The sequence below is a fragment of the Dipodomys spectabilis genome, unplaced genomic scaffold (assembly GCF_019054845.1).
Source record: "Dipodomys spectabilis isolate Male_0828 unplaced genomic scaffold, ASM1905484v1 ptg000039l, whole genome shotgun sequence".
Classification (NCBI taxonomy): Eukaryota; Metazoa; Chordata; class Mammalia; order Rodentia; family Heteromyidae; genus Dipodomys; species Dipodomys spectabilis.
This window is the reverse complement of record NW_024870716.1, coordinates 3330316-3474494: the sequence shown is the minus strand read 5'-3', so window position 1 is coordinate 3474494 and position 144179 is coordinate 3330316. Positions and strand designations below refer to the sequence as shown.

The window sequence follows — 144179 nt, the reverse complement described above, 5'->3', positions numbered from 1 at the left end:
TTGCAAATATTTTATTCCCACTTATTTTTTTGGTTTGTTTAGCATGTCTCCAAACAAATTTTTTATTTTTATTTTTTTCACATTGAAAAATAATTCTTTTTATTATTATTTTTTTATTGTGAAAATACTGTACAGAGGGGTTACAATTACATGGGCAAGATAATGAATACATTTCATATCAAGCATTGTAGCCTCCTCCTTTGTTTCCCCTTCCCATCCCTTCCCATCCTCCCCCCACCCCCCCCAACCCAATCCTCCCCACTCCCCTCCTCCCCCCCACCAAAGTTGTAAAGTTCGTTTCAACATAACGACTTGTTGCAATGGGTCCACCTGTATCCCTATTTAAACGATTTGTTTTTCCCCTTCCCCTCCACAAATTATACCGACATCAAATACAGTGAAATCAGGGGTTATACCATGGGGGAGGGACATACAAAGCAACAAAGAAATAATCTTATAAATGTGTTAGAAACAATCGCATGAAAGAAAAAAAATTTGAATACATATCTTAGGGTTCATTTCCCTAACATCACCTTATCTGACCTTTTCTGCTTGACTCAGACATATACTAAATATTGCAAATAAGGGAAACCATGGGACCTATGTTTCTTTGGGCCTGGCTTACTTCACTTAATATATTTTTTCCCAAGCCTTTCCATTTCCTAACAAATGGGGCAAAAAAAACAATTTTCATGTAATGGCATGTTCTTCAACTCACACCTTGCTTACTTTTCAATGTCTTCAGTGTCTCTGAGAGTCTTACAGGGAGAGAGGTGCTTTTGTCAGAAGAAGGCATTGTGGGAATGGGTAGCCATGATACACAGTGATAAGTAAATCACTGCTGTTGGAATTTAGTGTGAGGTGCTTGGATGCTGTCTAATTTCTCTAGTAGCTTCATGATGGTTAGCAGGTGTTCAATGGCGTTGGCTGGGAAGGGGTTCAAGCTGGGCCTATTACATTCTCTCTAGGCTGTGTTCTGATTCTCTGCCTGGCTTCTAAACAAATAGAGGCATTAATGCAGCTTTTATAATACATTGCTGCCTCTCACTGTGCTTATTTGTAAAGCAATTCGTGGAATAAAAATAGATAGACCCCTGACACATGGGAGGCCTCTGGAAATGGGCAAAGTGGATTATATTCAGTCCCCTGGAGGGAGCCAATTAAGAGAAGTCAATGAAAATTCGGTTACCCATTTAGATATTGTGCTTCCCTTTCCTTACAGGTGCATAGCAATCACCAATGTGACTCAAATAGCTCCACTGTCTCTTTTGTGGCAATTCTGTAACTCAGCTGCAGTGAAGAACTTCACAATGTAGACGTTGCAATCTGCTCTTGTGGAGATGGTGTTCATGGACGCAAAGGGGGAAAACTTTATTCTGGAAGTCAATTCATATGTAATATCCTATTAAGGGGGCAGTTTAAAATATGTAAAGAGCTATAAGTCCTGGACAGACACATTAGTAATTTCATCCATTTGGTTTTTTCCCCCCATCTATTTGTTTTGTCTTTCAAGTTTGTAAGGCTTTTCCCACATAATGGTCTTCTTTAGGCTTATAGTAATTACATGCAGTAGATGGGACTTTGGATCCTTGTGTCAAATACAATTTTAAAAATTTAAGAAAAGGAATTTAGCCTGGGTGCCTGTAATTCTGGCTACTTGAGAAGCTGAGATCTGAGGGTCACAGTTCAAAGGCAGCCCTGGCAAGAAATTCCATGAGACTCATCTCCAATAAACCACCAAAAAAAGCCATTAAATGGAGCTATGGATCAGTTCAAGCCCCAGAACAGGCACCCAAAAATAAAGATTGGAGTCATGGTTTACGTAGTAGAGCATCAGCTTGAGGAAGCTGAGCAAAAATTCGAGGTCCTGAATTCAAATTCCAGTACTAGGAAAAAAAAGGAGATGATGTCCTCAATGGCACTTAGGACTTCCCGTAGCAGCAAGAGCAGGTGGAGAAGCACATACACCTTGTCTAACAGTAAGAGCAGGCCAGGGTTTCTGACTGACAGCTGTCAGGATTCTGAGAATACAACTATGCCCAAGAGAGGAATTGGGAGAATTTGTCCTTGTATCCAGAAGGTCTTTACATTGGTACCCGCCCCACCCCACCCCCCCCCCCCCCCCCCCCCCACACACACACACACTCAAAGTTTACTGAGTACTTACTATATGGCTCTGGGTCCAGAGACATCTCATGTCTAGGCGAAGGAAATGAGCCAGCACAAGAAAACAGATGGGCAAGCAGTTAAGGTACTAGGCTAAGCCAAAGGTCAGGATTCCAAGCTCTGGGGAAATAAATGAGCAGGAGAGCTTGGCACAGAGCAGAGTTTTGTGACCTTAGACCTTCGGGAAAGCTGTGACTCAGGGGTCATCACAGGACTCTGAATCTGGGCCTCATATGTTACAAAGAGACTGGAAAACAGGAAATTAAGACATTGGGACATAAATTCCAGCTTCCTTGGTTCTCTTTCTCTCTCCAGATGCCTCCAGTTCTGCTACATCAGCAGCACTTTGTTAGATTCTTTTGTCTCCTTTATTCAAGTTCTTTTTTGTGTGGTACTGGATTTGAACTCAGGGCCAGGAGCTCCTTAGGCAGGCGCTGTACCATATTCCTAGCCCTTCTTGCTTTAGTTGCTTTTTTGGACAGGGCATCGCTTTGACCCAGGTGATCTCAGATTGTGATCTTCTCGCCTATGCTTCCCACATCTCTGGGATCACAGATGTGTGCCACCACATTTAGCTTATTGGTAGAGATGGGGAGTTTCATTAGCTTTTTGCTCATGGAACTGGAGGTGTGGCGCAAGTTATAGAGTGCCAGCCTGAGGTGGAAAAAATTAAGCCAGAGTGAGAGGTCCTGAATTCAAGTCCCATTACTGGCACACACATATAACAACAAAAGAAAGAAGAAGAGAAAAAGGAAGGAAGGAAAGAAGGAAGGAAGGAAGGAAGGAAGGAAAGAATTTAGCAAATTTAGCAAACTAGCTTTTTGCTTAGGCTTGTTTTGAACCTTTATCCTTTATCCTTCCAATCTCTGCCTCCCAAGTAGTTGGTTTACAGGTATGAGCCACCATGCCTGGAAGTACTTAACATATACATTTCTGTGCTTTTTTACTTCTCACTAGGACTAGAAAACACTACATTTATATCTTAAAGTTCCAAATTTCAGTTTTAAGTGAAATATAGGAAAGCAATTTATTATAGTAAAAATGCTGAGTATGGAGGTATAGGCCTGTAATCCCAGAATTCAGGAGGCTGAAGCAGGGAGGAGTGTAAATGTGGGCTAGCCTACACCTGTTTCAAAAACAAATGAAACAAGAATCAAGTTCAGTGGTTTAGAGTGCTTGCCTAGCATGTGAAAAGGCCTGGATTTAATAGCTTGTTCCACCAAAAATACCGCAAACAAAACAATAACAGCTATATGAACACACATAACCCAACAAATCACTACCAGAGTAATAGCTTTAAAACAATGCAAAGTGGGGCTGGGAAGGTGGCTCAGTGGTAGAGCGTTTGCCTTGCATGCATGAGGCCCTGGTTTTGATTCCTTCAGCACCACATAAGCAAAAAGAAAAAAACCGGAAGTGGCGCTGTGGCTCAAGTGGTAGAGTGCTAGCCTTGAGCTGAAGAGCTAAAGGACAGCGCCCAGGCCCAGAGTTCAGGCCCCACGACCGGACCCAAAAAAATAAAAAAATAAAACAATGCAATGTAACAAATACAGGATGCAGACTAAAACTTAGACCCCACATCTCATTCTGAAAGCATCAAGAACAACAACAACAACAAAAAATCCAATTCAGTACTGAGTAGCAGCAAAACAGAAAATGAAGTGCTATAATCTTATTTCACTACCAAAGGAGAATTTTTACACATTTTAAAGATCATGGTTTGATACACAGCCGCTTTAAACAACATTGAAACCATCCACCGTGTGTAATGTGTTTTATCTGCAAAGACATGTGATGCATTGACTCTGTACATCGCAATTCAAATTTCATTCTTTAGTTTTCTGAAATGCATCAAATTCCAATAGCCTCTGGCTGCTTATGAAATATTTATTTAAAAAATATTCCATAAAAAAAGATCCAAACGGCAGCTGAGGTCATAAATAATTTAGCAAATGGAAGCCTGGCTTTTATTCCCAAACGGAGCCCACACCACAGAAATGGTGTTTTCCTTGAACCCCAAAAGCAAACTGTGAGAGAATTCTGGCAAAGCAGAATTGGGAGGAACAAACCAAAACCACAAGGCAAATGGCTCTTTTTTGTTTTATGTCATTTGCATTTGGGACAAGAAATTTTGTTGTAAGCCATCATTTTTCTTTGTTTGTTGTTAGGGTTTCATTTGTGTGTGTGTGTGTGTGTGTGTGTGTGTGTGTGCACATGTGTGCCAAATCTGGGGCTTGAACTCAAGGCCTGGGCTCTGTCTCCTAGCTTTTTCTTTTGCTCAAGGCTAGTGCTCTATCACTTGAGCCACAGCCACACTTCCAGCTTTTTGGTGCTTCAGCTGGTTTTAAACTGCGATCCTCAGATCTCAGCTTCTTGAGGAGCTAGGATTACAAATGTGACTATCTATGTCTGGCACTCAATTATTATTTCTATAAAATGGCACACATCTCAGATGTTTTGTTCCTTGAATCTCTTTCAGGTTAACACAGTGGCTCAAGCGTTTTAGGGGGGCAATGGATTTCCTTTGACTGTTGCCCAATGAGTGATAGGATTGGTGGATGTGGTTTCACATTAAAGCTCGGGGATTGTTTTAGTATCTATCTTAAAAGTACTTGGATTTGGGGCTGGGAAGGTGGCTCAGCGCTTGCCTTGCATGCCTGAGGCCCTGGGTTCGATTCCTCAGCAACACATAAGCAAAAAGAAAAAAGCCGGAAGTGGCGCTGTGGCCCAGGCCCAGAGTTCAGGCCCCACGACCGGACCCAAAACAAAAAAAGTACTTGGACTTGAATTCCTTTTTTTAAAAATATAATTGTATTGTTATTATTAAGGAGTCTCACTGAGTGATTACAGTTCCATAAGTCAAGGAATGAGTTCAGTTCTTCTGGGGCAATGCCACCCCTTCCTTAATTCTCTCCCAGTCCCTGCCCACAAGTTGGTTGCACAGTTCATTTTGTACATAGTGTATATTGAATACCATGACTGCTTTTGTTCATTCTCTCTCCTTCCATTTCTGTGCTCCCATTTGCCCTCCCCCCCCAAAAAAGACAAAAAAACAGAAGCAAACGACGACAACAACAACAACCAAAAAGAAAGCAAAACCATGTTTTCATTTCCTGGAATTTGTTTTGGTGTCAAGTGTTTTAGCTGTCCAGAGGAGTGACACCTTTGTCTCCCATGAGTCTCCTCCCTGCGTAAGATACCATAAAGTGACTGAATTATCAATCACTGGATTATAGTGTGGCCTAACTGTTCTGTAGTTCAACAAAAATTTTTCTTTTTCTTTCTTTTGTTCCTTTCTCTCCCCCGCCCCCCCCCCCCCAATCTCTTCCTTCCTTCCTTGAATTCTTTTAACTACTGTCTTGGACCTTGAAATACAATTTCCTAATATAAAGCACAATTTCTTTGCACCTGTAATTTAGATGTGTTTGATTCTACTGCCCCTCCCCACCCCACCCCTACAACCATTTGGGGCGTACACGTACAGAAGTAATGAGCTTTAATGCATGATTCTTACCAGGTGCTCTAGGTCTGGATGCAGACTTTACAAATATGCATTGTCTCCTCTCGTGCTGTCTTTTTCTTGACCTCTCCAGGCAAAGGCCTTGAATGAAATACTGGGCTGCATTATAAAGGCCCAGAGAAATCAGATATTGACAGAGTTATCAATAGCTGGATTGTAAGTACACAACTACATTATGGCCTAACTGTTCTGTATTTCAACTGTTCTGTATTTTTTTTCCTTCTTTTCTTTTTTCCCTCTCTTCCCTTCTTTGTTTTCTTCCTTCCTTTCCTTCCCTCCTTCCCTCCCTCCCTCCCTCCCTCCCTTCCTTCTTTTTTCTTTCTTCTGCTGGTACTTACTTTTAAACTAAGGACAACTTGGCATTCTTGCTCACAAATGGTCCTCTACCACTTGAGCTGTCCTTTTTTTTTTTGCTGGTAAGTTAGAGCTAGAGTCTTGCAGATTTTTCTGCTCTGCTTTGAACATTGAACCAGAGGTCTCAGCATCCTGAGTAGCTAGGATTGCAGGCATGAGCCATAGCACCTGGCCCAATGTGTCATTAGTTTCTGCTTTTTTTACCCTGTCTATAAAAGCAGATCCTTCTGCTCAACATACTGGAATATTTATTATGCTTTATGAAATGAAGTATTTCTGACACAGGAATAAAAAATGGAGCTAATTTAAGCTCTCTAAATTGCTGTCATTTTTGCCCTTTAATATACGTTTATACTCACAGTAAAAATAAGTGGTTCTTTGAACTCTATGCACAACCTATTTTGGGTGGGGAGTTACAGGAACCCACCAACCAGCTCTTTGGATAGTATGAATTTGAAGTTGCCTTCTAAAGTAGGTGCCATCTTGGGGCACTGAATTCTTAACTTCCTTTCTTCCAGGTAGACTCTGTGTGTGTGTGTGTGTGTGTGTATGTGTGTGTGTGTGTGTGTGTGTGTGTGTGTGTGCATGTGCGCACACGCACGCACGTGCACATGCACACCTGTTGGTCCTGGGGCTTGAACTCAGGGGCTGAGAGGCTGTCCCTGAGCTTTTTTGCTCAAGGCTAGTGCTCTACCACTTGAGCCACACCTCCACTTCTGACAAAAAGCTGGAAGTAAAGCACCAAAAATGTAATTCATTGGAGACAAGAGTCTCATGAACTTTCCTGCCTGGGCTAGCTTCTGAACCATGATGCTCAGATCTCAGCCTCCTGAGTAGTGAGGATGACAAGGATGGGCAACTGGCACGTGGCCTTCTCCAGACAGACAGTTCTAAGAGCTGAGATGAAAGATACCTTGTCCGTGTTTATAAATTTGGAGATGCTCTTGGTGTAGAAGAGACAAACATTTGGTCTCAGGAATGTTCTAAGTATAGAAAGAGATTCTTTTTGATACTTATGAGTACAATGTGCACCCCCGCACATTGTCCCATAATTCAAGATATCTCTAGCTTAAATTTAGGTGACAGAATTCAAAACATTTCAATCTGCAATCTTAATTCTCCTTTAGCTTTCAATCTGCAGTCTTAATCCTCCTTTAGCATGTAAGTGGATGCAGTCTCAGATCCCTGGAATAAGGTCCTAGCCATGCCCTCTCCCAGATGGAGAGTTTTATTTGAAGCATGTTGAGTTTAAATCTCTGGAATATGTCCAAGTAGAATTTCTTCTATGAATTGGAAAGAAGAATCTGGGGCTCAGTTTTTTAAAAAAATCTTAATCTGGTTTACAGATTTCAGGAGATAGTGATTACTTACAGGTGATGTTATAGAAAGTAGAAAAAGTCATTAGAGGGAGAAGAGAAGGAAAACAATGGGAAGAAAAGGAAAGTTTGGAAAAAAGTCAAGGATAGAAAATGAGCCAAGCACCAGTGGCTCACACCTATAATCCTAGCTACTCAGGAGGCTGAGATCTGAGGATTGTGGTTTTGAAGCCAGCCTGGGAAGAAAGTCTGTGAGATTCTTATCTCCAATAAACTACTCAGAAAATGACAGAAGTTGTGCTGTTGCTCAAGTGGTAGAGCGCTAGCCTTGAGACAAAAAGGAGCCCAGGGATAATGCCCAGGCCCAGAGTTCAAGCCCCATGACTGGCAAAAGAAAGAAAGAAAGAAAGAGACAGAGAGAGAAAGAGAAAGAGAGAGAGACAGAGAGAAAGAGAAAAAGAGAAAGAGAGAAAGAAAGAAAGAGAAAGGAAGGAAGGAAGGAAGGAAGGAAGGAAGGAAGGAAGGAAGGAAGGAAGGAAAGCAAATTAGCATGGGGCAAAATATATATTTGGGGGGGTAAGCTAATTCCAAGAGGAATTAGTTCAGGCTTCCTATTAATACTTGGGGAAGGAATGGGGAGAAGAATCGGATCAGAAGAAATCAGGTTTATTCCAGGGCCTCCAAACTGAACAATAGAGGGTTTCCCCCTCACAATTCCATCAGCAGCTTTTACATGGAGGGAAGGAGAAGCAGGGCAGAGGGCTGTGCTGAGAAAAATCTTTGTCATCCAGAGTATGTCTCCTTTCTTTGTTGTTATTTCTTGCACTTCAGAGACCATCTTAGCTGGGTGCTGGTGGCTCATACCTGTAATTCTAGCTACTCAGGAGGCTGAGTGTTGAGGATTGCCATTGAAGGACAGCCTGGGAAGGAAAGTCTATGAGATTCTTATCTCCAATTAACCAGCAAAAGATGGCAACTGGAGGTATAACTAAAGTGGTAGAGTACCAGCCTTGAGCAAAAATAAGTTAAGAGAAGATTCCCAGATCCTCAGTACTGCCCTCCTCCTTCAAAATAATACACGTTTTCTAAGATTCAGGAGTATGAGAGCTATTCACAGTAATGACAGTGGGCTGTCTTAGGGAAATGAGGGATCATGACTTGGAAGAGTTTGGGGGAAGGATCTGCACATGTGCCGATCTGCCATCCCATAATTCTAAGTATATGTGTGAAATACAGCGCACACACATGCATGAAGAGTCTTAAGGTTGGGCTAATGAGATATATGCAGAGGCCTCTGTTTAGGTTTTTCTACTCCTAGGGAGAAGTCCTAACTACAACTGACTACTAATTACTCACAGGAGAAGAGGCCAAGTGCAGGTACTAGGGAGGAGATAGGACTCGTAGGTGTTTTCTAGGGCAGGAGGATGAGATGGGTTTGGTTTCAGCATCTTTTCCCTGTCACTAACCTGCCTCAATACCCCGTCAGCTCTCCACAGGTCAAAAAGATGAAGAATAGGAGAGATGAATGTCAGGCCTGGAATGGAAATGCTTCGTGTGCTAGCAGCCATGTGTCAGTTTAATCAAGGGGCAGGAAAACTAAAATGCAGGCTGCAGAACATTCTAAAATTACAGATCATTCTGCTGAAAAAAAAAAAAAGTACACAGAGGAGCATTCTGGCTTTCCTGGAAACTGAAAGACAACCTGAGTTGAATAGCAATTTACAGTAAATTGGACGGTGCCTATTGAGCTGTTTTGTAAGGAGAGCTAGGATTCGGGAAGGTTTGGGGACACTCAAGGTGAAATTAAGCAGATTAAAACCCCTCTCAGCCTTTTTAATGTAATAGGGAAAAGGGCAAATGGACCAATAGATTCACAATGGAGTTACCAGGGTGTCTTCCAACTATCGTCAAAAAGGAGAAAAGATTAATTCTGAGACTGACAATAGCTGTTGTTGTTTTTTCTGTAGACAAGTAGAGAGAAAGAGCAAGAAAGAGAGAAACAGAAAGACACACACACATGTGGGGAATTCTAACCTTGTATTGGGGTGAGACTTAATTGTCAGGCACTAAGTAATTATGAGATGCAAATTCTCACAAAAGACAAGTAAAAAAAGCAGAGACTTAGTTGATAAATAACTTTTAGCTGGGTATAATAATACATATAATCCCAGCACTCAGGAAGCTGGGGCAGGGGGAGGGCTAAAATTATCCTGCTCTTCTTCTTCTTCTTCTTCTTCTTCTTCCTCCTCCTCCTTCTCCTCTTCCTCCTCTTTTACCAACTTTTCTATAATTTGGATTACATTTTTGTAATTTCTATCATTTGGACTATGTCTACCTCTTTTGTCTATGTCTGTGTCTAGGTCTGTCTCTATCTATATCATTGTATTTCCCCTGAACAGTTTTAGTATTGAGAGAAGAGACTGGCTTGGCAATCAGGCTCAACATCCTGTCTCGTACAGGTTCTGCATCCCTTGTCATGACCTTGAGCAGGCCTGTGTGCCAGGCCCTAGTCATCTCATCACCAAGGCTTTGAGCAGTTTCATCTGGGCAGCCCATTGTCTCTTGCTAAGACAATTAGACCCCAGAGCTATGTGTAGGAACTGGTACCCAGCCTGAGTGGCTAAAGGATGCATGGAGGTTGTGTGGAGTCTTTGCTTGAGTCTGGGGACTAGTAGGGGCCACAGACTATCCAATGATCTCTAGAGATACCTTATTAGCCCTAGGCAGTACCCTCCTTGAGATGCCCCCTATCTAATGGGAACTCTGCTTATCTTTTTCTCCAGTTGATCTTTGCCATTTTACTTCTCCCTATGTCCATGGACTCATTCTTTGAGACCATAAAGTCAAAGGCCCCAATCCAAGTGTGGTTGGTTTGGGTATCCTTCATTGTAGCTCCTTCAACTTTCTTCAACAGATTAATCACTCTAAGTTTGAACTTCCTTTAGGTCTTCTACCACTGCTTAGTCCATCAAGCCTAGATTTGCCAGATTTAGTAGATAATACATGTTTAAATTATTTTCCTTGTGCCAGTCCTAGGGTTTGAAACTCAGGGTCTAGGTGCTGTCCCTGAGCTTTTTGCTGTAGGGCTAGTGCCCTACAACTTGAGCCACAGCAACACTTTCAGCTTTTTTTTTTTTGGTGAGGGGGGGGTATTGAATTGGAAATAAGAGGCTCACAAACTTTCCTGCCTGGGCTAGGTTTAAACTACAATCCTCAGATCTCAGCCTCTTGAGTAGTTAGGAGAACTATATTCTAGGTTATAATCAAAGCACATGAATTTTTTCATATGGTCTTTTTTTTGGGGGGGGTTCCAGTTGTGGGGCCTGAACTCTGAGCCTGGGCGCTATCCCTTAGCTCTTCAGCTCAAGGCTAGCGTTCTACCACTTGAGCCACAGCGCCACTTCCGGCTTTTTTCTTTTTTCTTATGTGGTGCTGAGGAATTGAACCCAGGGTCTCATGTATGCAAGGCAAGCGCTCTACCACTAAGCCACCTTCCCAGCCCTTTCATATAGTCTTGAAACAACTCTTTAGGGCAATTCTTTCCATTGCCCTCATGTAAAAACACTTGAGGACAAAGGATGCTAAATAACTCACTCAAGATCATACGGCAAATCAAGAACGTAGCCAAGACTCAATGCAGGTGCCTAAGTCAGAGCTGGTGTATTATGCTGCCATCCCAATTTAGTTGCTTCTTTTTGGTGATGAAGATTAATGTCATAGTAGCAACTTGGATGCATCCTGCTCATACACATTTAGTATTCCTAAATGTGGTTTGTGATTTTTTTTTTCTTCTCACCTGTTACAGTTGAATATGAAATGTTCCCATAGGGCCAAGTGTTGAAAGCTTAGTCTTCAGCTGGTAGTGCTATTTTGAGAGGTGCTGGAGGAAGTTGGACTGATCTCAAGGAAATAAGTAAATGGTGGCCAGGCTCAGGGTGGGGCCTTGCACTCTCCCTCTCTCTCCCTCTCCTCCTCCCTCCCTTTCCTGGCCATGACAAGATGATTGCCTTTGCTCCTTCTCACCCTCCACTGATTTTCTTCCTCAACACATCTTAGAAACAATAAGCAAGCCTACCATTACTGAAACCGTATGCTAACATAAATCTTTCCTTGTGTGTGTGTGTGTGTGTGTGTGTGTGTGTGTGTGTGTGTGTGTGCCAGTACTGAAGTTTGAACTGGTTAATTGAGGATATGAATCTTTCAGATTGAGCTATCTGCCCAAGCTGGCTTTGAACCACAATACTCATATCTCAGATCTCTGGCTCCTAAACATATTTTATTTTATTTTTAGTTACTTTAGTTTTTATAAGGGTGATCCCCTGTGAGGTTAAGAATGTTTCAGGTATCAATGACTAGGTTTGAAATAAGATAATCGCAGCATCTTTTCTAAAGCTTGTTTTTAAGTATTGTGTCCTGAGCTGCTCTTTCCTTCACTTGTCAGTAGATGGCAGCATATTACACATTCCTCACAGTTAGAGGGGGAAATAAGGTTTTTTTCAATAAATCCTGTTTTGGAAAAACAGCTTTAATTGGAAGGCAGAATGGTTCCCATAACTAATCCTCACTTTCTCATAAAAGTGTTCTTAAATTCTATGCATTATTTTGTATTTTCCATGTCTTTATTTGAAGTATTCCATTTGCCTGTTTATCACCCTTACTTCATAAAGGTACTAAATTAGCTTTATTTAGGTTTTCAGGAATACAGTTTAAGAGATGAAATGTTTAGTTGCTGAGTGCTAGTATCTAACACTTGTAATACTGGCTACTCAGGAGGCTGAGATCTGAGAATTGAGGTTCAAAGCCAGCCAGGTAAGGAAAGTCTATGAGACTCTTATCACTAATGAACCATCATAAAGCTGAAAGTGGAGGTGTGGCTCAAATCATAGAGCACCAGCCTTGGGTGAAAAAGCTTTAGGACAATGCCAAGCCCCTGAGCTCAAGCCTCAATACTGGCACAATTGTAACTCCTCTGTATGGTATTTTCACAATAAAAAAAAAAAAAATCTAAAAATATGCAGAGAAAAAAAAAAAAGAAGTCTAGGAAGTCCAGTGCCAGTGGCTCACACCTATAATCCTAGTTACTCAGGAGGCTGAGATCTGAGGATCCTGGTTCAAAGCCAGCCTGGGCAGGAAAGTCCGTGAGACTCTTATCTCCAATAAACCACTCAGAAAAACAAAAGTGGTGCAGTGGCTCAAGTGGTAGAGCGCTAGCCTTGAGCTGAAGAGCTGAGGGACAGCGCCCAGGCCCAGAGTTGAAGCCTCACCATGGACCAAAAACAAAAAAAAGAACTCTAGGAAATGGAATTGAGTCCTTTCTCTTTTGTTCTTCTACCACCTGAGGGCACACTTGTTCTGCCCTGCCTTTTTCTCTTCTGTTATGGGAGGCAACACAAGAAGCCCCCCCTCCAGGTATTAGTGACTGCAGCTGGTTCTTCCCCATCTCCAAAACTGTGAGGAAGTCAATTCCTGTTTTAGAAATCATCTACTCTATGTTATTCTGTTGTAGTAGCACAAAATGATCTCAGAAAGGCATTAACCCCTGGAGCTTAATTCTCAGGAAACAACAGAAATCTAACATACTGTAAGAGACAAAAGTGAGCAACAGCTGGTTAGTACTAGAGCTTGCATTGAGTACTATAACTTCACAGTGGAGGCTGCAATCCACTGTGGCAGAGCTGTTCACAGTGTAGAAGACATACCTAGACCCTTTCTTTCTTGCTTGCTTGCTTTTTGCCAATCCTGGGGCTTGAACTCTGGGCCTGGGCACTCTCTCTGAGCTTTTGTGGCACTCGACCACTTGAGCCACAGCTCCACCTCTAGCTCTTTGGTGGCTAGTTGGAAATAAGAAGCTCACAGACTTTTCTGCCCGGACTGGCTTTGAACTGTCATCCTCAGATCTCAGCCTCCTGAGTAACTATGATTATAGGTATATGCCCAGCTTTGGGAATTTTCTTAGGAGAAAGCTGGTTATTGAATGCTAACCAACACATCAATATCTGTATAGAGATATACAAGATTTCCCTATTCTTGTACTCAGGATTCATTTTGTGCCAGAATTAGAGAGTCAAATGAAGAATCAGTCTATTAAAATAGTTCTAAAAATTAGATATAAAATGTAGCTGGGTGCCAGTGGCTCGTGCCTGTGATCCTAGCTATTGGGGAAGATAAGATGTGAAGATCATAATTTGAAGCCAGCCGCAGCAGGAAAGTTTGTGATAACTCTTATCTCCAATGAACTACTCAAATCAGAAAAAGCCAGAAGTTGCACTGTGGCTCAAGTGGTAGAGCTCTAGCCTTGAGCACAGAAAGGCTCAGAGATGGAGTCCAGGCCCTGAGTTCAAGCGACAGGATCAGCAAAACACACACACACACACACACACACACACACACACACACACACACACACACACACACACTGCACTTTCCAAAAGGAGCAATAAAATAAGATCCCTTTCTTGTCCCTCCTGAGTTTGAAATAAATAAAAATGAAGAAGATGAATACCTCATCTTCATTACGCAGAAACCTGTTAAGTCACAGCATTGATCAGCAGCCTCAAGGACTCTCTAATTCCTTGTTCCTGAATGAAGTTCAGCTATTTGGTATTGGGGCAAGAATGGACCATCCCAGGCCATGAGTTTTCCCTTATACATTCCTGTTGTAATGGAAACTAAATCAGACATGCTGAGTGACAGAGGGACTGAAGGAAAAGACTCAGAGACAGAGGCTGCACCCAAACCCATACTTCCTGCTTTATTGTCCCGATTATACTAATTGATGATGGCATGAATGGAAGGGTGGCAGAATGTTCCTCTTCCTAATAATCAGATCAGGTAAAGCTTCTATTTTATGGGCCAGTGTAGAGATTTGAGTTATGTAAGGGAATAATTTTCCCTACAATATATTTTCTTATAATCCTCTTTTTTGTTACCTACTGAAGTCAACTTTTTATTGTGTGTATATGTATGTATGTGTGCACACATGTGCTAATACTAGGGATTGAACTCAGGGCCTAGGCACTGTCCCTTACTCAAAAGTAGTACTCTTATCATTTGAGCCATAGTTTTATTTCCAGCTTCTTGGTGGTTAATTGGAGATCAGAATCTCACAGGCTTTCCTGCCCACGCTGGCTTTGAACCATTATGCTTGCATCTCGGCCTCCTGAGTAGCTAGGATTACAGGTATGAACCATCACGGTGATGACAGTGCCAGATATTTTGCTGAGTGCAATGAAGAAGAAGTTCTCAAATAACTTTGGGGGACATTGTAGTATGTTTGATCTCAAAAGTCACCCATTATGCCTGCAGTTTTGATTTGTTTTTCTTGACTTATATCTAACAAGATTAAAATATCAGAGTATGTTCCTCAAGCAGCCTGCCGATCTCACTCATGAAAGGATCATGGGACCAGGCAATTGACCTAAATGAATAAGCTAGCTGCTTAAAAGAATCATCATTCCTTCTCTTGGGATTAATATGGCAACCCTGAAGAAACATACTGGCTCTCTTTCCTTGTCAGGCCACAGCAAAATAAATGTTTGGTCTGTATTTTCAATTTTATGTGGGAATGTTTAGAAGATTACACATCTATTTTTGAAAACCCGTAAGTATACTATAGTATCCTTTGTGCTATATAATATCAGGGACCCACTATGATTTTTTTTCAATCTCATGGTTCCTCTAGAAGATTCAAGCAGGTCAAATATCCAATAAAATATCTCTATGTTTGATTCATCTAAAAATATACCCTTCAAGCTGGACACTGGTGGCTCATGCCTGTCTTCCTAGCTATTCAGGAGGCTGAGATCTGAGGACTGCAGTTCAAAGCCAGCCCAGGCAGGAAAGTCTGTGAGATTCTTATCCCCAATGAATCACCAGAAAACTGGAAGTGGTGCTATGGCTCAAAGAGGTAGAGCAGTAGCCTTGAGCAAGATTGCTCAGAGACAGTGCCCAGGCCCTGAGTTCAAGCCCCATGACAAAACAAACAACAACAACAACAAAAAAAAACAATTTCAAAAACTGGCTGTTGAAGGGCTGGGAAGGTGGCTCAGAAGTAGAGTGCTTGCATGCATGAGGCCCTGGGTTCGATTCCTCAGCACCACATAAGCAGAAAAAGCCAGAAGTGGCGCTGTGGCTCAAGTGGTAGAGCGCTAGCCTTGAGCTGAAGAGCTGAGGGACAGCACCCAGGCCCAGAGTTCTGGCCCCATGACTGGCAAAAAAAAGGGGGGGCTGTTTAAGCAATGGCATTCTTTGAAAGGCTAATTTAGGGGCAAGGGTCTGTAGATTATAGAGAAATCCAATTTAGGTTGCTGGTGACTTGACTTGTGACATCTGCAGACTATTTTCGCATCTCCATGGAATGAGGTGTTCCTTCTCAGTGCTTTAGGGCCCCAACAGCTGGTACTAAGTGGTATCATTGTTGGCAGACCCAGTAGGAAGCCAGAGACAGGGCAGTCATTGCCCTGTTTCCAACTCTGTGCCCAGAAACACTGGCACATCATTGTAAGGAGGCTTGCTGTGCTGCCCTCAGATAGGCAGTGCCTGGTCACTCTGCTCTGTTGTGAACTTCCTGCCCTGTGCAGACTCCCCTCACCCACTCATGCTTAGGAACCTCAGTGCGTTTTGTCTTTCAGCCGTTCACCGGACTTCATTTCAGAAAATGTATCATATCCTGAATCCTATTGAAAAGCTATCATATTGATGATAATTTTGGCAACGATGATAACCATTGTTGTCTCAGTGGCCCTATTATAGGTTATTTGCTAAGGTTAATAGACTCTGGTTATCATACAATTTGCATCCTATTTGCATATTCACTTATAGTCAATAATCATCAACGCCTCTTTGTACCAATAATGCTTCTCTCCTCCAAAGACCTTCAACAACTCTTACTTATCTCACTTCATTTCATTTTATTAATTCATTTCACTTCATTTTATTTTATTTGGCAGTACTGGGGTTGGATTTGGGACTTGGTGCTGCTAGACAAGCAAGCAGTCTCACTACCACTTGGATCATGAGTCCAGTCCTTCTCACTTCAGCTTTTGGAGAGTTGTAATGTCCCATTTTCTTCTAGTCTGCGTTTGCCAGTAGTCACATATGAGTAAACAGGTACCCAGGAGAGTTTAGAAACACTCTTAGAGCTACTGCCCCTGTTCCTACAATCTGACAGCCTGCAATGCCCTAGCACTGTGTGTGTGAGCCCCACCCATTTGGTGGTTGAAAGCCAGGCCTTAAGTTCTTTGAATCATCTTCTATTAAGAGGGTGTGTGTGCTCCTGAGGTAGGCAGATAAAACTGGGGTCATGGTTGTCATAGCTACTGTAAGACCAGTGCATAGAGGATTGCTACAAGATACCTCCTAATTTCCAGCTTCATGACCACCAAAATGCATTGATAAATGTCCCAAGGGCCAAATGTGTGTCACATACTGATAATAAGAGTGCAAAATAGAATTGCCCTTAATGGCCCAAGTGCAGTACTGCTCCTGGCTGTCCTTAAGTAAACTTTTAGGAGAGACTTCTAATAAAGGCCTGGTGTTTATGCACCGCATAGCATTGTGATATCATTGTGGGAATGGGCATGCGCAGTTTTAAAACTATGATGGAACCACCACCTGCCACTCAACACTGTCCATCATGAAGGGCCTCCCCAACTCTCTCTTCAGCCCAAACCAAACTTACATTGTGGGGCCCGGAAGATCTCTTGATCAGGTAGTCTCCCATACTGCAGAGCCTAGTTCATCTTTGCTCTTATTTTGTGTTTACTTTAGAAATCCCGTGTTTTCTCTTTACATGTGTGTGTGTGCGTGTCATTGAATTCTTGGTTGGAGATCCTGTAATAACCCACGTGTGAGAAAATCCACGGAGGCGTGGTTAAAGGTCACAAAGGAGTTTATTAGTCAGTCTGCCACTGCCCTGTCATGAGCTACCTCAGAACTAGGAGCAGCTGCAACCTCCCAGGGGCGAGTTTTTTAAAGTTTTGTTTCCCTCCTTCCCACAGGTCTCACCTCTCTGCAGGCCTCTTAGCTCTCCACCAGCCTCTCTGCCTCCCTGCCGGCCTCTCTGCTGCCCTTTCCACCACTCCACAGGTCTCTCGGCCTTGCACAGGCCTTTCTGTGGTCCTCTCTGCTTGCCCAGGTCTCCTTAGGCCTCTCTGCAAGCCCCGCAGGCTTCATGTGCCTCTCCGTGGGCCTTATGCACCTCTCAGGGGCCTCCCTGTGGGCCTCTGGTGGGCTTCTCCATGGGCCCCTCTGCAGGCCCCACACATCTCTTGCTACTTCTCTCCACCACATGTCTCTTTCTGCCGCCTACCTCACAGAACTCCCGCCTTTCCCTATCGAGTGGCTGACCCTCCCAAGCTGCCCACTGCCTGATCCCCTTTGACACCCCGCCCTGCAAGCAGGGGGGTAGGGAGGAGGTGTGGCGGTGATGTCAGCACAGGGCAGAGCCCTCCATTTTGCTGATTCTCACATTCCCCACTGGTTTTTCTGTCCAATCAAATCATTGGTTTTATTTATTTATTTATTGGTCAGTCGTGGGGCCTGAACTCTGGGCCTGGGCGCTGTCCCTCAGCTCTTCAGCTCAAGGCTAGCACACTACCCCTTGAGCCATAGCACCACTTCTGACTTTTTTCTGCTTATGTGGTGCTGAGGAATCGAACCCAGGGCCTCATGCATGCACGACAAGCACTCTACCACTGAGCCACCTTCCCAGCCCAAATCATTGATTTTTACATCCTTCCTTTGAACCAAATTCTAAACTCCTCCCTCCCCCATTGAACAGGTTTAGAGTGCAGCAAATCCAACCAATAAAACCAGGCCATCTGTACAAAGGTATGGGCAGAAAAGCTCTTCCCATAGTAATGCATTATAAACAAGGAACCATAGGAACATATTAACACTTGGTAAGTCTTATCTTTAGAGGATCCTCTGAGTGTCTCTGAATAGTCCCTCTTGCTCAGAAGAGAGCAAAGGAGAGAAGGCTTACCCAGTCTCTGTCATTGATTTAGTTAAAGTTTCCTTTCAGGTCTCTTCATTTTTCTACCTGTCCTGAACTCTGAGGCCTAAAAGCACAATGTAATTTCCAATTTATTTTTAGGCCCGTAGCTAATAATTAAGTAACTCAGGCCATGAGGGCCAGGCTATTGTTGGATCCCACTGCTAAGGGTAAGCCAAGTTGAGGAATTAACAATTATCTGAGCAGATTTGGTGTTTTTAGGGAATGCCTCAGCCCAGGCTGAAAAAGTGTCCTTTAGTACTAACAGATAGTGATACCCATATTTTTCAGGCTTTATCTTCGTGAAGTCCACTTCCCAAAATTCACCAGGTGAGGTTCCTCACATATACACTCTGTCCACATGTTCTGGCTCTTCTGCATATACCTGTTGGCAACTTGCTATATACATTACATAGGCTTGGCAGGCTGAGGCCCCACTGGTTTTCAAGACATTTTTAGGTAGAAGCCCAGGGTAATTTAACAGGGTGACAAATAACCAGATATAAACAGACATAGGAGGCTTCTACCTGTCACCACTTTTTGCAAGTGCAGTCTCCACATTTGCACACTTGTTACCACAGTTTTTTTATGTCTCTTCCTTGGATCTTAATGACTAGTAGCTCTAGAGGCCCCACTGGTTTTAGGACAGCCTCCTGAGCTACCTGATCAAGCTCAGTTTGTCTCCCTGAACCTCTTACGTCTGGTTAGTACTCTGAAGCTCAGTCTGGAGCTTGGAGACATCTTCCATTTTTTTTACTTTCTTCCTCCTTTTCTCTCAAGCTCACTTTTATGATCCCAACACCCCTTTCAAAGGCCTCCTTAACCTGCAAGTGTTCTGCCAGGGGTACAGAAGAGTTCCTCTGATAATCCAGCTGCTGCAGTGGTCCAGCAGCCTGCTGCTCCTCACAGCACCTTTGCTTGCTAGTACCTCCTTTAAGGTCTCAATGGTGCTGTTGAGGGACATTTTCACCACCTCCACCTGATCCGTAGGGAGATGCTGCTTCTGCATTACACTTTGTATGGCAAGGACCTCAGCAGTCTGTTTGGCCTTTTTCTCTAGTAGCTTTTCCTTCTCATTTTTTACTTTGGTATATTTTTGTGACAGATCTTTAACTGTTTAGCTCTTTCCATTTTTTTTTTTTTTTTGTCAGTTGTGGGTCTTGAACTCTGGGCCTGGGCACTGTCCCTAAGCTCTCCAGCTCAAGGCTAGCGCTCTACCACTTGAGCCACAGTGCCACTTCCGGTTTTCTGGTGTTTTATTGGAGATAGGAGTCTCATGGTCTTTCCTGCCTGGGCTGGCTTTGAACCATGATCCTCAGATCTCAGCCCTCTGAGTAGCTAAGATTACAGGCGTGCTCTTCTGCTTTTTTGCCATGTGCTTTCTGTTTCCCAGGCATTCCCCACCAGAGCAGGTGTGCCCTTTAACTCTGTCTGAAGAGTGACAATCTCCTTCTTGAGCCGACTCACTTTTCTTGGGCTCTTTCCTGATCTGGCATTTCTGTGTCTGCACCATTAACTGCTCTTTCAGTTCTTTCTCTGTTATTTTGAATTTTTGCTCACACTCTTCAAAGCTGATAATCAGTGTGTACTTTAGTCTAATACATTCTTGTATTTGATTTCTTGATTTCTACATGCAGTGTCAAGATCTCCTCCTGGCCTTGCTTGTAGTCAGCAAAGACTGCAGCATTGACATCCTGTGCCTCCTTCAGCCTCTGACCTGTGACCCCCAGCTTGGCCTCATGCTTACCCAGGCTGATGTACTTGGCTTTTATTTTGTTCTGAGTGTTTTTCAGGTTCCTTTTGAGGATTTTATTTTCATCTTTGACTTTTACAAGTTCCTGATTTACGTCTTCAAATCTTTTCTTCCATGTCCAATAATTCTTCCTTAGTTTTCTCCAGCATGTTGTTCAATGTGCATTTAACCTCTTCATGGGTTTTGATGGGCACATACTGAAGATTCAGAGTCTTTTTCAAGCCAGTGTTTTCAGACAGGAGTGTGTGAATTTTTTCTTGGTCTTGGCCACATTTTTTGTTGTTCAGAGAGCTGATTTTTAAGTTCAACAAGGTTGGATTTTAGAGCCCTGAGCTCCTTTCCATGTTTCTCAGGAGATATGAACACAGTTTCCAGGTAGCTAACATGCTTACTTAACCTGTCATTTTCCATCTTTCTCCTCCTTGGACATTCCTTTTTCCAATGTGCAATAAGCACATTGATCTAGTCCTAGAGGTTCCCTACTGCCATTTGCAAATGAGTTATGCTGTTGCTGAAGGTTTCTTGATCTCTGTCCTGATGCTGCTACTAAAACTCTAACCACCTTTTTTAACTGTTTTTTTTTTCTTTTTTTTTTTTCTCCAGGGTGTCTCTGTTATAAAACACCTGCTGGGCAACAGCTACCAGCTCAGATAACAGCTTTCCCTCAAAACTTTCTAACCTTTTCTAATATCTGGGGCCAACTGGGTAACAAAGGCCATATTTAGGGCTCTTTGATTTGCCAGGACCTCAGGATCTATAGGCATAGAGGTCCTATGGGCCTCCAAGAACCATTCCAGGAAAGCAACAGGGGACTCACTGGGAAGCTGTACAGTCTCATTCACCTTAGATAAATTAATTGGCTGCCTAGCCACTCAGAGTCTGGCGATAATTGGTAAACACCTACTTCCCTCGATCACTATTGTAGTCCCAGCTTGAGTGAGTCAGGGGAAAGACTTGCTCCAAAAGGACTTGGGCATCAGTGGAGGAACCATCTGGTCCAGGGACTGCCTTCAAGGCACTGTGCCGGATGTTTCCTTTCTTCTGAGGTGAAAAGCACCTGTAGAAGTTGCTGGCAATCATCCCAGGAGGGCTGATGTGTGAAGAATACTGTCTCTAATAATAAGAGGAACCCCTGGGGTTTTTCAGAAAAGGGCAGATTTTGTTGTTTCCAGTTCTACAGGTCCCTAGTTATAAAGGGAACATATACTAGAAAGGAGGACTGCCCATAGTCTCCTCAGGGGATGGTGCCTTTCTCATGGGTAGTAAGAGGGCTGTGGTCTACTCTATGGGCAAGCCCTCAGGCTGGTACAAGGAACCACTCCTGGTTTGGGGGAGACTAAACACCAGAGGTGCTGATGGCACAGAATTAGGGGGAGGGTGCACCAATAGGTTTTCTCCTGGGGGATCCTGTGACACCAGGGGGAAGGTTTTTTTAGTTATAGTTTTACACACAAGATCTTTAGGACATTGTTTTGAACACTGCCCAAGCCAAGGAGGCTTGTCATCACATCAATCCACACCATAATTTAGGGAACTGGATCAGGATTTCTAAGTATTTTTGGGGGGGGGGTCCAGTCGTGGGACCTGAACTCTGGGCCTGGGTGCTGTTCCTCAGCTCTTCAGCTCAAGGCTAGCATGCTACCACTGAGCCACCTTCCCAGCCCTGGATCAGGATTTCTAAAAATGACTTGATGAACCTTGTATGCTGTGGAGAGGTCAAAGTTCCTTCAGATGGCCATCCACCATCAAAAGAAGGACACTCTAATTCACAGAGGTTCTTAAAATGATAAGGATTACAGGAAGATCGAAGCTGAGATGCCTTTTGTTTAAAAGAAAAAATCTTGTTAATCATACATTCCAGGGGTGAACACACAGAGGCTCCTCGCCCCATCCTGGAAGAAAGGAATAAGTGGAAGAGTATACAAGACACAGAAATAGTAACAAACCAACACAGTCAAGTAGCCACAGATACTTAACCCACATGTCTGACATGTCTTCTTGAGGAAGCCCCAGATGACTTTTCAAAGCAGTCCCAGATGACCTCTTGAGGAGGTTCCAGAAGATGGCTCAAGGAGGTCCCAGATGGCTTCTCAAGAAAGCCCCAAGAGGCATGGGAGACAACTTGTCACAGGCTCACACTCAGGAAGTAGTGCTATGTCCAGCCTTCCACTGAGTCTCACCAGACGCAGGCCTACCCAGAAGCAGGCCTACCCAGAAGCAGGCCTGGAGGGCTTCCAAATGACTCTTGAGGGTCTTCCAGGGGCCAAGGCCCGATGCCATCCAGATGGATCATCTTGCTGGGGCCTCCAAATGTAATACCCCACTAGTGAGAAAATCCACAGAGGCACGGTTTAAGGTAACGAAGGAGTTTTATTAGTCAGTCTGTAACTGCTCTGTCCTGGGCTACCTCAGAACTAGGAGTAAGGGGAAAGTTTTATTTTTATTTTATTTTACTTTTTCCCTCCTTCCCACAGGTCTTGTCTCTCTGCAGGCCTCTCCACAGGCCTCTCGACCCTGTGCAGGCCTTTCTGCGGGCCTGGGTCTCCTTGGGCCTCTCCTTGGGCCTCACGCGCCTCTCGCGGGCTTCTCTGCAGACTCTGCGGGCCTCACACGCCTCTCGCAGGCTTCTCCACGGACTCCCCAGGCCCCACGCCCACAGCGCCCCTCTGCTTCCCTCTCTGCCGCCGTCTCTTTTCTCCCCTCTGGAACTCCCTCTGCTAGACCCTCGACCCTGCTGTGCCCTCCACCCTGCTGGTTCTCACCATCCCAAGAACCTAACCAAGACAACTCCCTGCAAACCCTGCTTTCTGACTCTGGGGATCTCTGTGATACGCCACCAGCAGAATCAGCAGGCATAAATGTTTGCTTTCTGGTTCCGTGGCTAAGTTGCAATTGCAGCTTCTTTGTTGCCTTGTCTCTTGGAGGCCTGGGCAGCCAGGTAAGAGAAGCAGCTTGCAAGAAGTGCTCCAGTGGGCATGCCTGCCACACCCTGCTGTACAGACTTCCTAACCAAAGACTGGGAAGAAGCCATATTGAATCCTTCACATCGCTACCAAGTGACCATTGCGGATCACCATCAACACTGAGAAACACGAATCGCCTCAAACCCTCCCCAAAGGGTTTGGTTTTTCATCCCATCTAAGTTACTGTAGCTGTGCCCTTTCTTTTTCCCTCTTTCTCTTCTTCTTCTTCCTCCTCCTCCTCCCTCCATCCTCCTCTTCCTTCTACTCCTCCTCTGTCACTATTGGAGATTGCATTCAGTGCCTGGGCACTGTCCCTTAGCTGGCGCTCTGCCATTTGAGCCACACCTCCACTTCTGGCTTTCTGCTGGTTAACTGGAGGTAATTGTTTCTCAGATGTGTCTGCCTGGACCTCAATCATCACATCTCAATCTCTTGTATAGCTAGGATTACAGGTATGTACGACCAGTGCCAGGTTTGTCAGAAAGCTCATTTTTAATTAGGGTTTTTAAATACAAATTTTAACTGGAAAGAATTTCCTCTTCATATCAGATTGAACCTCTGAACCATAAAATTACAAGTTGTAACACAATGGTTGTTTTTGAGCTTCCGTGTTTTGCAGTGGTTTGATACCTTGCAATGGATAACTGAACCTTTTGGGAGTCCCTTTGGGAGAAACTTGGTGTGCTCTGAAATGATACATTCTTGCTTTTGAAAATTATTTATTTATTGTCAGCCATGAGACTTGAATTTAGGGCTTAGGCACCATCCATTAGCTTTTCTGCTCAAGCTAGACCTCTACCACTTTGAGCCTCAGTTCCATGTCCAGTTTTCTGGTGGTTAATTGGAGATAAAAGTCTCACAGACTTTCCTGTCTGGGTTGGCTTTGAACCACAATCCTTAATAGCTAGGATTATAATTGTGAGTCATCAGCACCCAGTGCTTTTGAAAGTTAGAATTGCTTCTTCTACTATATGAAACATACAGAGCTTAAATGATGCTCAGATCATCTTACAACTACTATGTTTTAGTGACTTCATGACCTAAATTGGCTTAGGTTGGCTATTCTGGGATCCTGATCACCAATAAGGACTCATGTGTGCTTCTGAGTAACCAACATCTAACATGAATAAATGTGTATGCTGACAAGAATTGGATGTATTCAAAATAACTACCAACAGGCACTGATGGCTCGTGTCTGTAATTCTAGCTACTCAGGAAGCTGAGATCTGAGGATCACAGTTCAAAGCCAGTCTCAGCAGACAAATCCAAGGGACTCTTATCTCTAATAAACCAGTAAAAAGCCAGAAGTGGAGGTGTGTTTCAAGTAGTAGAGCACCAGCTCTGAGCAAACAATCCAAGCAAGCATTCTGAATTTAAGCCCCAGCACTGTGAAGAACAGAAAGAAGAAGGTGAAGGAGAAGGAAAGGAGGACAAAAAGGAGGAGGAAGGGAGGAGAAGGAGGGAGGAGGAGGAAGGAGCAAAGGAGGAGGGGGAAGAAGAAAATAAATACATGTATAAGACTAGTAAAAGTGGCTACTTTATCAGGCACTATTCTGAACACTTTATACAAATTAGACTCTCTCTCCACCCCCCCCCCCCTCAGTGAAGACATTGAGTAACATTATGATCTTGTCCAAGATCACAATCAGTGGCATTGATTTAAATTCAGACCTTGAATTTCTATAAACCCACAGCTGTTTCGTTTAAGAGTCTCAAAACGGTCATAAAGACTTTAGCAACAAGTATGGTGCTGTCACAGGGAGAGGTAAGCAGATAGCTGCAGTGAAACAATTCAGGAACAGATCTGTAGCTTGATAGAGGGAATGAGGCTGGTTGGAATACATTGTGTACTCAGGTGGAGATGTCACAGTGAAACTTCCCTTGTACAGCTACTGCATGCTAATAAAAAAATTCAAGCACAGAAACAGATGCATGAAATAAAAGTGACATTCTGATTGAGTGGAAAAGGGTAGGAATTTAGTAGCCATATTTCAATTGTTTTCTGATATACATTGAAAGTACACAATCTAAATTAACCTTAAAATGAAAGAGGAGCTTAAATGTCATGAAGGGAAAAAAAGCAGGCAACATCAAAAGAAAAATTATAGACTGGGAACATGGGGTATTGCATGGAAGAAAAGGAGAATTCTACAAATGGCAAGACAAAAATAATAACAGGGGGCTGGGAAGGTGGCTCAGTGGTAGAGCGCTTGCCTTGCATGCCTGAGGCCCTGGGTTCAATTCCTCAGCACCACATAAGCAGAAAAAAAAAGTGGGAAGTGGCACTGTGGCTCAAGTGGTAGAGTGCTAGCCTTGAGCTGAAGAGCTGAGGGACACCGCCCAGGCCCAAGAGTTCAGGCCCCACGACCGACCAAAAATAATAATAATAGTAATAATAACAGGGACATGGGCACAATGTATAAAGAGAAAATGTGTAAAGCAGGAATTCTGAATGCCTAATAACATTCCCAACTTATCCAGGGAAACTTTAATTAAAATAGTGTCATTTTCCAGCCATTGGCTTGCAAAACTATTCCAAGTGAATGTCATTTAACACCAGAAAGAAATTCTAAGGATTTCATTGACTAAAATGACAGATGTGTTTAACAAATAAGCCAGACTAAAACAGTTCCTCATGCACTATGGTTGTGTGACTCACAAGAAGCTTTTTGAGAGAAAATTGATATTGTCTACTAAGATTTAACGTCCTATGTATGTGTATATATGTATGTATGTGTGAGAGAAAATCGATATTGTCTACTAAGATTTAAAGTCCTATGTATGTGTATATATGTATGTATGTGTGTGTACATGCACACTTGTGCGCATCACTGCTAGATTTGAACTTAGGGCCTACGCACTATCCCTGAACTTTTTGTTCAAGGTTAGTGCTCTACCACTTGAGTTACAGCCCTACTTTTTATTGTTTTTGGTGGCTAATTGGACATAAGAATCTCATGGACTTTCTTGTCCCAGCTGGCTTGGTAGTGGGATTCTCAGATCTCTGTCTCCTGAGTAGCTAGATTATGGGTATGAGCCACTGATGCCCAGCAAGAATCTGCAATCTTTTTTAAAGACTTTGAACACTTTTTCTTTTCCCAATACTAAGGACCTCATGCATTCTCTTGGTATCTTTGCTCAAGAATTGTGCTCTACTACTTGAGCCACACTTCCAGTCTAGCCTTTTGCTATAAATAAGAATTAAAAGGTCTTTTCTGCCTAAATTAGTTTCAAACTGAGATTCTCTGAATCTCTGCTTCTTGAGTAGTTAGGATTACTGATGTGAGTTATTGCTACCTGGCCTGCATAGTTTTTGATTCAGAAAATATACACTTGGAAGTCTGTCTCACTGGATGCTGGTGGCTCACGCCTGTCATTCTAGCAACTCAGAAGGCCGAGATCTGAGGATCATGGTTCAAAGCTCACATGGGCAGGAAAGTCTGTGAGACCCTTATCTCCAATTAACCACCAAAGAAGCTGGAAGTTGAGATGTGTCTCAAGTTATAGAGTGCTAGGCTTGACCTCATGCTCAGGGACAAATCCTGAGTTCAAGCCCTAGGACTGGCACACACCCAAAAAGTCCAGCTCCTCACAATAAACTATGAAAGTTTGGATATACGTGAAAAGGTGGTCATTAAGATATTCTTTGAACTGAGAAGAGGAAAGAAATAAAAGGCTGGAAATCCTAAAAGAGGGAAATGATTAATGAATTGGATACTGGGAAGTAGTAAGCAATTGTTCAAAAACTATTGTCAGATCACTATTCACTGGTCAAAAGATATATGCTCTGATACCTTGTTAAAAACTTAAGTTGCAGAATAATGTCCAAAGTATAGATTCTTTTTTCTCAAATTGAAGCAGGCAAAAAAGCAAGCAAGTCACACCTTTATTAGTCTTTTTCTTTCCTTTTCAGTCTCGGCAATTGAACTCAGGGCCTTAGGCATGCTAGGCAAGTACTCTACCCCCAGCAACATTATCAGCCATGTTTTTTTTGGAGACAAGATTTTACTATGTAGTTCAAGCTGGTCTTGAATTCAATAGAAAGAGCCCAGATAAACCTGAAGATGAAGATTCTTCTGTGTACCTCTGTGCTGGAACTATAACCAGGATCTACTATGTGCTTTGTGTTTGCTAGGGAAAGAGTGAAGGGAGTCAGGTGCTGGTGGCTCAAGCCTGTCATTGCTGATGAGCTCTAAGGATCCTGGTTTGAAGCCAGCATGGACAGGAAAGTCTGTGAGACTCTTATCTACAACGAACCACCAAGAAACCACAAGTGGAGCTGTGGCTCAAGTGGTAGAGCACCAGCCTTGAGGAAAAAAGCTAAAAGACAGTTCCCAGGTCCTGAGTTCACACCCCAATACTGGCACATAAAAAAGGAGAAAACAAAAAGGAGTAATGAAAGGATACATGCCAGACTGGTACAGAATACTTCCTGGAAATGAGTGTGGAGAATGCAAGATGGTAACAAATGCCATGGCTTGTTTCATTATTTTGGATTGTTGACTTGGTTCCAATGAGGACATACTACTTTCATCAATGAGAAAGTTTCTTTCAGCACTGCGACTTTTGGTATTTTTTTCTTCTGATTTTCCTTCATCCAGCCTTGGAAACTCAATGCATATTTTGTCATTATTTCTTGGTCCCAGTGAAAAATCAATATTTCCATATCTTCACACTCAGTCCATTACAAAGGTTTGTTTGATTTGTTTTCCCAAGATTGGTTATTATTAATTTAGCACCATCAGAGTTAATTGAGCCATGAATCTACTTGGTATTTACTCTGCAAGAAAAGTCATCCTTGTCAGGGTAGAGACTGGCGCATGCATTTAGTCAGCTCTGCGTGTGTCATTGAGTCCAGGCAGAATAAATGTTTGCTGAGTGGAGACGCCAAGCCTTTAACAGAAAGGCTAACCTTGCTGTGTGGTGTAGTTCATGGGCCTATTTATGATGTGTTCAAAAATACCATTGTTCTGATCAGCAACTTTGAAAAAATTGATGATGAAGGAAATTATAAACACTTTTCTGCTGAATCTTGGTGGAGGAAAAATTCTCTAAAATGGTTATGTTTAAATTAGTCTTGAATGGTTAATAGTCCTATCAGGTATTTATATTTATGGTAAAAAAAATGTCTCTGCTAAACTCACACCTGTAATTTTAGCTACTCAGGAAGCTGAGATCTAAGGATTGTGGTTTGAAGCCAGCCTGGGCAGGAAAGACAGTAAGACTTTTATCTCCAATTAATCAGAAAAAATCTAGAAGTGGAAGTGTGGCTAGATGGTAGAGAGGCAGCCTTGAGCAAAACAAGCAAAGGTAGATCAAGAGGCCTTCCATTCAAGCCCCATTATCAACACACACACACACACACACACACACACACTATTCTCCCTACTTCTGTATTTCTCTTATTCCTACCAAATGACATCTAAATTTCTGGGAGGAGGAACATATATTACCTTTCAAGGTCTGCTCTTGCCTAATAGAAGTATCATGAGAAAAAAAAGTTATAAAAGTAATGCCTACACAGAAATGGAGAGGCAAAGGGTGAACAAATGCAGCAGTGGTATTCACTAGGCACTATGTGGAAAATGAATATACAATCTGTGAGTGAGGATAAGAGGGAAAAACTGGGAGAGAGTGGAGAGAAGGGGTGATGTTTCCAAAAAGAATTGTACTCATTACCTGATGTATATGACCATTACCCCTCTGTACATCACATTATAATAAAAATTTAAAAATAACCTTCCCCCCCCCCCAAAAAAACTAATGCCTAACCAGGCAGGGAGCACTTGCATGGAATCCTAGTACCAGCAGGCTGACGTAGGAGGTTCCTGAGTTCAAGGCTAGTAAGACTATACCAAGAGAGACATTGTGGGGGGAGAAGGCATTAGGGAGAGGCAAAAAACCCCTAAATGTAGGGAACTAAATGTACAAGAAATAATGCCTAATCATTTAAAAATACAGAAATAATGCAGACATTCATCAAAAAGAAAGTGAAAATTACTTGGAATCTGATCATTAATACAATGAGTATTAATATATATTCTTTTAGGGATTTTTCTTTTTGGCTTGCACTGAGACTTGAATTTAGGACCTCAAACTCTCATTCAGCTCTCTTTGATTACAGTATGTACTCTAGCATTTCTTTCTTTTTTAAAAAAAAATTTGTTATCATAAACATGATGAGTTCCAGTTTCATAAATCAGGTTATGAGTACATTTCTTTTTAGACAGTGTCTCTCCTTCCTTTGCTCTCTCCCAGTTTTTCCCTTCCAACTCCACCCCCAAGTTGTGTAGTTCATTTTCCACATAGAGTCTAGTGAGTGCCACGGCTGCATTTGTTCACCCTTTGTCCCTTCATTTCTATACCTCCAATACACTAGCATTTCAACCATGCCTCCGTCCCTGATTATTTTGAAGACAGAATTTCAAAGACATTTTTTGCCCATGTTCACATTGCACTGATATTCTCCACATCTTTCCCTTCTGAATAGCTAGTATTAAAGGCATGAGCTACTAGTGTCTAGCTTCTTGAAGTCTGTTTTCCTATGTTGACACAATATTTTTGCAGCCCAGAGCCATATTAATCATGTTATTTTGTAATCTGACTTTTTTTATTAAAAATAAGTCATTTTTCATATTCATAGATTTGCTTGATTGTGTTGTGTGATTAAGGATTAAATCCAAGGCCTTGCATTTATTAGGAAAATATGTTACTCTTTGAGATATACCTGAGTCCTGTGTGAAATACTTAATGGTATTTCTTCTCTGAATGTATTATGAATTGTTTAAACCAATTTGCTGCTGATGGATATTAAATTAATTTTTAATATTTCACTGGTCACAAGCAGACATACATATGTGGGAATTTCTATCTTGAATTTCTCCCTTAACTGATTTTTTTTTTTAGGAAAGAAAATATCGCTAGGCCAAAAGGCATTATGAAAACTGTGCCAAATGATTTTCTAGAAGGCATCTTCCCATTTCAGTTCTCTCAATTATCTCGAGAAGTTCTGGCTACCCTACGGACCTAAGAATCAAATGCTGTCCTGGTTATTTCTCACATTATAAGATGAAGTTTGGTTTGGGAGGAAGCATTCATTGTAAGGTAAAGAAGCTTAAAATTTTTTCATATGTTGAATTGATTGTCTTTAAGATATTGGTATTTGTTTGGAAAGAGATCTTTCACATTGAAGAACATGAATTAATACACTTACATTTTTATTATACTTTTTTTTGTGCCAGTACTGGGCCTTGAACTCAGGTCCTGGATGCTGTCTATGAGTTTTTGCACTCAAGATTAAAATTCTACCACTTGAATGACAGCTCTACTTCCAGCTTTTTGGTAATTAAGGCTTTCTTGCCTAAGATAGCTTCAAATCGTAATCCTCAGATATCAGCCTCCGAGTAGCTAGGATTACATGTGTGAACCACTGGTGCCTGGCTCTAGTATACTTTTATCATTTTGTTTTCTAATATTTAAATTTTCTATCCACTTGTCAATTATGTCTGGGTAAGGTATAAAATAGAATTCTAAATTATTTCTCCCCAACATTGATTGGTTATCATCCTTTCTTTGTAAAAATATAATCTATCCATACAATGTTCAATTGAATTTAATAGTGAATACTTGCGCTATTCTAAGCTCCTTATGTATAAATGCAATCATTCTTTACTACCAAGGTGTGACCCACCATGGAGGAACAATTCAAAAAGAGAGGACATTCCCCATGGAAAAGAAGAATTCTGTACTTATTCTCCAATCATCCAGAGTTTGGACTAATGATAAAAAGAATTTCAAAGTGATCTACAAAGGAACCACACAGGTAGCAGGTCAGCAGGGGTTTATTTAGCATAGAAGACAAAGCAGGGAGGAAAGAGGAAGAGGGAGGAAGGCACAGAAGGTGGAAGTAAGGCTCAGATGAAGGTGATCTTCATTCCAGGGTCATATATGTCTTCTCACTGAGTTGGGGTTTTCAGTTCACAAATGCTCACCTGGATGTATGATCACCGAACAACTTTCTAATTCCTCCTCCTCTCCACCAGCCCCTCCTTTGAGTGCTGGTAGTAGAATTTGAACTCCAGGCCTAGTCACTCTTCTTTAGCTTTTGCTACTCAAGGTTGGTGCTTTACTACTTGAACTACAGCTTCATGTGTGGCTTTTTGCTGGTTAATTGGAGATAAGAGTCTCAGACTTTTCTGCCCACGTTGGCTTTGAACTGCAATCCTCAGGTCTCACCTCCTGAATAGCTGTGATTACAAGTGTGAGCTACTGGTACCCAGTTCAGTTTTCTTGTTTTGATACTATGATCCAAACATGGACAAAAAGGGTCACAATTGACCAAAGTGTCTTGAGACATGGATGTCTTTTCAGTCTTTATTTGACTAGTCACCCACTCATAGAGTGACAAAAACCAGGTCCTCTTGAGGCTAATTTTAGACCCCATTACTCTTCTAGGGGCAATGCATCTCACTGGGCCTCTAAGAGAGATGGAAGGAATGTGGATCTGTACATCCTAGAACAGTTGATTCATTTCCCTGGTGTTCTGAATGATTTTTCAACCTTCATTTCTGGTTCTGTCTCAGCAATGATGTCTCTGATCATGGTAGTGGTGGTGATGTGATGATGATGATGACAATGATGATGATGATGATGATGATGTTGATGATTTGAGGCTTGAGCCCAGGTTCTCTTATTCCCACTTGGCTTTTTTGCTCAAAGCAGAGCTCTACAACATGAGCCTCACCTTTACTTCCAGCTATTTTCTGGTTAATTGTAGATAAGAGTCTCATGAACCTCCTGCCCTGCCTGGCTTTGAACCATGATCCTCAGATCTCAACCTTTTGACATCTCAGCAAATGTGAGCCACCAATACCTGGCTATAGGAAGTATGTGTGTGGGGGGTGTGTGTGTGTTGGGGGGGTGTGGGTGTGCATGCACACACATTAGCCAATACTGAAGTTCAAACTCAGTATTTCATGCTTGCTTGGCTGGTGTTCTACCACTTGAGCCATACCTACACTCCAATTTTTTGCTGGCTATTTGGAGATGAGATGACTTGGACTTTCTTGCCCAAGTTAGCTTTAAACAAAGATCCTCCATGGCTTAACCCTCCAAATATCTAGTGTTACCAACATGAGTCATTTGCTCTTGGCTCTGCTTTGCTACTATCAATTCATAGGTCTTGAATTTAGTTTTATATGAGGGCATATAAAACTCTTTAATATTCCATTCTATTGTAAGGAGATTCCAGATTTTGCATAACCATTTCCTCTTGAATAAGCATTTAGATTGTTCCCAGCCCCCTCTACTTTTACAAACAATGATGAAATGAACATCACTGTACATTTTTAAGGGTGTGTGTGAGAATATACATGAAAAGTTTAATTATTGGTTCAAGGTGTATTTATTAGTTCAAGGCCCTCACCTATAATCCTAGCTGCTCAGGAGACTGAGATCTGAGGATGGAGATTTCAAAGCCAGCACAGGTAGACAAGTTTGAGAGACTTTATCTCCAATTAACCAGCAAAAAACCAGAAGAGGAGATGTGGCTCAAATGGTAGAGCATCCCCCTGGAATGAAAAAGCCTAGTGAGGGTATGAAGCTCTGAATTCAAATCCCAGTATTGGTACACACACACACACACACACACACACACACACACACACACCAGTGATGATAAACCAGAAAAGACTGTCAAATGCCAACACTTTCACAGACTAGAGAGTTGAAACACAAGTGGCATTAGGAGTCATGATAAAAGAATGTTTATTCATAGTGCTCACTGGACACAGTGGAGAAGATTCGCCTTTGTTTTTCAGGAAACCTGGTTGTTCTTGGCAGCACTTGAGAGGAAGTGCCTGGCCCAGGGCAGAATGAGACAGATTTTGGCAACTGAATGGAACGCTAGCTAGAGCATTCGGTGTGAAGGCTGATTTATGATCAACAATGGCAATCTGGCCATTGATGAAAACATCCTAACCCAAACAAGAGAATGATTCTTTAGAGTATTCAATGTGATTTTTTTTTTTGATTCTTGAATAAATTGCTTTGCTTTGTTCCATTCATGACACTAGCAAGGTCTTTTTTTGTTTTGTTTTATTTTGCTTTTAGCAAAGACTATATACTAATGTTAATATTTGAAGAGATTAAGGTTTGCATCATTTTATATATTGTCAAGTAAAACTATAGGACAGAGCCCTTATTTGATGTGCATGGAGTATATCTATGTATAGTATATGATTCATGGTCTAATCAATTTATATAATAATGATGATGATGTTGATCATTTTGAATGCTTCTGCAGTAATTAAAATTGTTTTGCAAAGTTTTCAAGCTTTACTTTTTTATTTGTGTGTGTGTGTGTGTGTGTGTGTGTGCTAGTACTATGGCTTGTACTCAGACCTGTCCCTTGATTTTTCATTCAAGATTGGTGCTCTGCTACTTGAGCCTCACTTCCACTTCTAGCTTGTTGATGGTTAATTGGGGATTAGAGCCTCTTAAATTTGTCTGCCTGGGTTGGCTTTGAATTGTTATCCTCAGATGCCAGCCTTTTAATAGCTAGTATTACAAGTGTGAGCCACCAGCACCTGGCTAATTTTTTTTTTTTTTTGGTCAGTTTTGGGGTTTGAACTCTGGGCTTCGGTACTGTCCCTGAGCTTTTCAGCTCAAGGTGAGTGCTCTACCACTTGAGCCACAGCACCAGTTCCAGTTTTCTCACAGACTTTCCTGCCAGGGCTGGCTTTGAACCATGATCCTTATATCTCAGCCTCCTGAGTAGCTAGGATTACAGGTGTGACCCACTGGTGCCTGGCTCTAATTTTTTTTTCCATCTTGTGCCCTGGTTAGTCACTACTCTTGAGAAGGAGGAAAGAGGGTGGAGGTAAGAAATTAAAACAGCACATGTATTTAGCATCCAGTTAACAAAAAAATGTAGGTTTTTGGGGGAGAGGAAAATACATGGTCAGGAAGGGCATAGGAAATTAATCCTTATTGGAATATTAGTTCTGTATAACACAAGCTATGAAAATCATACTAATACTTTATACCATTAAAATCAATAGATTTCTGTAGGGCACAAAGCATATAAATCTATACTGGGGAGGGGGTGATAGTTATTTTTAGCTTAGCTAAAAATACCATTAATACACTATTAGTGCATTATTTTTATTTTTGTTTTTTTCAGATATTTATTATTTTTATTGTAAAGATGATTTACAGAGGGGGATGTACATTTACTTACATAAGTAAGGAAGTGCATTATTTTTTAACCTGTAGAACTCAGAGACAGATTCCTTTTCTAGCCCCCCAGAACAAAACTAGACAAAAGGAGAAAAACCTCATAAAAGTTTGTGCTGTGTACAAACTTGACAGATGGGAGTACTGTTCTCATAGAGTAAAAAGTATAAATCTTTCAGGTTGTTTGTTTTGATGCCAGTTCTGGGGCTTGAACTCAGGGTCTGTTGTTCTCATTTGGCACTTTTGCTCAAGGCTGGTACTCTGTCTCTTAAGTCACACCTCCTAATCAGAGTCTCATGAACTTTTCTGCTTAAGCTGGCTTCAAGCCTCAATCCTCAGACCTCCGCTTCTTGAGTAGCTAGGATTACAGACGTGAGCCACCAGTACCTAGCTGAAATCTTTTACTTTTTGTTTTTTGTTTGTTTGTTTTTTTTGGGTCCGGTAATGGGGCCTGAACTCTGGGCCTGGGCGCTGTCCCTCAGCTCTTCAGCTCAAGGCTAGCGCTCTACCACTTGAGCCACAGCGCCACTTCTGGCTTTTTTCTTTTTGCTTATGTGGTGCTAAGGAATCGAACCCAGTGCCCATGCATGCAAGGCAAGCGCTCTACCACTGAGCCACCTTCCCAGCCTCAGAAATCTTTTACTTTTTAAGAAGTAGCTATTGGGAGATGATGGAAGGAGTAACACTGATCAAAATACATTGTATTTGTGAACTGATATATTGAATCAATCCTTCTTTGTGATAATTTAAAAGAAAAGAAAAAACCTAGAAGTAAGCTAAGGTCCTCTTATTTATAAACTGGGTTTTCAAAAGGACAAAAAATATGATTTCCATTTCTTTTTAAAAAGTACTATTTTGAAATTTGGAATTATTTCAATCTGTAGTGATTCACCATCAGTGTGGCATATTTATTTATGGTAGCTGTTGATATAACATCACCATTCTTTGTCTTTGAGCAGAAAAATACCCTTATCTTTGCAAAACATGGTTCTGTATTTATGAAGCTATGAAAGCCTGTAGAAAACTAGCCAAATTCAAAGCAAACCATTATGAACCAGGCTAAAATGTTTTGGAAGTAATGTTCAAATACATGTATGTGGCTCTCTGAATGCTTGTGGATATGTAAGGGAAATATATCACAATAATTAAATTAGATTAAAAAACAGCTGTTTTTTTATTGTGAAAATACTGTACAGAGGGGTTACAATTACATGGGCAAGATAATGAGTACATTTCTTATCAAGCATTGTAGCCTCCTCCTTTGTTTCCCCTTCCCATCCCTTCCCATACTCCCCCCCCTTCCCCCCCCCAATCCTCCCCGCCCCCCTCCACCAAAGTTGTAAAGTTTGTTTTCGACATAACAACTTGTACATCTCAGTTGTGGAGGTTGAACTCAATGCCTGGGTGCTTTCCGTGTGCTCTTTTGCTCAAGGCTAGCGCTCTACCATTTTGAGCCTCAATACCACTTCTGGTTTTCTGTGGTTCATTGGAGATAAGAGTCTCACAGACTTTCTCCCAGAGCTGGCTTCAAACCATGTTCCTCAGATCTCATCCCTCCTGAATAGCTAAGACTATAGGCAAGAACCATCAGCTCCAGGCATGACAGCTGTCTTTTGGGCAAGGTCTACAGCCATTCTGTGAAATCTGTCACGGGTCTTCTTTGATAAGGAAGCTTTTTCTCTTGAGAAAGCCCACAATAAAAAAAATCTTTCATTGTACAGAAATCAGTCTTGCCAGAAGATTAGATACCACTCTGCCTTTCTACCTCCAACCAAATTATGCTGAAAGTTTTTGAACTTTTTTGGGGGGAGTAAAGAGGATGGTGGTATTCTAGAATCCATCACTGTGTGTGTGTGTGTGTGTGTGTGTGTGTGTGTGTGTGTGTGTGTGTGTGTGTGTGTGTGTGTGTGTGTGGTGGTGGTGGTGGTGGTGGTACTGCAGCTTGAACTCAGGGCCTAGGAATTGTCCCTTAGCCTTTTCACTCAAAGCAGTTATCTACTACTTGAGCCACATCTCCACTTCTGGCTTTTTGCTGGTTAATTGAAGATAAAAGTCTCTTGGATTTACCTGCTCTAACTGGGAGCTGGCTTCATTCCTCAATCCTCAGATCTCAGCCTCCTGATAGCTAACCAGCACTCAGCTAACCAACAGAATTTGCTGTCCTGCTAAAGAGTGATTAGTTGATGTCACATGCCCATCATCAAGGATCACAAATGTATTTTGTGAATGCTAACATCCTGTATTTGCAATAGATTTCATTAATTAATAATGATGTGACTCTTGCAAGTGCCATTTGCTCACATCACAGGACAGATGATGTGGGAACTATGTGGAAGTATACTGAGAAGAAATAGTACTTTAGAGTACACTTTCAACAAACATTTTCCCAGTAATATGGAACATCGGGATATAGCATGATGAGAAACATTTTCTAAACATCACAGAAAAATAAATAGGAAACAAAGTTGTAGCAAACGGTCAAGAAATGACCAGCCAGGTTGAAATAAAAGATTGTTTTCCTACTGAAGAATCACAAAACCAAAACAAGTGTTAAATTGTGAAGATGAGGAGACTTTACTTCCTATACTAACAAACTCATTTTGTTTCTTTGGAAGCTCTGAAGATCATCATAGACAGAATTCTGACCAATCAACAAGAACCTCATTGTCATGGTGATGTAGCAGCAACCTTAAGAGAAAGAAGTCATGGCATCTGAGAGTTTTTATTGTCAAATAAGAAATCACTGAAGGAGCCAGAGATGCATGGGAGATTTGAGGGAAAGCAGGTTTCAAAAGTTTAAAAGAAGAAAAATTAATTTTCTGGCTACATAAAGAACATCTCATCTTGTGGAATTCTCTCCAGGAGTACTCAAATTTGAATACAAGCTTCTTCTCTATAGGAACATCAAGAGCACATAATTAGGATGGGATATCAAATTACAAAGGTAATTATTGAGTCTAGCAGAAAGGTCTGTAGAGGGTTGGGCCGCAGAGTTCCATGGGGAAAGAAGACAATAAATACCATGTTTACCTCTCAGACTCAAGGTGAAACTGCTTTGGAATACAGAATAAGCTAGCCATAGAATGAGATATGTATCCAGAAGGAAGACTTATTTTTGTTGAAGAATATACCACAGTAGAAATTTTTATTGGTTATAACACCTACTGGTCTTTAACAAAAGCTTAGGTTATTGCCTGGAGTTGATGGCTTATGCCAGTAGTCCTAACTACTCAGGAGGCTGAGGTCTGAGGATTGAGGTTGGAAACCAGCCTAGGCATGAACATCAGTGAGGCTCTTATCTCTAATTAACCATCAGAAATCTATAAGTGGAGCTGTGATTCAAGCAGTTAGAGCACCAGCCTTGAGCAAAAAAGCTAAGGGACAGCATCCAGAACCTGAGTTCAAGCCCTGGTATTGGTGAAAGAAAGAAAAGAGAGAGAATAGAAAGCGAGAAGGAAAAGAGAAAAGAAAGAAAGAAAAAGAAAGGAAGTGAAAGATAAAATAATAAAATGAGGCTATGGAATTATATCTGAGCTTATTCTTCCGAGATTCTAAGGCATTCTGTTTTCTGTAATGAATTACCATTTTTTTATTTTTTATTATTGGCAGGTTCATGTGCTTGTGCTCTATCATTTGACCTATGCCTCTGGCCCATTTTTGTGTTGGTTATTTTCAAGGTAAGGTCTCACTGGACGCCTGGACTGGCCTAGACTATGATCTTACCCATGTCCCAGAAAGACAGGCACACTCCACTGTGTGAAGCCGTTGTCTTCCTCCTGTAGCTAGGAAAACAGACATGTGCCACCTCGCCCAGCCACTGAATGAAATGGACTCTTGAGAACTGTCTTTATGCCAGGGCTGGCCTTGAAACGACTCTCCCCCTGATCTCTACCCCTCAAGTAGCTAGGATTACAGGCTTGAGCCACTGCACCCAACATAAAATGCTGTTTGAAAGAACTATGGCAGCAAGGTTTTATTCCATGCTAACTACTGAAATATCTTTCACATCTCACTAAATGTTTGCTAATAGTCTGTGTGTGACTGGTATCATGCTAGCCTACCCAAACCTAGCTGACTGCTTCCCCGGTTCTTAAGCTGTTTGTGTGGCTGTGTTTAACATCTAAAAATCTAGCGCATCATACATATAAGAAAGAATGGGGACTATAGATAATCTCAGAGGAAATCACCGCTAAGTGTTGATGTTTGGGGCTAGGTAGGTGATGATCTCATGACTATAGCACAAGCAGCACACATGGTCACGAGAAAACTGAGGAGTGAGATGTTATCAACATTTAACCTGGTTTTGCTGGCCAGGTGCTGATAGCTCACGCCTGTTATCCTAGCTACTCAGGAGGATGAGATCTGAGGATCTCAGTACAAAGCCAACCCTGGGCAGGAAAGTTCATGAGACTCTTATCTCCAATTAACCAGTAGGAAACCAGAAGTGGCGCTGTGACTCAAAGTGGTAGAGTGCTAGCTTTGAGCAAAAAAGCTCAAGGATAGCACCCAGGCCTTGAGTTCAAGCCCCATGACCATATATGTGTGTATATATCTATATCTATATATCTATATGCATGTATATATCTAATAAAAAGGTTTTGCTTCTAGATATCACTGAGGCAAGATCAAAGAAAATGAGGCAGGAATTTAGGGACAAATGCTGTATTAATAAACAGCTTGATTAAAAACACAGAAGCACTATTTCTGTCTTAAACCTCACACTCCCTCATAAGTTGCAATGTTTGTAAAAACAGAAAAGGGTGGGGGATAAAAGGAAAAAGAGCATTTCTGTCTCTGTCTCTCTCTCTCTGACCTTGCCTGCTGCCCAAAATAGTGTGCTCTAGGACCTGATTGAGGACATCTTAAAGAAGAACACTTACCCTGCAAAAACAAACACTTCAAATAATGTCTCTTCTTGGAATAATGTCTCATCTTGGCATTAAAAAGTGTTTTAAAATGCTTATCTCAAGGTTGGACACCTGTCTTGAAGGGAGCATGTGGCAAAATCCATCTTTTGTTTGAAGAGATGCCCAGACATCAACAACCTGAATATAGTGAGCTTTGCAACCTTGAAATCTCTGGCCCAGTTGATAAAACTGGAACCATAAGAATGGGAAACCGTACCAGATGCCAGATCAAAAGGGAACGCTTTTCCTAAGATCAATTTGACCCAAAGCCCAACCTACTTTTTCAACGTGAGCATCTGTGGTGATGAAGAGCTTGTTGTACCTGCTATCAGATCAGCCTGCACCCACATCTGGGCTGTGCACTGTCTAACTTTCTTCACTTTGCTTGGCCAATAAACTTTCTTGGTCTTTGCTTCACTGTGTATCACAGGAATGCTTTTCTCTGACCTTTGGTGAACTCTTTCTTGGTCACCAACCTGGCAACAGGTTTTGGCACCTCTGCCAAGTGTAGCATCATCAGCTGCCATAACTCCATGAAAATGGAGAAAAAGACATTCCGTAGATAGGGGAGAAAAAAAAGTATTTTCAAGTTATATATCTGGTAAGACTGTGTCCTAAAAATATACATATCAATAATTTAAAAAAATTAATAGGCAAAAGATTTTTAATAAATATTTCTCCAAAGAAGACATATGAATGACTAATAATCACATGAAAAGATGCCATTATTAGTCTTTAGGGAAAGGCCAAAGAAAATTACACTAAATACCACTTCAAATCCATTAGGATGTCTAAAATTAAAAAAAGGTAAGTCTTGTTTAGGATATAATAATATTATGAAAGTATTTCTAATATCAATGAATTACTAAAAATTTGTTGTCTCTCTTACTAAATAATACCTCTGTCAGACCATAGGTAGGCAGTAGAAAGTAGAAAGGAGAATATCAAAATAGACTGAGGAGACAGAGATGGAGGAAGAAGAAATTTCCCAAACTCTTGCTCTGGGCTTCTGTTTGATACCTGGCCTCACTACCTTAGAATTCCTTAAGCCAAAAGGCTTTTTTTCCTTTCTTTTTTTGCTTATTAAGTCCCCAGACTCTGATTTCCTATGGCAGAAAAGCTAGACAATCTGGGCACTGGTGGCTCAAGCCTGTAATTCTAGTGACTTAGGACACTGAAATCTGAGAACTGAGGTTTAAATCCAGGAAAAAAATTATTGAGGTTTTTTGTTTTTTTTTTAAAATTTCCAATTAACCAGCAAAAAGCCAGGCCTGGCTGTATGACCCAAATGGTAGAGCACTAAGCTTGAGCACATACACAAAAAAAGCCAAGCGAGAACACAGGTGCTGAGTTCAAGCCTCAGTACCAGCACACAGACACAGACACCGACACATGCACACAGGCACACACACCGACACATACACACACACACACACACACACACACACACACACACACACACACACAAAGAACTAGCCAAAAACATCACTGTGATGGTTCCCATTTAATTAGATTAATTAATTAGTATGAAGCTGAAGGCTGGCTGTTAGATACTCAGTAGAGAGGATTCTAAGGTTATATATAAAATTTTCCCTCTAAAATTTTATCAAAGTGACAGTGTTCACTGTCTGCTGTGTCTTGTATATTGAATTTTGTATCTGCTGTGTACAGGTCCTTCGGGTTCACTAGAAATCTGACTCTGAAAATATCCTCTATTAAGAAAGAGAATTTTAGCCGGGTGCCGGTGGCTCATGCCTGTAATCCTAGCTACTCAGGAGGCTGAGATCTGAGGATCACAGTTCAAAGCCAGCCTGGGCAGGAGAGACCATGAAACTCCTATCTCCAATAAACCACTAGGAAACTGGAAGTGGCGCTGTAGCTCAAGTAGTAGAATGCTCGCCTTGAGCTGAAGAGTGCAGGGACAGCGCCCAGGCCCAGAGTTCAAGCCCCACGACCGCCAAAAAAAAGAAAGAGAACTTTGTATATTTCCATTCCATGATGAAAAAAGGAACAGGACCATCAACACTACAAAGAATCTGAAATCTGTGTAGGCTGACATCACAACCAAAGTCCCCACCAGGACCTCTGTCCTTCAAAGGGTTCTCATGCTCTTTTTTTCTTTCTTTCCTTAGGAAATAAAATTTCGGCCACTTCAGCCCAAGAGAGGTTGTGGGCTAGCCTTGCTCTCTATGAGGGCATCATGTTAAGGGATCCTATGGGCTCGGCACTGGTGATTCAGACCTGTAATCTTAGCTACTCATGAAGCTGAGATCTGAAGATTGTGGGTCAAAGCTCGCCTAGACAGCAAAGTCCATGAAAATCTTATCTTCAGTGAACTACCAAAGAACCAGAAATGGAGCTGTGGCTCAAATGACTAGCTCAAATGAGAGCTAGCCCAGAGAGAGAAAAAAAAAAAGTCACAGAGATAGCATCTAGGCCCTGAGTTCAAGCAGTAGGATGGCATACACACATAAAAAAGAGGTCCAATGGTAAAACCAGAGTGGATGCAGAGAGATTTCCTTTCAGTGTTAAAGCAGGTGATCATAACTAAAATTGGCATTCTGTATTTCCTTTTTCGGTGACAATAAGTCTTTGCCTAAATGTTTACTTTATTAGTGTGAAGTCAGCTAGCCTATGAATTTCTTATGTGGCTGATCATTTTCCTTCTTCAGGGATTATTGTAACAAACAAACTTGAGCATGATTTATCCAGCTTTGCTGGAAACTTTGCTGGAAGATGAAGGCAATGTGTGATGGTCAGAATTTGGGAGGTGAGTAGATTTAATTAGAGCAGGATAAGGGTAAGAGATTGCATGCCATCTGGGGCTGCTTTCAGTCAGTTGAGCCAGACTGTTACTGACTTAAAGCCACTAGCGTTTCTGTGGCCTATATGAAATGAATATAGTGAGCTCAGTCAGTTCTCAGACTGCCAGACGTATCAGCAGTTGTTCCCAGTACTTGTCTGTGAATTTAGATTTCATGGACAATACAATAAAAAAAATAAAACACAAGCAGGGGATGTATCTTAGTGGTAGGAAGCCTGCTTAGCATTATCAAGGGCTTGCTTCAATTCTTAGCACCAATAAATGTAGGAGAGCACGAAGGCAGGAAGGCAGGCAGGCAGGAAGGAAAGAAACTGGAGGAAGGAAGGAAGAAAACAAAAAGGTCTTAAGAAAGTCTTAGGCCAGGTGCCGATGGTTCAAATGTATAATCCTAGATGCTTAGGAGGCTTGGATCTGAGAATCATGGTTTGAAGCCAGCCCAGACAGGAAACTCAGTGAGACTCTCCAATTAACCTGCAAAAATCCAAAAGTGGAAAAAAAGCCAAGAAAGGGTGAGAGGGTCCAAGTTTGAGCCCCAGAACTAGCACACAAAAAAAGAAAGAAAAAGAAAATAGTAGGATAGCCAGACATGGTGCTGCATTCTGTAATTTTATAATCCCAGCACTCAGGGATGGAGGGAGGAGACTTACAAGTTGGAGACCAGCATATACTATATAACAAGATACTCTCAAAAACAACAACAAGAAGAAGCAACTTAAAATAAAAGTCAATCTTTTAAATGGAATAATTTCAAATATCTGAGGGGAAAAAAACCTTCTGTGCCCTTAATTTTCTTATTTCCCAAACAATGCAATGACATTTGGATCTTGGATGAGCCCTAAACATACATGAATGTGTGTGAACCAAAATGCCAAGTCTGTTGAGTCTCCAAATCCACTCTGGCTATTTAGAAAGCACTTACTATATTTAAAATATACTAGAATAATCAGTTATTTAGAATACTTCACAATAATGTATAAATGTATACAGTATTTATGTAAATGTATATAGTGAATGTATATAGTATATATAATGTATTATATCAATTCACTATTTTGTTAAATAAAACATATATTTCTACCATTCATACTTGATCAAATAGCCACCTTGGGCCATAGCTCCACTTTCAGCTTTTTGGTGGTTAATTGGAAGATAAGAGTCTCACAGGCTTTCCTGCCTAGGCTGGCTTTGGACTTCAGTCCTCAGATCTCCACTTCCTGAGTAGCTAGGATTGCAAGTGTCATCCACCAGCATTTAATCATAAATAGGAATCTAAGCTGAGCACAAGGATAAGGTATAGAAGCAAAAGTATTTCTATGTTTGGACTGGTAATTTTTCATTTGCAGTTGCTAAAAAAAAAGAAAGAAAAAATATAAAATATGAAGAAGAAGAAGAATGTGTGGATTTTTCTTTGTATGGATATTTTTCTTTTTTTTCTAGGGCTTAAACTCAGGGCTTGGGTACCATCCCTTGGCATATTTGTTCAGAACTAATGCTGTACTACTTGAACCACAGATCTATTTCTATGGGTTTTTTTTTTCTGGTTAATTGGATATAAGAATAGCATGGATGTTCCTGCCCAGGCTGGCTTCAAACCTCAATTCTCAGATCTAAGCCTTCTGAGTAGCTCGGATTACAGGCATGAGCCACCAGTGCCTTGCTTCTTTTCCATGTGTGGATTTTTCTTTGGTGTCATGGCTATGTAACTAAGAAGCCAGAACTCAGATAAACAAAGTTCAGTTGTCATTACAGGCTCTCTGGAAACCAGGACTGTACCTCTTGCGTCAGGACCAGAAGTACACAAATGCATTGCTCAATTAAAGAAAGGTGGATGGAAGGTTAGTAAAGTTTCAATGTTCCTGCCTTAATTGCTCAGCAAGCTTGTTGAACAGGCCAAATGGTTGAGGCCAAAGACCGCTTCTCTTCAAGTATCACTGGGCATCTGCCAAAGGCCATTAAAGAAATAAAATAAAACAAAATAAAACTGCTCAAGCATCTCATACCTTGAAGAACAAGACTGAAGTGTTAGGTCCCACTGTTTTAGTTATTGCAAATTAATTACAAATATATATAATTTCTTCTTATGGATGGGGGCAGGCTTTGCTCAATCCCTAATATTTTTAATATTCTTTTATCTCAGAATTTGGAAATTAATATAGGTAATGTATTAATTTATGGGCAAAGATTAAATCTAACAATGATCGTAAGCACTGAAGGAACCAGCACATCCCATAACCCATGTGATTTTTCCTCCTGTGTTTCTTGGGGTCTGGTATTCTTAAGCTTTCACTCATATTAATTTTTATTGCTTAGTTTTTGTCCTGCTGGCCCTGTTCCCATAGCTCAGCAGCCCCAGATCTGATGTCATAATGCTCTGGCCTATGCCAAGAGTCTTTGCTGTGGGCTCACTTTCCTGATTAGAATCTACTCTGGTTTGACTCTGTGTGTGTGTGTGTGTGTGTGTGTGTGTGTGTGTGTGTGTGTACTAGTACTAGGGTTAAACTCAGGGTCTGGGCACTGGTCCTTAGCTTTTATTTCTACTCAGAAGTGGCCCTCTACCACTTGAGCTACAGCTCTACTTCTGGCCTTTTGGTAATTAATTAGAGATCAGAGTCTCACAGATTTTCCTGACCTGGCTGGCTTTGAATCATGATCCTCAGACCTCAGCCTCCTGAGTAGCTAGGATCATAGGTGTGAACCACCAGAGCCTGGCTAAGGATTTAGATTTTTAAGAGACACTCAGTTCTTCCAATTCAAGTGGTCCAGAAGCCACACTTTGAAAAGCACTGAGCTGTCCTGGAAGAGACTCCTATCTGCATGCCAGCGCGGCAGGCTAGATTCCCTCAGGGAGTGAAACCTTGTGAAGCATGGGGAAGACAAGCCTGAGCACAGTGTTTGGAATCCATCTTTGGTCTGGGGTTTGCTGACTGTCTCATTCTGTCTGGATTAAAGAAGCTATGCTCAGGGGAGACTGTGGAGCAGTTTTGCCCACACATTCTATCATTCTGGGCTCAGGACACATCTCCAAATACATGATGAGGTACTCATTTCCTGAGCAGCAAAAGTTTTCTCTAGTCATGTCAATAGATGAACTCTTGGCCCTCCTTAATTCCATCATATCTGGATTTGGCAGAATCCTTGACCTTCTAACCAGCACGGGCCACGCTCTCTCCCTTGAGCCTTATTACACTGCTCCAAGATGGAAGGGGGTGCTGCTGGCCTATCTGTCTCAATCTCTACGTTGACTGGCTTTCCTAGAAGGTGCTGATTGGATTAGAATCTTCCCTTCTAGAGCTCACAATCCAGTTGCTATCTTTTTCTTTCTTGTTTTCTTGTGTGTTTACTTGCTTTTGTTTGGAATCTTTTGTTTTCTTTTGGTTTTGACTCAACTGGGATTTGAACTCAGTGAGGCAGGCGCTCTACCACCTCTTGCTTTATTTTTTAGATAGGATTTCACATTTTTATCTAAGTCTGGTCTCAAGCCAGACTTAGATAAAAATCTTTCTACACCTATGCATCATCCTATACCTATATCAATCTTCCTATACCAATGCATCCGCTGTAGCTGGGGTAACAGATCTGACTACCACACCGGGCTTTTTTATTGAGCTGGAATCTTGCTAAATTTTTTTTAACTCAGACTGACTTAGAATCCTAATCTGACCTATCTTTACCTCCTGAGGATCTAGGATTACAGATATGCATTACTATGCTCACTCTAGATAGTATATTCTATGAGAAAATATAAAAACACAGCTGGATGTGTTGGTCAAGGCAAGCCTTCCTGAGGTGGTGAGAATTGGTAAGGGATTGACAGGATGGGAGGAGTTAGCTGAGGACATTTGTGGAGTAAGCAAGCCTGAATGACGGAGATGATGTGCCTGGCATTTTCAAGAAACAGCCAGAAGGCAGTAAAGCTCAAACCAGTTGGGCAAGGACAACCAAAGATAACATCAGAGGTCATGGTGCAGAAGCACAAGATTAACTCCAACTTTCTAGTGGGAACTTGTAGAAGCTTGGATTGGTATCAGACAAGACAAGGAATCCTGGGACTGGAAAGGCTTAGGGAAGAGGAGTAAAGGAAGAGGTTTTCAAAATGTCAGACATCCAAGCAGATTAGTGAAGGAGGCAGTTGGGCCTTTGAGCTTGAAATCTGAGAGCTATAGACAGGGGTGTCAATACCCTCATGCTCCCCTGCCCTCTATTCCTGTACTATCACTGGCTAAGCTCACCTGGTAGCTAAAGAGTAAGAAAGCTACCTTGAAGCATTTACAGGGGGCAGCCTCCAGCCAGATGTAGTGACACACACCTTTAATACCAGCTACTTGAGAGACGGAAGCAGGTTTAGGGCCTGCTTAAAATTCTAAATTTTAAGCTAGGCACCAATGGCTCATGCCTGTAATCCTAGCTATTCAGAAGGCTGAGTTCTGAGGATCATGGTTCAAAGCCAGCCTAGGCAGGAAAGTCTATGAGACACTTACCTTCAATAAACTACTGAAAAGAAAAGCCAAAGTGGAGCTGTGGCTCAAGTGGTAGAGTGCTAGCCTTGAGAAAGAAAGAAAAAAAATCTAAGTGCCTATGCATTAAGTTCAAGCCCCAGGATGACACAAAAAAATTAAAATTTAAAAGCTGTCAGTGGTAGAGACCTTGGTTTGCATGCATGAGGCCATGGGCTCCATTCCCACTGGGAAGGAAGAGGGAAGGAAGGAAGGAAGGAAGGAAGGAAGGAAGGAAGGAAGGAAGGAAGGAAGGAAGGAAAGCAGGACAAGGAAATGAACAAAGTAAGGAAAAAGAGAAAGGGAAAGGGAAGAGGAGGGAAGGGGGGGAAAAGACTGGAGAGAAGAGGAGAGGGGAGGGGAAGGAAGAAGAGGGGAAGGGAGGGGAGGGATGGAAAAGAAGACAGCTTTTCAGGAAACAGAGCAGAAGGAAAGACATGAAGAATGGATCCAGAGAAGCAACCAGCAAGATATTATCAAGGTTGACCAGTTGTACATTTAACAGATGAGTATACTATAGAGAAGGTCAAGGCACTTAATGAGAATGCAGAAGTAATTGTCTGGGGAAATTTAAGCTGAATTAAGAGTAAGAGAAGAACTGGGTACTAGTAGCTTATACCTAGCTACTTAAGAGGCTGAGATCTGAGGATCTCTGTTCAAAGCCAGTCACCAAAAACTGTGAGACTCTTAGCTCCAATTAAAGCATCAAAAACTGGGAAGTAGAGCAGTGGCTCATGTAGCAGACTGCTAGCCTTGAGCAATAAAACTCAGGAACAGCAGCTGAGACCTAAGTTCAAGCCTAATACCATCACAAAATTAAAAAAAAGAGTAGGAGATCTTTAGAGCATGAGAGAGAAAGGGACTGCAGGAAATGATCATCTGGTAAGAGGAAAGGGGAGCTGGCATTCAGAAACAAGGAGGTAGAAATGGTGGAGGGAAATAGCATGCATGGAATTAAGATCCGTGGTTGCAATCCTTGCGCAAGATGAGGACTAGATATGTAGGTAAGTGGCTAGGCTAGGGTGTAGACAGAGGCACTGAAGTTATTTCCAGGGGATCTGATCCTGGTGTGGTTCGGCCTGCTTGCTGCTACTTCCATTGCTGGCACTGCATTTTGCCTCAGCCTTGGTGCTTAGTTGAAACCTAGGATTCTGCTCAGTGGCCTACATTTTGGTCAACTGTGGCTGTCCTATCATCTTGTGTTTGTGTGTACACATACACACTGCTTGCATTCAATCCTGGGGCTTGTAGTCAGGGCCTGGGCCCTTGCTGTCCCTGAGCTGTTTTGTTCAAGGATGGAACTCTACCACTTGAGCCACAGCTCCACTAAGGCCGTTTTGGGTGGCAAAGTGGAGATAAGAGTCTCATGGAATTTCCCACCCAGGCAGGCTTGGAACTGTGATCCTCAGATCTCAGCCTCATGAGTAGCTAGGATTACAGGCATGAGCCACCAACCAGATGGCTGTGTTTTTTTATGTGTTTTTTTTTTTTTGGGGGGGGGGGTCTGGTCGCGGGGCCTGAACTCTGGGCCTAGGCACTGTCCCTCAGCTCTTCAGCTCAAGGCTAGTGCTCTACCACTTGAGCCACAGCGCCACTTCCGGCTTTTTTCTTTTTGCTTATGTGGTGCTGAGGAATCAAACCCAGGGCCTCAAGCATGCAAGGCAAGCGCTCTACCACTGAGCCACCTTCCCAGCTCCTGGCTGTGTTTTTTTTTTTTTAGAGAAGCTTCTTGGCCTATGATGATCATGCTGACCTGGGAATTTTCCTGATTTTTTTCATTTCAGAGTTTCACCACTAGGAGGAGCTTGGCCTCTTTCCCTTAGATAGCTGCAGCTTTGACCACCATTGAAGTGGTGTCACATTTCCCTTGGGCCACCCCTAGCTCCTGACACCTTTAGAGTGGGCTTGGGCAGGGGGTGGGGGATTTCCCTTGGGTGGTGGGAGGCACTGTCTTCATACAGAGCCTCTGTTTCCCCTTCCTGTTTGTACTGGTGGGGCTATCCTGCCTTGAAGCAGAGGACTGAGTTATGAAAACAGTACTGCAGGCAGGATCACCTGGCCGGGCAAAGGTAAAGTAATCCCACCTTCGATGCCAAATCCCCCGCCCGCCTCCACAGGACCTTCACACAAATACTTCTAAAATGCCATTCGGCCTAGAGGGAGCTTTGAAACATGGTGTGAAACTTTCCTGCAAGTGCTCGTATAAGTTATAGAGAAAAACACATGATGTAAAGCAGAAATGGATTTCCAGACTCAATATGAGGTTAAAAGGTAGGAGAATGGCACATTTTAAAAGAAATGTATCTGGGTAGCAGTGGCTCATGCCTGTAATCCTAGCTACTCAGGAGGATCTGAAGATCATGATTCAAAGCCAGCCTGGGCAGGGAAAGTCCATGAGACTATTACCTCCAATTAACCACCCAAAAAAAAAATCTAGAAGGGGAGTTGTGACTCAAGTGGGAAAGTGCTAGCCTTGAGCACAAAAAGCTCAGGGACAACACCAAGGCCCTGAGTTCAACAACAAAACAAAAGAAATGCATGTGTTATTGCTGATCTGATGTGGAATTCTGGGAATGGGGTGCATCTTCTATGTGTACCCCATTCAAATAAAGAACCTACAGTCAACAGGGACGCAGTTATAGGTGGCGTTGGAAAATAAATACTCAGTTTGTAATTGGGACAAAACTATCCATTTCTTAGGAAAAGGAAGGAAGAGGACCTAGATAGTATAGACTGTTAAAATGTTCCTGAAAGATACAAAATAAATTCTACATAAACTGAGGGACATGCCTTGGGTTGGATGAAGTAGAGTGTGTGTGCGTGCATGCGTGCGCGTGTGTGTGTATGTGTGTGTGTGTGTACTAGTGAGTGTGTGTATTCTACTTCTGGGTCTTGAACTCAGAGCCTGGGCACTGTCCCTGAGATTTTGTGCTCAAAACTAGTGCTCTATCACTTGAGCCACAGCTCCACTCTCAACTTTTTGTGGTTGATTGGATATAAGAATCCCGTGGACTTTCCTGCCTGGGCTGGCTTTGTACTGTGATCCTCCGATCTCGACCTTCTGAGTGGCTAGGATTACAGGCATAAGCCACTAGTGACCAGCTTTAATAACCATTTCTTAACACATATCTATAATGTTTGACTTATTGCAAGAAGTCTACTATTTTTAAAACATCTCTAAAGTCTGGCAAGGTTGCTCATGCTTGTAATCCCAGCTACTTAGGAGGGAGAGTTTGGAAGCTCACAATTTAAGACCAGCTCCAGTTGGTATACCCCATAATCTCAGCTATACAGGATGCGTAGGTAGGAGGATCTAAGGCTGATCCAAGTGAAAAATGATTAAAGCAAAAAGAGCAGTGAGGCATGAATCAAGTGCTAGAGCTCTTGTCTAGCAAATGAAATTCCCCGAGATCAAACCCCAGAGACTATATAGACACACACAACAAGAATTAAAGGCCTGCTCTCAGAGTTTTTTTTTTATTTGGGCTACATAATGGGATTTGTTTTGTTTTGTTTTTTGTCAGTCGTGGGGTTTGAACTCTGGGCCGGGGCGCTGTCCCTCAGCTCTTCAGCTCAAAGCTCCATTCTACCACTTGAGCCACAGCGCCACGTCTGGTTTTCTGAGTGGTTTATTAGAATCTCACAGACTTTTTCTGCACTGGCTGGCTTTGAACTGTGATCCTCAGATCTCAGCCTCCTGAGTAGCAAAGATTACAGGTGTGAGGCACGAGCACCAGGAGCATTTTTTTAAACATGCACACTTTCTCATCCCTTCTTCCTAATTCTTCTCCTATGTTCACTTAAGATTTTCTCTAGTACCTCAAGGACAAATTTAGGGTCACCGAGTCCCTTGGTCTCCCTGACACAGCCACATTTGATTAAATCTCCTTTTTTCCTGCTCATTAATGCCTATATCTTTGGTTGGCTGATAGTGCTAGTGGCTGAGCTTGATTGAGACTCTTGCTTAGACCCAGGATTTTTGCCTGAAGTCCTGGTTTTGTAAGTATACATACAGATTTTTTTACTGAAGTACTATAAAGAATATTGAAATAGAAGAAACTATGAAGATTTGTGGGTGACCTTTTACTTGAACACTTCAAGGTTATCTAAAGGATTCTTACAACAGGAGTGGGACGCTGGTGGCTCACACCTGTAATTCAAGCTACTCAGGAGGCTGAGATCTGAGGATTGGGATTTGAGACCAGTCCAGGCAGAAAAGTCCAAGAGACTTCAATTCTAATTATCTTAGTAAAAATCTGGGCTAAAGGTGTGGCCCAAGTAGTAGAGCACCAGCTATGAGCAAGCAAGCCAAGCCAGAGCAGGAGCCCTGAGTTCAAGTCCCAGTATGGGTAGGGTATGCAAATAGAAACTTTCACTGTCATCATTAAATGTTTCCTTTTCCTGCTGTAAACTACAGGTCCATAGCTGGATCTTCAGCAAAATAAGAGTGCCCCAGACAATCAAGGTCAAAGTCCAGGTTATATGTTAGAAAGAGCAGACTTGGAGTGCAAGCTTCTGAGCTGACTTGACTTCAACAACTTTTCAGCTGCACCTGCAAAGGGAGTGTGGATTTACAGACCTTTCGATCTAGACACAGGTGACCTCTCCAAAGAAAAGGCTCGTACACTATCCAGCAGAACAAAACTGCAGAAGCAGGATCACATGCTCTTGTTTGGCTTTTTCACTCAAGACTGGTACCTGAGCCATATCTTCACTTCCGGCTTTTGGCTGGTTAATTGGAGATAAGACTTGAAAGGACCAGGGCTGGGAAGGTGGCTCAATGGTAGAGTGCTTGCCTTGCATGCATGAGGCCCTGGGTTCGATTCCTCAGCACCACATAAGCAGAAAAAGCCAGAAGTGGCACCGTGGCTCAAGTGGTAGAGTGCTTGCCTTGAGCTGAAGAGCTGAGGGACAGCGCCCAGACCTAGAGTTCAAGCCCAGGACTGGCAAAAAAAAAAAAAAAAAATTTGAAAGGACCTTTCTGCCCAAGCTGGCTTCTAACTGTGATCCTCAGATCTCAGCCTCCTGAATAGCCAGGATTACAAGCATAAGCTATCAGTGCCTGGCTTAGACTCTGCTTTTGCAGAACAGAATTATTATTATTATTATCATTATCATTATTATTGTTGTTATTTAGCTTCTTACCGAGCTCTCCTTTACCCTCGAATTGAAAAGCAAATGTAGATGAGCCTGGGTAACTTACAACCCTAGCTAATGGGTGACTGTAATCTTAGCTAATCAAGAGGCTGAGATCTGAGGATAGCAGTTTGAAACCAGCCTGGGTAAGAAGGTTTGAGAGACTCTTACCTCTAATTAACCAGCAAAAACCAGAAGTGGAGCTATGGCTCAAGTGGTAGAGTGACAAAGCTAAGGGACAGTGCTAGGGTGTGAATTCAAGCCCTAGTAACAACAGGCATGTGCATGCATGTGCATATACACACCCACAAAAGAAAAAAAATGTAGTCATGTCCATAATGTCAATAAAAATCTCTTCTAGTGTATAATTGGATAAAGTTGGCTACATAGCGCTGGCCTCACATGGAATGTACATTTGAGAATGGTCATTTGACAGGCATAGCAAGCTGTTAATTTTCTTTGTAAAGCCAGTACAAAACTCTTTCAGGGAAACTGGCCTAGGACCAGATCAATAGGGTTGCAACTTATAGCCTAGTTCCAAAAGTGAGTGTTCCCCTCACACATGGGAAGAGAGGCGCTGCCTGGCAAATTTGAGCAAGTTCATGTAGAGAGATGCATCCAAATTTGTTGATGGAACAAGTGAAATATGGTTGTTTCTTAGCCTTGAGCTAGTAAATAATAAGGGTGTGTATGTGTGTGTGTGTGAGAGTGAGAGAGAGAGAGAGAGAGAGAGAGAGACTGGGGCTTAACCTCAGGGCCTAGGTGCTATCCTTTAGCTTCTACCACAGAGGGCTGGCACTCTACCACTTGAGCCACAGCTCCATAAGAATCTCACAGACTTTCCTGCCCAGGCTGGCTTTGAACCATAATCCTCAGATCTCAGCTTCCTAAGTAGCTAGAATTATAGGTGTGAGCATCTGGCAACACTTTTAAAACTGCAATTTTGTGTAGTTTTTGATTGTAAAACAAATTCCAAGATGGAAACGGTGCTGTGGCTCAAGTGGTAGGGCCTTGCCTTGAAGAGCTGAGGGATAGCGCCCAGGCCCCACAACCGATCCCTCCCCCCACCCCCCAAAAAAATTCCAGGAAGCCTATAAAGTAATTAAGAATCTTCCTATACTTATGCAAATCACCAGGCCAATCATAAGGAGACCAGCCTTTATATAACTAAGATTAAGCTTTGAGACTTTTCTTTTATCGGTTATGGGGTTTGAACTCTGACCTGGGCGCTGTCCCTGAGCTCTTCAGCTCAAGGCAAGTGCTCTACTACTTGAGCCACAGGGCCAATTCTGGTTTTCTGAGTGGTTTATTGGAGATAAGAGTCTCACGGCCTTTCCTGCCCGAGCTGGCTTTGAACCAAGGTCTTCAGATCTCAGCCTCCTGAGTAGCTAGGATTACAGGTGTGAGCTACCAGCACCTGGAGCTTTGACATTTTTATGCTAACTACATAGATTGGTGTGTGTGAATCCTAGGGCTTGGACTCAGGGTTAGAGCACTGTCTCTGAGCTTTTTTGCTCAAGGCTAGTGCTTACCACTGTGTCACACCTCCTTTTCCAGGTGTTTGGTTTTGTATTGGAGATAGACTTTCCTGCCCAGGCTGGTTTTAAACTTCGAGCCTCAGATCTCAGCCTCTTGTGTAGCTAGGATGTCAGGCATGAGCCACCAAAATCCAGCAAGGGTAGTTTTTAGTCTTTTTTTTTTTTTTTTTTTTTGGGTCCAGTCGTGGGCCTGAACTCTGGGCCTGGGCGCTGTCCCTCAGCTCTTCAGCTCAAGGCTAGCGCTCTACCACTTGAGCCACAGGGCCACTTCCGGCTTTTTCTTTTTGCTTATGTGGTGCTGAGGAATCGAACCCAGGGCTTCATGCATGCAAGGCAAGCACTCTACCACTGAGCCACCTTCCCAGCCCCCAGTTTTTAGTCTTTATTAAAATCTAGTATTAATTTTTTTTTCTTTCATGACACTGAGATTTGAACTCAGGACCTTGTATTGCTAGGCAAGTCCTCTACTACTTGAACCATGCCTCCAGCCCATTTTTCTTTTGGTTATTTCTTTAGATAGAGTCTTAAGTTTTTCTCAGGGGGCTAGCCTCAGTCCACAATCCTCTTACCTATGCTTCCTGAGTAATTTGGATGAAAGGTCTGGCCCACCAATTTAGAGGTGGAAATCTTACTGACTTTTTGTCTAGATGGCTTGAAGCTGACATCTTCTTCCTGAGTATCTGGGATTACAGGCATGAGTCACCATAACTGGCCCCTTTGACTGCTTTTCATTTTTTTGTTGTAAGTGGTTAGACCTAAGGCTTTGTAAATCTTTTTTTCCTTGATATAAAATATACCCCTGGATGGCTTTGAACTCTCTGTAGCCCAGGCTAGCCTCAAACTTGTAAATCCTTCTGCCTCAGCCTTTTGAGAACTGGGATTATAGGGATACACGATGCACTGTAAGTTAGTTTTCAAAGGTCTTGTTCCCTCATTAATCATGAACTAAGTAAAATTTTTGAGACGTGATTATTTCACTAGAGTCATTTTAGATTTATAAAAATACATAGATTTACCCATGTGGTGTTTAAAATCTTAATATATTTTGAACTCATTTTAGGTATGAGATAGGAGGTAATATCAAGATTCATTTAAGTTTTTCTTTTCTTTTTGTCAGTCGTGGGGCTAGAACACTGGGCCTCGGTGTTATCCCTCAGCTCCTTAGCGTAAGACTAGAGCTCTACCATTTGAGCCATAGCACCACTTCCTGGTGGTTTTTATTGGAGATAAGTGTCTCACGGACTTTCCTGCCTGGGCTGGTTTTGAACCTCAATCCTCAGAGCTTAGCCTCCTGAGTATCTAGGATTATAGGCATGTGTCACCAGCACCTGACTCAGTTTTTCTTAAAAAACAACAAAAAAAAACCTAGCATTTTTCTTTACCATTTGTCAAGAAAATTTTATTTTCCCTCATGTATTTGAAAGGTCACCTTTCTGGCATTATTTGAGTCTTGTTTGTGTTCTTTCAGGATCTATTTATTAACTTCCCTGCTGATACCAATTGATTTGTGTGTGCGGGGAGGGGTGGGGGGAGGGTGCATGCATGCAGGCAGGTGCACACATGTGTTGGTACTGAAGCTTGAACTCAGTCAGGGCTTAGGTTCTGTCCCTGAACTTTTTGCTCCAGGCTAGTGCTCTTCCACTTGAACCATACCTTCACTTGTGGCTTTTTGGTGGTTAATTGGAGATAAGGATCTCACAGACTTTCCTATCCTGACTGGCTTCAAACCATGATCCTCGGATCTCAGCCTCTTGGGTAGCTAGATTACAGGTGTGCTGGCTTCCTTTTTTCAATAATGCCCTGGGATCTCCCTTCACCAATGAAAACAGCCAGGGTAGCATGCACACACAAGCCACAGAGCAATCAGTGCAAAGCCCAGGAGAGAAGGGGTGGGCAGAGGAGCCCCATGCTATATAATAACCTCCTTCTCAGAGGACTCCGGTGGAGGCCCAGTTTTGAGCTCTCTTCACAGTCTGTACTCAACTTTCACTTTCAAATAAACTCACCCTGGCTTCTTTCATCGGCAGAGAAATGGAACCCTGCCCTGAATGGCATCTGTTTTGACATTGTACTAACCTTATCTGTGAAGAGCAGATTGCCTTAGCAACTGGGATAAGTCTAAAATTTAACCTAAGAAAAAATTCAAAGATTGGTGTGCAAAACATTGGCCCAGGGACTTGGGGGTGCATCCACCCTTTGCAGTCGAAGGAGCAGAGCACACGGTGAATCCATTGGGGAGTCAAGCAGATCCCCAGAGCTACAGTTTTCCTTAAGCCCATAGTTTACTCTACATGGGATGGGAAGAATAACTTTCTCACTCAACAATGACCTATCACATAGGACAAGAGATTCTAGAATCCTTTTTACAAACACTTAGGAAAGGACTGTTGAAGGAAGAAGTCAGTGCCATCAAAAGCACTGCAGAAGCCATGCACATCTCTAATCCTAGCTACACAGAAGGCTGAGATCTGAGGATCACAATTTGAAGCCAGCCTGGGCAGAAAAATCCCCAAGACTCTTATCTACGACTAAGTAGCAACAAACAAACAAACAGAGAAGGGGAGGTGTAGTTCAAGTAATGGAGAGCTAGCCTTGAGCAAAAAAATGCTCAGGGTTAGAGCCCAGGCCCTGAGTTTAAGCCTCAGGAATGGCACACACACACACACACACACACACACACACACATACACAGACACACACGCATGCACACACACACACACACACACACATACACAGACACACACGCATGCACACACACACAAAGGGGGAGTGCAAAGCCCTGAGTTCAAGCCCCAGTATTAGCACAAGCATTCAAAACAACCCCCCCCCCATATACAACCAACAACCAAATCCTGTCACATCCTCCATAGCCTTTGAATTATAACCCACAATTAGAAGTTGAGTGATAATTACGCACACCCTTTGCCCTTGGGATTTTGGTTGATTAACAAGCAGACCCAGGGGACTGGTCAGGATAAAAATATCAGCTTTATTCCCAATGAAGCTAGGTAAGAGTACGTGGCTCAAGTCTCCTGTGCTCTAAATTCTGCCTAGAGATCCTGCAGGGTGGCTGTGGTTGCCTGGGCAGCCCCAGGAGAAACATGGCTCATACGCAGTTACATCAATAATGGCCTAGGCTAATTGCACACACCATCCATGAGGAAAACTTTTGTATGATACCTTAGCTGCCATGTTTGCCTGATAAAGCTGTAAAATCAGGCTAGGAGGGTGGCTCAGTGGTAGAGGGCTTGCCTTGCATGCATGAGGCCCTGGGTTCGATTCCTCAGCACCATATAAGCAGAAAAAAAAAAGCTGGAAGTGGTGCTGTAGCTCAGGTGGTAGAGCACTAGCCTTGAGCTGAAGAGCTGAGGGACAGGGCCCAGGCCCAGAGTTCAGGCCCATGACCGGACCCTCTCCCCCCAAAAAAGCTGTAAAATCATGGGGAGGAACAGGGGATGGAGTCCTCAGCTTTCTCCTCAGAGGCTCCCAGGGAAAGTATGGCTTAGAACACCTCTGCGGTGGTGGCTGCAGTGTGCCTCTTAGAATCCCTTCTACAACACAGACCAAAATCCATATAGACGAAGCCGAACTTAAGAATGGAGAAACTTTTGACCGGTGTCAGACCAGGCAGGTTTCTAACATCAGGTTGTTTTGGGTTCTTAAACTCAGGGCCTGGACGTTGTCTCTGAACTATTCTTATTTTTTCTCAAGACTGCACTCTACCATTTCAGCCACAGCTCCACTTGCAGCTTTGTTGCTGGTCAATTGGACATAAGCATCTCATGATTTTCCTGCCAGGGCTGGCTTAGAACTGAGATCCTCAGATGTCAGCCTCCTGAGTAGATAGGATCTAACAGTTTTGGGGTCCGGTCGTGGGGCCTGAACTCTGGGCCTGGGCACTGTCCCTCAGCTCTTCAGCTCAAGGCTAGCGTTCTACCACTTGAGCCACAGCGCCACTTCCGGCTTTTTTTTTTTTTTTTCTTTTTGTTTATAATCGAACCCAGGGCCTCATGCATGCAAAGCAAGCGCTCTGCCACTGAGCCACCTTCCCAGCCCGGATCTAACAGTTTTATTGAAGATTTTGTTATTGTTGTTGTCTTCTCTGTACTAAGATTTGGACTCAGGGCCTTAAGCTGGCTCTTCTTGCTTGCTCAGCTGGCCCTGTTCTACTACTGGAGCCATGCTTCCAGCCCAGCTTTTGCTGGCTATTTTGGAAATGGGGTCTCACAGAATTTTTTTTCCCAGGCTGGCTTTGAAATGAGATCCATCAGGTCTCAGTTTCCTGAGTAGCTACGATTACAAGCATGAGCTACCAATGCCCAGCGGTTACTATTGTTTTTGAGACAGTTTCACTATGTATCCCGGGGTGACCTCTCCATCCTCCTGCTTCAAGAGTTCTGGGATTGCAGGCATGTGCCACTGCATCAGGCTAAATTTAGGTTCTTGATGATAAACTTCCATGATCTAGTACCATGACACATGTGCACAAATCTCTGTCCGACATTTCTGAATAGTTTATATAAGACTCAATTGCCCCACTTTAACATTTATTTCTCCAAAGAATAAATACAAGATGAGTAAGTACTTTTAATTCAATATTTTTTAATGTTTAAAAACTATAGGTTAACAGAGCAGTTATAGAACAGAACTTTTATTTCTGTATTTACATCACACTCTGCAAAAGAAAAAACACACAAAACAAACCAACAGCTAATTGATTTACTGTGAAGAGTCAAATTTTGTGACTCATTTCAGTTAGTCACCAGAAATTCATTTACAAGGTTTTTTACACTAATCAAATGACTATGTGCTACATAGGCCAGTCTTAAACGGTGACACTTAGACTCTAGAAAGTAGGTCACATACCAATGATCAAGATTCAAGTGTTTTTTTGGGAAAAGCAACAACAAACTTCTGTAAGACAGTGTATGTGGTTGACAACAAAAAATAAAAAACAAACATATGAGACTTCGAAGAGTTGGGTAAAACAGCAGGGTCTTTTTCCTCCCTTCAAATTTGTGCTCATAGTTAATAAGTGGGTCTTCCCCACACCCAAAGATTCCAACATTTAAAAAATGCAATGACTTAGTTTTGAAAAAACAAAAACAAAAACAAAAATTCTTTCTCTGTAACTTCTGTTTTCATGAAACACTAGGGAATGGACTCCATGTTAACAGTGAAAGAACTTGGCAAAGAAACCATTTGTCATTTGGGGTATATTTATTTTTATATGACAGTGGTTTGGATCTACACATTCCTTACTTGTAGCTCAGAGGACTATTATTTAAATAATTGATCTTAATACCATAGCAGCATAAGAAAAACCAATACAGCTAAAGTTCTCAGACTTTTTTTTTTCCTACACAATGAAGGAAAATTTTCATGTCCAGGTTTACACGGAGATAAGTATGATATCCAGGAAAGAATGGAAGAAAAAAAGAAGTGTTTCTAATTCTCAAACAAAACCACTTGTATCTATGAGAACATTGATTCCTAAGATGCAGATTCGTGTGACTTCTATTTCAGTGAAGGTCAACAACTGCAAAAATATTCAGCCTCCTATTTATATACAATGTATTTACATACAAAGGAATATTCCCACTGTAGGCTTCATCTGCATAGATTCTTGACCCCATGTTCACAGAGGCTCAGCTTCATGGCCCTTCCTCAGAGAGAACGCTAAAGAAGGAAGGTTTTAGAATTTGAGTTTTCTAGCCACTTTTCCTTTCAGACTTATCAATTGTTTTCCAATTGGTAGTCACTCGGCCCTTAGTTCATACCTGAACACCTTATATTGGTATAAATAATTCACTGTCTCCTAGAGGAAGTATGTTCTGTTGCTGGTAGGTTCTCCCATCTGCCATCCACAAGGAAAAGCAATTTTAGTATTGCTCAAGGATATATGTCAGTATCTTTGCTTTCAAAGCACCTGCATATTTACTTGAACAGGGCAATTATATTCTAAAAGCCTGTCTTTTCTTATTCTCAGGCCATTGAAATGGGTAAAAAGAGGAGACTAAAAGGTTTTGTTCTAAGGCATAAAAATCAAATATCTGATCATTTTACCCATCTCTGCTGCCTTCCAGCTAAATCATCCCCCTCCATATAACCCCCACTAAGTAAGAATTGAAATTTAGAGCTATTTATAGCTTCTTCACCAGTGAAGATCTTCTAGTACACAATTCATTTTATTTCATTATTTTGGGAATCCAATCCAGGGTCTTGTGCATGCTAGGCAAGCATGCACCAATGGGTGAGAATTCATTTTTTAAAAGGAACGTAGGTCCAGGCACCGGTGGCTCACACTTGTAATCCTAGCTACTGAAGAAGCTGAGATCTGAGGATCACGGTTCAAAGCCAGCGTGGGGAAGAAAGTCCATGAGACTTATCTCCAATTAACCACCAAGCAGAAAGTACAGCTTCAAGTGGTGAGCCCAGGAAACAAAAGCTCAGGAACAGGGCCCAGGCCTTGAGTTCAAACTCAGCACAACAGCAGCAACAAAAAGCATAGAATTTATCTCCCCCATGCTAAGCACAATTGTGGAGAACTGGGTCCTGATATTTCAGTATTTTCTTTACAACTGCATTTGCAATAAATTTCTTCTTATTTCTCTCTAAAAGAAGGGAAGGAAGGAAGGAAGGAAGAAAGAAAGGGAGGGAAGGAGGGAGGGGAAGAAGGAAAAGGAAGAAGGAAGAAAGGAAGGAAAGAAGAAAGCAGGAAAGAAAGGAAGGAAGGGAGGGAGGAAGGGAGAGGAGGAGAGAGGGAGGAAGGCAGGAAGGCAGGAAGGCAGGAAGGCAGGAAGGAAGGAAGGAAACACATTCCAGATGGTAAATCAACCATCTACCAGCTTTTAGAACATTATCTCCTTACAGAGTGGGGGAGATGCCTATGCCAAAAAAAAAAAAAAAAAGAAAGAAAGATTTTCTTCCTGCACATGTTTTGTTACCTCTACTTCCAGTAGGAACATTGAACAAACTGGAGGTTGATTGAATTCTTTGATGGTTAGCTGGAGGACATGAAGCTGTTACTAGTGGAGACCTTACCTACCAATGTACATGATGGTGCTTCCTGTGGCTCAGGCATAGTTATCTTTATTCTCCTAATTCAGCAGAACAAATTTCTTCAGCACATGACTGTACTGTTCAAACTCAATCTACCATCTATGACACATGTGTTTTGCTACCAGTTCACGCTTTTCAAAGAGCCGTATACGCTTTACAGCTCATCCCACACCAACCAAGGAATTCACTGGTGACATTGGACAACAGGATCAAGGCTATTCAAATTACAGTCATACAAAGGGTTTTTTTTTTCTTAAAGTGGTATCACAGAGATCAAAACAATGTGCTGCTTTCAAATAAATACAATTTTGAATAATACATTTCTTATACCCACACACAGAATGCCAACAGCCCCAAAACATCACAACATCCTAGAACTCAGGATCATTTTCTGAATTCACTTGGTGAATATAAAAATGAACTGTGGTAGAAAAGTAAAGAGTTAGAGCTTGCAAACTAAGCTAGGTTTTTTTTTTTTTGTTTTTTTTTTTAAAGATTTTTTACTTTTTTTCTCATGTAATTTTCCCCTACTACCTTGAAATGAAGATTTCATTGCTTGGAGCACTACAGCAAGCTCTGGAGATTTACTGAGCCTTGTTTTACTTGGTTTTCCAAGTGTAGAGCATACTTCTGAACAGGGCAGACTGAGGGTTTCCTAGGTTGAATATTTACATCGAGATCATGTGATCTCATCTTGGCTTGAACTTTTGTTCATCTGTGTCTGGGCTTTACATAAAGCTACAATGATTCAATGCAAGAAACAACCTTTCATTCTCTCTCAAAAGGATGGCAGCAGGTGCTTCCATGCCTACCTTATTTGTGGGACATTAGTCTATAAAAGGAAGGAGCAGTTCCATGTGAGAACGAAGGCCTATGGGGACGGGAGTTGAGAAGGGACAGAATTAGCCAGGCACTGGTTACTATACCTGTAATCCTAGCTACGCAAGAGGTTGAGATCTAAGGATCATGTTTCAAAGCCAGCCTGGGCAAGAAAGTCTATGAGGCTCTTATCCCCAATTAACCACCAAAAAGCTGGCAGTGGAGCTGTGGCTTGAGTGGTAGTGTACCAGCCTTGAACAACAACAAAATAAAAACTAAGGGATAGTGCCCAGGCCCTGAGTTCAAGTCCCAGGACTGGCAGAAAGAAAGAAGGAAGGAGGGAAGGAAGGAAGGAAAGAAAGAAAGAAAGAGACAAAGAGAAAGAGAGACACAGACAAAGACAGAGAAGAGAAAAAGAGAGAAAGAGGGAGGGAGGGAGGAAAGGAAAGGAAGGAAGAAGAAAGAAAAAACAGAGAAAGAAAGAATGAAGAAAGAGAATCCAAAGCTAATTGCCTACTGTCTGCCAACTGTCTGCAGTTAGATTCTACTTATCGCCAGATAAGAAATCTCTGCTCAGTGAACTTCTGTCTTTGGAAAACTCAGCTAGAACACACATAGCTCAAATCCCAAGCCCTGGACCCAGACAGCAACTCATTGAGCATGCCCATTTTTTACAATACATAAGGTATGGACGGCCCAATCCCAGGTGGTGGCCACTGCTCTGGGTTCCCTTGGGCTTACCCATTCCTTTCCCAGCCAGACAGTCCTAAGCTCTCTTCAGTTTCAGTCTCTTCACAGTTTCCCTCTGCACCTTTTAGAAACTGGGGTAAGAGAATGGAGAACTCAAGAGGCTGTGGGACCCATGCAGGGACAGACCATGGAAGGAAGAAAAGACAACACAGCCACTGAGGCTCTCTTCTCTTTCAATCTGGGGGACGATCAGAAGAGACTCCTATCACTCTTGTAATCCTAGCTACTCAGAAGGATGAGATCTGAAGATCATAGTTCAAATCTACACTAGCAAGGAGTCTACGAGACTCTAACTCATCAAAAAAGCTGAAAATTGAGGTGTGGTTCAAGTGGTAGAGTGGCAGTCTTGAGCCAAAACACCAAGCAAGAACACAGGACTCTGAGTTCAAGCCCCAGTATCTGTATATAAGAGAGAGAGAGAGAGAGAGTACTCACAAAGACTATCTTTGGAGAGTTACTATCAAGACTAGATAAAGAGTTTACAGAGAAAATAAAATATAAATGAGGCTTATTGAAGGTACAAAAATCTTATATAGTTGTACTAACCTAGATTTATAGATAGAAAACAAATCATTTTTTTTGGCTCCTCTAAAGTACCCAGTATAAAACAGGAATGATCTAGCCTAGCTCATCCTTGGCTTAGATCCCCATTCTTCTCTGTTGCAGAAAGCTGGTGGTCAAGATTCAGTGCTAGGCTGTTCATCTAATAAAACATTTCCTGTTCCAACGTGGACAGTTGAAAGCAGGCTGCATTGAGGACTATTTTCATATGTATTTTGGACAATCTTTTCACTGTAGGGTCCCCAATTGTCCTTGAGTTGAAGTGAACTCAGACTAGAGTCACTGAGCCAAGATGCTAAGAGGAAAACAAAACTTCATTGACTAGAGGGTCTGAATGTATAGCTTAATCTCTTTACTGAGGTGGCATTCATACCCCTTTCCTTTGCCAGCTGGGGACACTCACAGAAAATGTCTTGGTGTGCAGGATCTACAGGTCTTGATGGCCAAAGTTTACCATCAGGTGATCAAAACTACCTCAACTATTAAGCAATAGTTATTAATCTAGCAATGGCACGTACCCTAGGGCTCTTCCACAGTTATCCTTGTGTGCTGTGTTAACCAAAAATAGGGAAATTATTTATGAAACCATATTCTTTTTTTTTCCCTGTAAAACAAAATAAAATATATACAATTCAAGATTCTTTTCTCCTCTAAAAAGGTACAGATAGTGTGAGCCAAACATTAATAAGAAAATCATTTCAGAAGTGGATGTATTTAATAAGTGAACATGGCAAATGACCACATTTTCCAATTTTTACGAGACTATGGAAACCACCAAACACTGAGTTGGGAAAGTGAAAAAGAATTGATTATGGGAAGTATAGCAGGCGGGAGGAGGGGGGAGGGAAGAAATGCACATTGTCAAAAACAAAAGAAATGTACTTATTACTTGACTTATGAAAGTGTAACCCCTCTGTACGTAACCTTTATAATAACAATAAAAAAAATTTTTAAAACCAATTGCATGACATTTGGAGGGAAAAAAAAAATTCACAACCCATACGAAGATCTCGAGTCTGAGAGGAACAGGGGGCCCCAGAGAAACGGGCCTCTGTGGTGCCACCCGTATCATTCCATTTTCAGCGTCTTATACATTTCTGTTTGCTTCTGTAAACTTGAAAGGAAGTGGAGGGAGCGGGTATTGCTGATGATTGACGGTGGCGGGGGATGAGTGTTGGGTCAGGAAGCTTTTCTTTCCTGGGCTGGTCTCAGTGGCCTTCATCACTAACCTGAAGAGCAGGCCCAATCATAGATGACCAGAGGAATGCTGACCAAGGAAAACAGCACACCCAGTCCCAAAAAGAGGGCAGCCTGAAGCAATAAAATACATATATTATTTCAAAAACAACCAACACTTTCCACACCAACTAAGGAAAACAAATCATAGATCATTTTGCCCTTTCCCTTTGTGGTCCGTTCTAGTTGGGGTTCATTGTAACCATTGTTGAACTGGGAAACTTTTTTTTTGGCTAAAACTTGGTGAGTCTCACATCCTCTCCACTCTGGCTGACTCCCTGTGATCTCAAGTGTATTTATTTCTACAAATAACTATGGCAAGACTTAGAAAGATTTAAGTTTCCTGGCTTCAGGAAACCTAATTTTCTTGGCCCCCTTGATGCTCTATCAGTTTGAATGATGAGCATTCTCTCTCTCTCTGTCTCTCTCTGTCTCTCTGTCTCTCTCTGTCTCTCTCTCTCTCTACCTGGGGCTTGAACTCAGGGCCTGCCACTTGGAGCCATAACTGCATTTCTGGCTTTTTGGCAGTTAATTGGTGATGAGAGTCTCATTGGCTTTCTCAGCCTCTTGAGTAGTTAGGATTACAGGTGTGAGCCACTAGCACTTGATGATGGTTGTCTTAAATGTACAGGGATATCCCTCCTGCCTATAGCCTCTGGGTCAGGCAACTCAGGTGATGTGTGTAATGGCAGTACTTCTGCTGATCTGCTAAGGCAGCTGAGAAACCTTCTCAGAGGACAAGCACAAGGGTGTTGCAGAAGGGAGTCGGGCAGCAACCACCTCACTCCTGCTTACCTCCCTGGGTCTAAGCATATCACCTCCAAGACACCCTTTGAACTTCACCAGCCCTGGAAACAAGAAGCCCAATAGAGAATGATAGCTTTTGAATCCAGGTCTGCTCACTCCAAAGCCATTTCCGTCAAATCATTTTTTTAAGTCACTTTCAGTGAACTCAGACATTTTAACTGAAGGCATTGCTTGTGTTCTAAGATAGTTATATGGCCAGAAATTGTATTAAAGCCAGGTGCTGGTGGCTCATGCCTGTAATCCTAACTACTCAGGAGGCTGAGATCTGAAGATTGAGGTTCCAAGTCAGCCTGGACAGAAAAGTCTGAGACTTATTTCCAATTAACCATTAAAAAGCCAGAAGTTTCAACTGCTGTAGAGTGCCAGCTTTGAGAGGAAGCCAAGCAAGAGCAGGAGGTCTTGAGTTCAAGCCTCAATTCTGGGGTGCATGTGCATGCATGCGTGCACACACACACACATTCACACACACACTCACACACACACACACACAGAAACTGGATTGTATCACATCTTACTGTCCCTCTCCTCTTCTTATCTTGCTAATGACAAGAAATCATGCTGTAGAAATAGAAGTCTACAGATCCATTCTCCTAGCTGCCCACACCTTGAACCAAAACACAAACTAAAACACAATAAGAGCAAAACCAGAAATTATCTATCTATCTATCTATCTATCTATCTATCTATCTATCTATCTATCTATCTATCTATCTAATCTATCTATCTATCTATATCCTGAGAGAATGGACAAGAGTTTGATGTGAAATTTTATGACTTTCAAAGTGAAGTAGAATTGTAGGTCTACTGTCTCTCTTCAAGGTAACTGACAATGGTAATAGCCAGTAGAGAGATTACCTATTTATTTACTAAATTTTAGTTAAAAATGAATTAGAAATATGAGAAGGGTTACCAAGAGACATACCCAAATTCTTTGCGTGCCTTTATCTCCATCCTGGTTTGTAATTTTTAGATAAAGAGATGAAGGAAGAATGAAAATAAGCATATTTGCAGAGGTAACACCTAAAAGTAAGAAAAGGAACAGAGAGAGAGAAGAAAGTTCAGGGTTATTATTATGAAACTTAAACTTTAGGCAGCTGTGGTATGTTGTAGAATGATATTTGAAGTCATAAAGCCATACCTACAACTCCAAAGATGTCCTTCATGGAGGGGATAAAGATCACCAACAAGTTGATGATCACCAAGAGGATGAATGTAACCAAGACATGGCGACATAAGTTAAATTTTGTTTTCTTAGCCAATTCAAATAAGGATGAACGAACCTTCAGGAAAAGAAAACAAAGATTCTATAATTCATCTTAACACTTCCATTTCTTAGCCCAGTAAGTGATTTATTGCTGAATGCTTTGTAAACTTAGTGATTGAGTTCCTTCCTTCCTTCTTTCCTTCCTTTCTTCTTTTCTACCTTCTTTCCTTCTCTCTTTCTCCCTCCCTCCCTCTTTCTTTCTTTCTTTCTCTCTTTCTCTCTCTCTCTTTCTTTCTTTCTTTCTCTCTCTCTCTCTTTCTTTCTTTCTTTGTTCACAGTTAATACTCTATGACTTAAGACACAGCTTTACTTCTAGCTTTTTGGTGGTTAATTGTAGGTAAGAATCTCATGGACTTTCCTGTCCCCACCTGGCTTAAAACGATGATTCTTATATCTCAGCCTCCTTAGTAGGTAGGATTACAGTGCCTGGAAAAACCAGGTTTAAAAGAGATGTAACTATTTGGGAGATATATGGTCTTCACTTAAACTGGAAAGCATTTTCAGGCAAGAGTTTCCCTTTTCTTTGAGTCAAGTAATTTCTGTCTTTAACTGAGATTTGATTTGGTGTTCTCTTTGGGTTCCTCTATATTATCCTGTCTTGAATAACCAAGATTCAAATTCCTTGTCATTGTTTCTCTATAAAGAGTGTGGGGGGAAAAAAATGGAACTGTGGCTCATATGATAGAGCACCAGCCTTGAGTATAAAAGCTAAGAGACAGTGCCCAAACCCTGAGTTCAAGCCCAAGGATTGGTACAAAAAAATAAAACCACCACAATAACAAAAAGAGTGGAAGAATTAGAATTAAAATTCAATTCACAGCCAGGTACTGGTAGCTCAGACCTGTAATACTAGCTACATACAAGTCTGAGATCTGAGGATTAAATTTAAGAGATTCTTATTTCCAACTAAGCAGCAAAAAGCCAGAAGTATAGAAGTGGCTCAAGTGGTAGAGCACCAAACTAAGCACAAGAGCTAAGCAAGAACACAAGGCCCTGAGATCAAGCCCCAGTTCTGGCAAAAAAGAAAAAGAAAGGTTCAGTCCGCAGAGATGACACTAACCAGAATGTGAGGTCTCATGGCCTCGTTCCCCTCCCCCGTGGTAGGTCTCAGGAGGTTTGAGAGCAGAGGGCAAGATGAGAGGCCAGCTTTTCTCAGACTGCACAGAGGCCTAATACTCACTGTGAAAAACAACACCGGCACTGTGAGGATGACAGCGACAATGACAGCCAGCCGCACTGTCGAGATGAGAATATCATTGTGTCTCTGGTACTTGTGAAGGAGGTCTGACTGCACGGTTCCTACAATGAGGGGAATAGAGGACAAAGAACACTGCTGAGCGGTGGTTTCCCTGGATCAAATGTCTAAGCCAACGGGCAAGGAAGGCAATGTATTGAAGTATCAGAATAATTTATAGAGGTGGTGTGTGTGTGTGTGTGTGTGTGTGTGTGTGTGTGTGTGTGTGTGTGTGTGTGTGTGTGTGTGTGTGTGTGTGTGCCAGTCCTGGGGCTTGAACTCAGGACCTGGTCACTGTCCCTTACATTTTTGCTTAAGGCTGGCTCTCTACCACTTGAGCCACATTTCCATTTCTAGCTTTTGGCTGATTAAGTGGAGCTAAGAGTCTCAAACTTTCCCTGATCAGGCTGACTTTGCACTGTGATCCTCAGAGCTCAGCTTCCTGGGTAGCTAGGATTACTGACATGAGCCACCAGCACCTAGACTCTAAACTTGTCATTTTTTTTCTTCTTCTATTTGCAAGGATTCAAATTGTGGTGACCAGTTAGGCATTTTATTTTTAATTAATGAGGAGTTTCATGACTGGAGCTCTCAGCTTTCTCACTTTCAACATCAGTCTCTGTCTCTTTTTTCTATTAATGGAACCTGACCTAATTTGCAGTGTCAATTAGGAAAGCCTTCTCTGATGCAGCTTTGAAGTTTTTCCTTAGTAAGTATGGCATTCTTCCAAATGCAGTTTCTCCTAGACAATATTAGAGGGGAAATGATAGTATATCGTTTCAGTAATTATTCTATTTTGCATGAACGTGTAAAAGGAACCCCCAACATTTGGCTATAAAGATTCCCCATCCCACCCCCAACAAAGCCAATGCATAGCTTTGTGTTTGTTAACCAGTATTCTAGTGTGGATCTTCACAAATTGACTGACAAATACCTACCTGTCTGTGTTGGTTGAGTGACACTTACCATAGAAAGTCAAGTAGCCAAAGATGGCTGTCAAGAAGTACATCAGAAACATGGCAAAAAAGGAGATATTTGCAACCATCTGCATTTTTTTCTGTGATCGACTGTGAACAAAGATAGAGGAATTTGCAAAATTAACATCATTGAATTGAGCTAGGCATTGGTGATTCACTTCTGTCAGCCTAGCTGAAATCTGAGGATCAGAATTCAAAGCCAGCCCAGGGAAGGAAAGTCCATGAGACTCTTATCTCCAATGAACCACCAAAAAGCTGGAAATAGAGCTGTGGCTCGAACGGTAGAACACTAGCCATGAGCACAATAGCTCAGGGGCAGCACGCTGAGATCAAGTCCTAGGACCAGCATCCCAAACAACAAAATCATTGAATTTAACCCCTGGGTTAATGCTGAAAAATATACTTAACTTGATGATCCTGCCCTTGGGTTAGGACATAGCTGACCAGCTGGACTACTTTCCTACCAGATGGGTGCTGTGAAGCAGAGAGCCGTGAACTTCCCTCCCTGACTGTTCTTCACTGTGCTTTGAAAAGAATATTATGTTCTCATCTGAAGGACAGACAGTATTTTTTAAAAAATATTTGTGTTTGCTTTCATCTTCACATCAACCATGCACTAAGAAAGAAAACATTCAAATGTTCCTCTCTCTACCCCAGAGCAGAGCTAGAAGTTGGCCTTGGGCGCTTTGTCTTTCAAATTACGTGAGAACTGTATTCCCACAGAGTAGCTTCTGGGATGGAACTACAAGTCTGTACATCTTACAGAAATAGCTCCATGATGATGTGATGGATGGGGTAGGCTCTGCCTCTCAGGTCAAGTTTACTGGGAGTTAGGACAGCTTCTTTTGTGTAGTGTGCGTATGTGTGTGTGTGTGTGTGTGTGTGTGTGTGTGTGTGTGTGTGTGTGTGTGCGTGCACGCGCACGCGCTGGGGCTTGAACTTGGGGCCTGGGTGCTGTACTTGAGCTTTTTCACTAAAGCAAGGGGTCTATCACTTGAGCCATGGCACCACTTCTATGGTTTGATGGTTAACTGGAGATAAGAGTCTCATGGATGTTCCTACTTGGGCTGGCTTCTAATGGTGATCCTCTGATCTCAGACACCTGGGTAGCTAGGATTACAGGAGTGAGCAATTGGTACTTGGCCTTTTATATTTCTTTCTTTCTTTCTTTTTTTTTTTTTTTTGGTCAGCTGTGGAGGCTGAACTCTGGGCCTGGGTACTGTCCCTTCAGCACTTCAGCTCAAGGCTAGCGCTCTACCACTTGAACCACAGCACCACTTCCAGGTTTTGAGTGGTTCATTGGAGATAAGCATCTCATGGACTTTCCTGCCTGGGCTGGCTTTGAACCTCGATCCTCAGATCTCAGCCTCCTGAGTAGCTAGGATCACAGGCGTGAGCCACTGGAGACTGGCTCCTTTTATATTTCCTTTTATTATTATTATTATGAAAATACCGTGCAGAGGAGTTACAATTACATGGGCAAGATAATGAGTACATTTCTTATCAAGCATTGTTGCCTCCTCCTTTGTTTCCCCTTCCTATCCCTTCCCATCTCCCTCCCTCCCACTCCTACATCTCCCCCCTCCCCCCTTTTATATTTCTTTAACTGCTCAAATAATGAATCTATAGTCATAGGAGAAAATAGATAGCCCTAGGAACATTTTATTGGAAAACTGAAAGGTAGACACTTGAAAATGATACAAACAGCTGGAACATAACATTTAAAGGGTGTCAAATAGCAATTTAAATTTCCAAGATATAGGATCAGGAAGGAGAAATAATTTATGTGTAATTAGACAGGTATAGGTTTTTTGGATTTTAGCATTGTATCTATTAAATATGAAAGAGGAAGAACTCATAAATAAATCTGATGAAAATCGGTTAATACTCAAACACATCAGAAATTGATCAGCAAGCTTTCAGTCTACTCTAAAATGACAATTAAAAATAAAATCAGTCCAGGCATTGGTGGCTCATGCCTGTAATCTTACCTACTCAGGAGGCTGAGATCATAGTTCAAATGGGCTGGGAAGGTGGCTCAGTGGTAGAGTGCTTGCCTTGCATGCATGAGGCCCTGGGTTCGATTCCTCAGCACCACATCAACAGAAAAAGCTGGAAGTGGTGTTGTGGCTCAAGTGGTAGAGCGCTAGCCTTGAGCTGAAGAGCTGAGGGACAGTATCCATGCCATGAGTTCAAGCCCCACAACCAACAAAGAAAAAAAAAAAAAAGCTAGCCCAGGCAAGAAAGTCTATGAGACTCTTATCTCTAATTAACTACCAAAAAACTAGAAATGGTGCTGGGACTGAAAGAGCTAGAGCACTAGCTTTGAGTATGAAAGCTCAAAGACAGTGAGAAGCCTCTGAGTTCAAGCCTCAGGACTGGCACTAAAGAAATAATAAAGCCATCTTAATAAGGCTCAGGGGCCAAAAATATTCTTTTTCTTTTCTAGCTTGTGGACTTAGCACTCACTTTTTATATTTATCAGCTTTTTCTCTGCCTAAACTACCAGGCAAAGCTGAGACAATACATTTAGCAGTTTATAATTAGATCAACCTGAAGATTATCATCCTGAAAATATTATCAACTCTGCAAATAAGTATGAGTAACAACCACAACAACAAACCAGTGCAACAATGGAATTCTATGCCTCCATCAGAAAGAATGGCATTGCCCCATTTGTTAGGAAATGGAAAGACTTGGAAAAAATTATATTAAGTGAAGTAAACCAGGCCCAAAGAAACCTAGGTCCCATGGTTTCCCTTATTTGCAATATCTAGTATATGTCTGAGTCAAGCAGAAAAGGTCAGATAAGGTGATGTTAGGGAAATTAACCCTAAGATATGTATTCAAATGTTTTTTCTTTCATGCGATTGTTTCTAACACATTTATAGGATTATTTATTTGTTGCTTTGTATGTCCCTCCCCCACGGTATAACCCCTGCTTTCACTGTGTTTGATGGTGGTATAATTTGTGGGAGGGAAGGGGAAAAACAAATCGTTTAAATAGGGATACAGGTGGACCTGTATCCACAATGAGATGTTCAAGTCCTTATGTCGAAAAACAAACTTCACAACTTTGATGAGGAGGAGGAGGGGGGAGGAGGATTGGGTGGGGGCGGGGAGAGGATGGGAAGGGATGGGAAGGGGAAACAAAGGAGGAGGCAACAATGCTTGATAAGAAATGTACTCATGATCTTGCCCATGTAATTGTAACCCCTCTGTACAGTATTTTCACAATAAAAAAAAACAACTGCAAATATTTGAGCTCTTCTAAGGAATATAGTATCTGAAAAGTCAAAGCAACTGAAAATGCAAGGTAGCTGATTACTTTTTCATATTGGTGGCCAGAAAATACTGCAGATTTCTGATTTTTCTTAATATTGAACTGGCTCAAGAATGGCAGAAGGCAGAAGCCTAATTATTTTAACACAGAACGTGCCTATTGGTGAGAGGTAGAAAATGATGAAGACGGGAAAATCGAATAGGTCTCTTACTCTTTCAGCTCGCTGTAGATTGGCAGGACCGAGGGGTGACATACAAATGCAAAGGCAATGGTTGGTAAAGCATACACAGTCTGTTTGAAGGAAGAAATACAAACATTAAGAAAAGACATTTTTACCATAAGCCTTATCCAACTCCAGTATTTCAGAGCTATCTTTCGTCTGACAGAATCGCTCTTCAGAATCCCTGATTATTTGGAGATTTTTGTTTCTTTATTGTGTGCCACTCCTGGGGCTTGAACTCAAGGCCTTCGTGCTGTCCTTAAGCTTTTTTGCTCACAGCGCGCGCTCGAACACTTGAGCCACAGCCACACTTCTAGATTTTTGTTGATTAATCGGAGATAAGACTCTTGTGGCCTATGCTTCTTAGGCTGGCTTTGAACTGTGATCCTCAGACCTCAGCCTCTTGAGTAGCTAGGGTTACAGGCCTGAGCCACCAGTATCTGGCCTCAGTGTCACTTCTTATGAAAACTTTACAGTGGTATCTATATTTCATCTGTGCTAGCTGGGAAGTTTGCAGTATTCCTTTTTCTTTCTTTTTTTTTTTTTTTTCAGTATTCCTTTCTATATAGTGTTCTATATATTAAGCATGGGTAAGGTGTTTCTTGTTTTTATTCATTTGTTTTAAAAGCATCACTCACTACCTGGTTTATGTAACTATAACCCCTTTGTACATCACCTTTATGATAAAATTTAAAAATTAAAAAAAAAAATAAAAGCATTATTCAGTGTTCTGCACAGAAAAAATGAGGTGAGACAAGTATCCAGATTTCCATAGCCAATACTCAAGGCTGTACTAAGCTGGGTTAAGTGGGTATATGTGTGTGTATGTGTGTGTGTGAGAGAGGGGGGGGGGAGAGAGAGAAAGAGAGAGAAAGAAAGAAAGAGAGAGAGAGATTTATTGTTTAATGGTCACTGAATGTATTGTGAATACAGAAGCTATGGTACTATGTGTTTTTAAGAATAAGTATGTTCAGCCAGGCGTCGGTGGCTCGTGCCTGTAATCCTAGCTACTCAGGAGGCTGAGATCTGAGGATCATGGTTCAAAGCCAGCCTGGGAAGGAAAGTCTGTGAGACTTATCTCAAATAAACCACTAGAAAACCGGAAGTGGCGCTGTGGCTCAAGCAGTAGAGCACTCTCGCCTTGAGCTGAAGAGCTGAGGGACAGCACCCATGCCCAGAGTTCAAGCCCCATGATTGACAAAAAAAAAAAAAAGAAGAAGAAGAAGTACATTCAGTTGGACTCAGGTAGCACATACCTGTAATCCTAGCTACTCCAGGATGCTAAGAACTAAGGATCACGGTTCAAAGCCAGCCTGGGCAGGAAAGTCTGTGAGACTCTTATCTCGAATTAACCACTAAAAAGCTGGAAGTGGAGCTGTGGCTCAAGTGGTAGAGTTCCAGCCTCAAGTAAAGAAGCTAAGCAAGAGCATGAGGTCCTGAGTTCAAGACCCAGTTCCAACACATGTGCATATGTACATACACATGCATGTACACATACACACACATACACACACATCATAACTGCAATTATGACATGTATGAGAAAATGTACTTCCTTTAGTCAAAATACTCATGCTTCTTTGAGAAGCAGAAGGAAACTTGCCTTAGAATTGAAGGTGACGTATTTTGGCGTGCACACATCACTGTTTGTTGAATTAAGACTTGTTGCATTGAGGGCTGTAGCAATGCAGGGAATCTGAAATTTCTCATAGATAACCTGGCATTTAGAAATACCAGAGAAACAATGTAGATGTTAGGAAAGCTAAATCATAAATAATTGTTATATTGCAGTAGATTATGTTACAACCAAGCCAACTGATTAATCACTACTTACCACTATTAGGAAAAACACCATACAGCTCAAGGAAAATCCACTGGTATAGCCAAGATAACCTTTAAAAGAGCAAAAAGTACATTGCTAATATCTCATTTGTTGTTTCTCCTTTTTTTGGTGGTAGTGCTGGGGATTGAACCTAGGGTCTTATGCATGTGAGCCAAATGCTCTACCACTAAGCTATACCCCCAGTCACTCAGTACTTCAAGGTTTTTTTAAAAAATATGTGTGTGTGTGTGTGTGTGTGTGTGTGTACACATGCACACGTGCAAGCTGGTACTTGGGTTTGAACTGGGTGCTGTGCCTTAGCGTTTTCACTCAAGGTTTGTGCTCTAGCATTTAGAATACAGCTTCATTTCCTGCTTTTTGGTACTTAGCTGGAGAGAAGAGTCTCAGACTTTCCCATCCAGGCTGGCTTCAGTTATTCTCACATTTCAGCCTCTGAGTAGCTAGGATTATGTGTGATCCACGGGCACCCAGCTTTCAATGTACTATTTTAAGCATAATTTGGGACTTCGTCAGCAGTGATACTCACCAGACACTATATTGGAAATGAACTATACAACCAGGGAGGGAGGGTTGTGAGGGGGAAAACTGAGGGAGAAAATGAGGGAGGGGGTGACACTACTCAAAAGGAAATGTACTCATTACCTGACTTATGTAACTTTCATAATTAAAAAATAGTGATAAAATGCATTTAGGAAGTGGCACTGGGGCTCAAAGTGGCAGAGTGCTAGCCTTGAGCAGAAAAGCTCAAAGACAGTACTCAGGCCCTGGGTTCAAGCCCCACAACTGACAAAAAATAGTTCATTTACACCCATGTGCATATAACATGTATTATTTGCTTTTGCTAGTTTATTTGGTGAAAAGGAGGACTTTGAATAAAATGTTATACTTTGTGTTGATTCTGGGGCTTTCCTGAATGCTCTAGACCTCAGATTCCTAGAATCCAGGGAGGAGCCCTATGGTTTGATCTCTGAATACGTGATGGACAAATCCCTTCTTAATCACATCCGTAGATTGTTTTCCTTTTTGTGCCAGTCCTGGGACTTGAACTCAGGGCCTGGGTGCTATTCCTCAGCTTTTAATTTTTTCCCCCCAAAAAGGCTAGTACTCTACCACTTGAGCCACAGCGCCACTTCCGGCTTTTTTCTTTTTGCTTATGTGCTGTCCTCAGCTCTTCAGCTCAAGGCTACTGCTCTAAGACTTGAGCCAGAGCGCCACTTCTGGTTTTTTTCTTTTTGCTTATGTGGTGCTGAGGAATCGAACCCAGGGCCTCAGGCATGCAAGGTAAGCACTCTACCACTGAGCCAACTTCCCAGCCCCAGGAATTTTTTTGATACCAACTTAAAGAGCACTTCTGTTGGCACAGCAACGTCTACACACAGACCCAGAAAGCAGAAAATTAAGTAGTTTTAAAAGATATTTAAATGCTGGATGCCAGTGGCTCAGACCTGTAATCTAGCTACACAGAAAACTGAGATCTGAGGATTGTGATTCAAATCCAGCTTGGGCAGGAAAATCCATGAGACTCTTCTCTCTAATTAACCAGCAAAAAGCTACAAGTAGAGCTGTAGCTCAAGTGGTAAGAGTACTAACCTTGAGAATAAAAACTCAGGGACAGTGCCTAGGCCCTGAGTTCAAGCTCCAGGACTGGCACCAAAAATAATTTTTTTTTTACTTAGGTATTCCCTAAACATTGGCTATAAGGATGGCCCAAGTGGTAGAGTTCCCTCCTACCATAGATGAGACCCTGAATACAAATATCAGTACTGTCAAAAAAAAAGAGAGAGAGAGAGAAAGTCTCGATAAATACTAGAAAAGTTTTGACATTTTAAAACCAAAACAGAAAAGGACATGAATTCAAGCTTCTGCTTTGAATTAAGCCAGCTTTATAGGAAATGCACGTTAGAGATTTTTTAATCAGCTATAATCTGGTCTTGTTATTCAATGTATGAAATTCCTATGGCATTTAGAGACTATACTTGTCTCTATGTAAGCATAAAAACAAATGTCAAGCTATGAGTGGGTGGATCATGCCTGTAATCCTACCTACTCTGGAGGCCGACAGCTAAGGACCCTGGCTGGTTCAAAGCCAGACTGGGCAGGAAAGTCCATGAAACTGATTTCCAATGAACTACCAAAAAGCCAAAAGTGGAGCTGTGGTTCAAGTGGTAGAATACTAGCCTTAAATACAAAAGCTCAGGGACAGCATCAAGGCTCTGAGTTCAAGCCCCAGGATTTGTGCCTATATTCACACGCATGTGCACATACACACACATGCATGCACACACACACACACACACAGAGTCAAAACCAACTGAATATAACTTGGAGATCACCTGTCACCTTTGAATTCTCTCTCTCTCCTTTGAACAAGGGAAATCTAAATTTAGAGATGATTCATAATACTTTGGGGGTATAAGTAGAGCAATAGTCTGTCTTGAGATTTAGATTTGAAAATCTAGTTGCTTAAATCTGAGTATTTAAGCTTTCAGGCTGGTGGTGCATGCCTATAATCCCAGCCCCGAAGAGATGAAGTTTGAGGCCAGCCTGAGCTACATGGCAAGACTGTGTCCCCAAATGAAAAACAAAAACAAACAAGAATGCTAGATTGGGTGTATAGATAGGGCTAGAACATACCCCACCCCCTTGCCCCAACCCCTGCACAAAGCCTTGGGTTCAATCTCCAGCACTGTGAAAACATCAAACAAACAAAGAACACCTTCTAAGAGAATTCCACTTTCTGGAATTTTCACAGCAGTTTGTTACACCAGTGAAAATAGTAGCCTTTGTGTTTCTTTCGTAACTTTCTTTCTCCTCACTCTGGCTCTTTGGACACAAGAGGCTATTGCTCAACATGTCCTGTACTAACCAGCATTTCTTGCTCATTGCCAAGGCAGGTAGCTTCATGCTTGCAATTTGATTACGTGTGGGATAGGAGGCAAAGCTGTTCCTTTTCAGGAGTTTCCTGACTTCTCTGGGTAGTGTAGAGACAACAGACACAAAGTTTCTCCTCACCTAAGTTCTTCAAGAGACACAGAGGGAGAATTATGCCGAAGGTTACCACCACCACCAACACGCGTCCATCCACATACCAGGCTCTGAAAGGCAGGGAGGCAGCTACTGTTATTTTTTGTTGCTGTTGTTTAGAAAGAGACATTTTTAGACAGGCGCTGGTGGCTCACACCTAAAATCTTAGCTACTCAGGAGGCTGAGATTGAAGATGGAGGTTCAAAGCCAGCCCAGGCAGGAAAAGTCTGAGAGACTCTTATCTTCAATTAGCCACCAAAAACAGCCAAAAATGGAGCTGCAGTAAGTGGTAGAGTGCTAGCTTTGAGCAGAAAAGCTCATGGACAGTGCCCAGGTCCTGAGTTGAAGCTGTAGGACCAGCACACCAAAAAGGGAAGACTTTTCTTTTTCCCCTCGAAAGCAAGTTTTTACAATATATTTAAATTAATTTTAATTGCTGAGGATTTTTTTTTGTTTTGTTTTTCTTACCTTTTTATTTTGTTCTTCTAGAATATCAGGATTTGAACTCAGGGTCTTATATAAGCTTGGTTGGTGCTCTACTGTCCAAGCCAGTCCTCCAGCCCTGGTTTTTTGGTAGTTATTTTTGGAAATGGAGTTTTCCCAGACTTTTCTGCTCAAGGTTGGCTTTGAACCAAGATCCTGTAAACTTCGGCCTCTTGGGTAGCAAGGATTATAGGCTTGAGCCATTGGGGCTGGGTCATCACTTTGTTTTTTCCTTAGACAATTATTCAGTTTATTCAAACACTTTAAACATAGCTAGTACTCTCCTGTACGAGGACCCTACTCCCAGGTAAGAGACAAAGAGATATTGTTTTGTTTTGTTCCTCTCCTTTTGGCTAAATGTAAAATTCCTGTGAATTATTTATGTGATTTCAAAGCTGAATGCATATATTACATCTGTCAGATTATAAGCTGTGCTATTAAATATTCAAAGAGAAAGTTCCTTTTGGATTGGCTTGGCTGATATCATGGGGAAACAAGCCACCAGACATAGACATTTCTCTCCAAGGTTTGACCTTGGATTTGACTTTATATCCTAGGATAGAACACTAGGCACTTTGGCTCTGTAATCTTCTTTTGGAGTAGGGTAGGGGAGACAGAAAAACTAAGGCTGACAAAAAGTTTTAAACAAGGAATCAAAACATCAAAAACAATATTCCCCAAGATTAGCTCTAACTATTGAGATTGGCTCAATTCTACATTTGTGTGTGTGTGTGTGTGTGTGTGTGTGTGTGTGTGTGTGTGTGTGTGTGTGCGTGTTGGTCTAGGGCTTGAACTCAAGGCCTGGGCACTGAGCTCTTTTGCATAAGGCTAGTGCTCTCCCACTTTGAACCACAAGTCCACTTCTGGTTTGTTTGTTTTTTTTTGTTTTTGTTTTTTTTGGTGTTTAATTGGAGAGAAGAATCTCACAGCTTCTCAGATCTCAGCCTTCTGAGTAGCTAGAATTACAGGTGTGAGTCATCAGCTCTTTTATGTTCTACTTCTGGGATAAAATTACTATACTTAGTATCTGGCCAGGTGCCGGTGGCTCACACATCTAATCCTAGCTACTCAGGAGGCTGAAAATTGAGGATCATGGTTTGATGCCAGCATGGGCAGGAAAGTCTATGAGACTCTTATCTCCAATTAACCACAAAAAGCTGGAAGTGGAGGTGTAGCTCAAGTGGTAGAGCACTAGCCTAGAACACAAAAGCATAGGAATAGTGCCCAAGCCCAGAGCTTAAGCTTCAGGACTGGCAAAAAGAAAAACAAAATAATCAAAAAAAAAAAAAAAACCCTCAGTATCTATTTTATTTCATAAAAACTAAATAGAGATTTCAGGCTCTTTGGGACAATGTAAATCTACTAGTTATAGCATGACAGAGAAACCTACCTCTCAATTTTCATAGAGTTCATCCTGCTTCTTTTATTATCTATATTACCCCCAATAAATATATTATTGAACCACACATCAAGAAAAAAAGAGCCTAGGAAAATTTGCATTTCTGAAATTTTCTTAAATCAAAAGCCTCGGTTAGCCTGCATTTAAATCAAAAACATTTTGGTTCTATCACAAAGAATGGTCTACAACTTACGGAAATTCCTCTTCTTTTCCCATGAGGAACTTGATGGCAGAAGGAAGTTCATTTTTGACTATGAAGAGATAGCTCAGCATTGCTGGAGGAAAATGAGAATGTTTTTAGAAAGACAATCCTAAGGCACATGTTACAATTTTTGTGAGATGTGACAATTCAGTTTCCAGACGAACTTCAAGAACACAAGCAGCTTGTGTTCTTGAAGTTAGCTGGTGGCTCATGCCTGTAATCCTAGCTATTGAGATGGCTGAGATCTGAGGATCATGGTTTGAAGCCAGTCCAGGCAGGAAAGTCCAGGGGACTTTATCTCCAATTAACCACCAAAAAAACTGGGAGTGGTGGTATAACAGGCTCAAGTGGTACATGCTAGCTTTGAGCACAAAAACTGAGGAACAGCACCTGGGCCTTGAGTTCAAGACTTAGGAGGAAGCACCACAAAAAAAAAAAAGAAAAAGAAAAACAAATGCTGAGCGCTGATGGCTCAGGCCTATAATCCTAGCTATTCAGGAGACCGAAATCTGAGGACTGTAGTTTGAAGCCAGCCTGGGCAGAAAACTCCATGAGACTCTTGCCTGCAATTAACCACCAGAAAACTGGAAGTGGAGCTGTAGTGGAGAGCACTGGTCTTGAGCAGAAAAGCTCAAAGTCAGGGCCCAGGTCCTGAGTTCACGTCCCATGACCAGAAGCAGGTAGCTAAGCCTCCCACTCTGGCAATATATTCATCTCTAAGTAAGTGGTTGTCTCTTCCTTCCCTTGTGACATTTTAACCATCAGGTAGGAGGTGCTTCAATTATGATAAATCTCATATGGACACTGAACTACCAAAATAGGAAAGATAATGATAGTCACCCAGTTTGAAATTATGTATAATAATGTATGTTGTTCCTTTTTCTTTTTTCTTTACCTCCAGTGTTCTGTAGAGATGTAGCTCCGAAGATTACAAGCTTCCCTGTGGTACCAAAGACCTGCTCACCTAATTTTTCATAAACCATGCAACCTATTTAAAGAAACAAAGTTAAGGTCACAGAAAAAAAAAATGACAAGGTTCTAAAGGCTAACATGTTAACATCTTGCCAGGAGCCAGTGGTTCACACTTATAATCCTAGCTACTCAAGAAGCTGAGATCTGAAGGTCAGGGTTCAAAGCCAGCCCAGGCAAGAAAGTCCATGAGATCTTTATTGCCAATGAGCTACCAATAAGCTGGAAGTGGAGTTGTGGCTCAAAGAGTAGAACACTGGCCTTGAGTAAAAAAAAAAAAAAAAAAAAAAGCTTAAAGGAACAGCCTCCAAGTACTGAATTCAAGCCCCAGGACTGGCACAAAGAATGAAAAGTAAAAATAAAGAGCCAAGACGTTATATTTACATTGTTTATTCACCAGGTTGCTCTGCGCTTCTCTAGAACTCCCATGTTGGCTTTGCAGGTTAAGGTACTGGCATGATGAATCAAGTTCCTGACATTTTTAAATGTCAGCCATGAGCTCCATTTCTGCTTTTTCACTTGGCTAAAGAAGTAGGAAAGTAACTGAACTATGAGGTCATAAAAGTTATTTTAAACCATCTCTACCTTTCTTGGGGAAATTCCCACTCTGATATTTTTTTTACAGGTTTGATATATACTCTTAAAATGTTTGATTTCTAAAAGAGTACCTTTTGAATTATCTTACTGGCTGCCAGAGGCTTATACCTATAATTCCTGTATACCTACTCAGGAGGTTGAGATCTGAGGATTGAAACAGTTACAGCCAGCCCAGGCAAAGAAATCTGTGAGACTTTTATCTCCAATTAACTAGCAAAAATCTGAAAGTAAAGTCGGGTGCCAGTGGCTCATGCCTGTGATCCTAGCTACTTAGGAGCCTGGGATCAGAGGATCATGGTTCGAAGCCAGCCTGGACAGGAAACTCCGTGAGACTCTTATCTCCAATAAACTACTCAAAAAAGCCAGAATTGGGTCTGTAGCTCAAGTGGTAGAGCATTTGCCTTGAGCAAAAGAAGCTCAGGGACAGCACCCAGGCCCAGAGTTCAAGCCAGCAAAAAAATAACAATAATGACAATAAAATAATAATTAAATAAATATCTGAAAGTGGAGCTGTGGCTCAAGTAGTAGAGTGCCAGCCTTGAGTGAAAAAGCAAAGGGACAGTTCCCAGGCCTTGAGTTCAAGCGGCAGTTCTGGTGCGCGCGCGCACGCGCGCGCACACACACACACACACACACACACACACACAAAATGGTTTCAGAACATCTCAGTCTCTCTGATCTAAAATAAAACACCAAATTTAGCTACATCTAACAGTTACTACATAAAAATTCTGATCATTTGTGAAATTTAGGTGAAAGATAGCTCACTTCTAAAATGAAAGCAGTGGATAGAGCTATCCAAAGAATAAACTGATATCACCAAAATGTGAAACTGATCAACCGGCTCATCTCACTCAATGCTAAAATCCGAAAACATTCATTAAAATCATGACAGTTTGAAGTCTAGGTTTTCAAAGGGTTCACAGAAGAGCAATATGGGTCAGGCTATAATTAAACCTTTGTTTAATCTCTCCTAAGACTGATGTTTAAACTAGACAATGACTAGATGCTGAATTTATGACAAAATGTTCCAGGCATCTGTATACAATAGCTGGCCAATATGGCTTGAGCTAATGTAAAAGTCAAAGTATCATGAACATAATCCAGTGATTCAGGAATGGAAAATAAACACGTCAGGTATTGTACTGTCCAGAGAACTCAGCGTCCTAGGGCACCGCCTCACTCCACCTTGCCTCAGGAGGAACAACTTCTCCTTGGAATATGCGCCACAGAGGATAAAACATCTGTTTACTTCACAAACACTCTGCTCAGGATTTATAAAGGCCTAAAGAAAGATTGACGCCTTTCCAGTGATGTCATCACAAATCAGAAGAACAAGAAGAGAGACAACAGTATTTGTTCAGTGTTCCTGTCCATTTGATTTCGGTGTTGCTGCCACCGTCAGTCTTTCCATAGAAGGTCAAAGGATTCCTTTATTTCTTGACATAATCCAGTGGTGGCTTTCGCCAGTCATCCTAGCTACTTAGGAGGCTGAGAGTTTATCTGAGGATCCCTATTTGAAGCTAGCCTGGACAGGAAGTCTGTGAGATTCTTATCTCCAATTAACTGACAAAAAGGCAGAGATAGAGCTGTGGCTCCAGGGGTGGAGCACCAGCTTTGAGAAAGAAAAAAAAAACAAAACCAAAAACGAGTGAGGCTGCAAAGACCTGAGTTTAAGTCTCAGAATAAATAAATAAGTAAATTACTACTAATGATCACAGTCATCATTAATAATCCAGTTATCCTTAAAGGAGAACTTCACTTATTCATAATATCATCTTGAAAATCATGGCCTTAACACAATTAGATCTCTTCACAGCTTACCTGTTTCCTTGGAGCAGATCAATAGGAGGTTTATTGAATATATAGACAGCAATGTCACTGAAGTCAATAGGATCCTAAAGCAAAGAAACGAAATCCTGAGGTCATAACTAGAAAATACATTCTGACCTTTAATTTTAGAATCGCTAAGGTGAATATACATGGTTAACACCAATTGTTAACAGTATCCAAAGTGTGGATCCTATTACTTACCCTGCTTTAAAAATCTTAATAAATACCCCACCAAATAAAGGAGCACTCTGCCAATGCTAGTTCATTATGTAATTCAAAGCTAAGCCTGAAACTCTTGGCCCACGTCTATAATCCTTACCATTCAGGAAGCTGAAATATGAGGATCAAAGTTCAAAACCAGACCAAGCACAAAAGTCTATGCGACTCTTATCTCCAATTAACTAGCAAAAAGCTCGAAATGTAGCTGTTGTTCAAATTGTAGAGTGCCAGCCTTGATCAAAGAAGCTAAAGGCCCTGAATTCAAGCTCTAGTCCCAGCACAAAATAATAAAAGAAAAAGAACCATATACCAGTAGCTCAGACCTAGAATGCTTGCTATTCAAGATGCTGAAATCTGAGGATTGTGGTTCAAAGAAAGCCCAGGCTGGAAAGTACAGGAAACTCTCATCTTCAATTAACCACCAAAAGGCTGGAAGTGGAGGTATTGCTTGAGTGGTAGAGCACTAACCTTCAGTAAAAATATAATAAAATAAAAAATGCAGAGACAGTGTTCAGGTACCAAGTTCAAGCTCCAGGGCTGGCACAAGAAAAGAAGAAAGGAAGGAAGGAAGGAAGGAAGGAAGGAAGGAAGGAGGGAAGGAAGGACATGTCTGGTATGATGCATTATTGCTATGGATTGCACTGTGGGTAATTAAAGGCAATTATGTTCCCAGTAAGTGTTGCTGAGAGGTACTTGGCCACAGCAGGCTGAGGTGCCTGCTCCACCTCCACTGCACACCTGTTGAGTGGCGGCTGTAGGGCTAGTTCCAACTCCTGGGCCTTGCTTTGCCTGGGCAGAAGGACCATTCCTCAGCACCCTCTGGTCCTATAGCGCTTTGCTTCTAATGTGTAGCTTTGTAGCCACCAGGAAGTGAAAGAGGAATACAGAATGATCACCAACAGAACAGATGGACTGCCAGAAATGGGCCAAAAGAACAAGAGAGAAAGAGTGTCACAGAAATCAGACAAACACTTAGAGAAAGAATAGAAAAATGATGCTGGGCGCTGGTGGCTCACACCCATAATCCTAGCTACTAAGGAGGCTGAGATCTGAGGGTTGGTTCAAGCCAGCTGGGCAGGAAAAGTCCATGAAACCCTTATCTCCAATAAACCACCTGTGGCTCAAGCTAGCCTTGAGCTGAAGAGCTGAGGGACAGTGCCCAAGCCTAGAGTTCAAGCCCCATAACCAAAAAAAAAAAAAAAAGAATAGAAAAATGAATGCTTGGGCAAAGGCCAAGCTACCCCCACTTCAAGGGGAATTCAGATTAAAAGTTTAAATTAAAAAGTTATGAAATGGTGCTGGCAAAATCAGTTAAACACCTGTAGAAAACTAAAGTTAGATCCTTATATATCACCCTGCACTAGAATCAACTCCAAATGGATCAAAGACCTCGAAGTAAAAGCAGACACCCTGGAAACATTATAGGAACAAACAGGAGAAACTCTAGGGCTCAATGGTGCAGGCCAAAATTTTCTTAAGACCCAGAAACACAACAAATCAAAGAAAGGTTGGATAAATGGGATTGCATGAAATTGCAGAACTTCTGTACAGCAAAGAAAATAGCTACCAAGATCAATAGAAAGCCCATGGATTGGGAGAAGATCTTCACTAGCCATACAACAAAGGCCTCATATCTAAAATATACTCAGAACTCTAAAAACAGATCCTCAGAGAAACAACTGCCCCATTAATAAGTGGGCTAAAGACTTAAAGAGAGATTTCTCTGAAGAGTAAATAAGAATGGCCAAAAGACACGTGAAGAAACGCTCAACTTCTCTAACCATAAAAGAAATGTAAATCAAAACAGCATTGAGATTCCACACCCCAGTTAGAATGGCTATAATCAAGAAATCTAATAACAATAGATGCTGGAAGGAAGGGATGTGGCCAAAAGGGAACCCTACTGCATTGTTGGTGGGAATATAAACTTGTTCAACCACTCTGGAAAGCAGTATGGAGGTTCCTCAAAAGACTCCACATAGAGCTCCCCTATGACCCAGCAAGCCCAAGTCTGGGCATTTACCCCAGTAATTACAAACAAGGCCATACTAAAGCTACCAGCACAACTATGTTTGTTGAAGCATGATTCACCATAGCTAAGATATGGTATCAACCCAGCTGCCCCTCAGTAGATGAATGGATCAAGAAAATATGGCATATATATATATGTATATATGTGTGCATATATATATATATATATATATATGAATTCTATGCTTCCATCAGAAAGAATGACACTGCCCCATTTGTTAGGAAATAGAAAGACTTGGAAAAAATCATATTAAGTGGAGTAAGCCAGATGCAAAGAAATATAGGTCCCATGGTTTCCCTAATTTGCAATAATTAGTGTATGTCTAGGATAGTCTTATCAGATAAGCAGAAAAGGTCAAAAGCTATGTACATATGACCATATAAGATGATGCTAAGTAAAATGAACCCCAAGATATGGACACAAGAGGTTTTTCTTTGTTGTTGTTGTTTTTAATGTATTATGTGATTTTTTTTCTTTAATATGTTCTTCCCCCTTTGGTATATTCCCTGTTGTCACTGTATTTGATTTTTGCACCCTGCATCTTGTATATGCATTTACCTAATTTGGGGAGGGGAAGGAGAATAAAAAATGCTGAAACAAGGACACAGGACGATCCATTGCAACAATGATACTCACAAGACACTATGTCAGAAATGACCTTTACAATTTTGGGGTGGGGAGGAATGGGGGAGGTGGGAGGGAAGGGATAAGGGGAAAAACAAAGGAGGGGGTAATAATGCTTGATAAGAAACGTACTCATTACTTTACTCATGTAACTGTAACCCCTCTGTTCAGCATCTTTATAATAAAATAATTTTTTTAGTTATGATTCATGAGCTGGGTGCCAGTGGCTTATGTCTGCAATCATAGCTATTTGGGGAGCTGAGATCTGAAGATCAGTTTTAAACCAGCTGCAGGAAAGTCCATGAGACCCCAATCAACAAAAAGCCGCAAGGAGAACTATGCCTAACGCGGTAGAGCACTAGCCTTGAGCAAAAACTCAGGGACAGTGCTAGGCCCTGAGTTCAAGGCACAGGTCTGGCATCAAACACACACACACACACACACACACACACATTTTGTTAGCCAATGAGCTCCCTTCCCACAGCTTAGTACACTCCTTCCCCTCACCACATGCTCCCTTCCTAGGCAATATTAGGCCTATAGTAAAGGCAGTAAATAATCAGCCTCCAACCCTCTTTACCTTGGGATGGCACTTCTCTGGGGCAGCTACCACCATATAAGGCAACAAGATCCCCTTAGAGTGACCTTCAGGTCTGGACAGCTGCAGGGCCTCTTATCTACTACTTGAACAACAGCCATAAATCCCAGTCCACCATGATGAAGCCCCTGGCCCACACGTCCACACCAAGGTCTCCGCCTCCTAGTCCCTTTTAGCCCCTCCTAAACCTCCTAGTTATATAGGTCACCTCAGACAATAGCCGGCACTACTTCTTACTTCTTCCGTGTGAGAAGGGTTTGCGGGCCCCTTTCTCGGCAATAAACCTTTCTTTGTCTTCTGTACCTGGATATCTGCGTGGCTTTCTGGAAAAGTCTAATTTCCTCTAGCATATATGTACATATGTGTGTGTATATATATATATATATATATATACACACACACACACATATATGTGTGTATATATGATTACTAATATATATAATTACTAAGAAAATAAAATATAGTGTATCTGTTTGGTTAGAAGCCTTCAGTAAGGATAATTATGATCACTGTGGAAGTGCCTTCAGATACACTTCTTTATTTGTCATGAGTAAGGAGAGTGATTAAGGGGTATGAGATACTGAAAGCAATTGAGATATGTCATACAACAAGATTTGCTAAATCCTGTTGGAGAAAAACATATAGGACTAAACTATAGCTTGATATATTTTGCTCTAAAGTAAACAATATTTATAAGGAAGAAACAAGGTTTGAGTTATATTCCGAGCTCTCTCATGTTTTCAGACACGTTCAACAGTCAGGCACTGGTGACTCAGGTACTTAGGAGGCTGAGATGTGAGGATTGAGGTTGGAGGCCAGCATGGGCAGAGAAAGGTTGTGAGATTCTTATCGCCAATTATCCACCAAAATGCCAGAAGTGGAGAGCACTGGCTTTGAGAAATAAAGCTAAAGGATAGCACCCAGGCTCTGAGTTCAAGCCCTAGGATGGGCATGCACCTGTGAATACACACCAGTCATTCATGGGAAAAGCCAGGCTTTGTGTGCTCTTCTTGAATAATATCTTCAAGCTTCTACTCACTTCTTTAGAATACAGAGTTAAGCAATTGTTCAAATTCCCTGTTTTTTTTTTTTTTTGGTCCTGGGGCTTAAACTCTGGGCCTGGGCGTTGTCCCTCAGTTCTTCAGCTCAAGGCTAGTGCACTACCACTTGAGCCACAGCGCCACTTCCAGTTTTCTGGTGGTTTATTGGAGAATAGAGTTTCACAGACTTTCCTACCCAGGCTGGCTTTGAACCATGATCCTCAGATCTCAGCCTCCTGAGTAGCTAGGATTACAGGCGTGAGCCACTGGCGCCTGGCCCCCATATCTTTGAGGCTCAACACATTATAATTTTTTTATTATTGTTTGGGTCAAATAACCTATATTGAAATATGTCTTTTTATATTTCTTCTTTTCTTTTTCTTCCCTTAATTTTTTTTTTGGCGGGGGGGGGGGGGGGGTGGGGGGGGAGGGGGCGAGGGCGGTGTTGGTACTGGAGATTGAACTCAAGCCCAGGTGCTGTCTCTGAGCATTTTTGCTCAAGGCTAGCCCTCTGCTACTTTAGCCATTCCTCCACGTTTCACTTTTTTAGTGCTTCATTGAAGATAAGAGTCTCATGGACTTTCCTGCTTAGCCTGGCTTAGAACCATGATCCTCAGGTCTCAGACTCCTGAGTAACTAGAATTAAGGCATGAGCCACCAGCACCTGGCAAACAAAAAAAAAAAGGAGTTTGTTAAAGCCTTAATTTACTTTAATGAGATTCTATAAAATTAGTAAAAGCAATCTTGTTTTTAGTAATTAGCAAAAATAAGTTTGGAAGATTTCACTGTATACCAGGTCTATTCTTGGCACATTTTTCCCCACTATTTCTGTTTTACAGATAAGGTAATTGAAGGCAGAGAAGTTAAGTATTTTTGTCTAAGATAACACAGCAAGAGTCAGAGGACTAGGATACTAAGATCTGGTAGAAGGTGATTAGTGTGTTGTTTTTAAACTAGATGAGGAAATGAAGGAGATAGTTTTAGAGAAAGCTGGCCTCAAAAAGGTAAGATCAATGATTAATACAAGTGCTTCTATTTCTTTTCTTGTCGGCAAGTCTAAATACTATGAGGCAAACTTTTCTTAAACCAGCCTCACTATTGGTTAGGTAATTTTGTTGTTGAGTAAACCAAATAGTATATAGTATAATCCTGAAGAAAAAAAAAGATATTTAAAAGAAGGATGGGGCTGGGAATGTGGCTTAGCGGTCGAGTGTTTGCCTATCATGCATGAATCCCTGGGTTTGATTCCTCAGCACCACATAAACAGAAAAAGCCAGAAGTGGCTCTGTGGCCCAAGTGGTAGAGTGCTAGCCTTGAGCAAAATGGAAGCTCAGGGACAGTACTCAGGCCCTGAGTTCAAGGCTTGGCAAAAACAAAACAAAACAAGAACAAACCAATAAACCAAAAACTAAAAGAAGTATGATCTTACCCTTTGTGCATCACCTTATAATAACAATTAAAAAAAAAAATTAAAAGCGGGCTGGGAAGGTGGCTTAGTAGTAGAGTGCTTGCCTTGCATGCATGAGGCCCTGAGTTCGATTCCTCAGCACCATATAAGCAGAAAAAGCCAGAAGTGGTGTTATGGCTCAAGTGGTAGAGCACTAGCCTTGAGCTGAAGGGCTCAGGGACAGCGCCCAGGCCCAGAGTTCAGGCCCCACAGCTGACCAAAAAATTAATTAATTAATAAAATTAAAAGAGGCATGAAAACAAAAATAACCATTAAAAAAAACTTACAGGGTTAGGTTGATGCTTTTTGAGGTTGAAAAAGTTTGCAAGAGCTCTGCCTTTAAATGAGGAAATCCGACTAGAAAGAAGGAACCCATAGCTACTGCCACTTCCTGTTTGTGCGCTAGCTGGAAAGGCACCACGGGTTTTGTAGATGCTCCTTTGTAACTGCTGACACGGCCTTGTTCCTGTTCTTTATCCCACAAGGACATCTTGCTTCTTCTTTCCTTAAACCTGGGTAGCTAGGATTACAGGTGTGAACCACCAGTGCCTGGCAAGTTTGGTTTTTGCTTTAAATCCATAAAAATAGAGGTGATAGATAATACAGTTATAGAGTCCATGAAACATGGAAGCTTTTATGACTTTCTCTTTTAAATTCTTCTGATAAAAAAACAAAAACAAAAACAAAACCCAAAAAGCCAAAAAAAAAAAAACCTTGTTCTCAGCAATTGAGTCTTACAGCAAGGCTGTGTGTGTGTGTTTGGTTTGTAGGTCCTTGTGTGCCTACCCTTGGTACAGCTGTGGATCCTTGATACCATGTGCCTGATAGAAGAAGAACCAAGTTTACTGGCTTACACAGGAGTGGTTTTCCAATCTACTAAGCCAACTGCCACTCTGTGCAGAATAAAAGTTGCAGCTAATTTTGCAGACCTCTGCCTCCAGCTTTTCTGTGTTGCTTTGCCCCTGGCCTTCTGTGAATCAAGAGGAGTGGATGGAAAAGGCATGCTCTGTACCACAGAGGTGAATCATGCTGTAAAACCACAGACCATATAGTTATCTCTTACAAGCTAAGAAAAAATACAGGGGATGAAAATAGAAATTGTACCATGGCTCTTGGATAGCACCAAAACACCCGGTGTAACTCAGAATAAGCAGGATTGTGTGAACGCTTTTATGTGTGTGCTGGGACTGTGGCTTGAACTCAGGATTTCAAGCTCTCACTTGGTTTTTGTTTGGTTTGGGCAAACAAATGGTTTAAATAGGGATACAGGGGGTTGTGTGGGTTTTTTGTTTGTTTTTGTTTGTTTGTTTTCTGCCTAACTCTAGAGCTCTACCACTTTAGAAACAGATCCATTTTCAGCTTTTGCTGATTAATTGGAGGAAGGAATCTCTCAGATTTATCTCCCCAGGATGGTTTCAAGGTATGATCCACAATTCTCAGCCTCTTGAGCAGCTAGGATTATAGGAGTTAGGCAGGTTAGGACTGAGTATGAGTGTATATTCTTTCTCTCTCTTTTTCTCTTTCTCTCTCTCTCTCCCTCTCTCTCCCCTATCTCTTTCTCTCTCTTTCTCTCTTCTACCTCTCTGGCACCAAGAGAACTGAATTCTTGGAACGTCTTATCAGACGTATCAGAAATCACTCATTAACTAAGCAGTAAGGGCTCAACTATTAAAAAAAAAATGGGTGAGACCCATCTTCCACAAGGGCCAGCTCTTGCTGTTCATAAAATAGGCAGTCATTGTTAGCACAGTGCTAACCACACTCCCGTTTTTCTATTTCTGAAGAGCTTCTAAATCCAATAAATTTCAAAAAGAGCTCAGTGGCTCTGCTCTGTCCTTTATCCATGTATTTCAAATGTTGGCAAGCTTGAATGTGTCATTTCTCCCTTCTAGTATTATTATTCCCAAACAAGAGACTCTGATGCCAATTATTCTTGCTGCCAGCTGAAGGGCATTTCTCTGTTCGGATCATTTCTAGGGAGCCCTGAATATAACTCAAAGAATTTTCAAAACAAATAAGTGACTGAGAGGATGGAAGAGTCGTGGACCTCCCAGGACTTCCCAGAAGGCCACCGTTTCCTGACTGTCTTCCTTTTAACTGGTCCATTTTCTTATCACACGAGTCTATTTGCTTTTAGCTTAGGAGTGCAGAGACAAGGAAAACATTCACAAGAACATTCCCAAAAACCATTTTTTGTTACCACTAAGAACAAATTATCAGCCAGGCCCTGTTAGCTCAGTCCTGTAATCCTAGCTACTCAGGAGGCTGAGATCTGAGGATCAAGATTCAAAGACTAACTGGGCAGACATAGCCAAAAGACTCTTATCTCCAATGAACCAGCAAAACACCAGAAGCAGAGGTATGGCTCAAGTGGCAGAGTGCTAGCCTTGAATGAAGAGCTAAGGGACAGCACGTAGGTCCTGAGATCAAGCCCCAGTATTGGTACAAAATATAAATAAATGAGCAACGTTATCATCCTGGTGAGTGTCCTCCCAACTTCTTGGAATATACGTAGAGTAATAAAGCAATGACAGCTCAGTAGTAGAGGAATACTGTGATCTCTGTCCAACGTACCGGAATTTGCTAAAAGAGATGTGGAAACATCAAAGAGTTGTGCTGAAGCAGTTACTCAGGCATATAAACTTCTTGACAGAATGAAGAAAACATTTGTGCAACTGATAATGTTAAACAAGGACTTAGGATCGCATGCTGATGGAGTGTGGCTCTGATTCTGTCCTGTCTCCTCCTATGTGAATTCTACCTCCAAACAGATTCCAGGCGAGAAAGAACCTGGTAGACTGTTCTGACTAGCATGGCTACTTACTAGTTTGTTTATACATACTAGTGATGGACAACAAAATGTTGCTTTCCTTGGGTAGTAGGATAATTACAAATTATCCTCCAAGAAATTTGCCTACAACTGAAACAGATGATCCTAATAAACAGAGGATAAATTCTTTTCCTTTTGCTTGGACTCAGGGCCTTGAGCACTTGATTGGCTTTTTTTTTCCCATGCAAGGCTAACACTCAACCACTTGAGCTACAACTCCACTTCTGGCTTTTTGGTGGTTAAGCACCTTGCAGACTTATGTAGAATTGTAGGTGTGAATCACCAGTGCTGGACTTATTTCGAGCGTCCAAATGAAAAAAGGCCTTCTTAGGAAAATGCATGCTGAGCACTGAATCCCAGACTCCTCTGGTGCTTTGTTTTTTTGTTTTGTTTTTTGTTTATTTGGGTCCGGTCATGGGGCCTGAACTCTGGGTCTGGGCGCTGTCCCTCAGCATTTCAGCTCAAGGCTAGTGCTCTACCACTTGAGCCACAGCGCCACTTCCGGCTTTTTTTCTTTTTGCTTATGTGGTGCTGAGGAATCGAACCCAGGGCCTCATGCATGCAAGGCAAGCACTCTACCACTGAACCACCTTCCTAGCCCCTCCTCTGGTGCTTTGTACTGCTGCATTTTCACAGCCTACTGAAAGTCTGAGGGTCAATTAATATGCCTTTCACTTGGGCTTTTTCCCTCTGTTGGTGCAGCAGTGATAAGAGCTACTGTTTAGCTCTAAAGCTTTGTTTTTCATTTTGCAAAACCAAATTCTTATCTGTCCATTATTGCAGTGGATTTTATGGAAGAATGGAGACATAAATATAGAGAGAGATAGCCAGGCACAAATGAATCACACCTTTAAGCCTAGCTACTCAGGAGGCTGAGATCTGAGGATCTCATTTTGAAACCAGCCCAGGCAGGAAACTCCTTGAGACTCTCATCTCTAACAACTCAAAAAAGCCGGAATTGGTGCTGTGGCTCAAGTTGTAGAGCACTCACTTTGAGCATAAGAAGCTCAGGGACAGCACCAGGTCTCAAGAGTTAAGCCCCAAGACCAGCAAAAAAAAAAAAAAAAAAAAAAATATATATATATATATATATATATATGATAAATAGATAGATAGACAGACAGACAAACAGACTATTCTAGATCTTGTTGAAAGCAGGGAAAATGATTTGAACAAGAAAGCATTTTACACAAATCTTGCTTTTGTAGAGCTCAGAGAATTCAATAGAGAAGGTAAAGTCAGGGCTGGGAAGGTGGCTCAGTGGTAGAGCACTTGCCTTGCATGCCTGAGGCCCTGGGTTCGATTCCTCAGCACCACATAAGCAAAAAGAAAAAAGCCAGAAGTGGCGCTGTGGCTCAAGTGGTAGAGCGCTAGCCTTAGCTGAAGAGCTGAGGGCCAGCGCCCAGGCCCAGAGTTCAGGCCCCATGACCGGACCCAAAAAAAAAAAGAGAAGGTAAAGTCAGGGAGAATCATGGTTGAAAGCCAGCCCAGGTGGGAAATTCCAAGTGGCTTTTATCACCAATTAACCAGCAAAAAGCCACAAGTAGAAGTGTGGTTCAAGTGGTAGAGCCCCAGCTTTGAGTGCAAAAAGTTCAAGCCCCAGTACTGGTATTAAAAAAAAAAACACAAAAGTAACAAAGATTGATACCTATATACATGGAAGCGCTAGTTATTAAAGAGGAACAGATTATACTGAGAAGAAAACTAAGTTTCTGGAAAGATCCCAGAAACACTGGCGGAGATGGCATCTGACCCGGCCCTTAGGGGACTGTCAGTCTTCAAAAGCAGAGATGAAGCCGGGCGCTGGTGGCTCACGCCTGTAATCCTAGCTACTCAGGAGGCTGAGATCCGAGGATCGAGGTTCAAAGCCAGCCCGGGCAGGAGAGACCGTGAGACTCCTATCTCCAATAACCCACCAGAAAACCGGAAGTGGCGCTGTGGCTCAAGTGGTAGAGCGCTCGCCTTGAGCTGAAGAGCTGAGGGACAGCGCCCAGGCCCAGAGTTCAAGCCCCACGACCGACAAAAAAAAAAAAAAAGCAGAGATGAGACAGGAATGGAGGTGGCGCGGCGGCCACAGGAAGCTCCGGCAGCCTCTGCGGAAAGGCTGGGAGGGGAGGGCGATGAATGGAGCAGGCGGCGTGACACTGATTTCTCATTCTAGTTCTCATGGTCTAAATATAGACACTGGAAATATCTTCTTGTAGGTAAGAAGAGAAGAAAAAAACCTTATTGTATAGTTTTAAGTTCTCTAAAAATGAAAATTTTCCCATTAGTCCTCCTCTTTCACCCTCGATGAATAACACACGGCAAAGGTAGGTGTGTGTGTGTCTGTGTGTCTGTGTCTATGTGTGTCTGTGTCTGTGTGTCTGTGTGTCTGTGTACCAGGGCTTGGGTTGCTGTCCATTAGCTTTTTTGCTCAAGGCTGATATTCTACCACTTGAGCCACAGCTCCACTTCTGGCTTTTTGCTGGTTAATGGAGATAAGAGTCACAGATTTTCCTGCCTGGGCTGGCTTTGAACTGTGGCCGTCAGACCTCAGCCTCCTGAGTAGCTAGAATTATACGCATGAGCCACCTGAACTTTACAAATTTTAAATATAAACTTCCCGTCTCTCCTCCACCCAGATTCTAAGTTTCTAGAAATAGCCACTGCTTACAGTTTTCTTCTGTTCTCTTCCTAAAAGTTCTTGGTACTTCACCCTGCCACCACCCAGTATTGTTTGTTTTCATGTAATAATGCTATGTTACCAGTAACACAACTTGGGAAATTCATCTGTGCCAGTACAAATATAAAATCTGCTTTATGCTTTTACCTAGTAGTCTAATAGTCTATTTTGTAGAAATACCATGATCATTTGTATTATACCATGATTATTAACCTATTCTCTAGTTGTAATAGGGACTTGGTATTATTTGGCTTTGATATTATCTGGTGCTTTTTGGGGAAGGAGGGGTACTTGGTTGGGATTGAACCTGGGACCTTTCTAGGCAGATACTGTTATCACTTGGATCATGCCTGGAGCCCTTTTGCCTTTGTTCTCAATTTATGTCTGGGTAGCAATGCCCCTAACTTGTCCTTCCCTATGTCACTGGAGATGAGAGACACATCACTGCACCCAGCCTTGGTTGAGATGGAGTCTTACAAACTTCTTTTTGCCCAGATTGGCCTCTAACCATGATCCCTCCTAGTTGGTTAGAATTACAAACATAATAATTCTTTTTTTTTTTTTTTTGGTACTGGTATTGGGACTTGAACTCAAGGTTTCACACTACCCAGCATTTTGGGTGGTTCATTGGAGATGAGTGTCACAGACATTCCTGCCCAGGCTGGCTTTGAACCATGATCTTCATATCTCAGCCTCCTGAGTAGGTAGGATGACGGGCATGGGCCAGCACTGCCCAGTTGGTAGGATTTATTTTTGCTTTACAGAAGGATAGGATGTTGATTACAAGGCCAGCCAGGAGGAAGTGACAGAAGGAGATATCACCAAGTCTTTTCCTTTTCACTCTGAGGCAGTAGCACCTCTTTACCTTGGCTGTCCCCTCAGCACAACACGCCATTTTGGTTTTATGTTTTGTTTTGTTTTTGCTCCTCCTGGGGCTTGAAGTCAGAGTCTAGGTTCTGAGCTTCCCTGTGCTCAAGCCTAGCGCTCTACCACTTGAGCCACAGCACCACTTCCAGCTTTTTCTGAGTAGTTCATTGAAGGTAAGATTCTCATGGACTTGTCTGCCCCAGCTGGCTTCAAACCATGGTCCTCAGATCTCAGCCTCCTGAATAGCTAGAATTATAGGTGTGAGCCACTGGAACCCGGTTCACACCCCGTTTTGTTTCCCACAGAATGATGTTGCTTCAAAAGAAATGCAAATTGACATTTCCCACTGGTACCCTTCCTGTTTCTCAGATGGACTCATAGGGTCTCAGGATTTAGGAAAATACAAAATCTAACAGCATTCTTACTATAGGGCAGGACTTACTGGATAATTGAGTTTGATCTGTGTTTAATAGAGTTGACAGCCATTATGGCTAGGTCAAAAAAAAGAGCGGCAAACTTATCCAAGAATAAGAAATCACACTATGAGGTTTCCAGATGAGCCCAGTAAAGAGTTCCAGGCCAGTCTCAGGGGACATGGCGGAGCCTTCCCAGCTGTGTTGCTAAAGAAGCATAGACAAACTTGGGCTCTTTGTCCCTCTTGGCCCATGAACCTGGACCAAGGCCCTGCAATCAGATGAAATGTCTGGATCCTGCCCAAGTGCTTCTTGGCTTTGAGAAACAAAGCAGTTGGATTTACAACAGAGCACTCGTTTGTTCTGAGGTGGCGGAGTTCAGTATTTAGTGAGAAACTTCTTTTCTTTTTGGGTACCAGCCCTAGGGCTTGAACCCACAGCCTTAGGCTCTGTCCCTGAGCTTCTTTTGCTCAAAGTTAGCGCTCTACCATTTGAGTCACAGCTCCACTTTTGGCTTGGAGTTGAGGGAGGAGATTTATTGGAGATAAAAGTCCCACAGACTTTCCTGCCTGGCCTGGCTTTGAACCTGAATGCTCTGAACTCAGCCTTTTGAGTAGCAAGGATTACAGGTGTCAGCTACCTGCACCCAGCTTTAGTGAGAAGCTTTGAAATGTGAATCTTGATACAACTATCTTCATGAGCTTTGACCTGAAGATCCTCTGAGCTGGGCTTTCTATTAATGTACCATACGGTGCCCTACCATGTTTTAATCCAGGTGTAAATATTCCTGCAACTCTAAAAATTGAGTGTAGTCAAATCTTTGCTTCATTCAGAAACTAAAGAATCACATGTAAGAGATTCATTGTCTCTGAGCCAGAGTAAATACAAATCAATTCATTTCCAGGAAGGGTAGATAGGACACCAGGATTTATTCTCTCCCCACCAGATTGTTCAGTAAAGGGACTTTATTAAACATGTTAAGCTGCTAAGACACCAGGAGAGTAAGTATATGAGAAGACACAACTGTAACTCCATTTTGGAAGTTTTAGTAGACAGACCTGAATCCTGAATTGACACTGGAGAAAGCCAAGACCAACCCAATTCATACCACAGAATCCCCAAAAGGAACTGGTCACTTTCCTGGAAGTCAGGGCCATGCTTGTAATGCATAAAGCAGGGTGTGTTTTGTTCTCATCCTGGTATAAGGCTACACAGACTGCATAGTATGAAATAGGGATCCCAGGTGAGCGCTGGTGGCTCATTCCTCAGGAGACTGAGATCTGAGGATCCTGGTTCAAAGCCAACCTAAGCAGAAAAGTACATGAGACTCTTTAAATCCAAAGATCCACCAATAAAAACAAAAACAAACAAACAAAAACAGAAGTACAAGTATAGCTCAAGTGGTAGAGTGTCAACTTTGAGTGAACAAGCTGAGGGATGGCACCCAGCCCCTGAGTTCAAGCCCCAATGCCAGCGGGCATGTGCACGCGTGCGTGCACACACACACACACAGATAGATCTCTGAGCTAGGCATGGTAATTCACACCTGTAACCACAGCATGCTAAAGGCTGAGCCAGGAGGAGGGCAAGTTTGAGGCCAGCTTGTGCTACATGAGGCCTTGCCTCAAACAAATGAAATCAATCAACCATAGGTCTCTGAGTGAAAGATTAGGTCCAATTTGCTGGGAGTGGGAGGAGTAGTACTGGATGAAAACCAGGGTCTGGCGGCACACATTCATGCTAGGATATCCCCTGGTGGACGCCAGAGACACCTCTCCCATCCTCAGGAAGGGAGCAACCCGGCCAAGATCTTGTGAACAGGAACCAGATCTTCTCTGGGTGACCAAAAAGGCCAAATAAGAAGCAGACTAGAACCACTGGTAACGTGAGGGCTATGGAGTGGATGCCGATTGAAGCTGTTACCCGTAAGTACGTGTGTGTATACCAGTCTCATATTAGCCTGATCCTCCCCTATGCTCAACTATAACAGACAAAAGGGGTCAAAGGGTCTCAAATCGAAATCATAGCCCAAGACAAAGGAACGGCAATCAATTTGTGTCATAGAGATCAATCAGCAAAATCTAGATTACAGAAAAATCTCTGGACAAATGGCCCCTGGTTTCTTCATGGGGAAAAGAAAAAAAAAAAAGAAATAGGGAACCTAAGAAGAGTGACGCTGAGTGAGGATTTTCCTGCTGTACATTTTATGATTCATCTTAATCATATTTTGACAAAATATTTGCAGAAAGTCCTATCCAACCATTTCAGATGCAACTATTTTTAAAAAAAAGCCTGGGGCTGGCAGCTCACATCTGTAATCCTAGCTACTCAGGAGACTGGGATCTGAGGATCACAGCTTAGGCATGAAAGTCTGTGAGACTCTTTATTTCCTACTAACCATCAAAAAGCAGGAAGTAGGGCTAGGAATGTGGCTCAGTGGTAGAGTGCTTGCCTAGCATGCAGAGAGCGCTAGCCTTGAGCAAAAGAAGCTCAGGGACAGTGCTCTGAGTTCAAGTTAAGGCCCTGAGTTCAATCCCAAGTACTGGCACACACACACACACACACGCACACATACACATATACACACTGTATATATAGAGAGACAGACAGACAGACAGAGACAGACAGACAGAGACAGAGATACAAAGAGACAGAGAGAGAGGGGGAGACAGATAGATAAATGAATAGATAACTAGATAGAGATAGAGATTTTCTCATTTTCTTTTCACTGCATTTCAAAGGAAAGGCATGTGCTAATTTTTCTCTCCAAAATGCTGAAGATTCCTCTGCTTCTTGAATATTTATTACCAACAAACCTATAATTACCTTTGGATATAGTACACATTCCCCAAATTCCAAAGTAGTGACTGAATCAAATGCTTCTTAATATTTTGAGTAATTAGCTGAGATTTAAAGTGTTAGCTAGAATCATGAAAACAAAATAGCTGTCTTCAAATATTTTAAACCTTTCTACAAATGCTTACTTTTAATGTTTTTAACTAATAACATTTTCTCCTTCCTTTTTCTTGTAAGCAATAGTTTGTGTGTGTGTGTGTGTGTGTGTGTGTGTGTGTGTGTGTGTGTGTTGTGTCAGTCCTGGCACCTGAACTCAGGATCCGGGTGCTATCCTTGAGCTTTTGTTCTCAAGACTAGTGCTCTACCATTTGAGCTATAGCTGTACTTTCAGCTTTTTAGGTACTTAATTAGAGATGAGTGTCACAGACATTAATGTCCTTGCTGGCTTTGAACAACAATCCTCAGATCTTGGCCTACTGAGTAGTTAGGGTGACAGGTGTGAGCTACCAGGTGTGAGCTCGGTCAGTAGTTGTTATTTTTTTTTTGGGGTCCGGTCCTGGGGCCTGAACTCTGGGCCTGGACACTGTCCCTCAGCTCTTCAGCTCAAGGCTAGCGCTCTACCACTTGAGCCACAGTGCCACTTCCAGCTTTTTTCTTTTTGCTTATGTGGTGCTGAGGAACTGAACCCAGGGCCTCAGGCATGCAAGGCAAGCGCTCTACCACTGAGCCACCTTCCCAGCCCGGAGTAGTTGTTATTTTTAAAAGTCAATCAAACAATAAACATAAACATAGGCTCTGGTTACTTAGCCAGGTAGATAAGCAGGTAGATATATGATAAATAAAAATTTGGTAGAGAAAAAGAACATTTACAATTTCTTCCATATAACAACAAACATGCAGAAAATAGCTTTAAAATAGATGTCAGTTAGAATCCCATCCAGTATAAACCTATAATATATAGCACTAAAATCCCCCCACCCTCATAGAACAGAACAACTCATGGAAGGGTCTGATCCTGGGAATACTCACAGAAAAAGAAGGATTCCAGTGTTGGCAAGGGCAAAGGCTAGTCCCAGAATCCCACTGCCCATAATGGCGTTGCTTAGGTTAAAAACAGACATTCCTAAGGAGGTTGTTCCTGGAATCTGAACAAAGAAAGAGACATTCACACTGGGTAAAACTGTTGCCAGAGAGTTCACCATGCCAAAACCTTTTAAACACAACTAAGAGCCAACATGGAAACAAAATTCAAGCAATTCTCTCTCACTGGTCCAGTGATGTGTGTGTGTGTGTGTGTATACCAACCCTGGGGCTTCAACTTAGGGCTGGGTACTGTCCCTTAGCCTTTTCACTCAGGACCAGCATTTTACCATTTGAGCCACAGCTCCACTTCCAGTATTTTTGGTGATTAATTGAGTATAAGAGTCTCACAGACTTTCCTGCCTGGGCTGGCTTCAAACAGTGATCCTCAGATCTCAGCTTCCTGAGTAGCTAGGATTACAGGTGATAGCCAGTAGCACCCATCTTTTAGTGATTCTTTTTTTTTTTTTTTTTTTTTGAGTCTCAGGAAGAAAAAAATATGTAGCATATAAGATATATCCTGGCCGACATAGATAGCTCTGCTTTTGATACTAGGCCATGTGAATTAAAAACACGCCCCAACCTATGTAAATAAAAAATAAGTACACATTTTTATAATGACACTTACATATTCATCACATTTCTTTTTTTCCAAATGGCTGTTTGTAAGACTTCTTCTACTTTCCCGATCAGAAATAAACTTGCTGCAAAGACATGCATAATACATTTAACCTCATGATAATGATTCAAAGCTTAACATCAAGACTAAATTATTTATTACTTACCAAAACATTGCATGTGAAATGTTACTGATTGGTTGCGTAAAAACTCATTAGGCTCCATTCAACACTTCCTCCATCTGTGTGTGTGTGTCCATGTATGTTTGCATGCACGTGTGTGTGTTTGTATGTACATACACATGTGGGTCAGTATGAGCTGTCCATATTTTTGTTTTATTAAATATACTCTAAGTACTATAGAGAGGAGGAGCTTTTGCCTCAGTCTTTTAGTGTGTATCTGTGTGTGCATGTTTGTGCATGTGTGTGTGTATATATAGATATAGATATATACCAGTCCCAGGGCTTAAACTTAAGGCCTTGGTGTGTTCCTGAGTTTCTTTACTCAAGACTACTGCTCTACCACTTGAGTCACAGCTCCGCTTCCTGCTTCAGTCTTTTATTATGTGTGTGTGCCCATGTACTGGGCTTGAACTCAGGGCCTGGGCACTATCTTTTAGCTTTTAGCTTTTAGCTTTTAGCTCAAGTCTCGTAGCCATCACTTGAACCACAGCTCCACTTCTGGTTTTTTTGCTTGTTAATTGGAGATAGGAGTTTCAAAGACTTTCCTGCCAGGCTGGCTTCAAACCACTATCCTGAGATCTCTGCCTACTGAGCAGCTAGGAATTACAGGCATGAGCCTTTGGCACCCAGCACACTTCCTTATCTTTTAACACACACAATGCCTCTGAGCTCATCTTGGACCCACAGTGGTTGTGGGTGAGTGGGTGAGTGTCCTTTATCTCTCAACTCCTTCTTGAATGTACTTTCCCAACTTTAGCAATGCATAAGCTGAGCAGACTTCTTTTCTATTTTAGAATTAGGGAAAACTGGGATAGAGCAAGGGAAGGGATGACATTGTTCAAAAAGAAATATATTCTTTACCTGACTTATATAACTGTAACCCCTCTGTATATTACCTTTGTAAAATAGGTTTTTTTTTTTTTTTTTTAAAGAATTAGGGAGTAACTTAGGCTGCAGGGAAAATTTAGCTAAGGAAGAATGAATTAATTGGGTTGGAGGTGTAGCTCAAGTAGAAGAGCATTTATGATGCCCTAGGTTCAAATCCCAGTACCAGAGAAAAACAGGCTGAAGTATTTCAAGAAAGCTTTTTAAAATTTTCTTTATTGCTTCCACTTTTTTTCTCTTTAGTCTTTAAATCTTGGTGTTGTATTGCTGTAAACTTTCATTTAAAAAAAAAAAAAGATAAAACCCACCCTCTTGGAAGTGGAAAATTCCATTTACGATAACTGGGTCAAGCTGCTTTATCACAAGTTTCTGTTGTCTCACCATTTTAAAAACACAGTTGCGTGCTAAAAAGCACTCATCTCTGGCAATGAAATGACTTAAATTTTCTCCCCCCCTTTTTTTTTTTTTTGGGTCCGGTCCTGGGGCCTGAACTCTGGGCCTGGGCGCTGTCCCTCAGCTCTTCAGCTCAAGGCTAGCGCTCTACCACTTGAGTCACAGCGCCACTTCCGGCTTTTTTCTTTTTGCTTATGTGGTGCTGAGGAATCGAACCCAGGGCCTTGAGCATGCGAGGCAAGCGCTCTACCACTGAGCCACCTTCCCAGCCCTCCCCCCTTTTTTTTTAATTGACTTAAAATGTGATATGGGAGAATGTGTTGGTGACAAGTGGTCTTGGGATGATGAAAGTATTATTTTAAAAGTTTTCAGTGGGTCAGGCTGTACCATCAGAATAGAGTATGATCAGCCATCAAGCAGCCAACTGCCCTGGAAACATCACAAAGTCAAACTAACCCTGCAATGCGTGGTTTTGTAACCTCAAATAAACATCTAGCTTATGCTTATACTCCTAGCAATTCAGAAGACTGTAATTTGAAGCTGGAAGTTTGAAGTCATCCCAGGCCAAAAAAAAAAAAAAAAAGGTCTATGATACTCTTATCTCCAATTAACTAGCAAAAAGCAAGAAGTGGAGTTGTGGCAAGTGGTAGGCACCAACCTTAAGGGGAAAAAGCCAAGTAAGAGTATGAAACTAAGTTCAAGCCCCAGTATCTGCACAGAAACACACACAAATGACGCAAGTATGAATTCCTGGCTCATAACAACAATAATCAGGCATAGACAGGAATGAGAACACCAGATAAATGAAAGAGTTTTATGGATACGTTTATGATAATGTAGAATTATTTGTACCAAGCCAGTTACTGGTGGCTTGTTTCTATAATCCTAGCTACTCAGGAGGCTGAGATCTAAGGATTGTGGTTCAAAGCCAGCATAGGCAGGAAAGTCTATGTGACTTTTATCTCTAATTAATCACCAAAAAGCTGGAAGTGGAGCTATGGCTCCAGTGGTAGATTGTTAACCTTGAACAAAATAAGTCTCAGGGATAGCAGCCAGGCCCTGAAGTTCAAACCCCAGGACCAGCACACACAAAAAAATTTTTTTCACTGAATTTAAGATATCAATAAACGGCAATCATCTAAAACCCAGCACAGTACTACTGCTCCTTGGGGTGAGGAGGAGGGGTACTTGCGGAAGAGAGCTGCAGTTTTATTGACATAGACTCTTCCCATAATGAAGATGCTTATTCCTGCCAGATGCTTTGCCAAGTGCTTTTCACAGGCTTTCTCATCTATTTTCATAATAATCCCATGTGGCTGGTACTACTTTAGCACCACTGCAGGCAAATTAAGTAACTTTTTTTTTTTGGTGCCAGTATTGGGGCTCAAACTTGGGGTCTGAGTGCTATCCCTTAGCTTTTCCACTCAAGGTTGGCACTCTACCACTTGAGCCACACCTCCACTTCTAGCTTTTTGCTGGTTAATTGGAGATAAGAACCTCACAGACTTTCCTACCTGAGCTAGTTTCCAACCGTGATCCTCGGACCTCAGCCTCCCAAAGTAGCTAGGATGACAGGCATGAACCACCTGTGCTTGGCATCATGATAATCTAATAAAGACTCAAAAGATGGAAGGACAGTACATTAGACGTACTATCACATCTAGTGATGTGATGAGCCCTGTTTCCTACCCACTCTCCACCTCCCTCTCTCAATGTTTTTCTTCCTCATTCATGTACTATTTCTCCACTAGAGTCATTTGGGTCCAATTAGATGGAAAGTTTACACATAATGCTCATGCTGATGACATTCATATTTGTCATTTTCACATGTTCATATGCACATTCAACTGAACCACATCTTTTTTTTTTTTGGTCAGTTGTAGGGCTTGAACTCAGGGCCTGGGCACTGTCCCTGAGCTCTTTTGCTCAAGGCTAGCACTTACCACAGCTCCACTTCTGTTTTTCTGGTGGTTAGTGAGAGATAAGCGTCTCACCGACTTCCCTGCCTGGACTTTCCCCCCTGGGCTGGCTTTCAACTGTGATCCTCAGATCTTAGCCTCCTGAGTAGCTAGGATTACAGGTGTGAGCCATCAGCAACCCAATCCAAACCATATCTTGATTTAAAAAAAAAAAATAAATGTACCCAGCACTGGTGGCTCACACCTGTAATCCTAACTACTCAAGAGGCTGAGATCTGAGGATTGCAGTTTGAAGCTAGCCTGGACAGAAAAATCCATGAGACTGTTATCTCTAATTAATCACAAAAAAGGTAGAAGTAGAGCTGTAGCTCAAGTGATAGAGCAGTATCCTTCAGCAAATGAAGCTCAGAAACAGCACCCAGGCCCTGAGTTCAAGTCCCAGAATCAGCACAAAAAAAGGAGGAAAGAAAGAAAGAAAAGAAAGAAAGGAAGGAAGGAAGGAAGGAAGGAAGGAAGAAAGAAAGGAAGGAAGAAAGAAAGAAAGAAAGAGTGTCCTGATTGTAGTATAAAATCAGATACAGAAATGCAGTAAAATTCCAACAGACTGTCTAATTCATAAGCATTGAGCTTTTGAAAAGTTTAGGCTGATGGGGGAGGGGAAGTAACATATTTATACATTTTTTTTATTAGACTCAATTGAAAGATTTGAAAAGATGAATAAATTACTTTCCCAATTTGGTTCATTTGCTATGGCAGACTATGCCTGACAGATGTCCCATAAGAAATTCAAATTTCATCTTCAAATGGAGCATAACATTAGTAATGAATAATTCCAGAGAAGAACTGAAAGTCAAAATAATCCAGAGAAGAACTGAAAATCAAAATAATGTTTTTAAGTGTCATTTCTTATATTGGCTAGACACGTTGATGGACAAATACTCACCTATTTATCTGACCATTTTCTACTTCGGTGAAATCATTGGAATCATTGCTAACGTTATCATCTTCTGGCACAGTCATGTTTTGTAACTCAGTTAATTCGAGTCCACTTTTGAAATGCATCATGGTGACAGGGTTTCTGTAGCCAGAAAATGAGTCCAAATTGTTCCCGTTCTGAGTGGATTTAGAAGCAAATAGCAGCAAATAGATGTGGTTGATTCTGCTAAGAGAGAACAGAGTGAAAAATTATTCAACATAGGAAAAAACACTATTAATTTTAAATGAATATTACAAACTGGGTGTTGGTGGCTCTTTCCTGTAATCCTAACTACTCAGGAGACTGAGATCTGAGGATCGACATTCAAAGCCAGCCCAGGTAAGAAAGTCTGGATGACTATTATCTTCAATTAATCAGCAAAAGGCCATAGAGGGAAACCGTGACTCAATAGAGCCCTAGCTTTGAGTGAAAACACTCAGAGACAGTGCCCAAGTTTCTGAGTTTAAGCCCAGGCCCTGAGTCCAAGCCCCATTGCTGGCACAAGAAAAGGAAGAAAAAAATGATTCAGTTATTTTACCATATCAGATCCTTGGACACATATAGCTGAACACAGATAGCAAGGACACAAAACACTTCAGATGCATCAATCCCAGCTGAATAAAAACCACAAATCCTTCCTCAATAAATGGCATCACTGGAAGGATCAACTTCCAACCTGGTGGACTAGCAGGCAAAGAACAAATTTTATTTTGAAATTTAGCAAGCTGTTTAGCCATCCACTGCAAGAGATTAAGTCAATCTCTTTGATGAAATCACTCCAGGTCAGGGAATTAGGGAATTTAAAACTCATACCCAGGGATTGGGGCCGATCCACCTGCTACTCTCATTTCCTCATCAGAAATGAAAGATTACCAGAGTTCACATGTTCTCTGACATGGATAATTGTGGTTTTAAGTTTCATAGGGATCACCAACAGAATATAAGAAACAGTTCAGGGGCATGATGTCACTAAGCAAAAAGAAGATCGCACAGAACCAGATGCAACTTCAAAAGCAAGGACAAGCCAGGTGTGAAAGCTGGGCATGGTGGTACACTCTTGTAATCCCAGCAGTGAACCAAGGAGATCTCATGTTAGATGCCAGCCTGTGCTACCTACCAAGTTGGAGGTTAGTCTAGACAGCATAGTAAGATGTGCTTCAAAAATCAAAACACCTGTAATCCTACCTTCTCAGGAGGCTGAGATCTGAGGATTGTCATCAAAGCCAGCCCAGACAGGAAAGTCTGTGAGACTCTTATCTCCAATTAACCACCTAAAAACTGGAAATGGAGTTGTGGCTCAAAGTGGTAGAGCACTAGCTTTGAGCAAAAAAGTTCAGGGACAGTGCCCAGGCCATGAGTTCAAGCCCCTTGACAAAAAAAAAAAAAAAAGGAAAGAATATTTATATGGCCACCCCACTGGGACACTTAAGTTTGGCAATGGGACTGTGATAAAACAACTCAGAAGTGCAATGAGAATTGTTAACAGGTAATGTATGTATGCGCTCTAGTACTTAGGTTTGAACTCCGGGCCTGGGTGCTGTCCCTTGAGCCACAGCTCTGCTCCCTTTTTTGGGGGGGAAAGGGGGTTCATTGGAGATAGGAGTCTTATGAACTTTCTCTACCCTGGGCTGGCTTCAAACTTGGAGCCTCAGATCTCTGGAGTAGTATTACAAGCAATGAGCCTTGGCTAAGAATTCTTTTCTATGGTTCGATTGGAAAATTTTCTTTGGTAACATTTTGATATTTTGTCTGATTGCCCAAATAAATTGGAGCAGAGGCATGAGTCAAGTGGTAGAGCTCCTGCATAGCACATAGGCCCTGAGGTCAAATCCAGAACCACCAAAAACAACATAAAATATTAACAAACAAGAGAGATGATTGTAACCTTGTTAAGTGTCAGAACTTCAATGTGCCTCTTATTTATTGATATTTTAAGGACTTTTAGAATGTACTGTAGAAAGATTCTTTTTTTTTTTTTTGTCGGTCGTGGGGCTTGAACTCTGGGCCTGGGCGCTGTCCCTCAGCTCTTCAGCTCAAGGCAAGCGCTCTACCACTTGAGCTGCAGTGCCACTTCCGGTTTTCTGGTGGTTTATTGGAGACAGGAGTCTCACGGTCTCTCCTGCCCGGGCTGGCTTTGAACTGCGATCCTCAGATCTCAGCCTCCTGAGTAGCTAAGATTATAGGCGTGAGCCACCAGCACCCAGCTGTAGAAAGATTCTTTTTTCCGGTATTCTCTTCTTTCCACATTCAGGCCATACATTTTTCCTTTTTCCTTCACAATTTCCTATCTAATGAAACCTCCTTGCTTTCAGGATTCTTTAAAACTTCTACAACAATTTTATTTTGTGTGTGCCAGTCATGGGGTTTGAATTTGGCCTGGGCATGGTCCCTGAGCATTTTTCGCTCAAAACTAGTCTCTATCACTTGACCCACAGCTCCACTTGCAGCTTTTTTGGTAGCTAATTGGAGAAAAGATTCTCACAGACCTTCCTGCCTGAGCTGGCTTTGAACTGAAATTCTCAGATTTCAGCCTTAGTAGCTAGGATAACAGGCATGAGCTGCTGATGCCCTGCTTGCAACATATTTCTTTTCAGTACTAAGGGTCAAACTCAGGGCCTTACACAGGCTGCTAGCCAAGTGTTCTACCACTGAGAGATATTCTAGTCAAATTGTGTGTGTGTGTGTGTGTGTGTGTGTGTGTATGTGAGAGAGAGAGACAGAGACAGAGACACAGAGACAGAGACAGAGACAGACAGAGAGAGATAGAAAAAGAGAGAGAGAGAAGAAAGAGAGAAAGTCCTGGGGCTTGAATTCAAGTCCTGGGCACTATCACTTTTTTGTGCTCAGGGCTAGTATTCTACCACTTGAGCCACAGTTCCACTTCCAGTTTTTTGGTGGTTATTTGGAGATAGAAATCTCACAGACTTTTCCTGCCTGACCAGGCTGGCTTCAAATCACGATCCTCAGATCTTAGTCTCCTGAGTAGCTAGAATTATAGGTGTGAGCCACCAGAACCTGGCAACATATACTTGTGAGTATGTGTGTGTGTGTGTGTGTGTGTGCGCGCGCGCGCACGCGCGCGCGCAAATACTGGGGCTTAAACTCAGGTCCTACCTCTGAGCTTTTGTTTTTTATTTATTTATTTTTTTGTATGTCGTGGGGCTTGACCTCTGGGCCTAAGCGCTGTCCCTCAGTTCTTCAGCTTAAGGCGAGCAATCTACCACTTGAGCCACAGCACCACTTGCGGCTTTCTGGTGGTTTATTGGAGATAAGAGTCTCAGGGACTTTCCTGCCTGGACTGGCTTTGAACCTTGATCCTCAGATCTTAGCCTCCTGAGTAGATAGGATTATGGGAATAGGCCACCAGCACCTAGCTGAGTTTTTATTTTTATTTTTATCTTTATCAAGGCTATGGCTCTACCACTTCAAATGTAGCTCCAGATAATTGGACAAAAGAGTCTCACAGAGGGCTGGGAATGTGGCTTAGTGGTACAGTGCTTCCTAGCATGCATGAAGCCCTGGATTCAATTCCTCAGTACCACATAAACAGAAAAAAGCAGAGGTGGTGCTGTGGCTCAACCCTTTTATTTTTTAAATTAATATTGGGGAATTTAGATTCTTTTAAACCTACTTTTATCATAGTGTATCATATTGGAGGTATTTTGAAGAAGAGAAGTGCATTTTTTTAAAAAAATATGGTTGTTCCTTATTAATAAATTAATAAATAAGGTAGCTAGGTGCCAATGCCTCATGTCTGTAATCCCAGCTACTCAGGACAGTGACGTCTGAAGAGTGAGTTTCAAAGCTAGCCCAAGAAGACAAATGCAAGAGACTCTTCTCTCCAATTAGCCAGCAAAAAGCTGGAAGTAGAGTGTGACTCATCTGGTAGAGCAACATCCTGCCATGAGCAAAAAGCTGAGTGAGCATGCAAGACCTTGAGTCCAAGCCCCAGTGCTGGCACCAAAGAAGATAAGGATAGTGAAAAGGACAGGAAGGGAAGGGAAGGGAAGAAGGAAGGAAAAGTAGGGAAGGAAGGAAAGAAAAAGAGAATAAGGTGTTGTAGAAAGTACAATTTCACAAATGGAGTAAAATGAACTTTAAAAAAAAAAAGTCAAAGTCACCTGTTATTTCCACAAGCAAAGACGGTCACTGGGCACAAGGTCCTCTATTGGCCTCACAGCGCTCTTCAATGTACATAGATATGGTGCCTGGCACTTGGTAGACACTCAGTAAATATCTGTAAAACAAAAGAATGACTCTGAATTTTAAAAGTCTGTGTACAGTTAAAAACACAAAAATGATCCCAGACATTGGGTTATTCTTTTCACCCATTTTTTTCTTCATTAAGACATCATTCTCTATCCTGAGTTCTGACAGTAACAATGGTGCTACCCCTTTACCAATAATGCTTGATTAACTGCTTGAGGGGGCCACAATCATTCTCGCTGTAACTAATCCCGATCATGCTTTCTGGAACTTCATGACTGCCTGGTGGAAGGACAGGTAGAGCTGAGATCTGAGATGAGACTTCTCAGAGCAAGGATCCCGTGACCAACCCATAGATGCAAGAAGTGCCGATGAATTTAAGAAAGAAAGGAGTACAGTTTCACTGGCAGATAAATAGTGATCAGACTATGCAATTACTTAAAAGGCAGACTGGGATCAATTGTGAAGATTTGATGTCAACTTCAGCACAGTTATTATCTATCTCGCAACATTTATAATAGGTTATAAATTACAGTTTATTCGGCATAGAACATGTCTGTTCCTTGCTATAGTCTTTTTTTTTTTTGGGGGGGGGGGGGGTCTGGTACTGTGGCTTAAACTTAGGACCTGGGAATTGTCCCTTGGCTTTTTCTGCTCAAGATTAACACTCTACAACATGAGCCACAGCTCCACTTCTGGCTTTTTAGTGGCTAATTGGGAGATATAGACTTTCCTGTCTGGGCTGCCCTTGAACCACAATCCCCAGGATCTCAGCTTCCGAGTAGCTAGGATGATAGGTGTGAGCCACCAGCTTTAGGCTAACTCCTCTTTTTCTTTCAGTTGCTACCTAATCAAAGCAAGTGGCTTACTTAGTTTTCACTTTCTTGGAATCTGAGCCTCCCCCAGCTTGTCCTCAGTGCCTCTTCTTTGGCAGTCTCCGGACCTCTAACCGTTCCCTTCCTCCTCCACCCTCATCACGGGAGAACTCTTTTGGCTCCACATATTCCAGATCTTTTCCTTTTAGGGTTTCAAGCCTGTGGGGTTGGGTTTCATCTTACAGGCATCTCTCAGATCTTTCCCACCCTTTTTTATTTCCTAAATCTAGACTAAGATCTCCCTTCTAAATACTACTTGATAATGACAAAGCCACTTACTATGTCACACGTTGGGGGGGGGGGGGCTTTTTGGGTAAGGGGGGGCTGTTTTTTTCTTCTATGAAAAGAGAGAACAAGATGGGGAGATGGTCTCTCAGATTCCTTCCTGCTCAGAAAATTTTCCATAAGTTCTTTCCCAGCTCTGGCTGCCAGCCAACCTCTCCACCATTGCCTCGGTGGCTGCTTCCCTGAACCTGAACACATCACCTGATCTCATAAGTCAGCTTTTCTATTTCTGTTAAAGACAATGTACATCCAAGGCTCAATCCTGTCATCCAAGCTACTCAGAAGGCTGAAATCTAAGGATTGTGATTCAAAGCCAGACAGGGCAGAAAAGTCCATAAGATTTTTTTATTAAATATATATTTTTTATTGTAAAGATACTATACAGAGCGGTTCCAGAGGAAAGTAATGAGTACATTTCCTATAGAGCATTGTTACCCTCTCCTTTGTTTTTCTTCTACCATCCCTTCCCTCCCCACCTCCCCAACTCCTTCCTCCCTCCACCCCCCTCCCGAAGTTGTAAAGTTCATTTTTAACATAGTGTCTTGTACATCTCATTGCTACAATGGATGAACCTGTATCCTTATTTCAGCATTTTGTTATTTCCCTTCCCTTCCCCAAATTAGAAAAAAAATGTATATACAAGACGCAGGGCACTGGAATCAAATCCAGTAAAAACAGGGGTTGTACCATGGGAGAACTTCCAAAAGAAACAAAAAAAAATCACATAGCACATTATAAATACATTAAAAACAACAGCAAGAAAGACAAAACCTCTTGTGTCCCTATCTTGGGGTTCATTTCACTTAACATCATCTTATACAGACAGTCACATGTACATAGCTTTTGACCTTTTCTGCTTGTCCTCGACTAACCACCAAAAGAGCTGGAAGTGAATCCATGGCTCACGTGGTAAAGCCAAAAAAGCTAAGGGACAGTACTCAGCCCCTGTAGTCAAGCCCCAGTACCTGCACAATAAAGAAACAAACATCTATGATCTGCCTGAAGAAAACATATTCCATGATCTAAGCACAAAATAAAAGGGAGAATGTGAAGCCAGAACAAGCACCATTCATCATTTTCATTAAGTTTGTTACTTGATTTGTTTTCCACTTACTCTGTGCACACTGAGTTTCAGGTGAAAACACATTTAAAACCGTAAAGTCTTGTATAAATGGAAAAAGTATTTTTTTTTATTGGTACCCTGGCCACTAAGCCTGGAATGTTGAAGAATTCTTGGCATGATGTCCACAAGCGCAGAGACACTTGTACTGAAGCTGGGGGTCTGAGCTAGGAACATTTTTGGCTGTTAGAAGTACAGTGTTGCTATAGCCATGAAGTGAACACAAGCTAGGAATGCTGCTAAACACCCCCAACAAAGAACTATCTGGCCAGAAGGGCAGGAGGAAGAAAAGCCCAGTTACAGGAAGTTCTCTTCCATCCCTGCATGGGGCCTCGTGGGATGATCGGCTAACTTCCTAGATAGCCCATGGCGCCTCATTTGTCTATGAGCTCCCAGACCCTGCTCTTACTGTTCCCTGATTCTACTTCTGTTCAGATTCCTATAAGATCTTTTAAGGGTCTATTGTCAATGTGCCCAACCTAGGAGATTGGGGAAGTAATATTTATATGTAGGTGTTTTGAAATGACTCTGATTTAAACAGAAACTCCAGAATCTAAGTCAACCTCTAACTCTAGATGTAGGAAGATAAACCACAGATGACATTAAAAAAACAAACAAAAAGGGGCTAAGAAGGTAGCTCAGAGGCAGAGTGCTTGCCTCACATGCATGAGGCCCTGGGTTCAATTCCTCAGCACCAAATAAACAGAAAAGGCCAGTGGTGGCACTGTGGCTCAAGTGGTAGAGCGCTAGCCTTGAGCTGAAGAGCTCAGGGACAGCATCCAGACCTAGAGTTCAAGCCCCATGACTGACAAAAAACAAACAAACAAAAACTTGTGAGTTTATTAGTGTGAGGATTAATATTTTTTTTTCTTACCAACTGAAAATAGACTTAAATCATTGTTAAGGACTTGGGGAGTTGAAAAGAACTTTTGACTATTTTCACCTCTAAGAAAATTCTTTTTCTTTGCGTGCATATGTTTTCATTCTAATGGTAGCTTTGACCTTTAATGATTGCTCTTGAATAAAAAGCAACAGATGTGGCTGGAGATTTAGCTTAGTGATATAGTGCTTGTTTACCATGCTCAATGCCCTGGGCTCAATCCCCAGTGCCATGATAAATAAATTAATTAGTTAATTAATTAATTAAAGCAACAGATGGGAATTTTGTTGGTTATCTTGTGTGTGTGTGTGTGTGTGTGTGTGTGTGTGTTGTGTGTGTGTGTGTGTGTGCCAGTATTAGGTCCTAAACTCAGGGTCTAGGTGCTTGTCTGTTAGTTTTTTCCCCTCAAAGCTGGCATTCTACCACTCGAGACCCAGCTCACTTCCAGCTTTCTATTGGTTAATTGGAGATAAGACTCTCACAGACGTTACTGGCCCAGCTGGCTTCTAACCTTGAACCTCAGATCTCAGCCTCCTGAGTAGGCTAGGGTTACAGGTGTGAGCCACCAGGATGTGAATGTTAATTAGTTTTTAAGCCCTTGATAGACTATGACAGTTAGCTCCTAAACAAAATACTCTAGGAAAACAGAAAAACTGAGAAATTGAAAGTATCACAAGGTGGTGCATATAAAGAGAAGTCATGGAAAAAGAAACCTTTAAAATATACCTTTACTTGAAAAGTCAAAAGGCAATGAAAGACCTTATAATTCAAACTTGAATAACAGGTATAGGTATAGGCTTGAACACTTCCTTTCTTCTTTCTGAGTCCCAAGAAGCCTGGGTTAACTGAGGCTGCCTCACAGATCTCTCAGTTCTAAAGTCCTCTGATATTAGACTTTGTTAAAGGTTCCCTTCAACAATCAGGAAATGGCGTATAGATGCATCTCTTTGAGTAGTTGACTTAGAAGACCAGTAGTCTTCTGTTCAAACTAGACATAGGAATTACCTGGGGTGCTTAAAAAAGAAAAAAAAAAGGAATAACTGTAAGAGGAAGGCACCCACATAAGTTTCTGACTTAATGAATCTGGGATAGGATCCAAGGATGGGTATTTTAAATGCTCTCCAGGGAATCCAAAAGTACAGCCAACCTTAAGATCTACAGATTTCGATTAAAGGTTAAGACTGAGGGCGGCAGTGCCCAGATAGGCAAGGTCAACGAGCAAAAATGAAAGGACATAAGAAAATAGAGAAATCAGGAGGCTGGGAAGGGATGGGAAGAGGAAACAAAGGAGGAGGCTACAATGCTTGATAAGAAATGTACTCATTATCTTGCCCATGTCATTGTAACCCCTCTGTACAGTATGTTCACAATAAAAAATAAATAAAAATTAAAAAAAAAGAAAATAGAGAAATCATATCCCATCTAGTCCTCTCCAGTGAGCAATATTAATAAGCCAGATTGTCATTGGTCTTTTGTTGTTTTCTTAAAATCAAGAAATGCTAAGGCTGGGTGCTGTTAATCCTACCTACTTAGGAGACTGAGATCTGAGGGTTGTGGTTCGAAACCAGCCTGGGTAGGAAAGTCCATGAGGCTCATGTCTCTGTTTAAGTGCTAAAACAGCCAGATGTAGAACTGTGTCTAATGTGGTAGAGTGCTAGCCTTGAGCAAAAAAACTTAGGGATAGCACCCAGGCCCTAAGGACCAGCACAACAACAAAAATGGAATGCTAGTAATACAGATTTTAAGTGGAACTCTGATATTAGATGTTGCCAATGGACTTGGAACTCTTCTAGGAGGTGGGTAGAGGGACGAAGAGAAGAGATGGAGGGATGGTTACGGCAAAGGAGGAGAGGACAGAAGAGGAAAGAAAGGGGTCAAGCGGAGCCGAGTGTGGTGGTACACATTTGTAATGCTAACACTCAGGAAGCTGAGGCAGGAGAACCCTGAATTCCTCTAGCTACCATTGTGCAGCTTTTAAACAAAATCCCAGCTCAATAAATTAAGCTGATGTTTTCCTCCGTATTCTCTCCTGTCTCTCTTCCTTCTTCTGTACCTGGGGCCACAGGCTGTCCCTTCCCTTTCCTTTCCATTGTTCCTCTTTTCCAGTCTTTACCACTCCTAGGAAATGGAAACTGAGACCCTCACATTAAATCTTCATGTGGCCTGGGTTGTATCACTGACAGGCTTCGGCACCTGGGAAAATTCCAGCTATAAATTGTAACCGGAGGTTGTGGTTCCATGATGTGGGTAACAGGTTGGTTTGGTACAATCCAGGAGAAAAGTCAGCCAGTCTTCTAATCGGATGTGACTAAGATTTCATGAAGCAACACTGGAAATCAACTTATAATTTTTGTTTCGTTTTGTGTTTTGGTCAGTCATGGGGCTTGAACTCAGGTCCTGGGCGCTGTTCCTAAGCTCTTTTGCTCAAGATTAGCACTTTACCACTTTGAGCTACAGTGCCACTTGTGGTTTTTGCATGGTTAATTGGAGATAAGGGTCTCAAGGGAACTTTTCTGCCAGGGCTGGTTTCAAACTGTGATCCTCAAGATCTCAGCCTCCTGAGTAGCTAGGATAGCAGGCATAAGCCACCAATGCACAGCTTCTCTTATAATTTCTGCTCTGTTTGCTTAAAATTGAAACCACTGTGTAGCAGAAGCACTCCTTTTGCATAGACAGATAGATAGATACATAGATTGATTGATTGGTGGAAGGGTGCCAGTACTGGGGCTCAAACTCAGGGACTGGAAGCTGTCCCTGAGCTGTTTTGCTCAGGGCTAGCATTCTACCACTTGAGCTCCACTTTTAGCTTAAAAAAAAAAAAAAATAGTTAATTGGAGATAAGAGTATCATACACTGTCTGGCCTAGGCTGGCTTCAGACCATGATCTTTGGATTTCAGCCTCCTGAGTAGCTAAGAGTACAGACATGGGCCACCGGTGCTTGGCTCATTCATTGGTGTTTAATTCCTACATTTGGTCTCTATGCCTAATCAACAAAATCAGAATACTTGGAGACAGACTGGTCACTAGTAGATTTTAGGAGAATAGGAGATAGTCTGATGTTAAGCCAATGCTCAGAATGCGTAATCTAAAACCCTTCTCCAACCCTGATTGACTATTATACTAAATAGCTTTTCAAACTTGTCCAAGTATTTTCACAGCTTAGTTCAGTGAGACAAACTCTAAGAAAATTGCTCAAAGCTGGGCGCTGGTGGCTTACGCCTGTACTCCTAGCTACTCAAGAGGCTGAGATCTGAGGATCACGGTTCCAAGCCAGTCTAGGCAGGAAAATCCATGAGACTCACAGTCTTTCCTGCCCGGGCTGGCTTTGAACAGCGATCCTCAGATCTCAGCCTCCTGAGTAGCTAGGATTACAGGTGTGAGCCACCAGCGCCCGGCCCATGAGACTCTTATCTCCAACAAACCACCAGAAAGCCAGAAGTGGTGCTGTGGCTCAAGTGGTAGAGTGCTAGCCTTGAGCTGAAGAGCTGAGGGACAGAGCCCAGGCCCAGAGTTCAAGCCCCACAATCAACAAAAAAGAAAAAAAATTGCTCAAGAATTACAGGAGGAATGAGAGACAAAGTCAGGAGTGAGCTCAATGATAGGCAGCTTTTGTGTGTGTGTGTGTGTGTGTGTGTGTGTGTGTGTGAGATGGGGTTTGAACTCAGGGCCTGGACACTGTCCCTGAGCTTTTTCACTCAAGTCTAGTGCTCTACAACTTTGAGCCACAGCACCACTTCTGGTTTTCTGGTGGTTAATTGGAGGTAAGAATTTCACGAACTTTCTGCCTGGGCTGAATGTTCAGATTTCAGCCTCGTGAGTAGCTAGGAGTACAACTGTGCATCACCATGGTGGATAGGTAGCATATATTGAAAATCTGAGAAGGACTTTTAGCATCCTGGCTTAGTTGGGAGAGAGAACTTCTTCATGCATAAGCTGTGGGGTTTTAAGAAGGTGAGCAGAATAGAACTCATAAAGGTTGTAGACCATGATAGACAATTTGCCCCATGAAAGTTAGAATATGTTTATGACTTTAACTGAGCATCACGATCCCACAATACTGTGAAATTTGGGAAATTATGTAACCACTTAATCACAATAAAAAATTTGAAAAAAAAAAAAAAAAGAAGAAGAAGGTGAGCAGAAGGAGCAGGAGTGAGGCTGTTGGGGGAGACAGAACTGTTGCTGACTGATGTGTCTGGGAGTCGTCTGTTACAGGAAACTGAGACTTTGGTCCAGTTGTGGTGACCGTTCCCAGCAGTGGAAAGTCCCTAAAGTGCCTATGGTGGTGAAGCCTGGTGTCATAAGGCGCTTGTTCAGGTCTATAGAGAAAGGGGTGACATTGTCCCTCTAGCTGGGTTTGGGCTGGAGAGGCCTCTGGAGTCTGGGATAAATGTAGCAGTGATTTCCTCCTTGAGCTATCCAAAGGTGGGGGCTTTTGAAATGGCTGTCATTTGGTGTTGTAAAAATTCCTGAAGGAGGTTGATTAAGCAGGGCAGAAAAAAATAAAAGAGAAGAATTTGGAAAATAAGGGGCTATCCCATGGGTAGAGGGGATGTATAGAGGCCTGTATTCTGTTGAGGGATGAAGTAGCTCCCTAGCCTGGATTTGTTGTCATAGAAGCAGCAGTCTTTCCCACACAAGAGGCATAAAACCAGCCAGGCACTGGTGGCTCACACCTGTAATCCTAGCTAATCAAGAGGCTGAAATCTGAGGATGACAGTTTGAAGCCAGCCTGGGCAGGAAATGGTGAGACTCTTATCTCCAATAAACCACTCAAAAAAGCTGGAAGTGGCACTGTGTCTCAAATGATAGAGTGCTAGACTTGAGCAAAAGAAGCTCAGAGACAGCACCCAGGCCCAGAGTTCAAGCCCCAGGACTGGCAAAAGAAGAGTCATGAGGAATTCGAGACCTTGTCTGGTTTGTAATACAGCTGGCTACCAAGTACTTGATTCGGGCCTGTAAGGCTGATAGTTGGATTGTTATGTCATTTAGATTGTCCTTTAGAGCTTCCAAGAGGCATTGGATGTGGTGGATAAAGTCTCCAAGACCAGCCAAGCTGGGGCCACACCTGCCAGAACACCAAATCCTAAAATTAAGAGGGACAGGCAGGCTCGGCTGTCCGTGAAATCTGATGTGCTGAGTGACGGGAATGGGGATGGGGTCTGGGCTGACAGTATAGGAGGACAGGCCAGAGCAGGAGGATAAGGGTACAAACACTCATCCAGTTTGTGAGCAAGCAGGCATAAGACTGGGTTCCACAGAAGAAGAAGACACCCTTGTGTGGGGTGAGAAGCATGCAAGCTGGTCAAAATCAATGAAGGACTGAATCCTATATGCGTGTACCTGTACTCTTTCACAGGAAGAGAAGGGGGACGATGGTCATACGATCGTGAGGGGTCAGAGCTGGAGGGAGGCAGATGAGGGAACGGGGTTTCCCACAACTTGAGAGTGTGATGTAAACTAAAGGAAGATAGATGTTGGAGAAAGAAGTTGACAAGAGGATTGCTAGAATGTTTTGGATATTCCCGACAGACATGGGAAAGACCAGAAGGCAGCCTTGACAGAAGGCAGAAGTGGTAGTAGAGGAGCTGGTAAGAGAGCAGTATGAAGTATGGGTGCTGGGGTGTATGGGGACTAGGGTAGGACATGTTGGGAGCTCCCCACGCCTCGTGGTGGTGGCATCCGAGTTTGAAAGGATAGAAGGAGGAAGAGATAGAATTTGCTTGCGGGAGGTAAAGAGGATGCCCACTGGAACAGACGGAGGGAAGGGGGGGTGCTGAATATATAAGGGGGCACAGGAGATTAGATCCCCTGAAGCCAGAGGCCTGGACAAGTGAAGGAAGGTGGGCAGGGGAGGAGATAAGAGGTTTGAGCTGTTGTTTTAGTGAGAGAAGGGCCTTCAACACCAATACCGAGTTGTTACTCTGTGAGGCTCGAGAAGAGAAGACATTGCTCAGCTTAAATTTGGATTGATACAGTCAACCAGATGTATTGGTCCAAAAGAAAAGAGGAGTAGGGTGAGCTAACCAATTTCTGTACTTATATACAGGTATGTAGCAGGAAGAGAAGTTGGGTTTGGTGGTGGGGAGATGATGAGCTCAGGTCTTAATCAAGGGAAAATAGAAATTGAAGGGGAGGGGGTGCATCAGGGTCAACCAAGGGGAAATTAAGGAAATCATTGTGGTCAGAAGGAAGAACAGACAAAAGGTTTTAAAAAAAGGTTATTTAAGAGGGATTAAACTCTATGAGGTAGTTCTGATTATCTGGAGGAAATACTGAAATTTCCAGGTAGTCAAACTCATTGGCTTCCAGAATAGTGAGGAGACCTACTGTAAGGATAAAGGTTGGTCTTGCTATCTGGAAGCAAGAGTAAGAGGGAACCACCGGTAATCCCAGCATCTCAGGAGGCTGAGATCTGAGGATCACAGTTCAAAGCCAGCCCAAGCAGGAAAGTGCATGAGACTCATCTCCAATTAGCTATCAAAAATCCAGAAGTACAGAATGCTAGCTTTGAGCAAACAAGCTCGGGACAGTTCCCAGCCCTGAGTTTAAGCCCCAGGACTGGCACACACACACATACACACACACACACACACACACACACACTAATAAGTGAAGCTAATGAACAGTAAGCCTTTATTTCTTGATAAATAGCTATTTCTTTATATTGATGTAAAGTTATCGTTAACCCCTTTGGCAGACTCATTTCCATTTCGTTAATTCATAGAAAATTCTAGAAGAAAAAAAGTGCAGATCCTTAAAATAGAATGACACGTTTTGTCATCATCTTCTTGACCATAAGAATGAATAAGAAGCCAGAGGAAAAGTGGTTTCGGGATATTGGAAGGTAGAGCAGGGAGGTTGGGGAGACTCGCGAATCTTCCACACAAAGCCTCAAACTGGCTAATCATTCAGGGTTTATAGGGAAGAGCCCAGAATTTAAACAGGGTCAAGAGTAGAAGCTTCATCCAATTGAGTTGAACAGACAAGGCACCTTAGAGGCACCTTGAGGATGGTTGATGGTGTACCCTTCGGCAGAAGTAAATATTGTCTTGTTAAGACAATTCTTTATTTTTGCATCTATTGTTGTGACTTCAGTGGTTGTTGGAGAGCACATGGATCACATAGAGAGCCCCTTTGGTGGTTAGGAAGCCACACTCCTGCCCTAGGTGGGCATGTGACTGAAAGATGTTACAATCCTACTTTAGGTTGGTGTAGACATTGACTACCCTGTCTCTGGCTAAGGTGGAGTAGGGTAAAGACTCTAGTTGGTGCTATGAGTTCTACCAGCCATGGGGCCATTTCCAGTGGTAAGAATTGTGCCTCAAGGGTCCATCACAGCAGTTGCTTTGACAAATAGGTAAGAAGGAGGCAGCAGTGGTGTAGGCCTCAAGTTCTAGAGCTTGTTCTTTGTCAGAGTGGATGTGTAGGTGAGTGGTTTTGTGAGGGGTGGGTAGAGATAGGGCAGAGGGCTTAGGTAGGGCTTGTTTGAGAGAGAAGGTGGTATTCAGGGATTGTGGAGAGGGGAGAGGTTTACTAGGGTCACCAATGGGGGCCTCAGACGAGGGCTTGGCTGTTAAGGAATAGTTTGGGATCCAAATTCTGAAATAGCTAGTGAGCCCAAGAAAGGACAAGACCTCCTGTTTTGTTTTAGGAAGAGGTTATTTTTTTGAGAATGCTATTTTGCATTCAGGTGGACTCAATCTACATCCCCGTATTTAGGTGGAAGTCTAGAGATGTGACCCACCAAGAAAGGAGTTGTGGCTTTTTCTTAGAGGCCTTTATAATCCCAATCAGAGAGAGGATTGAAGAGGAGGGTGAGGTGCTGTTTACAGAGATCCTGCGACAGGCTACAGAGGAGGAGGCCATCAACATATTACTCAGGGCTAAGTTTAAGGAAGTCAGATCCTTGGGGAAAAGCTGACTAGGTAAATTGCCAGGTATAATGTGAATCTGGGTCCATCCAGGTAAAAGCAAAAAGGGGTTGCTGAGTGGGATGTAAGGGAATAGAGAAAAAGACATCTTTGAGATCCAGTACTGCGAGGAAGGTGGTCTCAGAATTAAGGATAAGAGGATGTGGGAGTTTGGAACAATGGGGTAGATTGGTTTGATGCCCACATTAATTGCACATAAATCTTGGATCAAATGGAAGGATTTGTTCGGCAATTTTTTATGGTATGATATTATGCAGGTATTATGGGGGGGGAGTGGGGAGTATCATGGAAAGATGAAGAGACTATCCACAGACCAAGTGAAACGCTTGGAGTCCCCGCCAAAATCTGAGCACCCATTATAGGTTTGCACAGTCAAGTTTAGATGGGGAGGGGGGATACAGGAAAGCAAACATGATAACAGAAATTAATGGCCAAGTTCATTCCTGTGGCTGGTTTGCTTACCTCTGGAACATTCCCTGAAGGGGAGGGGGTTCTGGCTTATTTTCGATTTCTAGGCCTAATGTCAGCCAGATCAGGCTCCTTGATAAGTGGGATTCATGAGAGTTGAAGAGACGGTCAATTGTAGGTTTAAGGCCTCGCCGTCCCTCTTGGTAGAGGGGATACTGCAGGACAGCCATGATTTTGGTGGGATCTTTCAAGGGAATGAATGGGAGTGTGGTGTGATGTAATGGAAGGGTTAAAGGATGTCCCTTCCTGAAGGGTTAATTTGTGACTTGGGATGTTTTGGTGGTGGGAGGTCTTGAATGGGGAAGGATATATCGTTTTGGGGTGTATACCTTGAATTGGGGGGGGGGAGGGGAAGGAGAGGAGATAAAAAGATCTGCTCCCAAGTTGTGAAGATCACAACCCAATAAAGGGAACCAGCAGTGGGTGGGGGGTAGGGGAGGAGAAAAAATGGATCCCCAAAAGTATCATATGATGGAGGAGTTTTAAGGGGACACCTCCCAGGTTGCTTTCATTCCAGTTATGGAGAAGGAGACCTTTTTAGAGAGGCCTGGCAAATTTTAGTGAGAACAGATAGACTGACCCTGGTGTCTATGAGGAAAGAGATTTTTCTCCCTGGTGCCACCCCAGTAACACTTGTATTGGTTCTGCCCGCTGCTTGGATGGAAAGGCAGTCTGGGATCGGCTGTCTCAGTTAAGGGGCATGGTAACTGTGGTTGAATCCAAGGGTGGGATCTGCCTCCTGTAGGGGAAATCCATTTTCCAGTGCCCGCACTATGCATAGAAGGGGCAAGGTTTTGATGGTGGTCTAGGGTTAGGGCAGGCTTTTGTTCAGTGTCTGGAACTGACTGATTCATTTAGGGACACCTGAGTTGGGCCTATGAGGATTTCTGGTTTGGGATTCTGGTTGCTAGCATCTGATACTTTAGCTTTGTTTGCCAGGCCTGTTGTATATGGGCCACCTCTTTCCTGTTGTTAAAAACCCTAAAGGCTGTATTAACCAGATCCTGTTGTGGTGTCTGGGGGCTGTCTTCCAATGTTTGAGATTTCGTTTTACTATCTGGGGCAGATGGGTGGATAAAGCAGAAAAAAAAATTAATCCCTCTTTTGATGTAAGGTCCATATTAGTATATTTAGTCATTGCCTTACTGAAGCAGATAGATTTTAGAGGAGCAGAAATAGTCTGATGTGAAGCCAAAGCTCAGAACCACTCATCTAAAACCCTCCCCCAAAACCTGATTTCAGACTATTATCATCCTAAACAGCTTTTTAAACTTGTCCAAGTAGTGTCACTGCTTAGTTCAGTGAGATAGGCAGCTTAGATAACTGAGCAGAGAAGAAAGTGAGGAGAAAGTCAGCCATAAAAATGTTGAATGAGGGGCTGGGAAGTTGGCCCAGTGGTAGAGCACTTGCCTTGCATGCATGAGACCCTGGGTTCGATTCCTCAGTACCACATAAGCAGAAAAAAGCCAGAAGCGGTGCTGTGGCTCAAGTGATAGGGTACTAGCCTTGAGCTGAAGAGCTGAGGAACAGCGCCCAGGCCCAGAGTTCAGGCCCCATGACCGGACCACCCCCCCCCCCAATAAAAAAGAAAAGAAAAGAAACAGATAGCAAGCTACTGGTGAAGGTCTGCATTTTATCTGGAACCCTGGTTTCATTAAGTTATACCCTATGTAAATAAGACATATACCAATCAACCAATCAGAAGAGACTTATCCTGATTCAGGTCCATGGTGGTGGATGGGGGGATTAAGCTTTGCTCCTACCAGGGACCAAGGGAGCTGCAAGTGGGTTGGAACTGGGGATAGGGAACTGGGGAAACTAGGCTGGGGTGGAGGCAGGAGGTTCCATACCCGCACTAGGGGCTTTTTGAGTATTTTGAAATGTTCAGCTAGGCCAACTTTTATGTTTGGGCCATTTAAGTTTTAGGAGAACAAACAGCAGCTAAGACCCTTTTTGTTTTGATGTTTTGCAGGGGCAAAACACTAAACTTATTCCAAAGTCTCTTCCTGCAAGAGTGTAACCACATGGCCAACCTGTTATTGAATTCCTCTACTATTACTGACTAATCAAGAGGCATGTTATCGCTAAAGAAACAATGACCACAGATCCAATTCTAGAAATGAGTACAATGTGTTTACTAACCAAGACCATTTAGTTGGGTACTAATGGCTCCCACCTATAGTCTTGGCTACTCAAGAGACTGAGTTGTGAGAATCAAAGTCAACACAGACAGACAAATCTGAGACTCTCAGCTCCAATTAACCAGCCAAAAGCCATCAGCAGAGGCCAGGCCAAGTGGTAGGTACCAGCCATGAGTAGAAAAGCAAGCCAGAAAATGTGAGGCTCTGAGTTTAAACTTCAGTACTGGAACAAAGAAAAGGCAATGTATGGTCAGTGTACCAGGATTCCTTATTCTGATGCTCACCATGCTGTTTTGAATGTGTTTACTTTATATATGTACTTCCTCTATCCCTAACTAACCAGAGGCTGGTAACATTTAGGTCATTTCTACTAGAATAGTCCTTTCAGAAAAGCTTTTTTTTGGGGGGGGGGTGCCAGTATTAGAGCTTGAATTTAGGGTCTGGGCAGTGTCCCTAGCTTTTTTTTGGGGGGGGGGGTCCAATCATGGGGCCTGAACTCTGGGCCTGGGCACTGTCCCTCAGCTCTTCAGCTCAAGGCTAGCGCTCTACCACTTGATCCTCAGCGCCACTTCCGGCTTTTTTCTTTTTGCTTATGTGGTGCTGAGGAATCAAACCCAGGGCCTCATGCATGCAAGGCAAACGCTCTACCACTGAGCCACCTTCCCAGCCCTGTCCCTAGCATTTTTACTCAAGATTGGTGCTCTACCACTTGAGCCACAGCTCCACTCTCAGATTTGGAGGAGTTAATTGGCGATAAGAGTCTCACAGACTTTCTTGCTCAGATTGGCTTCAAACTGAGATCCTCAGATCTCAGCCTCCTATGTAGCTAAGGATTATAAGTGTGAGCCACCGGCACCTGGCTTAGAAAAGCATTTTTTCAAAGATTAGTCACAAAAGTGCAACGGTAAAGGAAACTTCTCTGATCCACATTCTCCATCTCTGGAAGATGAGGAACCTGAAATCCTTTTTAATTTAATATATATGAAGTGCTACTAGCACGGCGCCAAACATCTCACATCCATTATCTTAATTAAATCATCAGGATATCATCAGGATATATATATATATGGTGAGTACTACCACAATCATCACCAGCATCATCATCTCCATTTAACAAATGAAAAAACCTGAAACTTGGAGATGTGAAACTACTTTCCCAATGACCCTGAGCAAGAAAGTTGGGATGTAGTTTGAGTCCTTATTCAGAGGCTAACTTGGCCTCTGCCTCCCACCTCTCAGAATGCCAATCATGCAAAAAAGTAAAGGGCCAACTACAAATCCATCCAAAAATGATAGTGAAGGTGGTCAGTGAATGGTGGACAATGGAAGGTGATCGGGGGAGGGGGAGAGAGACATCTGCGCTAGGCTGTGACAACTATATAGAATTTCAAGAGGAATCCAAAAGCCACTAATGGCAGAAAAAGCAGGGAAGGTACAGTGCAAAAGAGAACGACTGAGAAGCTGTGCCTCCTTTACCCCTCTCCTCACTGTCAGATTCTTCTAGGCTCCTCTACATCTGTTTCATTTTTTTTTTTTTTTTCATTTTGCTAGTACTGGGGCTTGAAATCGGGGCTTTGTTTTTATGGTCAAAGCTGGCACTCTAAGACTTGAGCCACACCTCTACTTCTGGCTTTTTGCTCATTCATTAGAGATAAGAGTCTCCTATTTGTCTCCCTGGTTTGGCCTGCTTGGGACTGCAATCCTCAGATCTCAGTGTCCTCAGTAGGTAGGATTATAGTCATGAGCCACCAGCTCCAGACTTGTTTCATTTCATGATTCTTCAATCCCATTCAAATTGCTAAATTTAGATCAGGTGATAGGGACCAGAACTTGAGCAGAGGGAATGGAGACAAGAAGACAGATTTGAAGGGGCCTGGCAAGAATCTGGCCTCTGCCAGAGAGATGAGCAAGAAAAGCAGAGCAGACTTCAAAGTCTGCTCAACAAGACTCTAAAGAGAGGAATGAGATGGCTTGACCAACATTTCTTCCCAACAAGTATTTATTAAGCAACTATGATGTGCTGGATATTAGAGGCACAATAAGCAAGATCAGGTTCTTGCTGATCACCAAAGAGGATGTTTCAGCTATCACCCAAGGGGAGGCAAAGCCAGCATAGAACAACCAGGCATCAGTCTAAGTTCATGGAACAACCTCACGATTGCAGTTTGAAGCCAGCCCAGGTAGTAAAGTCAACCAAACTCTCATCTCCAATTAGCCACAAACACTTGGAAGTGGAAGGGTGGCGCAAGTGGTAGCGCACTAGTATCAGAGCAAAAAAATTCAAGTGAGAGCTCAAGGTGCTGAGTTCAAGCCCCAGTACCAGCATACCCATACACCCATACACATCAGAATATGCCTAAAGAATGGTGAATGGTAAATACGTGGCAGAGCAGTAAGAATGCCTGCTTAGCAAGCATGAGGCCCTGAGTTCAAACCCCAATGCTGACAAGAACAGTAAATACCTTTCAACACTATTCATCTCATCTGCTGAATTATATTACAGTCAAAGCAGAGGATAATAGGAACTTGCTGTTCCTTCGGCAGGACTAATAATTATTCAAAGAGTTGAGCCTTTCTCATTTATTCAGGTTTCAGGACAGGTGTCAGTCCTCACACAGCCCCTCCTAGTGGACTGCCCAATGGCAAGTATTCTCCACAACACACCATATGGTTCTATTTCTCCATTGCCTTGATACCTGGCATATATTCACATACGCATTGCCATGGGGTTTTTGTTGTTGTTGTTGTTGTTGTTTGTTTTTTTTTCATTGCCATGTTTTGTATCTCCCACAAGAATGGACCTTCACAGAAGCAAGAACTTAATCTCATTAGTTGGTGCCAGCCACACAATAAGCCTGCCCTGAAGGAAACATTTAATTGTACTGTATTGAATACAGTACAATTAAAGAGGGAGGAAAAAGGCAAAAAAAAAAAAAAATTAAGATCTCAAACCAAAACATACCAAGAATTAAAAGACCTTGAAGAGCCCACGTTTGTCATCCTAGCTACTCAGGAAGCTGAGCTGAGACTTACAGTTTGAAGCCAGCTCAAGCAGAAAAGTCGGTGAGACACTTATCTCCAAACAACCAGCAAAAAACCAGAAGTGAAGCTGTGACTCGAGTGGTAGAGCACCTACCTGGAGTAGAAAAAGCTTAAGGGATAGTGCCCAGGCCCTGTGTTCAAGGCCCAGTACCATCCTGCACTTACACACATGTACACACACTTCCTCAAAGCAAACCACACACACACACACACACACACACACACACACACTTCCTCAAACCAGTCCTGTTTCCAGTTCCTCAGAACAGAGAATTAAGAGAAGGAAGAGCAAAGCCATGTCCATAAAGGAAAGGTTAAACCAAAATCCAGAGGAATCGCAGACCCCACAGCAGATCAGGGCCCAGCTAGATCAAGAGGGCACCCACCCAGTGTAAGACATTTGACAATGAGGCCAGCCAGCTGCCAGAGCTCAGGTTTTATTTCCGTTGTCCTTCTGACGTCAGAAAAAGCACGAGTTGCTGCCTAGTTTTTTTTTTTTTTTCTATCAAGGTGACAAATTACAGCCCGGCTGGGCCCTGAATTCAGCAAGCCATAGATTTCTTTCCTCCTACCTCTTATTTTGAAAAATGCAAAAACGACGACGACAACGACCACGACAAAAACCAACCACACCGCTCCCTTTAGAGGTGTCCAATTTCCTTCCAAACGCAAATGCATTCATGGTTTCTTAGGGGCAGGGCTTTCCCCCACCCCCAATTCTTTCTACTCTAGTCTACACACCATTGATCACTCTAAGAAAAAGTACGGGGTCCCCCGCAGCAGTTTTGCTTTCCATGGGAGACACAAGCTTCTGACACCCCCTTCCCCACTCCCCCAAGCCACCCGGCCCTTCCTCCTCCCAGGTCCGCACCGCTGAGAGACACAAAGGATTCAGACGATCGCCAAACTCTCCCCAGCTCCTGAAAGACGCGCAAAGCGGATATCGGAAATTCTTCCCACCCCCACCCCCAATGTGCGTCCTTGTAAAACCCGAGTGGCCTGGGCCAGCACCCGAGGAGCCCAAGGGTCCCCTCAAGGGTCTTCCCTCGTGGGTGCTGAGATCCCCCTCCCCGACACGTGGGGAGGTGATGGATGGTTAGGGGGAAGAGAGGGGTGCACCAGAGATCAAACTCACGCCTGGCATCCCAGCCACTCGGGAAGCTGAGATCTGAGGATCGCGGTTCGAAGCCAGCCCGGGCAGAAAAGTCCCCGTGAGACTCTTATCTCCAATTAACTACTCAAAAAAAAAAAAAAAAAAAAAAAAAGCCTAAGTGGAGCTGTGGCTCCAAGTGGTTGCGCGCTCGCCTCGAGCGAAAGCAGCTCAGGGGCAGCCAGGGACAGCCAGGGGCAGGCCCAGGCCCAGAGTTCTAAGCCCCAAAACAAAACAAACAAACAAACAAAAAAAAATATTGGGGGAAAAAAAAAGAAAAAAGCGCGTTTTCCTCCAGGTGTCCAGCCGGCTGGCTGGAAGGCCATCTGGGGCCAGGTGATCCCGGACCCCAGGGTGAGGGAAGAGGGGCGCTCATCCATGCGCCCCCCCCCCCCCCCCGCGCGCGCGTCCCGGGCAAGCAGAGGCCTTTGTTCACCGACCCTGCGGATCAGGCTGTAGCAAAAATACCAAGAAAAAATTAAAAAAAAACTTCCCCTTTTACTGCCTTTCCAATGATCAAGCACCCCTTCTGGCGGGAAAGGCCAGTGACATGCCAGCATCCTTTAGTATCCCCTCATCCCCTCACCCCTCAACCTGAGGAACAGAGATACGCGATGGGGAGGGGGGAAGCAACGTGCTCCTGTTTAGTCCTGCATCGTGGCGCAGCGCCACCCTACCTCCCACCCCACCCCCGTTAGCCCCCTCCTTATCTCCCCCCTCCCACCCCAAACCCTCCTGGTCAGGGACCCACCACTGGCTAGATCCTGGGAGCTGCGGACTCAGGAAATTCCCCCCTCCCCCGAAATGCGGGAAGGAGGAGATTCGGATCCCCTAGACGCGTGCTTACGCGCTCTGCTCTAAGAAAAGATACTGTGTCTTTCCAAAGATGATGGAGAGCCAGGTCTCTTATCTCCAGTGTAATTCTTTTCCTTGGCTTCCGTGGGGCTGGTCTTCTTTGGTCTCTCCTTCAATGGTCTCTGATCACCTCTGGCTTTCTAAGCCTAAGTCTCATTGAAGATTCATGAACCGCCACGAGTTCGTCCCAGAGGTGCTCAACTTCAAGTTTGGGGTCCAACCCTATCCCTGACTTATGACATCTTGCCGGTGTGGCAGGCTAGGATCTGAAGCTGGATGCCCGTGGCCAGGCGCCCCCGGTGTCCCTACCGTCCTTCTCCGGTGTTCCTCCCCGCAGTCGGATGTCCTTTGTGTCACTGCCCGGTCGTGGGTGGGGGCGGGGAGGGGCGGAAGGTCGGCGTGGCGGATTTTCCCCAGAAGGTGGAAGGGCGCAGGTTTCCAGCGACCTTCAGGAGCAGGAGGAGTGGCGTGGCGGCCCAGCCCGCGCGGCTTCCCTTCTACTTTCAGGGCTGATCGCAGGGGGGGGGGGGGGGATCTACCCTACCACCTCCTCCCCCCCTCCCCACACCCTACAACACACACACACACAATCCCCACCCACACGCGGTTCTCGGGCCTCCCAACTTACATACAAGACACGCTCTGGACGCTGAGGCTCTGGAGTCGCAGGCATTTCAAATCTACTGGGGCGGGGGGATCGCGGTCCTGACACCTCCGTGGCTCTCGGTGGGATTAACCCGGCATGGCACACGCCATGCCTCCGCCTCCAGCGCGCCCTTCACCACCACCGCCACCCCCTGGCCGCGCGCCCGCTCTTTCAACCCAAAGCTGCGTGCGGCGCCGCGCAGTCCCTTCGCATAGTGTCCCCGCTGCGGCTGGCGCCCCGCGCTGGGTGCGGGCTCTGACGGAGCGGCCCCCGCGGCGGGTGGACACCGAGCATCGGGGAAGGAAGGGGTGAGGGAGGAGGGGGACGAGGCGCGGCTGGGGCGCAGGGGAGGGGGTGGATTGCGGGGCGCAGACGAGGAGAGCGGAGGCTGCGCACTGCCTGGGCACCGGTTCCCCCCCAACCTCCCCCCCTTCCCCTTCCTCCTCCCGCGTGCCTTGTAGGAGCCGCGGGCAGCCAGCCTGTTCCGATCTCAGCTCGCAGTGACCGCTGGAGAAGAATGGGGGACCCCCTCCGCTCCCCCCCCCCCGAGGGTGGAAGGTGCGGCGGGAGGACGTGGGCCCCGGGGACGGGGGGGGGGGGGCGGAAGGCGGGCTGGAGTGAGCCTGGGGCGGCCGGGGCGGGAGGGATGGGGGTGGGGTGGGATGCTGCGTTCCCGGGTGCGCAACCGAAGGAAGGAGGGGAGTTGCATTGTGGGAAGGGCGTCTGGTGCGGTGACCGCGGGAGCCGCTGGCTGGTCCGAGTTTTGGGGGGGGGGGGGGGTCTGAAGATGAGGGCGCGGATGGAAGCGCGGGCTGGCTCCAGCCACGGCACCCATGGACTCGCCCCGGGGTGGGCCGGAAGGCGCCCCAAGTGGTGCTGGGGGGTGCCGATCGCGCGGACACCTTTGGAAACGCTTTGTCCCTGATAGCCCGCAGCGGGGTGCGCTTCCCGTCTCCCCCACTCCTCACTTCCCTTCCCCCCCCCCATCCGAGACCCGCACCCCACGGCCGGCCGCCGGCGCCCTCCGCGCACCGGCCGGGCGAGCTCACACCTGCCCGCCTGGGGGGGGAGCACGCACTAAAGGGCCTGGCGTCCCCGGGGTTGGGGTAGAGGGGGGAGAGTGAACTGGAAAGAGGGGGACCCAGGTGGAGAGTGGGACCAGGAGTGACTGGACCCCATTTCTCATTTCCCTGTGTACGCTTTGTTCCAGACGCAGCCCCTTGTCACTGACTGGGCGCACACTTCCTCGCCGAGGAGTTGGTGTCTCCTTAAAATGGCGACAGGAACTCCCACCTGCGCGGCAGCCGGTGACACTGTCACCAGCGCGCGAACGCGCAGGTGGGGGGGGGGGACCGGAGCTTTTTTATTTTATTTATTTTTTATTGTCAGGGTGATTCAGTCTTCGTGTTCCACGAAAACAGGAAAGAGAAGGTGAATCATAATTCATACGTTAATCCTTATCTGGAGTCTTTTTAAGCCGGCTGAGTGGTCACTGTCATGCAACTGGCCGTAGCTTTTGTCCAAACACATTTTGATGGTTATTACTAGGGTGATGTAGAGATGCTTGTTTGGGGGCCAATGTCAACCCTTCTTTCTCTCCCAGTGGCCATAGCTTTAAAAAAAAAAAAAAAAGTTTGGCCATAGCTGTTTAATCATCTCTGGGTGATTACAATTTAGACCACCAAATTTAAACTCATTTTTGACTAAAATGATGTCATGGAACGGCAGTAAATGGTTAGATCAACAGCAGCTTTCTGAAAGAACCCTTTTTTGCCAGGCATTCATGCTACTATTTGACTCACAGAATCCTTTTTGTAAGGCATATTCTTGCCCATGCCTGAGAAACCCAAGGTCAATACAAACAGAAGGGTAAAATAGACAGCCTTGCTCTGCAGATAAACAATCTTTTTTTTTTTGCTGGTCCTTGAGCTTGAACTCTGGGCCTGGGTGCTGTCCCTGAGTTCCTTTTGCTAAACTAGCACTCTACCACGTGAGCATAGCACCACTTCCAGCTTTTTCTGTGATTAATTGGAGATAAGTATCTCATGGACTTTCCCCAACCTGACTAGCTTTGAACCATGATCCTCAGATCTCAGCCTCCTGAGTAGCTAGGATTGTAGGTGTAAGCCACTGGTGCCCAGCTCACAATCTTTTTTTTTTTTTTTAAATTCAACATTTTTATTGTTTCTTTTTTCTGCTTAACCTTTGTACCAGAGCAGGGTTCCTAATTCCTTAAAAAAAATGAGGAGGGGCTGGGAAGGTGGCTCAGTGGTAGAGCGCTTGCCTTGCATGCATGAGGCCCTGAGTTCGATTCCTCAGCGCCACATAAGCAAAAAGAAAAAAGCCGGAAGTGGCGCTGTGGCTCAAATGGTAGAGCGCTAGCCTTGAGCTGAAGAGCTGAGGGACCGAGCCCAGGCCCAGAGTTCAGGCCCCACGACTGGACCCCCAAAAAAAAAAAATGGGGAGGAGGGGGTTTTGCAGGTGGTGGCTAATAGGACAAACAAAACACAAATACTCCATAGGTCACCGGAAAGCTGGTTCATCTTTCTTTCTTTGTAGAAGAAATGAATGATTTTAAGTAGGATGCATCATGTGTAGGATGCATCTTGTCTAAAATGCATCTTACATAAGATAGGAAATCTGGGTAGGTGAAACAAATAAGCCTGTAGAAATGTTTGCTTTATTAAAAAATACATATTCTTCATGGCTGGTGCTCTACCACTGAGCCACACCTCCAGCCCAGCATTTTGCTGGTTAATCAGAAATAGTGTCTGGGAAGACTTTTCTGTCCAGGTTGTTTTTGAGCCATGTTCCCCAGACCTCAGCTTTGAAGTCACCAGTGTCTGATGCCCAGGTACTCAGTGCCCTAAACCTAATGTACAGGTCTTTGAAAAAATATCATAAAGATGATTTCCCTTTGTGTTGTGTGTTTATTCAGATAAAGCGACAGACTGTATGTTTTCCACATTGTCTATCATTTAACCCTCTTAACACGCTTCGCAGGACACACCATCTTACTATCTGATTTCAAGGTTAAAAAACATTCATCCCAGCCCAGTGTTGGTAGCTCATGTGGGTAATCCTCAGGAGGCTGAGATCTGAAGATCCTGATTCAAAGCCAGCTCAGGCAGAAAATCTATGAGACTCTTAATTCCAATGAACTACTCAAAAAAAAAAAAAAAAAAAAAAGCCTGAAGTGGCTCTGAGGCTCAAGTAGCTAGCCTAGAGCCAAAGAAGCTCAGAAACAGCACCCATACCCTGAATTCAAGCTTCAGAACGGGAAGAAAAAAAATTCATCCCAGGTCCACTCAGCTCTAATGAATTCAGATTTGGTTTCTCTGTCTGGCTCTAAAATGCTCCTGGATTCTGGAACAATTGTCTTTGGAAGGCCATGGGAAGGATCCTAAGTTACTCTGCCTTCAACTAGGAACCACAGAAGATAGACTCACTACACAATCTAGGGAGTCCTTTTGCTCTGTGTTTTATTTGCAAGTGCCAAGGACATTGCTTGCTAAGACTGAATAGTATTTATAGTCATTTCCTAAATGGGTAGTTTATCCAAAATGGTATTAAGATAGGTCATATTAAGAGGTCTTATTGCAGACAACCCTAAAGAATTGGGAAATTCCCTGTAGCTGCTCTGAAATTAAGCCTTTAGAATAGGAACCCATATTGTTTTTAAAAAAAAAACAAAAAAGACTGAGATAATTTCACCTGGGCATTTTTTTCCAGAAGCCTCCATAAACTCTTTTCTGTGTGGTTTCAGGAAGGTGAGGCAGCTTTACGAAGAGAAACCAATTGTACCCCTAAGAGGATTGAACCCCAACTTAAGCCACATCTGCTCTTATCCTAGTTTGCCTGGCTTCAGCAGCCAGCTGTGGAAGGGGCCACTACCAGCTGCTTACCCAAAATACGTGCGGCCTTCCACGGGGGCTCAAAGCCTTCCAGACACATCTGGTCCGGTACCTGCAGACTTCTTGTGTAGTAATTTTGTGTAATAAGATCAAAACTATTTGCCAAAGACAAATTTGCTTTTTTTCCCCCATCTACAAAGGACTGAGAATAACCTAATTTTTTTTAAATTGCTATTTGAAAGGTGATGTACAGACAGGTTACAGTTACAAAAGTCAGGTAAAGAGTACGTTTCTTTTTGGACACTGTCACCCCTTCCTTGGTGCTTTCTCAGTTTTTCCCTCCCATCCCCCCCCCCCCCACACACAAGTTGTATAGATCATTTTCCACATAGTGTCCAGTGAGTACCATGCTGCATTTGTTCATCCTTTGTCCCTCCATTTCTGGGCCTTCCTTGCTCTCCCAAAGACAGATAAATGAACAAACAAGACAAAAAGAAAAAAAAAAAAACAAAAACATCAACAAAGAAAAAAAAACTTTTTGTTTCCCTTTCCTGGAGTTCATTTTGATAAATATTATTTTGTATGATCAGAGGCACATAGAATAACCTGAATTTTAACCATGATTGTCAAGTAGGAGGGCTCTAGCTCAGTGGCAGAGAGCTTACTGAGAATCACAGAGCCCTGATTTTGATCTCCAGCACCACAAAAAAAGAAAAAGAGGGAGGTCTATGAGTGAGGTTATTTTGGAAGAAGTATCCTACACATTTCCTACGTGGAACAGATGCACAAATGCCACCTTGGTAGAAAAATAAATTGCTTATTCTGAAATCAGACTTTTATTCCTGTTTAGTCTCTACCCTAAAACGGCCAGATGGTCCTTAAACTGGGTTTTGTTTTCTTGATTAATGATTCATATTTTGTCTGATGAACCTTTTTTTTTTCTTTCTTGTTTTGGCCATCCTTGAGATTCTTTAGCTTTCATTCATTCATTCATGACCATATGTGCACACTAGACATAGTGAAGTAGTCACAGTGAAAAGTAAATACTTTGCAGTGAAAGAAAACCCTGCTGTAGATACCTGACATGGTGTGGCCTGAGCTTCCTTGGTGGGTGGCATTGTGATAGGTTTGCAGCTGTTGTTGTAACAATGTGTGTGTGTGTGTGTGTGTGTGTGTGTGTGTGTGTGTGTGTGTGCATGCGTGCACACGTAAGCCAATCTTGGGGCTTAAATTCATGACCCTGGGCACTGTCCCTGAGCTTTTGTGCTCACTCAAGGCTAGTGCTCTACCACTTACGCTGCAACTCTACTTTTGGCCTTTTTTTTGGGGGGGGGGGAGGTGGTTAATTGGAGATAAAAGTCTCATGGACTTTCCTGCCCAGGATGACTTTGAACCTGGATTCTCAGATCTCAACCTCCTGAGTAGTTAGAATTACCGGCGTGACCGTGACCCTTAGATCTTTTTGCTCAAGGTTGGGAGCTGGAAGCTCTCAATGTGCTATGTGATGCTAAAGTCATGCTGGGAAGAAAGAACATTTTGTATTTTCTGCTGGGAAGGCAGTGTTTGGGGGGTAGAAAGTTGTTTGGGGTTTTCCTTGTCTTTATAGCTGATGGTATTTGAAGAGACAAATCCTATTTCTAAATACTCTATTTTCAAATACAGTAACATGATTTGCTAAGCTAAGCTTTCACTCTAAACAATTGTTCTTAAAATAAGAAACAAGATAATTTGCAGTGTGTTTGATTTCTGTATTTGAGACTTAGGAAGCTGTTTCAAAATCACCAAGGGGGGGTGGGTTTAATGAGATTTTAAAATTTCATAGTCTGTTGATCTATATTTATGGTTGTTTATATATATACACACACTTACATATTTTCTAAAATGAAATATTCAAAGTTTGCCATTCAAATGTAATATACCCAACACTGAATCATTCTTTTCTCTCTCCCAAATCCTCTTCTCTAACAAACTTCACCTTGGGAAAGTACATCACATGGGCACAGTTGCTCAGACTACAAGTTCAAGGTGCCTTGGCTCATTTCATTCCAATTAATTCAGTCCTTTAACACTACGTCTCAGGCCTTCTGTGAGTCTTTTGTAATGTCAGGGTACAAGAGCACCAGGACTTAAATAATTTTGCCAATGAACCTACAAACCAGGTGTAAAGAAGAGCTTTGAGGGGGAAAAAAATAGTGGGCTCTGGGAATTACCAAGTGATATGAGTTACCTGAGGACCACAGAACTCTTCCCAGGAAAGCCCTGTCGGACTTTTACCTTTTTGTCTTCCCCTCTTGCCTCCAACTAGTACTAAGGCTTGAAATCAAGATCTGGGCGCTATTATTTAGCTTTTTTGCTCAAGGCTGGCTATACCACTTGAGCCACAGCTCAACTTCTGTCATTTTTGCTGATTAATTGGAGATAAGAGTCTCATGGACTTTCCTGCCTGGGTTGGCTTCAAACCATGACCCTCAGATCTCAGGCACCTGAGTAGCTTCTATAATAAGGATGAGCCTCCAGCACCTGGCTTTTTGTGAGAATTTTAATAAGGAGTGGTTGGTAGACATGATCTAATATGTATTTCTTTTCTTTTCTTTTTTTTTTTTTTTTCGGTCATGGGGTCTGAACTCTGGACCTGGGCACTGTCCCTCAGCTCTTCAGCTCAAGGCTAGCACTCTACCACTTGAGCCACAGCGCCACTTCCGGCTTTTTTCTTTTTGCTTATGTGGGGCTGAGGAATCAAACCCAGGGCCTCGAGCATGCAAGGCAAGCGCTCTACCACTGAGCCACCTTCCCAGCCCCTGTATTTTCTTTTTTTGTTGTTGTTGTTGGTCATGAGGTTTGAACTCTGGGCCTGGGCACTGTCTTTTAGCTCTTTAGCTTAAGGTGAGCACTCTACCACTTGAGCCACAGCACCACTTCCCTAATATGTATTTTCAAAGGAAAATAACCAGCCTTATTACCCCCACTCCTAAATCTGTTTGTCTACTCCCCTTCCTCTGTCTCTCCAACCATTGCTAGCTACTTAGGCTTCTCCATCAACTCATTCCTGAGTGGACTCTTTCCACAAAGCATTGATAGCACATCTCACTATTCAAAATGTCTTAGTTATTAAGGAGTACTATACACCAGGTGAACTCAGTCAGATTGACTCATATGCATATATGTAAGTATCAGGATGAAACTCCTTTATACAATTATTTATGCTAATAAAAATTGATAAGGGGGCTGGGAATGTGGCTCAGTGGTAGAGTGCTTGCCTTGCATGCATGAGACCCTGGGTTCCATTGCTCAGCACCACATAAGCAGAAAAAGCCAAAAATGGCACTGTGGCTCAAGTGGTAGAGCGCTAGCCTTGAGCTGAAGAGCTGAGGGATAGTGCCCAGGCCCAGAGTTGAGGTCCACAACTGACAAAATGATAAGGGCTAGGTTTATGACTTAAGCAGTAGAGCTCCTACCTAGCAAGCAGGAAGCCCTGAGTGCCAACTCCAGTACTGCCAAATACAATTTTACAAAGCTCAGGGCTGGGAAGGTGGCTCAGTGGTAGAGTGCTTGCCTCACATGCATGAAGCCCTGGGTTCACTTCCTCAGAAAAAGCTGGGTGTGGAGCTCTGGCTCAAGTAGTAGAGTGCTAGCCTTGAGCAAAAGAAACCCAATGCGTAGACCCTGAGTTCAAGCCCCAGGACTGGCAAAAAACAAAACAAAACAAACCTCAAAATTTTAAAAAGTCTAAGTTATACCTAGTATGTATCGAGAAGAATATATTTATGCTATTTTTTTTCTGGTCATGGGGACTGAATTTGGAGCCTGGGCACTGTTCCTCAGCTTTTAAGCTCAAGGCTAGCACTCTACAACTTGAGCCACAGCGCCACTTCTGGCTTTTTCTGCTTATGTGGTACTGAAGAATCAAACCCAGGGCCTCATGTATGCAAGGCAAGCGCTCTACCACTGAGCCACCTTCCCAGCCCTATACTATTATTTATTAATACATTAAAGACATTCGCAAAAAATAAAATGCAAAAAGTATAGTGTTACATTTTAGATTTATTTGTCCACAATACTTTATTCTAATTCCCCATTTGAATATTTTGGTAAGAGAAATTTTATTTAGTATACTTTACTATAAATAAAATCTTTGTTTAACACTTGCTATAGCAATTCACAATTCCAAACTGGTCAGTGGTGACTCATTCCTGTAATTCTAGCTATCCAGGAGACTGAAATTTGAAGATCACAGTTCAAAGTCAGCTTGGGCAGGAAAGTCCATGAGACTCTTATCGCCAATTAACAAGCAACAAACAAAAGAACGTAGGTGTGGCCCAAGTGGTAGAGCGCCAGATTTGAGCAAAAAAGCTGAAGAACCCAGCCTCAGTACCTGCACAAAAGAAAAAGCAAAACCCAAATGAGCTCACATGTTTCTCTACACTGAAATTATTTACAAAGACTCCCTTTCCCAGTGACATATTTTAATGGTTTTCATATACATAATGGAAGCTTAATACATGCTTATTGATTGGAATCTCTATAAGTATTTCTTGATTGGCTGAGTAAATCAAATATTTACAGTTACATAGGGCTAAATCTTTTTATATTTAATTTACATTTCATTATGTGTTTCTTACACAAACTATCCACTTTACATTTAGCGAAGCTCTTAAAGTTTAGTAACCTATATAACACAAATCAAAGTATGTATTAGCTACTTTTGTAACTTAACTATTTGCTATAACCTCATGTAAAGACATTACAATTTTAAAATTTTGGACATGTCTACTGAATGTCACTTTTATATGTGTGGGTCCTGGTGTTTGAACTCAGGGCCTGGGCACTGTACCTAAACTTTTGTGCTCAGGACTAGCTACCACTTGAGTCAAAGCTTCACTTCTGGCTTATTTTTGGTTGCTTATTTTTGGAGATGAGTCTCCTCACAGACTTTGCTGCTAAAGCTGGCTTTGAACCATGATTCTCAGATCTCAGCCTTGTAACTAGCTAGGATTACAAGCATGAGCCACCAGTGTCTAGCCTGATGTCTTTTTTTTTTTTTTTCAGTCATGGGGCTTAAACTCTGGGCCTGGGTGCTGTCCCTCAGCTCTTCAGCTCAAGTCTAGCACTCTACCACTTGAGCTACAGTGCCACTTCTGGTTTTCTGGTAGTTAATTGGAGATAAGAGTCTCATGGAGTTTCCTGCCCAGGCTGGCTTTAAACCGCAATCCTCAGATCTCAGCCTCCTGAGTAGCTAGAATTACAGGCGTGAGCCACCAGCATCCTGCCTGAATGTCATTTTTTAAAAAAAGAAGTAAGTGGATACAATCATTATATTCAATGGGCTTATGTGAAAATGGAATCAGGTAATGTGAGGGGAGCAGTGGGGTTGGGGGAAATGGGAGAGAATGGTGAAAGGGGTGACATTCATCAAGATGCATTGTTCTCATAACCTGACATGTTGAATTGAAATTCCTTTGTAAAGCTACTTAAAGATAATTTTAATGTGAAAAAGGGAGTTTGACCTGAATTTTAAAAGTAATATATTTAGTGGAACAGTTTTGTAATTTATGCAAATTACCTACAGAATTCAGAACTCCAACCACCTACAAATCACCCTTTCTTAATAGCATGCATGAGTTTTGCTTCCAGAAGTACCTGGATACAGGCCAACAATTCCCTAAGTCATATTATTGGTATGAAATGAACATTTGTAGACTCCATTTACAAATGGAGTCTAATTAAATGTTGTGCTTTAAAAGAAGAGTTACAAGTTAATTTGTTCTGTTATTTCTGCTTGCTCTTCTTATATCAAAGAATATTTAGGCATAATCCAGTGGTTCAAATACAAGCTACTTAGTAATATTAATTTAAGAATTAGCTCAACAATTCTATCCCTCTATCCAATATTCTTACTCAAATTAAAAAAAAAAGAAATGCACCAATTTTTCCTTCTCAATGTTAAAAAGGAATGGAATGGTTAAAAACAAAACCTATATGGCCATTCATTATTTCATTCATTCATACAAGGCATGTCCTCCAAATTAATTGCCTTCATGTCATTTTTATCTTAGTCTCATCAAGGAAACTTGATCCTATAGTGTTGTTTTGTTGTTGTTGTTGTTGTCTTGGACAAAAGAATGTCTTAGACTTTTCTGTCCAGGCTGGCTTTGAACCTTGATCCTCAGATCTCAGCCTCCGGTGTGGCTTGGATTACAGCTGTGAGCCACTAGTGCCCAGCCTACATTCATTTTATTTATTTATGTACTTATTGATTTTTTTTGTTAGTCATGGGACTTGAACTCGGGGCCTGAGTGTTATCCCTGAGCTCTTTTTGGTGAAAACTAGCACTCTACCACTTTGAGCCAAATCTCCATTTCTGGTTTTCTGGTGATTAACTGGAGAGAAAAGTCTCACAGACTTTCTTATCTGGGCTGGCTTCAAACCATAAGCTACTCTCCTGAGTAGCTACGATTACAGCCACCACCGATGCCCAGCTCTACTGTTACGCTAACGATTCTGTCCACTAATGTGCATATTATTTTATTACTTACATAAATTTATTTATGAGTCATTTGTTATGTGTTTTACTGTCACCCAGGGCCCAAGTCTTTTCTTATTTTTCTTATCTATTTTTGTCTGTTTATTATTCCAGATAAATTTTAGAATCATTACTAAGCCAATAAAACACTGGAACTGGACTTTTGTTATGCCTGTAAATCAATTTAAATACACACATAAAACATTTGCAACAAAAACACATAAAATATCTAAGAACTCCCTGTCAAGAAATGTACTTGTCCTCTTTCTGGTTTGGGGTTTGTTTTTTTAAATACAAAACTTTACTGATATGTAAATGAGGATCTGAATACATTTGGAACCAATCCATATTCCCAAGTAGTTTGAAGATGTCAGTTTTTCCTAATTAATTTATAGAAATGTAACTTCACAGAAAATCCTATAAATTGTTTTAACTAAACTATGCTGACCATGTTCAGCTAAGACAATCTCTTTTTGGTAAATCATATTTGCCATATTAGGCAGATATAACATACGAACTATGTGCTTTGGTTTTTGGTTGTTTGAGACAAAGTCTCACTCTGTACTTCAGACTTCCTGCAAACTCTCAATCCTCCTGCTATAGGCATCTGAGCACTAGGATTAAAGGTGTGAGCCACTAGGCCATTGTATGTATTTAATTTGTTTTGTGTGCTAGTACTGGGGCTTGAACTCAGCACTATTCTTTAGCTTTTGCACTCAAGGTTGATGCTCTACCACTTGAGAAATATCTTCACTTATGAATTTTTCCTAGTTAATTGGAGATAAGACTCTCACAGACTTTCCTGCTCAGGCTGACTTTGAATGGTGATCCTCAGATCTCAGCCTCTTGAGTAGCTAGGAGTACATATCTGAACCACTGGAGCCAGGCTACATACATTACTATTTTTTTTGGGGGGGGGTCCGGTCGTGGGGTCTGAACTCTGTGCTTGAGCGCTGTCCCTCAGCTCTTCAGCTCAAAGCTAGCACTCTATTACTTGAGCCACAGCACCACTTCCGGCTTTTTTCTTTTTGCTTATGTGGTGCTGAGGAATCGAACCCAGGGTCTCAGGCATGCACGGCAAGCGCTCTACCACTGAGCCACCTTCCCAGCCCCTATTATTATTATTATTATCTCGCCAGACCTGGGGCTTGAACTTAGAGTCTGGGCTCTGTCCCTGAGCCTCTCTGTGCTCAAGGCTAGTGCTTTATCACTTGAGCTACAGTGCTACTTACAGCTTTTTCTGAGTAGTTTGTTGGAGATAAGAATCTCCCACCCCCTCCTCCCCACAAAAAAAGAATCTCACGGACTTTCTTGCCTGAGCAGGCTTCGAACCATGATCCTCATATTTCATCCTCCTGAATAGCTAGGATTACAGGCGTGAGTCATCAGCAACCAGCTACATATTTACTTTTAAATATCACAATATAATTGTTAACATTCGTGTGTGTGCGCGCGCGCATGCACGCACGTGTGCGCACACCATTCCTAGGGCTTGAACTCAGGGCCTGAGCACTATCTCTGAGTTTTTTTCTCAGTGCTAGTACACTACCACTTGAGCCACAGCTCCACCTCTGGCTCTGTGTGTGTGTGTGTGTGTGTGTGTGTGTGTGTGTGTGTGTGTGTGGTTAATTGGAGATAGGAGTCTCAAAGACTTTCTTGCCTGGGCTACTTTCAAACTGCGATCCCCAGATCTCAACCTCCTGAGTAGCTAGGCTTAATCGTTAACATTCTTCTTCTATAGGTAAACAAATAAAAAGATACCACTTGTGTTTTCTAAATGAAACGGGATATAGTGTTGGCTTAATTTACCACCAATATTTGACAATCAATCAATTAGGTATCGTCACAGATTGCAATCTCTGGGAATTGCATTTTGAGGTCTCAAAGTTTCTGAGAGAGTGCTCTTGGGGGCTTCACTTGAAGGGAAAGAGGAGAACCGCATTGAGAAGGGGGAGAAGGTAGGCTGGGATGCAGTCTCCGCCGAGGCAGCCCAGCACAGGAAGCCCAAGGCTGTGATGGCCTCGAGCAGTTCTGACTCAAGGGGAAGGGTGACATATTTTACTCCCCATGATTTGGTCATTGGATGTAAGTTGCTAAAGGAATGTGGCCTTAAGCTCACAACTCTTCTAGAGAGGGCAGATAAGCCAGGCCTTTCTCCCTGTAGCCAGGCCAACAGCCGGCCTAATAGAGACAAGCAGTGAGTCAATGTCCACTCTAGTAAACACTGAACAGGCCTTATGGTTTCCTCATCATCAATGCCTTCCTTCTTGGTAAGTATCTGTAAAAGTCAACAGCAATTATGGAGACTGTATTTGTATTGCTAAATACACACAGTGAAGTTTTATGTCGTAAATACAAAGCAATAAAAGCAGCACGTGTAGGATCTAATTTGTCTAACTCTTGAGCTTGAAAATGGGGGATAGAAGAATTTTAATCTCATTCCCTAAGCTTTCCTGTGTGTGTGTGTGTGTGTGTGTGTGTGTGTGTGTGTGTGTGTGTGTGTGTGTGTGTGTGTGTGTGTGTGTGTGTGTGTGTGTGGTCCTCCCCAGCTTGAACTCCGTACCTTACACTCTCTTTGGCTTTTTTGTTCAAATCTGAAGCCACTTGATCCACAGCACTCCTTCCAACTTTTTGATGGTTGATTAGGGATAAGAATCTTGTGGACTTCCCTGCCCAAGCTGGCTTTCAACTGCAATGCTCAGATCTCAGCCTCCTGAGTAGCTAGGACTACAGGCATGAACCACTGGTGACAGGCTATTTAACTTTTTTTATACTCACTGTTGAAGTCAGTGCAGCTGGGGATTAGGGAATGGATGCTGGAACTAGGAAGCCTGGATTTGACACCAGTTCTGCCTAGTGCTATTTCTGGAAAGTTACTTAACCAACTAGTCTTTGATTTCCTGGTCTGTGAAACAGGGATCATAACAGTTTCTGTTCAGTGTTGTGAAAATGAGGTGAGTTAATATATGTAAGGCCTTTAGACAAGTACCCACCACCATCTTGGAAGAACCATGTGAATATTCATCACTTAGGTTGTTAGAGGAATGGACTGCCAGACCATCTGATGTTATAAAACACACAAGGCTGGTTCACATCTGTAATCCTAGCTATTCAAGAGGTGGAGTTCTGAGAATTGCAGTTCAAAAAGTCAGCCTGGGAAGGAAAGTCCATGAGACTCTTACCTCCAATTAAGCACCACCACCACCACCACCACCACCACCACCACCCCAAAAAAGTGGGAAATGGAGCTGTGGCTCAAAATGGTAGATCGCTAGCCTTGGGCACAAAAGCTCAGGGACAGTGGGGGGCCTGAGATCAAGCTCCAGAACTGGCACAAAATAAACAAAAACAAAAGAAAACAACCAAACAACAGCAACAAAAACACATGCGCTTGTGTGCATGCATGTGCACGCGCACACACACACACACACAAAAGTAAGCTTAGTGCTAATGGCTCAGGCCTATAAACCTAGCTACTCAGGAGGCTGAGATCTGAGGATTGCCATTCAAAGCTAGCCTGGAAAAGAAAGTCTGCTAAACTCCTATCACCACCAGAAAACTGGAAGTGAAAGTGGTAGAGCAGTAATAGAGCACTAGTTTTGAGCAAAAAAAGAGCTCAGGGACAGCGTCCAGGCCCCAGTGTCCAGCTCCATAACCAACAAGCCAACCAAAGAATAAACACAGTGGTAAATGCATAAACACACACACACACACACACTAGTACAATCAGCTTCATTCTTCTCTCTAGGAAAGCAACTATGCACTGCCCCCTGGTGAAATCTTTTCCACTTCAGCTCTTTCACTGGGCAATGGAGGGATTTTAGTTAGTTAGTTATTTGTGTGCCATTACTGGGGCTTGGACTTGGGACCTGGGTGCTGTCCTTTTTTTTCCATTTGAAAAATATTTATTGAGTATAAATAAAGTCCTATACCTTAAATATCAAGAAATATTCATTGTTGATTACAAGTTAAGCTGTATTACTGAGGAAACTACAGAACCAACATATCTACTCATGATACAGTAGTGTTAATTCATTATTTCAATATTGAACACAATAATGACTTGTTTGCAAATCACAGGACACAACAAATCCTATCAAAAAGCCAGCACTTTAACCCACCTCTAATACAAGAGAAATTGGTTTTGAATCATAATATTGTCGCAATAATCTCATCTTTATCTCATCAATATCAGGTAACATTGAGACTAAGAGTTACACTGTCACAGAATTTTGTTTGTGTATGTGTGTATGTGTATGGTACTGGGGGCTTAAACTCAAGGACTTGTGCTGTTGCTTAGCTTTGTTGCTCAAGACTGGCATTAAATCACTTGAGCCACAGATCTACTTTTGGTTTTTTGCTGGCTAATTGGAGGTCAGAGTCTTATAGACTTTTCATAGACTCTTGCTGGTCTGCCTTTGAATAGTGATCCTAAGATCTCAGCCTCCTGAGTAAATAGGTTTACAGAAGTGAGCTACCAGCACCCAGCCAACACTGACATGGAATTTAAGAGTCTAATATCCATGTTTTTTTTTTTGGTCTGGTCGTGGGGCCTGAACTCTGGGCCTGGGCGCTGTCCCTCAGCTCTTCAGCTCAAGGCTAGCACTCTACTACTTGAGCCACAGCGCCACTTCTGGCTTTTTTCTTTTTGCTTATGTGGTGCTGAGGAATCGAACCCAGGGCCTCATGCATGCAAGGCAAGCGCTCTACCACTGAGCCAGCTTCCCAGCCCCATATCCATGGTTTTATTTCAAATTATTATTAATGAATAAAAACCAATCATATAAAGTCTAAGTTACTTTTTTTGGGGGGGGAGGTCCAATCGTGGGGCCTGAACTCTGGGCCTGGGCGCTGTCCCTCAGCTCTTCAGCTCAAGGCTAGCGCTCTACCACTTGAGCCACAGCGCCACTTCCGGCTTTTTTCTTTTTGCTTATGTGGTGCTGAGGAATCGAACCCAGGGCCTCATGCATGCAAGGCAAGCACTCTACCACTGAGCCACCTTCCAAGCCCCTCTAACTTACTTTTAAGGTAGTTTTTCCTAAGAGAAAAAGAATCATATTTTAATACAAAGAAAGCTTCCCCCAAGTAATAAGTTTCTTAATGGAAAAAAATGAATAGGAACAATTTAATTAACCTTTCTTTAAAAAAAAAAAAAGCAAAGAACCCTAAATTTGTTATGGCAAATTTGGAAATAATTCCTAATCCCAGAATATGTATTTATTTTACATGATATGCTTGGATGATGCAAGTCTGTGAAGCAGAGATCTGTGGCAATCCAGATTCATCCACCAGGGCTCCCTCCTCGTTTTTGCGTCAGTGGAAACACCTTCTGAAATGGCAGGTGCAGATGCTGCTTCATCCAAGGAAGAACTACCTTCATCAGCCAGAAGCTCATCACTGAATGCATCCAACTCTGCTTCTAGGCCATCTTCATCTAACTCTGGGGTGCCATAGCTTCGACTTAGTGCTTCTTTGATTTTGTTTGCATCTTCCATTGTATCTTCCAGCTGGTCTTGTAAATTTTCAGTCTGGTTGATTTTCACTTGCTTATATGACTTCTTTCATTTCTTTTACTCCTAGCTGCTTTGCATCCACCATGGTCTTGGTGTCTTTTAATGACTGGATGGTATAATTGGCTTGTTCATGTTGAAGACTGTTGGGAAAGGGTATCCTGCTGCTGCTCATACATTCTCTTTTGCTTTAAAAACCCATGGGGCTTTCTTCTTCACCTTGGTCTTGGCAGAACCCTCTCTCATCTTTTTGATTTGATCCTTATAGCTAGCTATAAGCATCCAGCTAGCTAGCTCAGCATCCAGGCAGGAAATCTTTTTTATCAATGGAGTCTGTTCTGCTATCCATCATGCCAGTGCAGTCAATCAGGCTGGGCGGCAGAGCCCTGGATTTCGCTTTCCCAAAGAATCGGTTCATCTTGAGTGGCTGACAAGAAACCCAAACACTCTTGGTACTGTCCTTTAAGTTTTTGCTCAAGGCTAGCATTCTACCACTTGAGCCACAGCTCTACTTCCAGCCTTCTTTTGGCATTTAATGGAGATAAGAGCCTCACAGACTTTACTGCCTGAAGTGGCTTCAAGTCATGATCCACAGACCTTAGCTTGTTGAGTAGTTAGGATTACAGGCATGAGCTACCAAGTGCCTAGCTTGAAGCCAACTTCTGTAAGAGACTTGAAGGACAAGATAAGACTGGAGAAATGAAAGGCCTGGGTCACAGCCAACTCTGCACAAAAGTCATCATGGTGCACTCCTTGTTTCCCTCATCCTGTCTCCTTCTGCCTCACCCATCCTTCACTGCCACTTGGGGCCTCTCCTGTATCCACAACCTGTGTTCAGTGAATTTCAGCACCAGTCCTTGCTCAGTATGAACTCTAATTAAAGGCTGTGCTGATAAATGTGGCTATGCAACCTCATAGAGCCATGCCCACTCTATTGCTCCCCACTCTCCAGCCCTCCGCTTCTTCTTGGTCTATCCCCCATGGGAGTGAAACCTGCAGCAGGGGGTGCAGTGGGACTCTACTCTACCTGCTTCTCCTTTGCAAGAGCTAGAATTATATAAGCCAGGCTCCAGGGACAGAGCCAATGATAGCTGCCATGTTCTCATCTGGCATTTATCTCTTTGAATTCTGTCCCACAAGAAACTTTCACACTTACAGATGAAATAAAAGGAGAAGTGTGTGTGTGTGTGTGTGTGTGTGTGAGAGAGAGAGAGAGAGAGAGAGAGAGAGAGAGAGAGAGAGATAGGGGCGGTTAAGTCCTGGTGGCTCATGCCTGTAATCCTAGCTACTTCAGAGACTGAGATCTGAAGATGAAGGTTTGAAGAGATCAAGCAAGGCAGTCTGAGA

General features: G+C 42.6%; 1 protein-coding gene and 1 pseudogene across 6 annotated transcripts; both read right to left on the bottom strand.

The window, feature by feature from the left end:
- Window positions 1-63311: 63311 nt before the first annotated feature.
- Slc38a1 (solute carrier family 38 member 1) lies at window positions 63312-127185 on the bottom strand. 6 transcript variants are annotated; one of them, XM_042677728.1, is made up of 18 exons: window positions 126931-127185; window positions 126612-126748; window positions 107467-107582; window positions 103313-103531; window positions 99001-99076; window positions 98322-98437; window positions 81753-81826; window positions 79258-79350; window positions 78354-78435; window positions 76267-76349; window positions 73246-73304; window positions 73015-73128; window positions 71403-71482; window positions 67898-67998; window positions 66878-66996; window positions 65572-65713; window positions 65356-65453; window positions 63312-63701 (listed from the first exon to the last, which is right to left on the bottom strand). In XM_042677728.1, exons 4-18 carry the CDS (start codon window positions 103432-103434, stop codon window positions 63615-63617), a joined length of 1446 nt encoding a protein of 481 aa, XP_042533662.1. In that variant the 5' UTR covers window positions 103435-103531; window positions 107467-107582; window positions 126612-126748; window positions 126931-127185; the 3' UTR covers window positions 63312-63614. The 6 variants fall into 6 exon arrangements, with proteins under 6 accessions (XP_042533662.1, XP_042533660.1, XP_042533665.1 ...); XM_042677726.1 differs by lacking the exon at window positions 126612-126748; XM_042677731.1 differs by lacking the exon at window positions 126612-126748 and having other exon boundaries at window positions 103313-103528.
- A 15354-nt stretch (window positions 127186-142539) lies between these two features.
- Window positions 142540-143250, bottom strand: LOC122106192 (annotated as a pseudogene).
- Between the last annotated feature and the right edge of the window lie 929 nt (window positions 143251-144179).

Bases quoted from the DNA above. Each gene is read 5' to 3' on its own strand.
- Slc38a1 (XM_042677728.1), bottom strand. From the start codon at position 103,434: ATGATGCATTTCAAAAGTGGACTCGAATTAACTGAGTTACAAAACATG. The intron at 73,129-73,245 runs GTAAGTAGTGAT...TCTAAATGCCAG, and splicing joins TGGTGTTTTTCCTAATAGTG to GTTATCTATGAGAAATTTCA. The intron at 65,714-66,877 runs GTGAGTATTAGG...CTTTTCCTGAAG, and splicing joins TGCCGGTGTTGTTTTTCACA to GTTCGTTCATCCTTATTTGA.